General features: G+C 45.6%; 2 protein-coding genes across 2 annotated transcripts; both read right to left on the bottom strand.

Moving 5' to 3' along the window:
* Positions 1-2,519: 2,519 nt before the first annotated feature.
* On the bottom strand, positions 2,520-48,958 carry STK10 (serine/threonine kinase 10). Its single transcript, XM_071570229.1, has 19 exons — positions 48,713-48,958; positions 37,613-37,777; positions 21,017-21,065; positions 18,456-18,605; positions 17,094-17,166; positions 16,209-16,403; positions 15,105-15,186; positions 14,059-14,193; positions 12,799-13,341; positions 11,372-11,502; positions 9,472-9,595; positions 8,004-8,183; positions 7,671-7,763; positions 7,379-7,508; positions 6,842-6,966; positions 6,188-6,376; positions 5,752-5,877; positions 5,381-5,494; positions 2,520-5,265 (listed from the first exon to the last, which is right to left on the bottom strand). The coding sequence occupies exons 1-19, from the start codon at positions 48,866-48,868 to the stop codon at positions 5,125-5,127; spliced, it is 2,901 nt and encodes a 966-aa protein (XP_071426330.1). The 5' UTR covers positions 48,869-48,958; the 3' UTR covers positions 2,520-5,124.
* Positions 48,959-64,068: 15,110 nt separating this feature from the next.
* Positions 64,069-108,368, bottom strand: UBTD2 (ubiquitin domain containing 2). Its single transcript, XM_071570317.1, has 3 exons — positions 108,246-108,368; positions 80,411-80,647; positions 64,069-64,549 (listed from the first exon to the last, which is right to left on the bottom strand). The coding sequence occupies exons 1-3, from the start codon at positions 108,313-108,315 to the stop codon at positions 64,152-64,154; spliced, it is 705 nt and encodes a 234-aa protein (XP_071426418.1). The 5' UTR covers positions 108,316-108,368; the 3' UTR covers positions 64,069-64,151.
* Positions 108,369-124,001: the final 15,633 nt, after the last annotated feature.

The raw sequence follows: 124,001 nt of genomic DNA, 5'->3' as shown, positions 1-124,001 counted from the left end.
GACATTTTCCAGGATTCAGAGATGGAATGGAATGAGAAAGCAGTGTCCCACCGTCAGCCCTAAACAGCAGAGGAAGCACTATCTGCAGTCATCCTAGCATGGGGAGCCCACTATTGCTGCTCACTTTTCAATTTAAGAATTAGGAGTGTGTGCATGTGGCTAAATGTTCCTGTCCTCCCTGTGTACAGAACAAATGCATCCATCTTCCCTGAGCTGTCTTGCAAAGATTAGTCAAAAATGATGATCCTACCCAGAGGGCAAATCTCTGCAGCTGAAACCCAGCAGAGCAGTGGTTTCCCACCATTTCACTGGGGCTGGATCTCACTGATTCTTAGGTGTTATCCAGAGCAATTTTCCACTGCTGTGACCCCTCTATTGCAGGTTTTAGGTGTGTGGTGTGGATGCCACCCATCATAGCCAGCCTGGCAACAAGGGTATGGCAGCTGGAAGAAGCAGACCCCCACGGAGGGGATGCTCAGCCCTCAAATGGGGAAGGCTGTCCTGGCACAGAGTGGACAGAAAAAACCTGGATAACTCCCAAGGACAACGCTGGACCAGGAGACAAAGTACTGAAACCCCGATGAGAAGCAGAGATCTGGTGAAACGGGTGCCATAGTGGCAAATCCAGGGAAAAGAGCAGGCGATCCTTTCAGTGCAATGGGACAGCTCGGCTCTGGCACTTCAGTGTCATGCCATCTAGTGAGCAAGAGGAAAAGCAGCAAACATCTCCCCTCCACTTCCTGCAAGCTGGGAAATCAGGTCCAGCGGAGTCCCAGGTGGGGTGCCAGGGCAACATGTCCCTGGTACCCAGTCCCCCATTCCACGCAGGAGAGGAGCAACAACAAACCCCATCAAGCAAGGAGCCACCAGCCTCCGGAGAGGTTTGGCTTCCTCGAGCCCCGAGTAGCTTGGCATTTGCAGAATGAAACCAGTGGCCAGTGCAGCAGAAGAAGATGCAACAGCATTTTGCTTAACAAGGTGCAGATAACTTAATTAAGGATGTGACTGTGGCGCTGCTCACCTCTAGTTGCCCTCGTGTAGTGATGGGGGAAGCAGAGATGCAGTCACAGGAGGGAGTTAGGTACAAACTCCAGCTCCTTGACTCTCTCTGCCTGGCCTGATTTTTCTTCCCCCAGAGAGTTTCATCATCCCAATCACAGCACAAATGCTGCAAAAGCCCTTGGGCAACTCAGAGGAATTTGGAGCCCAGATGTGACAGGACATAAACTAAAGGGAATGCTACACCTGCTTCAGCACCACTAAGTTTTCAGGGCTGTCATCTCTATTTTTAAAATTTAAGAAATATTTTTACTTTTGCTCTGTTTTCAGCATTGCACCAGGACAGAATTGTAGCTAATAGTTATTTCTGGAATACACAGTACTTATATGTTGAATCCTCATGGTTGAAACTCTCCTCAGGCACTGCCAAGGACATGCAGATGAAGTTAAATATTCCCATGAGATCCTCCGCTTCACTGGGATACACTGAGTGAGGCCAGTGTGTCCCAGGAGACAGTGCAGTCCTGGTACACATAAACAAAGATGACTAATTATGTGTCTCCAGCTACTCCATTTCTTACTATCTCTTGGAGTAAGGAGACAGGCACCCTCAGGCTTTGCTCGTCCTTCTCTCACCACAGTGCTGCCTGTTTAAAACCCCACCAGCAACAACTTACAGTACCAACCTGCCTCCTTTTCAGCACCATCTGAACACACATCCTGCAGCTTTAACTATGAGGGTAGACACTGATAGCAGGGTCTCATTTCCTGCAGGAAATCCAAGGTAAAAGTTGGCAGACTCTGGCATAACCTTCCAAAAATGAGGAGAAATCCACACCAGCTCCATGGGCTCATGTTGAAGCTGCACTTGCACACTGTGTGTCCTTGAAAGAAGTCATAATTAAACTGGCAGGTAAAAATCTCTGGGCAGAGAATAAAGGCCACATAGGCCCTGTGGTTGGTTACACAGGTAGTGGGAGCTTTTCTGAACAACCCAGGAGAGGAGGCAGAGATCTCCCCCTGTGCTGACAGGGGAGGACATAGTTTGCATTCTTGGTCCTGTAATGCACCCCACGTGCTCCCCAGGAGATGACTGCATGGGAAGAGCAGGGAGACATCCCTAAGGCTTTGTCTGAAATCTCTTGTTAAATCCAGGCTAGCTAATTAAATAGGAAGAAAAATCCATGCCTAAGTGGTTTGTCCTCAGACGACAGGATGCAATACTCACTCTTCACCAAGCAGGGTCAGCCCAGCACCATCTTAACACTCAATGAAGTCATCGAGGGAGCTGCTGCTTCACTTCAGCTCTACCAGAGTTTCAGCTCCAGAGCAAACATGTTCCTGCCCTTGAGCTGCAGCACCCAGCAGAGGAGTTCCTAGATCAATTTTAAAGAACCTTGCAAGGTTCAAATGCCAGAAGTGGCTCTGGAGGTTTCTGTAAGTCAGCAAAACCCAGGGGAGAAGCAGAGCTGGTCTGAGGCCACAGCCTGTGATCATCTGCAGAATCAGACACATGCCCATTTTTCTCAGTCTGTTACTTTATTAGAGGGATCTTTACCTAATAGTGGTGGCCCCACTGGAGTCACTTTACAAAATATTAAAAAAACCCTTTTTATTCAAAGCCACATTTTTAAAAATGGTATTCCATCCCCCCTCAAAAGCAAGCCGGGTTGATCATGGTTCCTTCTCAACAGGAAACAACAAAAACATCTTCATTTGAAAGGAGGGAAAATATAACCACCCTGTAAACATGACAAGCAGATGATGTGTTCCCCTTCTCCCTTTTAGGACATGGTATTAGAGCCCTGGCACACTCAGAGAGGGAACAGAGAACAGGGAAAAGGCAGCAGACAGAACCATTCCTATCCTCTGTTAGAAAAACTGTGTTGCTTGCTCTAGGCTACAGATAAGCTGGACTGAAGAAAGAGACAACCGATTTACCATAGAGGGCATTGCATCAGCTCTTTAAGAGCCCCCAGAAACAGTTTTTCCTCATGGCTGCACAATATCCAGAGAGAGCTGATGCTTCCTGGGCTGGTGGAGAAGGCACTGAGAGGCAGCAGTGCCCTTCAGCTGGAGGAGGAATGTGGTGACCAGTGTGCTGCAGGATATCCTTCGGCAAGTCACATGTAACACATGAAGGACAGGTACCAGGTACTGGTTTCTCTCACACCAACCATTTCACAGAACAGCTCAGCCTGACCCCAATGGGACCATGAACAAACCCACTGTGGCTGCTATAACATATTTCTAATGCGATTAAAAGGCTCAAACCAGCACACTGTCCTGGTTCAGGAACATCCCTCATTCATTAATCTTACATCAGCTCCCAACCTGGTGCTATCACAGTCCATGCTTTCGGAGATGAGGCAGGCAGCCTTCCTTTATTAACAGAAACATTATTGGTGTGGATTCAGAAGTAACCATGAATGGCCCAAATAGATGTAGTCTTGCTAGTTTGCAGGAAGCTTATAAATATGTATTAGGAACTCTAAATAGGTAGGAAATGCACACCTAAGATACAGAGTTAAATACCTGGGGACTGACTCCTTCAGCTCAGTACCTACAAGTGTAGCACATCACATATCACCTTTCCCTGAAATGCCAGTATATCTCTAAATCAACATTTGAGACTTTAAAATAACAACCTTTTCTTTTTCTTTTTTTTAAATTTTCTTAAACAGAAATATTTTTTTTGTTGCTAGGGAAGCAGGCTTAAAACAAACAATTTTGTCCAGAGATGAACAAAGACTTAAGTGCTACCTTTCACCTTTGGGTTGTGTAAAGAAGGTGCTGCCAGTGAGGTCTCTGACCCCTTACCCAGGTCTGTGCTCTGGGTCCTACCCAACCGCTCAGCCAAGCCCTCTCTGCCTGGTGCAGGTGGAGGAGACACATCACTGTGAAGCAGAAATGACAGAGGGCCAGACCTGCTGCTACTCTGCCACTCTGCAGCCTGAGTCCAAGCTGAAAACCAGGAGAACTACCCAAGAAACTGGCACATCGTAAGGAGATAAGACATCACGCTGATGCTGAGAGTAACAAGTCACCATGACCTGCCTCTGCATCTCCTCTTCCCCTGTTTCACTCCTTTGTTCCTTCCAAATGATGCTCTGCAGCCCATAACCCTCATGCAGAGTGGCCAGACTGGCTGACCCACACGGCCCACACATACAGAGCACTTAAAAAAAAAGTCACAGGCACATGTGTGATCACGAGAGCTCTGGCAGTAGCACCCTTCAGCCCCCAATTGTCCTTAGCAAGAGGCACATGACCATGACAGACACCTCACTGTGTCACCCCAGGATCGAGCACCGTTACAAACCTCCTCTTTTGCACATGCACATACGCTTCTTTAAGGACAAAAGCCTGCAGGCCAGCTGTACAATTTAATTACATCTTAATCCCATCTCTGATAACACAGTGTTAGCTGGGTGCCAGAGGATCTGCAGTGCCAGTGATTAAAGCAAGGGAAGAAGCAGACAGTCCCCTTTCTGCATAGCCTAAATGGGGAGAAAGAGGAAGAAAAAACCCAACCCTCCCCAACCAGAGACAAAAAAACCCAAATCACTGTCTCTCCCTTGAGCAAAAAAGGACCACAGTGGATAGATATCACTCTAAGGCACGTGCTGGGGGCCCCGAAGGCCAAGGTTATCTTACGACTATGCCAAAGCTGCTCTGCCCTAGGGAAGTTCTTCCAGAGGACCAGAAGGAGGAGCAGCCACAGTGGAAGAGAGGGTGACACCCCCTGCACAGAGGGCAGGAGTTGTGGCCTGTTTCTACTGTTCAGAGTGGTTGTTGCTTCAGTCTGAGCTGAGCAGCCTGGTGAGCACCAGGCTCACGTGAGAGGCAGCACATCCAGCTCACAGTGCAAATATGATCCAGAAAGGGTCCTGCCCCACTTCCCAGCCTGGAGTCATGCTGAGCAGGCCAGCTCCTGGGAAAGCCACCACAACTTCCAGCCAGCATCCCACAGTGCAGAGGCCACATTTATCCCAGATAGACTGGGGACAGGAGGGTGCTGTTGTAAGAAGAGGCTGCCAAGGGGATCTTCCAAGTCCAAGTTGCCCACCTGCATCCCAGGAGAACACAGACAATACCAGCTGGTGGCCTGCCAGCTGTGAGATGTTACAAGCTCTCTGAGGAGCTGAAAGGGACGAACTTGGCATGTTTGGTTGGGGATGCTGGCATCTGTCCATCTGCCTCCTCACTCAGCTTGAAGAACATCTCCTGCTCACGCTTCTTCTGGTTCAGCTCATCCTCCAGGGCCTTAAGTAAAAGAGAACACACACAAGAGCTGTATTTGAGATTGTTCTGGAGCTATGGATGCTGTCCCCTCCAATCAGCCAAGCAGGACATCCTTCTCACACCAAGGAGGCACTACCTTTTTCCGTGGTCTCAGCTTGTCTCGCCACTCCTTCATGTGCTGGTTGTGGTTCTCATCCAGGGACTTCAGCTTCTGGGTTTCGTGCTCAATCAAGAGGTGACACTTTTCATTCTAACAACAGATCACAAAACAGAATGTCCATCAAGCAGCCAGGACTGTAAACCCAGCAGTTAAACAGCACTCGACTCAGTCAGAGACAATCAGAGCTCTGAGCTCCAGGGCACATTTAGACATGCTCACAAAAGCCTCTCAAGGCAAGAGCAAGGGAACATCAGGTCCAATTCACTGACAGTCCTCTACAGGCATTTCTTAAGAGATTAAGAACTCCACAGGCAGCTCTGGGAAACTGAGCCATGAGGGATGGGTACCTGCAGATGCTGGAGCTCGTTTGTGTTGCTCTCGCACTGGGCCTGCATGTCCTTCATCTGTGACTCGTGCTTCTGTTGCTGGTGCAGGCGCTCTGCTTTTTGCCTCTTCTCTTCCTGCAGAGCAAACTAGAAGAGAAAAACAAGTGTCCATATTGGAAGAGTTGCTCTGGTGTCTGAAACTGGTTAACAGACTGGCCAGCTTACACTATTATATAGAAAAGAAAAAAAAGCCCTAAGGATGCTTCCCAACACTAGACACAATGGAAATAGTGCTGAAAATCACACCTGATTCCCTAAATGCAAAGACCTCTGACTACCTGAAGTGTGTTAGAAGTAGGATTAATTGCCTTTTTCTAACTTCCTTTCTGCCAACAAGCCAGCAAAGTACTTGAGCCCCAAGCCAAACCTCAACTCTGGCACTCCTTGCAAGATCTACCTGCTTTATCTTCTCCCGTTGCTCGGATGCACTCCCGCTGGAGTGAATGTGAAGGCTCTTCTTGTACATGGCCATGCGTGTCTTGCCTTCGCTCCGCTGGATTTTGGGGAGTCGGGCTTTCTCCTGCTGCTGCCGAATTTTCAGCTGCTCTAACATGCGCTGATTGTATCGCTGCATTTGCTCCCTTTCCTGCAGACAGACAGGTATCAGAGGAGGAGGGACATCTCAGGCCAGCAAGTGCTGAAGAGAACAGAGAGAACTAGAGGAAGATTTGGGAGTAGCATGGAAGTGACTGAAGCTCCAAAGGGACAAGAGGCATGGGCAGCTACTCAATGTGCTGTGAAAGCAGAGGAGGAGGGGGCTGGTAGGAATGTGCCAGTCTTAACTCACTGCCAAAGACTAGACAGTGATAGATTTCCAGAAAAGCCCCCAAAATTCACAACTGCTTCTTGCACACTAATCACATGCACCACAGAGTATATATCACAAGAAAGAAGGCTGACACAAGCATTATTCTGGTCCTTTTTCACTAATAATGGTCAAGTCCCTTACCTCCTAACACACGCCTACTCACTTGCAGCCTGGAAGGGAAACACCCAAAGACACCCAGACACTGTTGACCCACACCAGTGAAGGAAGGTGCTAAGTCTTCACCTTCTCATGCTTCCGGAGTAACTCATGCCTCTGGAGGAAATACTGGTCCTTCAGCTGCTGCTTGATAAGCTGGTGCTTCTCCTGTTGATGACGCTCTTCAAGATCCCAGATGCAAGCCTCCCGATCTGTGGGAAGCAGAAGGGTGAGGAGACAACCCACCCTGGACCCTCAGCTTGGTCACACAAAGTGTCCCAAGCTCAAGAGATCCCTACACACATGAACAATGCAACAGATGTGTGGGGTGATCATTCACCTCCTGTTTTCCAAGAGAAATTGGTTGCTAAGCCATATTGGAGAATCATTCCTTGCAATTATGAAGCCTAATTGGTTCTTATTTGTAAAGCACTTTGAAGATTCAAGTGCTAAGTATTATTATTGTTAAACATTTAGACAGAATCTGGCAAGGCTGTTTTTTTAAAAATCCCATCCTGCCAGCTTGCAACTCTGCCACAGCACCTGTTGCGTGGGAAGAGCCAGTGTTGGATAAACCCATTGCTACAGCATTCCCTTTCTTCCTTTACAGCCTTTGCCACCCACCTCTCATGAGCTGCTGCTTTTTGTTCAGGCACTCCCGTTCCTTGTCGCAGATCTCCCTTTTGTTCTGGGCAGTTATATTTTTCATGGCTTGCTCCAGGTCATCCTTCTGCTTGGCCAAAAACTCCTGTTCCTGGAAGAAACCAGTGGTACCACCATGAGCCCTCCTTCTGATGCAACTTGAAAAGTATCTGGTCGTGTTTCAGAAACTGCCAGTCTCTCAAGCAGGAAGGATGCTTCTGTCTGCTATGCACTTTCCAGTCTTGGAGTTGTGGCAATCTTCTCTCAGCCTTACCATGGTTTGTTTTTTCTGGGTGAAGTCATCCATCTTCGCCTTCATGTTTCCTTTGCGCTGTTGCCGTGGCAGCTTCTCAACCTCATTCTTGACCTTTGGGGAGGGAAATGAGATTTATCTGCAGGTAATTCTAGGCTAAGATAAACCCCACCTAATGTCACTGAACAGTTGGACCTCAGGAAACACCCAAATATGCCAAAGAAAAGCAAGAGCTTCCTGCTAAAACATCAACAACTGCTTCCCTCTCAGGTTCTGCTATGGAGAAATGCTGAAGCTTTCCTGTAAAAAAAAAAGCAGGAAACCAGCTTTTCTCCCTCCTATCCCTATTTTTACCTCCTTCTTCATCTGCTTCAGCTGCTCCAGGAATTTGTCATGGTCCCGCTCCTGCTCTAGGCGAATGCGTTTGGCCTCCTCCCGCCGGCGCAGAGAGTGATCTTGTTCCATCTTCTCAATCTGCTGCTTCTGCTGCCGTTCCAGGTTTTCCAGTTCTGTGTCATAGAACTTCTTTTTTGACTGTATGGCAAGGGAACAAGGAACAAAGATCAACTTCAGCCTCCTCACCACTTTGTTTCCTTCCAAAAGTTAAAAAGTAAAAAGAAGTAGAAAAAAGAAAGGTATGGGGGACTGTCCTTGCATGGATTGAGACATTGAGCCTCTTTACTAAACAGAGGGGAGGCAAATTTCCAACTAACACCCCACAATCACACGGGGCAGAGCCAGCTCTAGCATCAGTACTTGAATTGATTTTTGAGCTTATTCCGGTACTGATGCACTTGAAGCCTTTCTTCTGCTTCTGTCCTGATTTACAACCTCTCAGTGGGACCCAAGGTCCTGGGCAAATATTGGCTCAAGTAGAACAGTTCATTCTCTGCAGGCAACGATTTCCAGGTTTGAGGATCTGTGCTCCCACAGTGTCCTTATGTCTGTTCTCTCCCTCTCTGCAGCTCGTAGGGATGGAGCACCAGGTGAAAATAAGGACTGGGGGTGTTGCACATCACATTGCATGATGAATAAATCCCACAAATGAAAAATGACTTGCTAAGAGTTCACAGATATGGCACACCAAGACTAGAAATACAACAGAGCAGAGGAATAAGTGACAACTCCCAGCCCACCATGAAGGGATGGGGCTCCCAGAAGTGCATTAATAAAAGGGTATTTAAAGCTCTCCTGAGTTATCTTTTCAAGGCACTCCCCTTTAAGAAGGGAATTTAGATTAGACATATGGAAGAAATTCTTTCCTGTAATGGTTGCCCAAAAAGGTTGTGGCTGTCCCATTCATGGAAGTGTTCAGGGCCAGGCTAGATGGGGCTTGGAGCAATTTGGTCTAGTAGAAGGTGTTCCTTCCTGACCATGGCAGCGCGATTGGAATGAGATGATCTTCCAACTCAAACTATTCTCTATACTTCTACAGAAGCTGCTCATGGAGGGACTAAGTCTGTGAGCTCAGTTTATCTTTATTCAATTTACACTCAAAGACTTGCCAGATTTCCTGCTGTCACATGTTGGCCATGTTGCTTTCTTATCTCTCACTGAAGAGGGAAAGCCCAGAACAACTCTTCCCCCTGCCACACCCTGTCAGACAAAGGCCATCAGTGCTTCCCAAGCTGCAGAATACTTGTGCTTAATCCCCACAGAAGCCTCCATCCTCCACAAATGCATCCCATGCCTCACATCCCAAAGGGGTTTCTTGACATTTCTGCTCCCTGTGGATGTGATACCCTTTGTGGGGGTTTGCAGGGCTCCTGTAGAGACATTAAATCAGCTTATTTATACCCAGGAGCTTCCCCTGCCCATGTACCATCATTTCTTGCTCGAAGCGCCGGAGCATCTGCTCCAGCTGCAGCTGGTGTTTGTTGTTGAGCTGGGCCTGGTTTCGGTGCTCCTCCTTCTGAAGGAGACGCAGCTCACGCAGCTCCTGGCGCCTGCAGAGGGTTAAAATAGAAGGAGAAAGAAAAATACAGAGTCAGACAACTGCAGAGGCATGTGGGTGAGCAGAGATGGCAGAATCAACAGACAGAGCATTTCAGCAGGGAATGGAAGCAGCACAGCCATCCTGACACTTGCTTTGAGCACAGGTAAATGTCGCCTGACTGATGTGCTCTCAGGCTCTGTGACACTGTGAGGAAGCAGGATGCTAATTATGGGAACTGTTGGGAAAATCATCAGCTTTCACAGGTAAGGCCCGTTAGTATTCACAGCTTCTCAAACAAGCTCTGTCAAAGCTCCCAGGGTGATTCTGCAGGCACTGCTGCCCCAACCAGCACCAAAAATACCCATTCTGCTAGCTGGGTTAGGACTCACTGATTTTCAAAACACAGCTCAGGCCAAGCTGGTGCTGCTCTGGCCTGGCCCCTGCACTTTGCATCAGTTCTTGCTCACATTTGGGTGTCAGAAAGGGCAGTTTTCCCAAATTCTGACCTATCTACCATGATATTGCATCACTCCCCTCATCCAGCAAAAGGCAGCCTCTGCTCAGACAGTTGTGTTTTGCCATGTCTGTGCCTGACTGAGCTGGAAATCAGTGATGTACCAGGCAAAAGGAGCAGCAGCAGCAGTTCTCCCATGCAGGACCCCCACTGTGACCTCCACAGCTGTGCATTAACCCCAGACGCTGAGCACAATCCTCTCTGGGGACCCTGCTGGGAAGAGGACTTTGGCACGATATCTTTCATAACAAGACCATGAAACAAGAAAAGGCCCTGGCACAGGCTACCCAGAGCAGCTGTGCTGGCCCATCCCTGGAAGTGTTCGAGGCCAGGTTGGATGGGGCTTGGAGCAACCTGGTCTAGTGGAAGGTGTCCCTGCCCATGGCAGGGGTTGGAACAACATGATCCTTAAGGTCTCTTCCAACCAAAATCATTCAGTGGTTCCACAATTCCATGAAAGCTGTACCTGGAAATTCCCTGTATGCTAGTACACATGTTCCCCTTGTCTTATTGGGGTTATATGCACTGCTCACACAAAAATGAGTAGCTAATGAACTTCTGCACAGATCTGACATTGGGGCCTAGAAATAAGGCTGAAACAGGGACACAAAGTGCTTGGGACAAATTATACTCATAGGAAGTCCCTGAGAGCAGCACAAGCGAGCCTAGCATAGGGTATAAAACAAAACAATTTGTATTTTAATTATTTTAAGGGCTTTTTCATTTCAGTGTTAGAAACAGCAGTTCCTCTCTTTTAGAATAAGTCATGGAGGTTTGACAGCTGCAAGATCTGCAAAGGAGTCATAAAGGCTTAAGCAGGGAGCATACACCCATGAATATTAAATGATGCTTGAGGAGTTTACAACTCCCTTGGCCTTTCTGTTAATGAAGTCTGAGGAGATACAAGAACAAAAGGAAGAGGAGCATGTTAAGAAGATTTCTGTGCTTATTTCTATTAAGTGAGGCATCTCCAGCCCTAGGAACACATTCAATCATCCCCAAAGGACAGAGCCAGCCACAGCACAAGCTTCCCTTGTCAGTCTTGCTCCATCCTTCTCCTGCATGCAAGCAGAGATCAGCTTAGTGGTACAGCAAGTCCTCTACCAGCCAAGGAAAAGCTAAAGGAAGTCATGTCCACACTGGATAGCTGTTCTGTCCAAGTGGAACAAAGGTGGAAAATGAGAGCACTTTAGGTCACTCCTGGATTAGCTTGTAGAGAAGAAAACCCTACCTTGGCTCAGTGTCTTTCTTCTAACCCAGTGACCCACTTGCCTGAGAAATCTCATTTCTTCATCCTTCTTCTCGTCCTCGCTGATGATCTTCGAGGTGGTGACACTCACCTCTACTCCATCCACCACGAACTTGCGGGTGCGTTTCAGTGTCTTCTTGTGCATCTGGGAATCCTGAGTTCAGCAGAGGGGGAAAGGAAGAGGCTGTGAAGCAGCTCCTCAGCTTGTTGAACGGGATGCAACAGCTGGAAGCCTCAGAGCAATTTTGATGCTGTTGTTCATGAAGAACATATACAAGGAAACCACACGAAGCACAAATCATGAGCAGATTTGGTGATTCAGGCTGCCCATCCTTGCTACCACCTTGTAGAAACCTGACCTGGAAGAGATGCAGTGCACCACCCAAAGACCCTTTCTCACCATGTCCAGCTAAACCATGATCTAACATCATTCCCTCCTCATGGCTTACTCCCTGTAAAACCCAAAAAAGTCCTTTCTCCTTCTAGGGGACCAACTGGGGAGAACAATTCCATGCGTGGTATCATATTCCTCTTCAGCTGGCCCCAGGGAGACCAGGTGTCCTGGGAAAGGCTGCGAGGACAAGTAAATTGTTATGCAAGACCATCCCATTTCTATCATCAGGCATCCACACTGACTGCAGACTCCTGAGGGGGATGTTGGCTCTCGTGGTCACAGCAGGAGGCAGCAGTGGAGGAAAGTTTTGTTGAGAGTGGTTTCCCGGCACGTTTCTGTGCCGGGAAGTCATCATTCATGCAGGCAACTTGATAAAGATCTTATGCAACACATCACTGCCTCCTCAAGTCAACATTTCTTCTCCTGAAGCTCAGCAAATACCATTTCAGTTATTTTGCCTCTTCCTCTAAGCCGTGCTGACCTGGCTGGCTGTGTCTCACAAGCAGAAGGCTTTAGCAAAAGCCAAGAAGCCTGGGAGGTCTCTGTGCAAGTCACTGCTGACACAAACCAGGCCAGATGTACGGCAGGTTGGAAAAATTGAGAGCAGCACAAGCCCAGATGAACTTTCTCCTGGGGTCAGGTGTTCTAGGAAAGAGCAACCAAGTGATGGGCTATGGATAAAGTTTAGGAAATCACATTTGGAGTTTCACACTTGTGCAGTCATACACAGTCAAGAGAGTGGGCGTAGTTACTTCACACTTCTCAGGACCCTAAATAGGTAAAAAACGTCAGACTTCCATTAAATCTCAGTGACCTGTGACAGAAGAGGACACTTATACTTGCAGCAGCTTCACCAAGAGCCTCTCCTTCCCTTGAGGACATGCTACGTCCCCACGGCACAGCTTCAACCAGCAGTATGTGCTGTGCTGGCCTAAGCTCAGCTGGGACACTGAATTCAGACAGGGAAAACACATCATTGAAGGCTTGCCTAGAGAAGACCTTCCTCCCTCCTCATTATGCCTCTGTTCTTCAATACCCTCTACCCACCACTCTCACCTTCAGGGAGATGGAGCCACTCTCCCTGTTGAGGGACAGGTCAGCAGACAAGGAGGTGGTGAGGTCCATGCTTTCAGAGGCTGAAGTGCTGCCAGAATCTGAATCCCCTTTGGACCGGCTGCTGGGTAATGATGCTGGGGGATCCAAGCTCCCGTTGGCAAGTTTATCCTCTGTGAAGTTCTCCAGATGGCTGCTCTCTGGTCGCTCCCCAATGCTCTTCCACTCCTTACTGCCTGCCCTGGGTTGCTTGTTCCCCTCTGTTGAGTTACCCAAATGTCCAGGCTGCAAGATGATGTCTGGCTTGTCCTGGGTGGCCATGGTGCCAGAGCTGGCAGGGGTTTTTGTGGAGTGGTTGCTCTGCACTTTGTCATTGTCACTGCTTATCCCTTCCTCTGAGACTTTATCACTCTGTCCATCTGTTGTGTCCTTGCCAGTCCCCACAGACCCATTCACTGCTGTGGGCAAGGAAGAGTCTGGAGGTTTCTCCCCATCAAAACTCAGCTGACTCGCCTCAGAGAGGTCCCGCTTGTGCTTACCAGGGGGCTGGAAAGACAGGGAAGTGAAGATGTTGGATTTGGCACTGCACTTAACATGATTGCAAGGGCTACAAGTCCCAACAATTCAGACCAAAGTCACCCACAGCTAAAGAGCTATTTTATCTTTCTCCAGGTTTGTGGTCACAAGGACTATCGACACTATCTGGAAGGAAAAAGCACAGTGAATAAACTCCAGAACTTGTATATTCTGAATAGGTAGCCTAGGAGTTTTGCATATCAAGCACTTTTTTCCCATGGCTAATTCCACCACAGATTAATCGCTACCCTTCGCCACAGAGGAGGGAGGTCAAGGCATGTCCCCCAGCAATGCCACTCAGGCAGCTTTGAGATGTCCTCTTCAAAGAGGCCAGCTCAGGGGCAGATCTGCCCAGGTCCCCCTTGGGCTAATGGTCTCTCAGTGCTGCTGGCATTGCTTCTACTCCAGCTTCTCCAGCCTGTATCAGGCCATATTTTTTTTTAATTACTTTCTGCAAGCCCCTCCTGTGAGCAGGCACTGGGCACCCGACAGTATTGTTGTATCTCCATGCCACTGGCAGCCACCAAAAAACAGCCCCTTCCCTGCCTGAGCAACCATTTCACCTCAACATGATGGGGCCCAGAACAGCTGTACAGCAGCCTTTTGGAGCCTGGAAAAGTTGCTGAGCTCTTTCTTTGACCATAGCCACACGGGCAAACTTGCCAGCATAGTGCTGGGAGCACTCACTGAAGCAGACTCTGATGAGTCATCCTCTTCTGCTTCATCCCGACTGTCTTCAATCTCTTCCATCACCTCAGCCTTGGCCTCAGCCACCAGCTCACGCAGGGCCCGGTTGCTGGTCACCTTGCTGACGAAGGGATGCTGTAAACCAAGAACAGTGCACATGTGTGAGGTGGCCAAAACCAGAGCTCATGGCCAAGTGACTGTGCTGGCAGGGACCACTTCTTGCCTTAAAACAAATGCAAAGAGCTGAGGTTGTGATTCTTTCCAGTGTCACCAGGCTTAATCCCCCAAAGAACTTTACCAACAGGCACTGCATGCATGAGGGAGAGCAAGAGAACACAGTGCTGAGGTTAAACACACACTCTGCACACAGATGCCCAAAGCCTGGTGCTCTGCAAAGCTGCTTTATGTCAACACCCCCTCCACAAAAGCACCAGCTGCATTTAAACAAGAGGATGTGCCCCACACCCTCCAACACTGAGCTCCATGTCCAAGCCTGCAGAATGCCACCAGGAGCAGGGCAAGGGCAAGTCTGCAGGATCCCTGGGTGCAAACAGCCTGGGGGAAGGTTTAATTGAATTCAGGCTGGAATCACACAGTGCACACAGCGGGGTGTTTGTGCTGAGCTTCAGCAAAAGGCTGTGGAGTGCCCCAGGTCTCTCAGGGACTCCAGCATGGATGGAAGTGTGCAGCCAGTGCTGCAGAGTGAGAGGTCTGCAGTCAGCATGGAACAGCACCTTCCAGGGTTTTGCTATTATTTTGAAAAGGGACGGGAGGAAAGAAGAGGAGCTGATTTTAAATTTGGGATAACTGGGTATAATCCACACTGGCTGCCACATGGGTGTTTTTAGGCAAAAGGAACAATTTCTATTCCAGCTGATGTCCATAGGGGGTCTGCAGTTCTCTCCAAAGGAAAAAAAAACATTGTTTATCCTTTCTGGAGCATTTTAGAGGCTGAAAAGTACTATGAACTTTTTAAACAAGACAAAAATCATCTGAAATCACTCTGGGGCCACAGACCCTGCCCAGGGGCTGGTGCCAGTCCCTACCTCTAGCAGCTGGGCAGCACTGGGCCGGGTCTCTGGGTTCTTGTCCAGTGCCTTCTTCAGGAAGTCTCTAAACTCCAGGGACCTTAAAACACAGTCATTGGTAAGAAGCTTAGGAGGGAGAAAGGCCTCAAATGCCACAGGAGTCTGCTTGATCCCTTTTCCAGATGATGTCCCAGCTTGCCGCTGTCCATAATTCCCATTTCATTCCCACAGGAAACCGAGAGCTCTGACATTCTGATTATTTGTAAGAGAATCATCAACGTGGCTAAGTGAGGGACTAGAGTTTGCCTTTCCAATGATGGCAATAGATGGGGGACTAAGTCCCAGCCACTGTTCCCCAGGACTAAGGCAGAGGCTGGAGAGGACACCAGCAGTTACTCTCCAAAGGGAGCCCATGGCTGGAGCTGCTTGTGGACAAGGATGTTCCAGGAGACATCCTCACAGCCACAGTGGGAAACAACGGCTGTGAAGGACCAGGAACCCCATAGGAGGGCACCCTCAGCCTGCAAAGTACAGCTCTGAGATTCAGAGCGTGTCCTTGATCTGCTTCTGAGCAGCTCCAGAGGAAGCATTCCCACCCTGCCTGCTGGACTTTAGCGCTGGGGTCCTGCCTGCACTGCTGAGACAACACTTGTAACTTCAGTGCTCTACCAGCAATCTGCTACTGGTTATCACACAGCAAGTTTTATAATGATTTTTAAATAAATTAATTAATAAATATTAACTGATTGGTTTCATTTTAAATGCAGAAATGGCTTTTCAGACTCCAGGAAAGAAATTCTGGAGCTCTTAGCCATTTCCAGGTTCAGAAAAATCTTCCTTTCATACACACGGGATGTTTTGAAAACAGCCAAGGGATCACCCCTCATTTTGGGGGGGCTGTGGGTGAGTGGCAGCTCCTCCCATGCTGTCTACACACTGCCAGCACAGTCTGAGAGTCTGCCCTCAGCCAGCAGTGCCTTCAGAATCCCTAATACAGAGCTGGACCTGAAATACAGCCAGAATTCTACATTGGGCTCTCAAATTAAACAAAACTGCGAGAAATTGCTGTTTTTTCTCTCTTTAAGTTGGGAAACGTGCACTCTGCTGGCACAAACCTCTCACCATTTTGAGGGGCAGCTGAGCGTGGGGGGGTCAGACTTGGCAATCTTCAGCAGGACTCTCATGGGGTTGAGTTCATGGTGGGGTGGCTCAATCTGGGCCATTTCGATCAGTGTGATCCCCAGGGACCAGATGTCTGCCTTGTAGTCGTATGGAGTGTCCTTCATGGTCTCGCACATCACCACCTCTGGGGCCATCCTGCAATGGGCAGAGTAAGGAGCAGGGATGGCAAAGGATGACACCACCGTCACACAATGTGAGCCTTACAGCAGCAATGAAAAGCTTTAAGTAATCCACAGCATCGCATAAAAACAGCCTTTCCTCCTAGCTCTGGGTTTCAGAGGCAGCAGCATCTATTTTAAGGGGTCCAACCCCCTCCCTCTTCTGCAGACCAGACGAGACAGCCCTTGGAAACCCCCAGGCCATTGACATCTGGCGCGGATGTTGCTTCAGACAATAAATTAATCCTCACGATTCCATTCCTTCAGCAAGTCGGCTGATTTACAGATTGTGTTTCTGCAGCGAGGAGCTGTTCCCATGTGCTTGGAGTCACTTCAAAGCCCACCCCACCTCCCAGTGTGGGGGAACAGGGAGTACACACACGCGAGCACACGTGTGTCCCTTGCTCTGCCAAGCCTCAGCCGGCCCAGGGCACTGTGACACCACACAGTGCTCCCACACCACCGAGGTTGCTCACAGCTTCATTCCGGCAAGGAAAACCCTTTCACGTGCAGATAGAGGCCACAATTCCTTGTAAAAATCCTCCCACCCCATGGAAAGGCACCAACACATCCCAAAGGCCATGAGCTTCCCACCTCTGGCAAGCCTGATTTTCAGAGGAGTGTAGCTCCTCACGAACACAGGGTTCATAACAAGCAGGTCACTCACCAGTAAGGGGTCCCAATGAAGGAGTCTCGCTTCTGCAAGGTTTTCATGTTTTTGGCAGACACTCCAAAGTCAGCTGCAAAGAGCAGTAACATTAGATGCCATAGGAAAACTGAAAGACCCCTCTGAATTAACACACTTGGCTGAAATGCAGATTTAAAAGCAAACATGTATTTAAGGCAAGAACATGATACAATGTGCTGTGCCCTCTAAACTGAGCATCAGAAATTAAATTTGGTTTTGGGTGCATGGTCCATAGGACCTTCCTCTCCTATGTACCATAAGACATAACAAGCCACCCCTGAAAAATCTTACACATCTAGAATGAAGTTGACATCTTCTCTGCACACAAAAGCAGATACTTTCAGAACTGCTATTTCATAGCAAAAAAGTATCATTTTACACCAGAAAACCCAGAGTACTGTTACATTACCTCTTTCCCTGCAGTCCCACACACAGCAGCCACTGCACGATGCCTTTCCCTGATTTTGTCCCTTCTATAGAGAGCTGCTGAAGCCAACCCATCCAAATCAAATCAGGAAGTCCTGCAAAGGGTAGTGAGCCCAGTCCAGGTGAGTTTGCTCTTGAGACAGTCCTAAAGACACCTGGAGGAGCTGTTACCCATCTGCGCCTCGAGCTTAGGGTGTCCCTGGAGGTCAGCCTTGGCCCAAGCTAGCAGTGTTCCTACAGTGAAATGCATGGTCACAGGAAGGTTTCTCTGTTCCAAGCCTGGTTGGACTCCATCAGCACACACAGACACATCCCAAGAACACCCAAACAGCTGCTGGCACCCCTCACAAGAATCCAGTGAAGATCTGCACATTTCTGACCAGTTCATACAACTAAATCTACCTTCTCAGCAGGTTGCTGGATGCTAATTTAACTCAAATCCATAGCGAGTTGGCAAAGCAACCCTTTGGCAATACTCACCCTGTCACCACCAAACCTGCCCTGCAGATAAGAGGAATTCTTCCAGCTCCCAGCCCTGCCAACTGGCACCCTGCACAGGATGCTCAGCAGGCCAAAAAGCACAAAAATCAAGTTCAAAGAGGCATTAAAAAAATAATAAAATAAAAGTCCATCCAGGTCCTGCGCATGGCTGTGGCTTGGGGAGCCTTGGCACATTTTGCCTCCCATTGAACAAAATCTTCCCATTCTCCTTCCTGCATCCCTCAGCCAGCAGACAAGCAGTGATGTCCCATAGGCAGGACAGCATCCCTCAATCCCCCCACACTCATGCATAGCCAAACACAATACAGCTCCAGCAGCACATGGCTGTAGCATGCAATGGTCTCAAGCAGCACCATCACCCACAGTTGCTCTCTCAGGGAGCTTGGCCAAGGAAGCACCTGCCCAGCAGCTCACCGAGCTTGATGTCCCCATCCTGGGTGAGGAGCACATTCCCAGCCTTCAGGTCCCGGTGGATGATCTTTTTGCTGTGGAGGTAATGAAGGGCTTCCAACATCTGGCGGCAAATCACTTGGATCTGAGGTTCAGTCAGGCCCCGGTCCAGCTCTGTGGGGAGGGAGAGGGATGTTAAACAGGACGGGGTAGAGCAATGCTCCACCTGAGCAGCAGGAAGGCACAGGTTACTCAGCAAACCATGGAAAAACCACTGTCCATGTGTCAGAGCAGCAGGAGACTATGCAAATCAGCTTGTTAAGGTAATTTATTCCCTAAGCCAGCACTTGCAGCAGAAGGCTCGACTCTTGGAGCTGCTGGTTTATAGCTCCCTCCTGAGAGTGTACAGTTGAGGCATTTGGCTCTGGAACAGAGGATGAGGGGGACAAAGAGGGGGAATCAGGCATGCCTGTGATGAGGGTCTGAACTGCAAATTCCCTGACAATTTGAGAAATGGGTCCCTGTATACAAGCTGGGTCTTGCCCAGCTGCTGTAGAGAGGAGGGAATTGAACTTGGCTGCAGGCAGCAACACAGTCAAACATAGGCGTGAACACCCAGCAGCTCCATACAAAGCTGTGTTGTCATTCCCCAGGGAGCTGTCCCTGCCATGGAGATGCACTGTATCCCCCTACACATCATGAGGGACATGCCACTTCCCAAAGCAACAAGCAATAAAATGCTCACAAGGGTTGACCCACTGCTCTGAGCTGTTTTGTGAGTAGCCCTGGGTACCAGTACACCAGTTCATATCCTGCTGTCTGTCCCAGAGTTCAAGGACAGTTTGGACAACACTCTCGGGCACATGGTGGGATTCTTGGGGCTGTCCTATGCAGGGCCAAAAGTTGGATTTTGAAGATCCTAGTGGGTCCTTTGCAACTCAGGCTATTCTGTCATTCTATGGTTCTATTTCTTGCAGGGACACACAACCACTGGTGTGACCTCCCTGCTGAGCTCTGCTGGGCCACCTCCACTATCCAAGACTGTTTTCTAAGGCATCAGCTCTGCAAACCATCAAACTTCCAGATGGTTAGCATCTCCAGAGCTTCCCTCCCTCCCTCTGCAAGCCCTTTGCACTGCAGATCCCTCCTCCAGCAGCTCTGAGCATGAGACAGAGCAGACCCAGCCTGACACAGCATCAACTACGTAAATTGCACAGCCAGGACAGGGGCAGATGGATCTGTCCCAGCAACTGGGACAGATTCAGAGTGAGGATCTCAACAACAGGCTGGCTGATGCTGGGTCAGCCACTTTGTTCCTCCTCTTCCTCGCCAATATTTCCCTTCTCTGGGAGAAGCTGATGATTTTCATTCTCCCTAGAGCATCTGGCAACAGCGTGGTGCAGTGGGCCACAGGTTTTGTACAAAAGACTTCAAAGGGAAAACACTGCTTGCTGGTGGGGATGGGAAGGTAGAACAGGAAACATTCAGGAACTCTGAATTTACTAATTCTGGGAGCATTCCTGAGCTCTAACTCACAGCTCCTCCTGTCCCTCCCTTGGGGGTGACAGAGCTATAGCCAGACCACTTGCTCATGATTTCCTATGCTGCTCCTTTCCAGTTCCTCCAGAGACCAATCAATGCACCACAGACCTGCTGAGGTTTTCCATGGGGAAGGTGTAATTTCTCCAGCAATTCAGAAAAAGTGCTTTTTCATGCAGTGACTTAGACTTGCTTTAAAGAAGTTCCCTAAAGGAGGACCAAGGTTTAAGGGCTGAATCAAAGATGACAAATTTGGTTACTGGAAATAAATAAAAAGCAAGACCTTTGGAAATATCAGGGCTGAAAGGGAGTAACCCCCAGGGAGATGTGGCTCTGCCCAAAGGGCTCCAGGCAAGATGTCAGAGCATCTCATTCCTCAGTGTAGAGGGGATGTCAATCCCCTGCCCCAGGGTCCATACAGCCCTGGCACAGAGGGGCTGTAGCACCAGCCAGGGCTGTTTTGGGGTACACTCACACACTACTGCTCCCAGCAGCTCTCTCTTTGTGGAAGGGAAGAGTTAAAATGGGAAGATTCCTGGGACTACTGCAAACTGCAGTTTATTAGGCCCTCTGCTGCTTCACAAGATGACTGATACCATACGGAGAAGTCAGCAAAAAGATCTTGGGATATTCATCATGACAGGCACCCAGATTAAACATCTCAGCCCTGCTGCCCTTCCCGGGAAGCTGTGGGAACAGGATCCCCAAGCACCCAGTGCCCCCAGCAGATAAATATTTAGTCATCTTTCCCCCCTAGCCAGACTCTCCCTTCTCCCCATGCCTTGTGATCTGCAGATCCCAACAGCATTTAAATCACAAAAGGACATTAAAGTAGCTCAAAAAAATACCTCAGGGCTGCCACACCTTCTGCTCTGGGTATGAAAACAGGCAAACTCATGGGAGAGAAAAGGCAGCTGGAGAAGCTGGGGCACCCATGCCTGCCATCTGTCTGAAGGCTGCCCCTGGGAATGTGCCAGAAGGCTGGAAATGCCTTGCGGGCACCTCCCGGGGCACAGAGAAGAGCTCGGCACCAGCACTGCACTCACCCAGCATGGTGGCATCCACTGCCCCGCCCGGGCAGAACTCAATCATGATCTGGGGGAACAAAGAGAGAGGAGTTAAAGTCAGGTCTGCATCTCACTGAGAAAAGCCACCCAGCAGGGAAGGGAAGACGAAAGTGTGGGGTTTGCTTCCTTGCACGCCAAAGCTGCCCCTCAGCACCACCCGGGGGTGCGGAGGATTTGGAGCTCCCCAGAACACATCCCTTGGGCATTCCCAGTGCCAAGGATCACCCCAGCCCTGGGGTCAGATCCCACAGACTGCCACATGGCAGCCAACTCTGAGGGACCTTTCCCATGGCTGTGACACTGCCAGCAGCCCCGTACCTGGACGCCCACCCCAAGCAGCCACCCCGAGCAGCCAGCTTCAGTATTCCCAATTTCAGTATTCCCAGCTTCGTCTCTGTTTACATTTCTTCCCACTGCATTTTGGAGCCAAAAGGATGAGATAGCTGTCATAGCTGGGAGCTGACGTGGCTGGGAGAAATCAGGCAGGATTTTCTCTGGCAAGTGAGGGATAGGGAGGGCTGTCATGTCTTTATGGTGTTTCTTTAACTATTTTTGTTTCCCCACATTGCTCAGTAGTTCATTGCTCTCTCAAGTTTTAACAATTTGAGGAGAAACTATGTCAATAAAGGGGGTGAGTACGTTCACCAGACTGATGCTGTTTCTCTCCAAGGGATGTGCACAGAGTCCTGCCCGTCCCACACACCTGCTTGCCTTGGCCCTGCAACCACTCCACATTGTCCCCAGCACCTTGGGGATGCAGGTACTTCCTCTTCCCCTTCACCTCTGCACAGACTCAGCCAGAGCTGCCCCAGTACAGGCCCCCATTCCCCGTTCCCCTTCAGGGCAGCTCAGATAAACAGATTACAATTTCAAGCAGCCAGAGATTACAAGGGACAAGAGATGCTTCACCTCTCTGACAAGCTTTTCTCCTTGTCAAGGTGACACAGGGTAACATACCAGAGAGGTGAAATGCCAGAGTTTATTCCAAGGACAGTGCCTGAGCCAAACAAAGGGAGTGTTTACCAGCACAGTTCTCTAAGCCCTTCAAGTGGAGGTCATGCTGCTCAACACAGCTCTAAAGCACTGGAGCAGGAGCTGAGGGTAGAAGGTTCAAGCTCCCTGTTTCCCATGGTTTAATCCTGCAGCTCAAGTAAAGCCACATCTCAACCCTTTAGTTCTGCAGTTCCTGTGTGTGAACAAGGGAAAGGCTGTTATTGACCAGGACAACAGTGAAAGACCACTACCTTGTTTTGAAGGAAGAAGGAGAACAGAATGAGGAGCTGGGATGCAGCAAACTTGCAATTGCTCTGTGAGAATCAGCCCAGGTCCAAGATCAGGATGGAGACAATGCTGAGAGGACAAACCCAGGCAGCTGTGACACAGGTGCCATCAGAAGAAACAGAGAAGAATAAACCAGAGGCCAGTGCTAGTGAAGCACTTGAAACAGACAGATGGAGAAAAGCAATTGGAAAGACATTTGAGCCATTCACAAACCAGGAGAACCAATATACATACTTGACACAGATCCAAGCAGGAGCCTGGCAGGAAGATTGTCAGTGGGCCATCTGAACCCTCACACCAATGGGCCACATCAAAACTTTTTTCTCTTGCATGAGTTAATACCTTGAATCAGAGCATCAGCAGCTCCACTAACAAATGGAAAGGCAAGAACTGTCTCCTCTTGTGGTCTACCCAAGCACAGAACTTCACTGGAGACCTGTACCCCATCATCTCTGCAGCACAGGTCTAGGAGGCTCATTATTATAGTATTTTTTATAGTCTTTCTCATCCCATTGATCAGAGCAGATTAACACCACCAGTAGATATCAGCCCTTCCTGGGCTCCTCAGAGCCCAAAGCACCAGAAATAAACCTTAAATGAGCCCCACACTGGTGACAACCTGCCACCTGGAAGGCCAAGGGCTTTCCCTCACTCTTAGGGGGGACTCTGCTGGGTCATCCACCTTGCTCATGGCACAATGCACCATGATCCCGCCTGTGGGACATGTCCTCTGCCAGACCATCCAACCTACCACCAGCCCAGACCAGCCAAGAGTGAGTGATCTGGTCCTCCAGGCAGATGCTGGGCTGAAGTCTCCTACCAGGGGCACAGCTGGCACAGCCAAACTGTGCTCTGGTCAGATACACTGAGCTTTTAAATGAGAAAGGGCCAAGAACAATCCACACAACTCTGGATCTGCGTGGGATGCATTGCACCTCACAGAATTTCATTTGGGTTCATAGTCTAGCAATGAGAAAATGAGAAGAATCAGTCCATCTGAACCATGCATGTTTATGTAGGCATAGCAGGCTGTAAGTCAGGCACTGGAAATACAAGAAACAAGGAAAACTTAAAAATATGTATTTCCAACAAGGGCAGAGATGCCAAAGAAAAATCATGGGTGTGGTCAGATGGTCTGAACAACCAAAAAATCAATGAGCTCATTTCAGCACAGAAAGTTCTATTTAAACAAACTCAACTGTAAATTCCATAGATCACAATCCATGCATGCTTCCTTCCAGGAGCAGGGCCAGCCTGGAAAACGTTTTACTATTAAAGAAGGTAGGAAGGCAGGCCTGGTGGCAGCAGGACATGGCCATCTGTGCGTGTGAGCTGGGAGATGAAGGAAGCTCACAGGGGGCAGAGGCTGTGCAGGCACCATCCCCAGAGCCACAGCAGGGAGGGGGATGGTGGGATAGTCTCTGACACCCTCGGGCAGGCAGTCTGCCACTGGGCCACTCCAAGGAACAAGTTGGGAAGATCATTTAACTTTTCTGAGGGCTGTTTCCACATGGTTTGCTATATGGGCTGACTGCTCCTTTACTGAGGTGTCCCTGAAAGTCCACTGGAGCAGTAACCACTCCAGTGACAGTGCCAACTGATGAACCTCACCTCACAACACTGCCCTGGGCTGCTCCCTGTGCACTGCTTGACCATCCCCACAATCCCCCTGCAACCTGCAGAGATGGGACCTTGTCCAGGGTTGGCTGAGGAGCCACAGAAGCACTGAAAAAGCAGTGTTTTCACACACCCTGTCCCAAAAAATTTCCTCTGGTCTCATGAACCAGAGATATGAGACCCATGGGATGGCTCTGCCCCACTGCCAACATCCCAAAAGCGGCTCCTTCGCACTAATAAGTGCTGGGTGGGGAGCACCCACACTTCCTCCTCCTTTTGGTTGGGGTCCAGTGCCTGCCAGGGGGTCTGCAGTGAGCAGCCTGGAATTGGGCTGGAGCAAACATCCTGTTTATAATGATTTCCTCCACACAAGTAATCCAGAGACTTCCTCGCCAAAGGCTGCCCAACCTCTCTGCTGTGCAGAGCTGCTGGAGGGACATGCAGCAACAGGGGCTCTCCCTCCTTCTGCCACTTCAAAGCACTTACAAATCCCAGGGATTACACATTATCAGCATTTTAGTTTTCAGTCTGTAGGCAGTTACAACCATACCAAAATTTACTGGTAGCTCCATCTCTGAGCTGAGCTACACGACCAACTCGCTGCTGCAGACAGAGCCCTCAGCTCTGACACTAAAGCCAAGGAACTCAGCAACTGCTCTGGGCTCAGTCACAGCTCCACAGGGATGCTTGAGCTGCATGGGAGCAGATTTGGGCAGCTAGTTTGTAGACAGAAAAAAGAACCTTCTCTCACTACCTCTCAAAACCTTTGTGCCACACTTTAAATAAAAACCTTTAATGAAACAGCATGATTGAAGAGGTCTGCACACAGAAGGCACAAAGTCTTTCCTTTTCAGGAAACGTATGCAATGGGTAAAACTAAATTTTAACTTAAATTTGAAACAAGAAGTCCACTCAAGTTAAAGGGTTTTGCTGGTGGCCTTGATTTTTCCCATGGCTCATCCTAATCCTGCCTTTAGGTACAGCAAGATCTGGAAACATTTTGTAGCCCAAGTGGAAGCAAGGCATGCAGGGGAGGCTGGAGCCCTTTCCTGGGCTGCTTAAGTAATAAATGACTGACTGGCAGGAGAGGAAGCAGAGTCCAGTCAGCCTGAGGTTACCCAGGAGGATAAATGTACATACATATGTATGAAACAGCTATGGCTTAAATGAAGTGCTCTTAAAGGCACAGATCTTCAAGTTGTACAGGAGCAAAGGTTTTCACGTTATGAAAAAGCATTATATGACTTAACAGCTCAAGAGAGCAGATTAGACACTGTGGCAGGAGAATCTCTCCAGCAGCTTCACCTGAGGAGCAGAGGGACACCAATCTAGAAAACAAATCTAGGATGAAATAGTGTCCAGTGCAGTCATCGGGGTCTGACAAACTAGGAACAGCATCTCCTGCCCAGGTCCTCCCAGGTGGGACAGAGATCCTGGTTGCTCCTCCCACCCTCGGCAGGACCGGCCCTGCCTTTTGGGTGTGTTTGAACTCCTGGAACTTTCTATAACGTTAAAAAAAAAGTACAAAAAGCTTATCTTGAAAGATAATTTTACCAAACACTGCATGGTCGCCAAGGGTGGAACAGCTGATGTCCCTGAGCAGGGCTTGCAATTGAAATTCAATTAAGAGGAGAGGACGCACCCTCAGCCCAGCTCTTACTCACCCGATTGGCATGTCAGAGGGCAGGGGCCCACGAACCCTTCCCTCGGCACTGCTGGAGAAATGCCTCTTCCAGTCAGAAAGGGAGAGAGGGGTGGAAAACAAAAGCCATCAGCTGGGAAAGCTGGGGGCAGCACATCTCGGGGGTGGCAGCCCTGGGCAGCCAGGCATTTCCCACGGAGTGCAGGGAGGCCACCAGGTCCCCTTAGGACAGAGGAGCTCTTGGCTGGCAGCCCAGTTGCTCCCAAGTCACTGGAGGTGACGGGTGCCTGGAGGCTTTTCCTGTGACTTTGCTGCTTGTGCATTTGCATGTTTAAGAGTCCAATCACTTTGGGGTCACAGTGGTACTCCAGCACTGTGTGTGCAGTGTGCCAAGCACAATAATCACCCACCCTTCCCACCCAGCTCTGGGCAGCAGTGCCAGCGGGCATGGAAAGCTGCCTGTGCCCCCAGGATCCACCTGCTCCCAGATCCACCCAGTTCCACCCTGCCTGGCCCAGGAACAGCTTCAAAACTGAAGTAGTTCAGCAATTTCCTCTCCTAATCTTCAGCAGAGGGTTTCATTTTGTTTGTTTAAGCAGCTGCCCGCCGTTGGGGAGAAGGTAACCCGCAGCATCCTGCTGCCGTGGCTGCTGCTGTCGCCCACGCGCAGCCTCGTGGCTCTGCCACAATTTTGGGGCAACTTAGCACCGTCCTTGTCACCTGCAGCAGAAAGCACCCTCCAGCACAGCCACCAGTTCTCCTGCCTTGTGTTGGCACAGAGGGGGCTGGGGAGATAAGAAAAGTAAATTTGGTAAACTGTGCTCCATTTAGAGAGCAAGCTAGTGAAGGAAATATTCTGAGGTTCCCTTCTTGCCAGTCATCACACCTGTTCCATATTCCGCTTCTCCAGAATGTCATGTTGGCATAAAGCTCCTGGGGGGTTGCTGCCATTAGCAGGAATTTCCATCTTGATGTTCTCCAAGTTGGAGCAGGGCATGGAGATGGATCAGGGTGTGTCACAGCTGGCCCCAGCCACAGTCACCATCAGGGGATTCAGTCCTGCTCCATGCAGAGCTGCCAGTGCAGGGGGATCACAGTGGGTCCCTGGGTTATCCCCACGAGGAGAGCTAGGAGGAAGAGGCAGGAGGAAGGAGCCAGGGCAGATGTGCCTGTGTGGGCCCTGCAGCAGGGAGAGCAGGGCTTTCCTGGCACTGCCCACCCACTTACAGGAAAAGCAGAAGAAAGGCAGCAAAAACAACAGCTCCCGTGATCCAGAGGAATCCTCTGCATTCAGCAAAAATGCAACAAAGAAGGGAAAAGAGAAAGAGCCAGAGCCTGGTGCTGTCCTGGTGCTGCAGAGAGAGATGAGCTGCCTGGTGTGAGGGTGGGTGGGGAGGGCAGCACAGAACAGTTACAGAGACTCCCACTACAGATTCCCACCTACAAAACCTCCATGCTCCAGGTGCTGCACATCTCCCACGCTGCCTGTCACTGCACTCACCCTGCCTGCTGGTCGATGTGCTGAGTCAGCAATGCTGTGCGCCAAAGCCCACCCTTCCTCCTAGAGTATCCAGGCAATGGATGGTGCTTCCAAAGGTTCATCAATATGGGAGCCACCACCTTGCTCAGCCCCACGACAAGGGGAAAAAAGCCCCCTGCTTATGCTGGAGTATGGGAGGGAAGGGGGAAAGAAACCCTCTTAGGGTGAATTTTACAAAGCTGCTTTTTAGCAAGTAGACCCAGCTTTTCCATAAGGGGATTGCCCAAAGGGGGAAGTCTGGATCCTCCTTCTGTTGCAGCGAAACTGATGGCTGGGAGGTAAGAAAGCCACCAAGGCAGCACCACATGGCAGCATCACCTCGGGTGAAAACCACAGAGCATGTACCCCTGCCAGCATTTCAACAGATGAATGCATTGAGTAACAGCCGCTGCCTCTGCAGCTGCAGAGCCCTTCCCCGCTCTGTCAGCCCCTGCTTCTGCCCTTCCAGCCAGGCAGGGAGAGGTTGGTCCCCCCAGAGAGCCCCCAGCCCCACGGGGACAGCTGGCCGAGCTCCCTGCATTGCGGCTGCAGAGGGTGCAGGCTTTGGCCACGAAAGCCGGTGCCGCCCTTCCGCTGCCAGAAAGGAGCCCCAGCCCCATGCCTTCCTCCCTCTCCTCTAACCCTGCAGAGCAAACACACAGGCATGAGAGAGATCACATCCCCTCCCTGGTAGTGCAGGAGGAGCCCTACTTGGGAACAGACCTCCTCTGTGTGCTGCCCAAACCCACCCAAAACATTTCCTGGCTTTGGAGTGGGCACAGTCCCCCTTCAGTGAATTGAGCGCAGGGCAGGGCCAGGGTTTTCTGGAGGCTCCTCACACAACCCACACTGGCATCATGGCACCCATAGCATAGGATGATTCCCCTGGCATTGCAGGTGGTGGAAGGAAGGCAGGAGGAGAGGGAGGAAATGGTCTAGACCTCTCCATCCAAAACAGAGGAGTCACAACAAGGCAGGTCTCTCCTCCCAGCATTTGGATCACACACTCTGGGCAAGACAAACTTCTTCCCAAGCCCTGCAGGAGTGGTGGGAAGCTGAGAGCCCAGACAGTCTCTAGGGCTTTTGGTCTTGACTCAGAGGCAGAGGAGACTGAGCAAGTCCAGGACGGCATCTTCCTACAGCCCCTCAGTCCTGGTTCTAGCACTGCAGGAAGTTTCCTGACCTGTTACCCACAACTGTGGTTCACTGGCTACTAAATTCCAGTTTTCTCATCCAGTTCTTCAGGATGGCTGTCACCCAGCAGCTTGCTGGTGGCCTTCTCACAGTACTGCTTGGCCTCATAATAGAGATGCTGTGGAAAATAAAGGACAGAGGCAACAGCTGACTCCATTCTCAAACTCTGAACCTAATCACAGCATCAAGAGGACTCTGACAAGGTCAGGAGCAACTGGAGCAGAGACCAAGATCTGCACAAATCACACGGAGGGGACATCCTTGGTCCAGCAACACTGGCTGCAACAAATATAAAGCATAGCACAAAGAACATAGATGGTCATTTCCACAAAAGCTGCCCAGATAAATGACGGATACAGACCTCAAACCCCATCCTGAGACCAATGTGCTAGAGCCCAGTCCTGTGCACAGTGTCCACCTGGAACACGGACATCAGCATTCATATGTACCCTGAGATGCCAGCACCATCTCCACAGTGCAGCTATGGCCCAGAGCAGGCCAGGCACACTCTCTATGAACAGCTCATATCCAGCCCCACTTATCTGTTGGGGCTTTCACCAGCACCCAGTGCCTCCAAGCACCTGAGAACAGAGAGAAGAGCAACTTGGCTCCATCTCCTGTCCATCCAAGCCCATCAAGTCCCTTTGGGTGATGGGCTGAGCCCATATGCATGGCTCCAGCAAAATCTTGGATACATTTCTGCCTCCCAGGGCTGAGAAAAGGGCTTCAGCTTCTGAGTGACACAAACACCAGAGGACAGAGCTGTTCTTTCCTCACTGCTGGAAAGAACACATTTAGGCATAGAAACCATGTTTAGTCAGGGCTAAGGGGCATGTCCTTGACCCCATCTGTGTGACATCAAACCCGGGTTCTGGTGGTTAACAACAAAGCTGTGCTCTCCTGTCTGCTGCAAGAGGAGGCAGGACAAGCAATGCCAGATCAGACCTCTAGGAGCAGGGCCCCTCTCCTCCCATAGCACAGGGATGTGCAGGACCACAGAGGCTGGTTTTGGGGAGTACCACCTTGGCTTTTACATACCATTTGGTCAGATCCACTCCCTCCTTTAAAATCGAGGGCTGTGCTGACCAGTGCAGTTCTGTTTGGAAGTATGCTGAGTCTCCCCGTTATCTCAGCCAACCTGCCCTGCTCTGACTGAAGTCCAAGGACTAAGTTTACATTATGGAGCAGAGGGAGGAGGTGGATTGCATTCCAACACCCACTTAACTTGGCACTTTCCCCACCAATCTCCTGCTCAATGCTTTTCACCCAACACATGCCAAAGGGCTGTATGAAAATGGGGAGCAGATTACGCCAGTGTTGCTCATATGCCAGATGGGCTGATTCAAAGCAAGGCTGAGCTGCTCCAGTTGTTTGCTGGGGGCTGAAGACAGGGCAAGAGATGAAAGCAGCCTCTTTACACACTAAGGACACACGACATCCTTCCTGACCTCATTCCTAGAGCCACACGAGGCCAGTAGGCCACCAACACAAGAGGGGACAAACACTCAAGTATCTGCAAAAGCCACCAGCTCTGTTCTCCCCTCCCAACCAGTCCTCAGCACACACTGGAGAGAAGCATAAAACAATACAGAAACCACCAGAAGCCTCTTTTCTGCCACAGAGAAGCATAAATGTCAAAAGTTTGCCTGACATGGCAAGTATGCTGTAGGTGGGCACAAAATAATTAGCTTTCTGTAAGAGAGTGCTCCAGGCTTGCCAATTTTCCCTTACAAACAAGGACACTATTCAGAGACTTAAAATATAATAAACCTTTCTGCCCTCTTTTCCGAACAGAAAAACCTACAGAGAAAAATATTTGAAATAAAAAAAGTCTGCCCCCATAAAGAGTGGGGGAAGAAGATGCAGGGCAGCGAGTGAAGAACCGAAGGCTTATAGAGTTTTAGAGATGGAAAACTTTATGGAGAACAAAGTCAGATAGAACTGAATACTCCTCGTGAAATGCAGAGCTCCCTGCTGATTTTAGGGAAACTGGGGATGAGTTCCTCATAACTAAATCACTCTGAGATGACGAAACATTTCCTTGAACTACCCCCAACAGTTGGCAAAAATATTCCCATTCCTACTGAAATTTTGGCAAATTAAAACTCCTTTTAATTTAACCAAATGGTTTTGATGCTGTAAAAAACACCTTTTCGCTTGCTAGAACCACAAAGGGCATTGAGTTCCTTTTGAAAAGGGCTGCTATCCAATCCCCTTGAACTCAGCATCCTGACTTGCTAACCAGCATCCCAAAAATCCAGAATCCAAAACCACCCATGGCCAGCAAATGCAAACAGCTCCAAGATGCAGGGCAGTGAGGGTTAGCTTTGCTGTAACCAGGGTACCTGGGATGCTGAGTACTGCAGGAAGGGCTAATTGCAATGCACATGGATTTCTTCAGCAGTTCCCCTTCAAGGATCAGACCACAACTGGTTCCAACCATTCTGGGCTCCCAGCGTTGTGCTCTACAGAGCAGGGACAGAGGGAGGAAGGCCAGAGCTGCTCTTTGCTATAGAAACCAGAAAAAACACACAGGCCATGGCTCTCTGCCCAGGCACGGGGTAAAGCCTTTGCTGCTTGGAGGGCTGTGACTGGGATCCCCTTTTCTCACCAACTTAGTCAGTGTTTAGAGGCCACTCAGTTCACTGAGGGCATTTGTTACTGGATGGGAAGCAAAACTCAGAAAATCATTTCAAATATAAATAGCTAAAAGGAACAAGTTGCTTCTTCAGTGGGAAGATTCACCAACCTCAAGTGCCCCACATTTTGTGTCAGCAACTAAAATAGATGATGCATTTCAAAAGGGCAAAGCTCACTTTGAGAGCTGGAGTTTGACCCAGGACAAGCTTCCTGACATCTAACAGTCAGCCGTTCCACCCCTGTCCCAAAGCCTCGCCTGGCCAGGAGGACAACTCACTGAAGGGGTGGCAAAAGACTTTAAAAGTTTTCCACTCCTGCCTGGCATCTCTCTAGAAATAACTGTTTTTCCTAACCATCCCCAAATTCACACACAAGATGCCTGGATCCATCACATAACATGAGTATTGGTATTTAACTGTTTCAGTGAGAGCTTTGAAGTCAATGGAAAGCACCCCAAGCCAGAAGGTCTGCAAAAGGATATCCCTCCCTTCCAAATAAAAAAGTCTAAACCTGCAAGGTATCCCTTGTCCCGGGGCTTAGGCTGAAACTAGGTTTCAAGGCACTGTCTCCTATACATAGGTAGTCCATAAATATTTGCTTATATGCAAACATTGTCTCTTAGCATTTCCCTTGAGAGCCAGCCAAGTGGGAACGTGGCTCATTATAATTCAGTTCTAAACAAAGTTTTCAAGTACTTTAAAAAGTGATTTGCCTATAGTCTGCTGCTTTCTTTACATAAAACTCTGCCCTCATGGTTATAACCCTGGACTGCAATTCCGCACATAAGCCTAATTCCCAAGGCTCCTGGGTAAACTTTAGGCAAATTCTTGTCTGTGTCTCCACTCTTATGGCTGGGATAATGACACCAGATCTCTTTTATAAAGCATTCCACGGTGTTCAGATGACAAGGCTGTGTAATCACAAAGCATTATTACTGCTTCAATAACCTTTTCGTGCAATGTTGTCCTGTATAAAGGGTGGCAGACAAAGGCTTCTGTTCTAGTTTGGGTTGTCATGTTGCTACCTGTAGAAACACTTTTGAACTCAGCTGGGATATGGTAATTTGCCTGCTGCATAAGTCATTCTTGGTAGTGGGTAAAAAATCACTCAATTTCCATCCCTGCTTTAAGGGAAACTCCCAATTTTTCCCAGAACAGGATTTACAGTGACTTTGCCAGGACTATGAATGCTAAAGCTCACATTCACAGAATGGAGGATATATGTTGGTCTCTCAGAACTTGCTGCCCAGCTTTCCAGCAGAAGAAGACTTAGACCTCCATGTTTCTGGGAAAGGCAACAGTCTGCAGAATAGCAAGGCAAAGAGAAGCCTTACTGCTCCACAGACAGACAGCTGGTGGCAGGGAGAGGAGGCAAGGAGGATGCCACCCAGGCCTGTGCTTTGCAGCATCCCAGCTGGCAGAGTTGGAGCAGAAGTGATCACTCACTTCATTAGTTATGATACTCTGTCACTCTGAAGAATAAATTGTTTGACCCTGGAAGACCAGGGAAGTGTGAAAAAACCACTGGGCTACATCACTTTTTCCAGTTCCAGTTCTGGCCAAGATGATGTGCGTCCAGCTGACCCTAAGGACAGGGGGAGGACACTGCTGCCCTCCCAGCCTTCAGGGCCAAGAAATGCCCTGTCCCCATGTGTGCAAATGTCTGCCCACATTTGCTCCTTGCCTACCCACTCTGCAGAAGTTACTGTGGAAGTTTTGCCATTCTGCCCAAATTCTGGACTGGCGGGAATTTAGAAACCGGTCCAGCAAACACCACCCCCACACTGGTTTGCCCAGTGGGGCTTATCCTGCAGCAGCTCACGGGAACCAGAGCATGGCCCAGCCAGCAACCCAGCACAGGGTGTCTCAGGGCACAGCTATATCTGGAAGGGATTTACATTTCTGCAGCTGGGGGAAGGAGGAAGAGAAAGGAAAGGGTTGTTCCTCTAGGACACTGTCAAGCTGTTTAACAAAGTTTGGGATCACTTTGTTTGTCTCCGTCTCTGCTGTGCCCCAGCACAACATGCAGTTTGACTCTGGAGAGCTGCAAACAACTGTTTGAGCACTTTAGGGGAAGTTTGGTACAAAGCTTCAGGAGAACAAGGCCAAGTAGGAAGGGCCAGTTTAGACTGCAGCCCTCCTGCCAAGTGAAGTTTTAAAGGGACACGAATCACCATCAGATTCCTCAGGGACAGAGGACTGGGCAGCCTGGAGAGCCCTGGTCTGGTCCAGCATTCATGCAAACAGGATCCTGCAGGCACCCAGCCAGGCTCAGGCTGCTCACCCTGCAAGACATCCCTGTAAGTTGTTATAACCTCCCTTTGCTAAGGAAAACTGTAGGGAATCCAATACTGTTATCAGCTTTCTTTTCTGTTTGTTTTAAAGAAAAGGTATTTCCAACTTAAGAGAATTAAAAGCTGTAGATGCTTTACATAGCCCTGCAGTCTAGTGCATGGGATAATGAACATTTATTTATCCTACAGGATTTTCAAGAATGCCCAAATCTCCAGTCAACATCCATATCAAAGGGGGGAGCAATCCAAAAAGTCCCTGGCTAAACAGGTCAGGGCCTGCCCACAGAAAATGCAAAAGACTTTTAAGGCAAGTACAAAGACTAGTATAAAGCTGTTGTCTCTCTGCCAGCTCTACAAGTTACATACCCACACAGTGGGCCAGGGAGAGGAAACTCTAAGCTGATTAAATTAACCATTCCCAAAATGCTCTGGCGAGGCAGGGTTACCTGTATGGTACAGTGATTTTTGCTTTGATCTCCAGGAAAAGTCTGTTTATTCAAAAACCCGTTTGCTATAGCAACCATGGGATATAGAAAAGGAAGGAGGGGGAGAGAATTCCCCGATGCTTTGCTAAAAGGTTGTATCACCACTGACACAGTCCTTTGGTTAAATCCCTGGGGCTAAATGACATTTCAACTCATTTCCAGAGAACCCCACAGACTCTCTGTTGGAGCATCTTGACAGGTTCCAGTAGGAAGGATCCTGGGTTTCCTGCCATGCTCTATGGATCAGCTGCCATCCTGTGCTGTGTTGTCCATCGTAGACAGTCACCATCTCCTGGGAGCAGAGATTTCCAGCATGAAAGTTCAAGTTTATCACAGCAAACAAGACTCTCCTCCTCGGTCACCTTATCATTCCTCTGTCTGTGGGAGGAGACACTCAGGAACAGCAGAGGTATTCAGAAACAGGAGATCAAAAGTTCCTCCCTTCCTTTGAGGCTTCAGTATTTTTTTGTTGTTTTGGAGGAGATAAAAATACTCAAACTCACAGCCCTCAAGAGGGACACAAGATCTGTTGTTTTTCTTTCCCATGTACTAATAATTATCAGTGCAAATTCACCATTGCTGATTCCAAGCTAACAAACACAGATCTCAGTCCCATTCCTCAGTCATAAATAGCTTTAAAAAGTCCATTTTTAAAGCTGTGTTATATTGGGTGAGGGGGATTTACTTTTGTGTTTCCAAGTCCTACATCACACTTTAGGAAAAGAGACTTTAAAATGTGTCCCAGCCACAAGGACTCAAAACAGACTTTTTTTTTTTTAATAGTATGAGATTCTCAGCTTTCATTTGGTGCCTGCACTTCCAGCAGCTGGGATTTATGCAAAAGAACATCAAATGCCATGGGGCTTGTAATAAAAATAAAATAAAATCATGAAAGTTCCCACCACAGCAGTTTTGCAGCCTCCCTGGGCTGTTTTCAGCCAGCACAAGACCTCTTGATCTCTGCCACAAGCAAAGAAAAGAAGATGGACGGGGAATGGAACAAGACAGCAGCTGCTGGTGAGGGCACAGCCTCTGCAGTGTATTTATATGCCAAGAAGTTCATACTGGATGCTGTTGTCCCATTGGTTATATTCCTGGGGACTCACTGGGGTCCTCCAAGCCCTTGCCTGTGGCTCACAGTGGGCTTTGCTCTACGCCATGCAAGAACTGGGGTTCTCCTGCTTCAGTTTGATGCCAATCAGGTATAAAAGCCAGAGGAATTTGCTGGTTTTGTTTTCATTTCAGTGCTATGGATTTCAAAGCAGCGGCTGTAGAATAAGGCACTTCCCTTCGCACAGAAACGTCTTTTCCTATGTAACTATTTCATGGAATCTCCTGGTTACTGAAGGCCAAAGCCAGACCCTGACAGAGAGAAGACAAGGGGACCCAATGCTCCTCAAGGGGACAAGGAAGCTTCTGCAGCAGCAACCATCATGAAGACCAGGTTTCCTTACATATCTTCCTGGTTAGTTCAGGAGTCAGAGAAACGGGCAGACTGATTTAGCAAGAACCCCTCTCAACACCATTGGCTGAGACTGTGGCACAGACCGAGCTGTAAATTATTCAAGAGCCAAAGAACCACTGCCATTCAGGAGGCTGGGCACATCTGGACCCCTTTCCAGCCTGCCTGTGTGCTCCCACTCCTGTTGCTTTCTCACTTTGAACATTCTCTTTTCACACTGGGCTATGAGGACAAGGAAACCCCAGTGAATTGCTGACCAGACAGGCAACCCCAGAGGCTCTACCCAAAGCCACTTGGAGCCAAGAGCACAGTGGAGTCCATGTACCCATCATGCAAATAGTCCAGGAAAATGCTGATTTAACCAACTGCACAGACAGAAGAGGGGATGGGACATGGACAGAACAATCAAAGCTGTGTTTATATTTGGATGCACATTTTCCCCAGCAGCCCTGGTGACCAAGAAGCGGAAGCCTCTGACTTCAGGGAAAACCTGGTAGCGACTAAAAGCCTTCCAGAAGTATAACAGCCTGGCTTATTTACTTCCCTCCAAGCCAGTAAAACACTAATAAAAACAGCACGAGCAAAGAAATGCAAATGCTACCCAAATAATTAAATAAAGAGAATGATCCTCCTCCCAAAACAATGGCCAGGGCTGTAACGCCTGCCCTCAAGGGAGAGCCTCATACAGGAGGCTGTTGTTCCAGGAGTTTCAAAGAGGCTGTTTAATTTTAGCAGATCGGCAAGCATATGACATTACAAAGCACTTCTTGGACAAAGGCAGAGCCGAGGAGCTCTGCAATCCATTTTCCCTACAGGAAGGAAGACAAAGCTTCCTATTGCAGGGAGGAGGTGGAAGGGGAAAGCAGAGGGGGTTCACATTTTAGAACAAGGCCAACATGCAAGATTCAGGCAGACCAGGCACAAAGCAGGGAGGTGAAACCAACAGAACAGGGTGGACTATAAACCAGCCTCATGTCTCACCCAAGCTCAGTGTGTGTTTGCCTTTTTCATTTTGCTGAGATTAGTTCTGCTGCAGTTGCAATCTGTCCAAATCCCGAGTCCCCTCCTAGGAGAGATGTTTGCCTTTCACTTCCTTAGAAGGGTACATATTTGCTTTGTTCTTTAACACAGCCAGGGCTCAGCATCACCATTAGCAGCCAGCCAAATACCAACTGGACAATTTGTGCCCAGCTCCCTCGGGGCAAGAAGACACAGAGCAGAAACACTCCATGCTGGCACTGCAGTCCTCCAAGTGGGGTGGCACAGAGAAATCAGGGGCTTTATCCATGGATTTTTAAATAATAAGGGTCACCAACTCATGCTGACATTGCAAAAGGTGCTTGCTGACTAAATACACATTCCCAAATAAAACCCTCTCCTGCATTGCTTAACTGAGGAATGAACTAGACCTGGATTGCATTATCCCAGCTCAGCCCTCGGCACCAGAACCAGGGACTAGTAGCCCTATCAGCTCAGCTCACACAAGTGCAAGTCCCAAAAGCTGAGATCTCTTTTATCTCTAGTAAAATCACTCAGGGAGGCCACAAAGTTGTCTGAAACATTGAAAAGAGGAAGGAAAAAGACAGAGCTGCTGAATTTAGCCTTTGACACCTCTCCTGACTTGCCTGCAGTTATAAGTAGAAGCAGATGGGGCCAAGGAGATGGGTTTGGAAATCCTCATTTTCACCTTATTTCCACTATCCTGACACAGGTACATCTTCATGCACACAGTCATTTGAGTATACAAAGGTTCATGTCCTCACCCTCTCTCGGGGTGCACCTTTCCCTTGGTAGCACACAGGAAGGTGCCTTTCACACTCACCTTCCTCTGCTGCCAAGGTCTTAAAGAAAACAGCAGGCAGGGAAAAAATAATATTTATACCTGCAGGGCTAGGGGAAAGAGCTGCAGGAACCTGCTGTTCCAGCCATTGCACTAGTCCACTTGATTGCATTTTATGTCCCTGTGCCTCCACGGCCACAGGAAGCAGAGGTCTTGTTATCAGCTGCCTCTGCATTACAGATGGTGAGCCAGAAGTAAGCCCCAAATAACAAAAATCAGTCAGAAGACTTATCCTTCCAGCTGATGTCTTAAAATAGCAACTGAGAGGGAACAGATGCCCTTATCAGCAATGCATTTTCTACTTTTACAAACTCCAAATGGTAGGAAAAAACATAACTCCAGTCTCACTGTGAAGATCTCTTCATCTTCCCTTGGCTATTAATAAGCAGCTTTAGTTAGAAGACAGTTTGCTCATCAAAAAACACAGGGAAAATCCAGGCCCTGATCACACAGTGAGTAGAGCACAGCTTGTGAGTCATTTCCAACTCACAGTGATGTTCAAGCTGCTCCAGAGGTTGTGCTTCACCACAGATTAGCCATTTCCTCTCAGCAGAGTGAGAGCTGTGCAGCTGTACACGTCACACACAGCAACAGCCTCTTACCCAGAGCTTGCCATCCCAATAAAACGCTCCCAGCAGCTTGACAATGTGCTGGTGATCACAGGTCGCCAGGATTTCGATCTCCACCATGTAATCCTCCAGTTCATCTTCACTCTTTGTTTCAATGACTTTGGCAGCCGCTAAAGCACCAGTTTCCTTGTTTTTAGCCTGCAAGACAAAACCAGTGTCAGTCCAACAAAGGCAAGGACAGACAGGAGCACACAATATTTGCACAATTCCCACTGCTCCAATTCACTCTCAGCTTGGCGGGCACCAGCCATAACACAAGGAGGGAAATTTGCAGATGCATTGCTGCTTCCTAAACTTGCCTGTAACTTCACAGAGTGGCTGAATGCTGCATCAGGACCAAAGAACCCTCTTCCACCCACCAGTCTCCAAAGCCCACACCACTTCCCATCATGGGGAGACAGAGACTTTTAAAAAAGGAAATGTGTCCTGTTGTTAATAGCATGAGGAAAAAAAAAAGAAGCAAGAAAACCTCAGAGTATCTCTTTGATAATATCACAGGTGAAAGCATAAATTACTAGAAATCCTGAGTACACAGACAACCCAATCAAGCCTTCTTGCTGTCTACAATTCCCTGACAGGAGGGTGAAGCCAGGTGGGGGTCTGACTCTTCTAGGTAACCAATGACAGGATGAGAGGAAATGGCTTCAAGCTGTGCCACGGGAGGTTCAGGAAGAGTTTCTTCACAGAAAGAGCTGTCAAACATTGGAAGGGGCTGCCCAAGGGAGGTGAAGTCACCATCCCTGAAGGTGTTCAAGAAACAACTAGATGTGGCACTCAGTGCTCTGGTCTAGTTGACAAGGTGGTGACCAGTCAAAGGTTGGACCCTTTAATCCTGGAGATCTTTTCAAACTTAAATCATTCTGTGATTGTGTGACATTCTGAGGGAAACTTCAGGATCACCTCCTTGGCAAGTAAAGCATCAGGAAGGGTGTGTTTGATTTCCCAGGACTGATCACTGTTCCCAGTGTGGCATATTAGTGAGCCCTTCAGAATACAGTAAGAAAAATACTACACATGCTCTCCCACCTTCTCCCTCCATTTTAATCATCTTATTCACCAAATAACTAGGAAACCATGAAAAATTTGGCTTCTCACAAAATTGCTAAGGCAAGTCTGCATTTTGCAAACGTGATTCATTCAAATTCTTGCGAAAATTAGAAGTTTGCAACAAAACACCAAGAGGGTGTTTGTGAGACAGTCAGCACACAGGGCTGCACCAGGAGATGCGTCACATGCTGGGAGAGGGGCGAGACAGGAGCTGTTGACTCAGGAGCACCCTGGCATTCCCAGAGGTGCATTGAATCAGCAGATCAAGGGGTGGAAATCCCTACACTCACCTGCTCTTCTCCCACTGACATGGGAAAACCCCCATGGCATGATTCCAGTTCATCGCCCAATTTTCTTCCATCACACCCAATCCAGGCTGCCTCTCCCGCAGGAGAGCAAGTCCCACTGTGGATGTAATCACTGAAGGAGGAGGTGGCCAAGCTCCAGTTGTGACCTTTCTTACTGTTCTGTAGTTTACATCTCTATGTTTGGAAAACCTGCATGGGAGCTTACAGGAGGATTAATTCCTGGTATAAACACCACAAATCCCACTGAATAGCCTTACATAGCTTAGGTGAGAGTATCAGTGTACCCAGGAACAGGTCAGGGAGGGCAGGAGGGAATATAGGGAAAACCATAAAAAGAGAGGAAAATGAGAGACCCCTGAGTCTCTGCTGGGTTTGAAGACTTGCTGCATTTGCAGGAGTTGGCAGGAACAGCTGTGTCCTTACCACAGGGGACAAATCCATTTCCATCTGGACTCACTACCTAAATGTAAGACAGCAGCTCATGCTGGTTTCAGAAGAAATTAGGGGGTTTCTTTAGCTCAGGTTAATTTGTTTCTCATAAAGTTGCCACCAGACACCCACAGAGCAGGGCTTGGAGGAGAGGGGAGACACAGAGTAGACCAAGCGCAGGAAAAAGCACAGCAATTCCAAATGGGAGCAAAAAGTGCCCCACTGTGTTTGCTCTGCACTTAGGGTGTTGGGAGAGGGCCAAGGAGGGGAAGTAAATATTGTGAGAAGAGGTGGGGCTTCCCTTGGAGATCTGCCATCACACGCTTCCCACCAGCAGGGTCCCAGCCAGCTCAACTCTTTCAGGATGCTGGGGCCCAACAGGCACCTGAAAAAACCTGGGAGCAGAGCATGTCCCAGTCTCCCCACGCCACCATCCCCCATGGAAATGTCAGAACCAACCTGCTCTCACCCACACACCTTGGGGGAGCCACCCCAGCAGCCAACTCTCACCCCCTCCTGCGCTTGCTTAGGAATCAGGATGAGGGGGTGGATGCTGGGCTGGGGACAGGGGTTTGCAAAATGGGCTGCAAACTCTTTCTGCAAAAAAAAGTCCAATTACAGGGTGCCCAACCCAGCAGAAGTTTACCTAGAGAAGGCAAACACATGGGGATATTCTCAGATAAAACACCCCCAAATGGAGGAATTTATGGCATTTCCAATTTTTCCAGTGAAATTTGTGGACAGAATAACCACCCAGATGGTGAGATTCCAAGAAACTGTTTGATGCCATTCTATTACAGTTGGTCAGCCTAAAATAAGCATCCAGTTCCATCTTTTAGCTCCTCCACTCCTGGGCATTTTAATCCCATGGATAATTTGTCCTTGGGGTGGTAATTAGCACAAAAAAAAATTAGAGCAGACAGCTGCCAGCATGGTGCCCAGGAGGTGCTGCTGAACTACAGTGAGATTCATTACAGTCATTTAAAACCCAAAAAGCCGTCCTGGCCACCACCAGCCTTTCTGCAAATCAATGCAGTGCTCGGACTATGGTGACAGGTCTGTGCAGGAACAGGGCTGGAACATGCATTCCACAACAGAAAACATGTCACATAGGAGTTATCCAGTAAACCACCTCCCGAAAGCTGTGCCAGGAGCCCAGCAGGGTACAACACTAAGGATCTTTCTGGAGTCCTCTGGAGCAAGACAGGCACTGGACATGCTACTGCCAAACACACTGGGAATACCAGGGAATGGGGGATGAGTAGGATTACTCCCAGAAGGTAGAGGCATACAGAAACCACAGCTCAGTTTATGGATTTAAGGGGTGGAAGGTGCCTGTTCAGGTGACAGAAGCGGCTGTTTGGCCTTTGCCTGTGACTCACCCTCGCAGCTATTATGAAATCCAGATTGTGACAAACACAGGAACTATTTTAAGCCTTTAAAGAACACGTTACCGGAAGGCTGGATCGTTCAGTTCAGTACGGCCAGTTTCTAGGTGAGGCAGAGGAAAACCCTGGGTGAACTCTCCCTTGCAGAAAAAGAAGAACTACCACAGAGAACCCTAATTGCTTCATCAAGGCTTGTTTGTACCCAGTATCTCCCCAAGCCAAGGGATGATCCTTTATAAGCTGGTCTGTCATATCATGCCACCATATTTTTGGTGTGAGCTATTCTTCGCTTCCTTGAAAGTCTGGTCTCTGTGCCAGGAGAGCTGATGCTCAGATATCGCTGAGTTAGAGAACAAGGAGTAAAAGAGCCTGGTGCTTTCAGTGGATGCTGTATTTGGGGGTTGACAGCTGTGACTGCCCCACCCCAACACACTGCATTCCTCTGGTGTCTTTGTATGCAAGCAACTGCTCACTTACGTATTTCTCAGGGATTACATAATGATCAATTGCCTTCTGATGAACTTTGCCTGAGCTCTGCATCAATAAACAAACACAGAATAGACAGGCTTGAGTCAGTGCTCGTGTTGTCAAACAGTGATGGGTGCTGGCATGAAGACACCTTCCCTATGGAGACAGGCTGAGGAAGTTGGGGTTGTTCAGCTGGAGAAGAGAAGGTTGTGTGGAGTCCTCACAGACCCTTCCTGTGCCTGAAGGGGCTACAAGGAAGCTGGAGGGGGACTGTTCATCAGGAATCTGAGTGACAAGAGAAGAGGGAATAGCTTCAAACTGACAGAGAGTAGGTTTAGATCGGCTATTAGGAAAAAATTCCTCCCTGTGAGGGTGGTGAGGTCCCAGCACAGGTTGCCCAGAGAAGCTGTGGCCGCCCCATCCCTGGAATTGTCCAAGGCCAGGTGGATGGGGCTTGGAGTAACCTGGTCTAGTGGAAGGTGTCCCTGTCCATGGCAGGGGGATGAAACAAGATGACCTTTAAGATCACTCCCAACCCAAACCATTCTATGAGTTTCATGCTCAACAAGGCCCCTAGAGCCACTTCAGTTGTCACCATAAATGAAGCCTACTTGGGTTTAGTTTAAAATGCTGAATTCAGGCCTTGATAACCATCCAAAAGAGTGGTGACAAATGGGCAGGGATGCAGCAGCAAGGCTGGCACAGCCCTGGTTCCACAGCCCCGTGGGCACTGGGTCGGGCAGGACTCTGCATTGGGCTGGACCAGCACTGCTGCTCTGGCAGCTATGGCAACATTTCTGCCAGGGGAAGGGGAAGTGGCTTGTGCAACACACCAAGAACCGCTAGATAAAAAAAAATTAAAAAGAAGAAATGCCTTCCTTTGGTTTTATAAGCCAGAGGCAACAAAAGCAACACCACTAGAGAGCTCAAGCTACGGCTAAAGACTTGTTTTCTGTGTAGACCTGCTAAAAAAAGTGTGGCCAAAGAATAGCACAAACACCTTTTCTTGCCTTAAAAGCTCAGCAACAGCCCAGCAGAAGGAAGGGAGAGATAACAAGCCCACACAGCAGGACGTTAGGCAAGGAGCAGAAAAGCTCCACGTGATGCTTCAGACCTTGCACCCAAACAGCCACAGACCCAGAGGAACAGCAAGGGGTTTTTCACCTGCTATGCCTTGCTATGACCCACCTACAGAAACCAAGCAGACCTTGTGGTCCTGGTGTGAGTGAGAAGTGTAGAAATAAACAAGCAAGATTTAAAGAGAGAAAATATCTATATAGATCTAACATCTTCAGCCTGCATAGGTCTAAAACTTGCAAGTATGAAACATCCATCAAATCTCTGGTCCCCTGGAACAGCATGATGCTTCAAGTGAAGCACTCTGGTCTGGTCTTCATTCAGTCAATGCCAAAACATTGAACAAATAACAAATAGGAGGGAAAGAAGGTATTCAAGCACTTTTTAGTTTCCTAGAAACTTCCTGGAACAAATTTGGTCCACAGAAGGCTAATGCAGTGGCTGAATGACTAATATGCCTGAAAGCCAGGAAATGGGGCTTAGCCAGGCAGTGACAGTACTTATGTCTGTCTGTCTGTCAGTCCTTTCACATTGAGCTAGAAAAGGCATCAGCTAAACAAGGCCCTGGTAAAAGAATTTAAAACTGATCAGCCCTTCATTATCTCCACAACACAGAGCTGCCAGGGAGGCCCAGCAGCCGCCTGCACTTGCCCATGGCTGTTACAAGAGAAACACAGGGCAGGAGTGGCCACAGTGCCAACAGATGCAAGTGCTGAGGTGCACTGACAGCAGCTGGTTCTGCTGGGGCACAGCTTCCTTCCCTGCCTCTGTCACCTACCCAAATACCACACAGCCATTATGGTTGAGCAAATAAAGAGCCACAGGGACACAAGCACAGGTAAGTGTCAGGGAATTGCATAAGGAGGGAACACATCAGGAAGATTTCCACATGTTGTACGGGAAGAGCATCCTGTTTTGAAGGGCAAGTATTCTGGGGGTGGCACTGAGGTGCTTTTCTGCAGCTGGGAGACAGAAGTCAGTGATACCAACTCCAGTAGCACTAGTGCCATCTCTCTGCTCTTCACAAGGGACATGTTGTCCCTTCCAACCCCATATCCTGGAGGTGGCACATACAGCCATGACTCCTAAAGCCACTGCCTTCCTCCCTCTTCAATGGGAGCACAGCAGCTTTGGCAGCAATGCTCAGGCCAGGACCTGAGCCCATGCCTGTGCTGGGTAGCACTCAGCCCTGGCACACCCACACATGCCATCACTTCCCAGTGCATACTGTAAAATAATGTTACTTCATTATTTTAAAGAATATAATTCTAAATGCCTTCGCTTGTCTTGCTGCATTCCTTTTCACTCTGGATTCAGACTGAGCCAGGCTGGCAGTACTGGAGGATGGGAGGGCAGCACAGTCACCCACCACAGGTGGGCAGAGCCCTGGGGACCCACACCCGCAGGCTGCAGCAGTGGCAGGAGGGCTTGACCTGAGGCTCACAAGGGGAACCTGAGGTTTACGGACAGCAGCACCCCATGGATGAGACAGAGAGCCTTTTTTTCCAAGGAAACTGGACACTAAAAAAAAATGTTTAAAAAATGGTGAGATGTGCTGGACAGGGTTTTTTTCTAAGGAACAATTGCCACGTGCTTGAGGGTGAAAGGCTCAAAGCCTTCATCTAAGCTTCCTCATCCATGCAGTTGCCCACAGCTCCCACTGACTGCAGCACTGCCAAGTTCTGGACTGTGGCACTGAAGTCATTATCAAAATATTTAGGCCACAGAGATCTATCCCTCTGCCCTGTCACACTGATACAGCCATGGGCCCCCAGAGCACAGGACTTCTGCAGGGATGGAGCATCACATGTTTCCATGAGTTTAAACTGAACATCAAGTTTAAAGTTCAACCAGGTTTAATGTTGCTGGGCCACTGCCCTCTAAGTAAAGGAGCAGTGCTTTCCCATTCCTCTTCCCAGTAAAAACATTTTAAGAAAACCCTTCAGCTATACTAGGGGACAAGACCATAATTTGATCCTACTGTTGATATTTTTTTGTGTGTGCCAATCAGCTTAAACTTCCCCCTCTCTATTTTCCTTCCTCCTTTTTTTTTTTTTTACCCAAAGTTAACTCACCAGATTAACATCTTTCTGTGACACCCTTTCCAGGAATTACAAGTTAAATCATACAATCACAGAATGGTTTGGGTTGGGAGGGATCTTGAGGACCATCTTGTTTCAACCTCCCTGTCACAAGCAGAGAAACCTCCCACTAGATGAAGTTGCTCAGAGCTCTGTTCAACGTGGCCTTGAACACTTCCAGAGATGGAGCATCCACAGCTTCTCTGGGCAAACTGTGCCAGGGCCTCACCACCCTCACAGGGCAGAATGTCTTTCTATATCTAAATCTAAACCTATTCCCTCATGAATCAAAAAGACAAGAGCTGAGCCTGAGTCACTTGAGCCAACCCATGCAAAAGCCCAGCAGTGCAGGTTGGGGTGATGAGCAGAGTGGTCTGCAAGTGACAGGGACAGTCCTGTGCCTCCAAACAGGGCTGTTGCCGTGACAGCCAGGCTTCTAAGGCAGCTGCACAACATCCAACAATTAGTCTTTTATTACCCAGATTTCAAAACAACATTTCTAGTCCATAGCATGTACAGCACTAATACCACCACAAAAGATCAGATAACCCAAATTCAGCTTTTTAAGCGTATCTTAGAGAATAAAGGAGAACAACAGAAAAGACACGCTTGTGACTCGCTGTGGCCTGAGGCTCAGCAGGATCTCTCCAGAGCTGTTTGAAGGCAAGTTTAAGTGAACAAACCCCCTTTTTCACAGTGCTGGGGGCTGTGGGCAGCCTGTCCCCGCCCTGCAATGGGAAGGCCTTATCAGGGAGCCAATGCCCCCATCAGCATGTGCTGGGAAGGGGAGATAGAGCTTCTCAAGAGGCCCGAGAGCAGCAAAACAATCCCACCACAAGAAAGATGGCAAGTCCCTGGACTTCCTCCAGCAGAGCTCACACATCTGCAGGATCCAGCCCATTCCCTGCCAACTTGTGAGTTCTCAATGCCCAGAAGAGCCCTCATGCATCTATTCCTGCTGACACTAATGCAACTACCTGCAGCAGTAAATCCTGCAGTTAATGGGTTTTGCAGGACTGAGATGTCATTCAATGGCTCCAAGCATTCACCCACAGCAGCCAGCACTGCTCGCTTTGCCTGAGCATCTGCACAGCCCCAAGTGCAGCTCACAGGAGTGCCACTGCCACTTCTTCCCCCCTGCACTCACACACAGATGTCAACTCTAAACCAATTAAGCCCCAGCAATATATTTTATCAATTGTATCTCTGGTGTTTTTCAAGATAAATAACACTGGGGTTTTTTTAAGGTAGTTTGAAAAGGGACTGAGTTAGGAACTTTTACAGGCCCAGAACCCTGGGTGGGCTGCAGACTCCCCAGGTTGGCATACACAGATCACAGTCTTGACTGCTGGCCTAATGATGGATTTAAGATCATCGACTTAATGAGCTTTAGATGAGGTGGGTAACAAAGCATGGCTGGCGTGCAGCACAAGGATATCTGTGGGCTGCCATTACGTCCTTACCGTACCTGCTGGACTCAACCAAACCCAACATATTAATAGAATGAGAACTAGAAGGAAAGTTTCTCTCCACCCCCTCCTGCCTTTCAGCTTCACTACCCTCTGCAAGGCGTTCTACTGTTTCCTCATACAATCAGGGCCTCTTCTGCTGAAAAAAGACTTTGTACAAAATTAGGGAAAACCCAGTAGTTTCTGCTGGCTGTGGGTTCCTTAAGGTCTGCTGTGTACAATTCAGACTCCACTACAGATTGCATTGTTTTTAATTAATATGTATTTAAATGAAACCTGTCCTACTTTTGTAAACACTGTGTCAAGCCAGTTCAACTTTGCTCAGCTGAGTGCACAGGGAGTCCAAGACACAACTCCCTGACAGTGTTCTGTGGGGCAGGAACACCCCAAATAACCATCACTCAGCCAAGCCCTCCTTCCTCCTGCTCAAACCTGACCTCATAAAAACAACACCTACCCAGGTCAGACTCTTCGGTGTACAAATCCTGTCTTTTTGCACTGCTCAGGGACAACAGGCCCTTTGGAACAAGTACAACATATGGTATGTAGGGCAGGATGCAGGCACAGGCAGATCATATCACCTCCCCACGCTTCCGTGTGTGGAAAAGGGGCGGAAGACAGGCAGGAACTTCATTCAAACATCCTGAAACTTTCAGAGCCATATACTCAGACTTGCTCTAAGCAATGGCTTTTGTGAGAAGAGCAAATTGACTTTAAAATAACCACAAGAGAATGATTCAAATTGTTCACTGAATCCTGGCCACCTCTGTTCCCCTTGAACACAAGTGAATTAGATCATCTGTTTACAGCTTTTTTGGCAGCCAAGCCTCTTTTTTCACATCCCATCTTATACTCATCCCCACCCAGGGTAGTGCTCCAGATGTAAAAAGACAAAGTAAGACAATACGCAGGTTAAACCTTAGCATGGAGGGAAACTGTGTCTCTGCAACGATGCTACTCGCTATTACCTGAAATAAAGCTTTATAGTACAAGGCACTCAAATAATTTTGGCTTCTTAAATGAACGAACAAACTCTTGTACAAGAAGTTTTCAAAAAGCAACCATGTCCATTTGCCAGACAGAATAGAGAGCAGGTGGAAAGGAGATCAAAGCAGATGGAGAATTAAAATGTTACTAAAAAGAATAAAATAGCCCTTTCATTTCTGGCACAACTTTAACCCCCACCCCGATGAACAATGTTAAAACACCACAAAAGCCTGAATGTTCTATAGAGATGGTTCGTCTGGTTATAAACACATGGTGTTCACTGGGTCATTTACATTCTCATTTGTGTCAAAGTGGAGATCAAAGAAGCTGAAAGTAGCTGGAGATGAGGGGATGTTATTGCCTGACAGGCTGACATCCTTAGTCTACAGTACACAAAGTTACTCTGACAATGTTTTTGTTGGTGTAAGGCTGGAGTTAATAGCTGAGGCATTCAAATGTAACAACAGACTTAAAACCCAAACGAGCCAACTATAAAATAGCTTTATTCTGAAAGTTACATACTTTGGTATGTTTTACCTGTTTAAAATAGAAAGTATATAAACAATTATTCCTCTAAGTTTTCATTTATCTCAGAATCCAATTACCTTATTTCACATTTACCTAGTTCCTCTCATTGCTTGAGAAACCTAAGCAAATATAACCAAGGAATTATCCAGGAGGAGAACAAATGTTGATATATACAAATGGGTTTCCAACTCACCACACCAAGCAAATTGGTAACAGAAGGACTGATTTCTACTGGTGCTACTTTCAGAAGGATAAATACACTAGGGATTTAAATATGATTTTTAGGAATTGCATTTTATTAGAAGACAGCATCCTTCACCAAAGGCTTCCACTCAATGGATAATTAGTACCCAGTTTTTCAGAGTTTCTGTCAAATAACATGATAGAGACAGGAAATAAACACACCAAATCCAGGACAGGAAATAAACACACCAAATCCAGGACACGGCAGTGAACCACCTCTGCCCTGACCTGGCCCCCACGTCCCTTCCTGGCCTTCTCTTTAGTCACTACTTCTTTCACAATTCTGCAAATGCAATGCCTTCTCGTACAACCTAATGATACCATCAAACACCAGCTTCCCAAAAGCTAATTTCCACTTACAGTTACAAACTATGTTTGTAACACAGGCGTGCCAAGGAGCCTGGATCCCCAGCCTGCTCCTCCAACCCTCTCCTCGCTCAGCTGCTGAGGAGATAGAGCATTTCAGAGCTGTGGACAGCAAGAACTCTGGTGCTTTGGAGTTCAAAGTACAAGGAGTCTGGTCTTTGAAACCTCCATCCCTAAACATGGAGGTTAAACATTCATAACACTGGATATGTTCCACTCTCAAGGAGCTGGACTCCTCTTCGCCCTCCAAGTTTCCTGCCGTCGAGGACCTCAGGGATGCAAATCATGTCATCCCTGGAGGCTCACAAAAGTCGGAGACAGCCCTGGAACTGCCGACTTCCAAGAAACGTCCCTCCATTCATTGCACCGGCGGGCTTGGCAGAGAACGCCTGGTCTCCTTACAAAAGCATCGCCCTGAAAACAGGCGATTCAGGACGGGGGGTGGGAAAGAAGGAAAAAAATTGCTTCTCTCCCTCTTTTCCCCCGTCCCAAGCGTTGCGCTCCCACATCCCAGCTCACTCGCAGTTCTCTTCCCTCTGTTCCAGGCTAACGGGATGCGCAGAGCCGGCCCCGGTCCCAGCCCCGGGAGCGGTTACCCCGCAGCACCTCAGCCGGCTCCGGGTGTGCTCAGCGAGTGGATCCCGGTGTTTGCCCCCGCCCGGAGCCCCCGCGGCGCACCCACCTTGTAGACTTTGCCGAAGGCGCCGTCGCCCAGTTCGCCCACCACCTCCCACACCTCGCCAGGGTCCAGGTCTCGGCGGACGTGCTCGTACTCCTTGGAGCGGCGCTTCTCGAAAGCAGAGAGGCGCAGGATGCGGCGGAAATTGGCGAAAGCCATGCCGGAGCGGGGTTGTGTTGCTGCGGGAGCTGCCGCAGCCGCGTCCCGCGCCGGCCCCGGGGGAGGACGGAGCCGCTGCGCGCCCGGGGAGCGGCGAGGCGGGACCGGCACCGCCTCCAGCCGCGCACATGGAGCCGGAGCCGCTCCACCTGCTGGGCTGGGCTGGGCCGGCCGCGGCCGAACCATTGGCCGCCCGCGCCCTCCGCCCGCCCGGCACCGCCCCGACGGGGACTGCCCTGACCGGCACGGATCGGCCTGGTTACGGCACGGCTCGATTCAGCTCAGCCGGGGCATGGTTCGCCCATCGGCCCGGCTGGGCTTAACCCAGCTACAGCCCAGCATCGCCCGGCTCGACTCAGCCCGTTTACAGCTCGGCCCCGCCCGGCTCGGCTCAGCCGGGGCAGGTCCGTCTAGACCGGCACGGCTCAGCCGGAGTACGGCTCTACCTGTCTCGTCGCAGCCGGGGCATAGCTCGGCCCAGCCCCGTTCTGCCCGGCCCGGTTCAGCGGGCCACGGCACAGCCCAGCTCTGTTCGGCCCCGCTGTTGGGCAAGGCAGAGGGTCCCTTATCCCTCCCTGTTCTGGCACACTCGCGCAAGTTGCTCTCTGCAAACACCAGGACATCCGAGCAGGGAAGGACCGAGCGGTCCCTGTGCCCAGCCCGCAGTATCCCTAAGGCTGCTCCGCCTCGTGGGCTGCGCCGCGGGGTCCGACCAGAGGCACGTCCCCGCATGCAAAATCCTAATCCCGAACTGCCTTGGCAACAGAGGCTCCCCCCGGTTCGCCTTCCTGGCAAAACAGACGAACACAACTGTTTTCAAAACTCCCATGAGCGGTAATTCGAGTGTATCCGCACCGCGGGCACCCGCCGCGCGCTTGTTTTGGGGAAGATGTGACCCATTTGGCGTCGAGTGGGAAGTTCGCATCCTCTTCACGGCGACACTTCAAATCCTCTGGAAAACTGACTTGAAATCCAGTATGGCATGGGGACATCTAGAGGAACCCCCCGGCGGTGCAGCCCCGCTTCCCAGAGGCTCAGTGCTTCCCAGAGCGATCGGGGTGGATGGTTGTCCCTGACATCCCAGCGATGCCCGCACCGCCCACACACCGGCTGTGTTTTGCCCCACATCTATGTCCTGTTGCCCAACCGAGGGCACAGGACCTTGGGGGGAGTTTGCACAGTCCATCCTGATGGGTAATTCCGGCAAAACTCAGTGTGGGCTCCTGCTTAGAGAGCATATGGCTTTGATTAGTTCCCTGACAGATCATTCCCTAAAACATGGGGCCGATTGTCATATTTTCGTTAAAAAAATAGGGTCATTCCTCATGTTTCTGTTGGAAGTTTCCTGATATTGATGCTTGAATTTAAAACTCCAGTTCCTCTACTATGCTGTTGGTGAGGCACTGGCATGGGTTGCCCAGAGAAGTTGTGGACACCCCATCCCTGGAAGTGTTCAAGGCCAGGCTGGATAGGGCTTGAAGAAAGCTGGTCTAGTGGGACATGTCCCTGCCCATGGACTGAGATGGAATGATTGGAATGAGATGATCTTTAAAGTCCCTTCTAACCCAAACCCCTCTGGGATTTGAATGTTTTTCTATTATTCCTGGAAATTTGTGGCTGTCTGAGAATTGCAACTGTCTTTTTTGAAGAAACTTCCACATCCACCTGCTTCTTCCCTTCTCCCCACTTAGCTGTAGGACAAACAAACTGAAAATGCAGCCCAAATATATGCCTGAAACAGAAAGAAGCTGGAAAATACAGAGCACTTTTTTCCCACCTAACGTCACAGGAATTGGATCTGATCTGACAGGACATATGGATTTGGCAATACAAGAGTAAGAATAGAATAGAATAGAATAGAATAGAATAGAATAGAATAGAATAGAATAGAATAGAATAGAATAGAATCAGGGCAACTACTTTAAAAATTTCATGCTGTGAGGGGTAATTTCCATGGCACTAATTCTGTTTCACTGGTCTTCCACCAGATCTCAACCAACCAAGATAAAGCTGAATTCTGGGTGTTTTCTGGAGTACCTGTGTGTAGTTGAAGGACTTTTTTTTGTCAATAGGAAACACTGTGGCACTGGCAGAGTATTTCCAGCTCATTAGTGTTCATTGAAAGAATTATCTTAACAGTAAATACTCCTAAACATGAGATTGGCATTAATGCTCTAAAATTACAGGCCCTGTGTGCTGTTTTGAAAGGCGATACACAGAATGCTGATCACTTGGGATTTAAAACCAGAGATCACAGACAATACAAATATTGCACTTCAGATATTCCAATAACTGCAGCATCCTGTAATACTAATTAATCAGCAGCTTGGTTAATATAAGATCTTGGCAATTACCCAGAAATCTTTCAGACACAGCACATACCACCATGTCCTCCCTGCTCCATCATGCCCTGGCTACTCCTGCATCATCTTCTGTCATATGTGGGGCTCAGGGGACTGTGAAGAGCCACCGAGATGCACTTCAGCTCTCATAGAAGATAGTTCTTTCCCCTTCCACCTTCCATTGCCTCCTTCCTTATTTGTGAAACAGACAAAGGTCCAAGAGCCTAAAAACCCTGTTTGATTTTATGGTATTCCTGTCCCCTATGTCACAGCAGCATGTGAAGCCCCTGGGTCAGGCTCACCAGTGCTGTACAAACACGATAACCAGGTTCTGGCACAACAAGCAGAAAATCAACACAGGAAAAACCCCAGCCAGTGATGAGGGAGATCCTTACAGCTGTTCAAGCAAGATGCCAGGAACACAGGGCAAGAGGGGATTTCAGGCTCACTGAAGCTAATTCCTGAGTACTGCAGCAATCTCTCATGTAATCCTTTCCACAACCTGACCTTGCTCCATGTTAGAGAGCAGCTTGGTTTCTTGCCAAGAGTGCTCTCCACATGAGGCCGTTTGCAGCCCCTCATCCACAAGTTCACCATTTCCCCACACCATGCCTGAGGTTCTTCAGTCTCTGGTCATGTTTTAGCAAGACCCCATCATGCTCCAGCTCAAACGATCCCTCTTTCCATGGGTTCCTCCCCTGGCAGATATTTAAGGGTAGCAGAATCAAATCAGTCTGCAGATTTTTTAGCAGGGGCTGTTTGTTTTCTGTTTGCACCTGGGTAAGTTTGACTGAAATTCTGGATGTGGAGGTTTGGCTCTTCCTCTGCACTGGTGATGATTAGATAGGACTAAAAATAAGTGTTAGTGGATCATGAATTAAAACTGACACCTCCAAAGGAAAAATGGGTTCTTTTTTCCCAATGTTTCTGGTTTGTTGGAAAAGTCCTTTTTTCTTCCAGGTGTGATGTTGAAAAGAAGAATAAAAGAAGACAGGAAAAGCAGACAGGAAAAGAAGACAGGCAGACAACAATGAGCACTGTACATTGTCTCTGTGCAGAAATCACATGTCTCTCTCATAAATCAGCCCATCTTATTAATACTGTTCTATGAATTCTGAGCAGTATCTCTTGTCTGTTTCTGCATGTTAATTGCCTGTGCAACCTGTCAGGGAACAGGGGGCATTTAAAAAAAATAAATCCTGCTAATTATTTCTCTCAGCTTTGTGCAGATGATGACTGAGAGCTCACTGTTCTCCTGATCTGCAGTTTTATTGCTTTCTCCATGATGTGACCAACCTGAATAAAGATCAGATTACGCTGCTGTTCAACTCACTATACTGAAATGTGAGGGGGAGGATTTGCTTTAGTGAGTTCTGTGTGCTGGTTTGCATCCTCCTGTCCCATGACCTGCACAACCTGCGAGTCCTGGAGTCAGTACAGGGACACCTGCACTGTCCAACATCACATAATGGGAATTGGCTCATTGAGGCTGATCTTTGCTCATGGTGTGTAAGAGATGGAGAAGGTCCCTGAGTCTGGATGTGGCTGCAATGCTGCTGTATTGAAGAGGAAAGCAGGAAAAAGAGCAGTCTCCATGTTAATACCAACCTTGCTTCGCTGGGATAAATCAAAACCTGGACCTGCTGCCAGGTAGGAACCATCTAAACACTTCTCCCAGCTCATACTGCCCCTCTAAGCAAGGAGTTCAAAAACAAAGCGCTCAGCTGTGGCTACCAGTGGGGAAGAGAGCAGAGCATCTGTTTTCAGCTGTTGTTTTTGGCCCATGGGACTTAGGGAAGAAAGAGAGAAGAACATGTGGGAGAGATGGAAAAGGACCTCTCAAAGGAAGACATAGACCTGTTGGAGTGAGTCCAAAGGAGGGCACCAAGACAATTAGAGGAGTGGAGCAGCTCTCCTGTCAGAAAAGGCTGAGAGAATTTGGATTGTTCAGCCTGGAGAGGAGAATCGGTATCTAATTGTGGCCTTCCAGTATCTGAAGGGAGCTGACAAGCAAGATGGAGAGAGACTATTTACAAGGCCCTAAAGCAACAGGACAAGAGGGAATGGCTTCAAACTGACAGAGAATAGGTTTAGATTGGATATTAAGAGGAAATTCTTCCCTGTGAGGGTGGTGAGGTCCCAGCACAGGTTGCCCAGAGAAGCTGTGGCTGCCCCATTCCTGGAACTGTCCAAGGCCAGGTAGATGGGGCTTGGAGTAACCTGGAATAATGGAAGGTGTCCCTGTCCATGGCAGGGGTGTTGGAATGAGATATCTTTAAGGTCCCTTCCAACCCAACCCATTCTGTGATTCTACGACTCTATGAAAGCAGCTTTAGAGCATGGCTGGCTGTCAGTAGCTCTCCCCGGCACAGCCCAAACCCAGCCAGCAGCAGCTGTGAGGCTCCATGGCAGGAAACACCAGGATTTTGGTATTTCCTGCGAGTGTAACAAGCAGGAGGTCACCTTTATTCTCTGGATGCAAGCACTGGTTGATATGCCACGTATTCTTTCAAAGCAGGAAACCAGTGCTTATCATCTGTTTCTAAATCTGTTTGCCCTGAAACACGATTATCTCAGAAAGCAGTTCATCCACCAGCATAGGGGACCTGCCTTTAAACTGTGAGACATCGATGTGGACAATATTAATAATTTTTATTGGTTTTAGTGAGTTTGAAGCCACAAGGTTCCTCTTCAACCCCATGAAAAAGGAACATAAGAAGATATTCAAGTGATTTGATATTTCTGGAAATGAGGTAAAATTTTAAAAATTACAGTCAAAAGACAGGCCATGAAAATGTCCCTAAATTCAAAATTAATCCTTGGAATTAATTCGGTACTGCAGCTTACAGTTGCTTCTCTCTGAAACCTGGGTTTTCTTCCTGTTGATTCTAGAAGCAGGTCTTTGACGACTTATTGCACTGTCTGAATTAAAAATATTTTAACAATAAGGTATCAGCAGGAAGAAATAATTTTTTGGGGTAAACTGGGCATAATCCTTTGTCTGAGGAGACTGTAATGGGAGGAGGTGGGCAGGGCTGGCAGAAGGGCCTTTATTTACGTCATTTTCTTCTGAATTCGTTTGTGGCTTCTCATTATTTTCCAAGCTCTTTGCAGTCCATTCTCAGGGCTATGGTCAGGGAGGTACTTTGGTGTGGTACACTTGGACTTGAAACTCCTTCTAGGAACACTCCTAGTACCATACCCTGGTTTATGTCTGTGTCAGATATGAGCCCCAGGAGAAGCTTGCTCTATTCTGTGATGGATCTTCATTTTGACCTTGCACCAGCTCCAGGTACCCAGGAGAGTCCATAGGAATTTCACCCATTCCCTGCAATCAGAAAGGGAGCAAAGTTGGTCACAGCACCTCCCCTCCTTACAGAGGTACAGGCACACGCCCCTTACCAATCTGCACACCTTTGTCCCTGTCTAGTCACTGTTGCTCGTTCAAATCCCTCCCTGCCCTCTGATTAATGATCTTCTGGGAGTGAATCTGTATTAACACACAGTTAATACTGTCACAGATCCACACTATCCTTTTGACTTCCACCATCTCAGCATGCTCTAGGAGCACATTTTTACCTAGACAGGCATTAGGAACCAAGGGAGATCACTTCACTTGCTCCTCCTTTCTGCTGCCAGCTTCCTGGGTTATTGTGTTTATGGATAATTCTTCTCCTTTGAGTTCCACCACCAGTATCCTCTCTAATTATTTGTTACAGGCAGTAGTTGTTTTACCTCTCAGCCCTGCAGGGCTTGCAGCCCATTTCCTGTGTGGTTTAGTGGTGCAGTGAGGTATCAAAACTCCCATCCTGTGGATAGTTCTCTAATGCTCATACAATATTTTCCTGGAATGAGCTGTTCCAGCCCCAAGTTGCACTGACCCTGTGCTTTCATCTTCAGGCTGCCTGGTTAAAAGGCCACTTTTAGCAGGAGCAGTGTGGCTGTGACCCAGCCATGAAGGCACCTCCCTGCTCCCCCAGCCACTCGGTACCTCCAGATGTTGTGAATCACTCCAACATCTGCAAGTTATTACAAATGGCAGAGCAGCAGCCATGTGCCAGGGAGGTGCCCTATTAGCTTGTAACATATTCAGGATGAGCCTGAGGCAATCAGTTGGAATCAATTTCTCCTGAGTCAGTTGGGAAACAAGCAAGTTGGAGAAGGGGACGAGAGCCTGGATTTGGGGTCTTTCTCTGAAATAACTGTTCATGGTAGGCAGGGCTGGCCTACTAAGATGAGAACTATCTCCTCTCCAAAACTAGCAACTGAACTACAGGGAATTCAAGATGTTTGCAGTCTTCTGCATTGACAAACGACAATAAGAAAAGGAGGGGAATCACGAAGAGCCTCCCAGCAGGACCAGCCTGCTCCTAACAGATTCACAAGAACCCTTTACCCAGATGGGAACAACACAGCCTCATGCTTCTGTCTCCTGGGCTCAGCTTACACCCACCACAGAGATGCACCAAACTTCTAGAAAGTGAATAAATCACAGAGCTGCAGCAAAGCAGTTCCTTTTCTTCAGGGTGAGCACTGGAGACTTGTATCCAAGGAGGGACTGATACAAGTTGGACTTCAGCCTCATCCTCACAGCTCTCCCCAGGACTAAACCTGATGTTGGCATTACCGTCCCACCGTACTGCAGTAGCGTCTTGTTGGGTGTTTTGGAGACAAGCCCTTCTTCTCCCCTGCCTTCCTTCTCTGTGCTGCTGTTTGGCTGCATTCAGACACGGGGAGAGCCAGGCTGGTTTCTCCAAGGCTGGAGCCACTCACAGTGGCTCCTTTCTGCTCCATATTCCCCACTACGTGCTCTGGGCACGGGCAGCTCCCATCTGCACTGCTGCACTCCTGAGTAACAGCCCAGCAACAGGAAACGCTGTTTGCTTTGTTAACAAAACCACCTAATTAAGGCCATGTGGAGAGAAGGCAAAAGAGGTAGTTTCATTTCTCCTGCTAAATATTGACTGTTTACCCTCTGGGCACAGCAGCTCAGTGAATTTATTTCCCCTCTCACCTTACACACAGCCCATCACACAACACGGAGCCTTCTACAAACTCACTCCCAATAAGAGTTCCCCTAATGAAGCAGCACAAAGGACTAACTAGATTAGCAAATTCCAGTCCCCAAGTGCCTCCTGTGGCCTCCTATGAAACCTCCCACGAAGAGGTTTCGGCATGTCTGTAGGGTGGCATCCCACTTCTCAGACCTTTGCAACTGCTCTGAGTCCAGAGAAAATAAATTTCGTGGCTTAAATCCCAGCTTTCCGGGATTATTCAGAGAACACAACAAACTACTCTTTGCAGGGCTGAAGTGAGAGCTCAGTGCCTTTTCCATAAGTTACCTTGCTATTTTTAGCCCAGATTTGGAGGGACCAGCCAACCCCAGATACTCACTACAGCATCCAGAGCACCTCTGGATGCTGCAGGGACCAGGGGTGTTGTCCCAGCGAAAGCAGCAACAAGTCGGGTTCATGGTTAGAGACCATTTCCCTTAGTGCTGTCTCTGGAGCCCAGCACTGGGTCCTAACACAGCACTGGTCTGGAGGAGCATGGGCCAAGAGGAACAGGCACATCAGCCAAACTGGGATGCAACTTTAGCCAGCAGAAAGCAATGGAAAGTGTGGCACAGGGTCAAGAGTGAGGGTGTAACTCACCATGGGGTAGAAACACCTCACTAGTCACAGCATGTCATGGAACATCAGCTCTGGAGTCCTCAGCACAGGAAGAACATGGACATGTTGGAGCGAGACCAGAGGAGGCCACCAGGAAGATTAAAGGGATAGAGCACCTCTTCTGCAACTTCTAGAGAAGTTTTGGGGTGACCTAATTGTGGCTTTCCAGTACCTGAAGGGAGCCTGCAAGAAATATGGAGAGAGACTATTTGCAAGGGCCTGAAGCAACAGGATAAAGGGGAATGGCTTCAGACTGACAGAGAGTAGGTTTAGATTGGATATTAGGAAGAAATTCTTCCTTGTGAGGGTGGTGAGGCCCTGGCACAAGTTGCCCAGAGAACCTGTTGCTGCCCCATCCCTGGAAGAGTCCAGAGCCAGGTTGGACAGGGCACCTGGTCTAGTGGAAAGTGTCCCTGCCCATGGAAAGATCATCTTTAAGGTCCCTTCCAATGCAAACCATTCTATGATTCTATGACATGATTTCCACCTCTTGTTTTATGTATTAAAAATGAAAGTATGTATAGATAAAAGACATTATATGTACACAGTCACATATAAAAGGAATAAAAATTATACATATATATTTTTTCATGTATATGAGGGAAAAATATCCAGGAAAAATCATGGTTTGTTTGTAACTCACATCACAAATACTACTGTGAAATTACCCTAAGGTATTAATAAAAATGGAAATACTTAGCTGTGATAACATTATGCCAAAGTGGCCTACAAAGAATTATTCCTACTCCTCTGATACCTTTAGTAGTTAATCAAGACTACAAAAGTGGTGACCTGAATTAAGACAACATGTCAGTTAATGTAATTACAGGACAATTACACAGATCCATTATTTTTATTCACCAAGGAGCCAGAAACTGATTCACAGACAGCAAAGGAGGCTCACACTGGATGTCTGAGCACTTCTCCAGGCCCTGCATTCTCCACGGATTGCACACCTTATTTGCAAGATAAAACACTGTCACGCACCAAAATTAAAACGAAAATGTGTCTCTCTAGGGTATCAGAGGTAATGGAAAAGTTGTAGTGTTCCAGCTCAGAACTAAAAGCCCTACTGAAGAGATTTAAGGAGGTAAAACAACACTGAGATTATTCTTTAAGGCATGACATTGCCAGAATTATTTTTATTTTTTAAATGCAGGGGAAGAAAAAAAGTTTCTCTTTTGTTGTTGTTGTCTTTGGTTGTTTTTTTTTAAATACAGGAAATTTGTCCAGCATTTCCAATAGAAGTTCAGGATGGTTTGCTCTCAGTGGTAAGAGATCTTCCCTAGATTAAAAAAAAATCACATAATTTATCAGTCTGAAGACAACATTTGATGTGTCAACCAAGGACCAGAGGTACAATATAAAAATACATTATACAGTTTAGAAGTTGCCTGATGTTCACAGTAGGCTTTATATTGGTCTAGAATTCTTCACTGACAGCAGAAGCCAGGAAGGGGAAAATGTTTAAAAAGCCCATTTTACACAAGCGGTAGATTTGATTCCAAAAGTCTTCATAAATTTACAGGGGAAAGAGATGGTCGTGTCACCGGAATTCCCTCATGCCTGTTTCCCTGTGGGCTGGAGTGGTGTGTTTCCTGTGTCAGTACCAAATCCAGCACCACATCCTATGGAATAGGAATGTTTGTCACATAGTACACACAAACAAAATGCATACAAAGTTTTTACCATAAAAATGAAGGTATTTATTCAAGAAGTACAAATTTGATGGTACCAGCCATCTTTGAAAGCCATTCCCATGAGGCAGAGAGGACACAAACCCAAGTCTCTTGCTCCGAGCATACGAAAGCAAGTGTCACACGTGGCCAACTCACGCAGTCCTTTCCATCATTGCTCACATCCACCTCCACTTTTGAAACATTCCCTGGACTTCAGAGGCACAAATAGGGTTTTTAATCCAAGACCAGTTAGTTATTTTAATAAAGACATCAGCTCAGATTTATTTTGTTTTCAATTGCCTTAAACTGTCTTCAGCCTTTGACTGGATTCCAATTTCCTAAAGAAAAAAAGGGACTTGGGAATGAGCAGGTGCAGAATTTCTGGAGCTCAAGATGAACTAAAGGTTTTAAGGCAGGAGTCAAGATTTTAAGTTCTCTATTTGCCCCATGGCTCTGATCGAATGGTTTTCCTCTGTAAAATATACAGAGTTCTACTGGATAAATACCCAACATGTGGTCCTGCTTGGAGGGCAGGAACACACTTTTTCATGGAGAGTCCAACAGACACATTTGTAAAAAGTCTCAAAGTCCATGGTAAGAAGTCTGCTGGTTAAAACATCTCATCTTCCAGCTGCCTGACTTGTGTAGGCTCAGTGACAGGAATCTCCCTTTGGAAGGAGAGCTCCAGCTCCAGCTCCTACGGACAAGAGCAACACACGCGCAGCTATGGAGTGGATGAAATATGGAAGAGGAGAGCCATTTGCAGAACAGAGCAATCAAAAACACTTCATGGAAAGGGAAGTCTTTTAGCAGGCAGACTTGTATATACAGTCATTAACCAACAGAAGTGTTTGTAGCTGCAATAGGACAGCAGGACATTCATCATCTTGGGGAGAAAACAGAAGTGCAGACGCTGGGAAGTCAAATCCAAGGCTTCCCAGTGAACTTGCAAGGCAGACCACCAACATCTAGTGGGTTTGACACACACTTTTTGCTGTTTTCCAAGGAAGTTGCAGAGTGTACAAAGCTCATCCTCCACCCAAAGTGCGTTTTCCAAAATGCCTTTCTGTAAAACACCTCTACATCCCACTGCAGGAGAGTGCAAGATGTCCCAGAGCTTCCAGCCACCAACCAGGAGAGAGCTGATTAAGCAGGAAGTGGTGAAGGGCAGAGAAAAAAAAACCCCTTTTTCTAACAGAGACTACTTTCATTTCAAAGTAACAGGATTTGAGTAGCACAGGGGAAAAGCAAAAAAAAATTAGTTGTTTGTTTTTAAATGTAAACATTCTCTGCATAAGGTGCAGGGTCCTGGATGTATGTACAGTGACATAGAAAAGTTTGTCAGAAACACAGCTGCCACTTGTGCTTCTGAAGCATCATAGACATGGTAAAATGTTCAGCATTCACTTTGTCAACACCTACACAGCAAAAATGCTTTCAAAACTCCATGGCTAAAAGCATCCCACCATTGTAACAAAGAGTATTTTTTTAATACTTTTAAAGAAGGTTTTACATTATTTACTAGCAATAGATATATATGCAGAAGCACATCACACTACAGCAACATTTTATCAATCGATCATCTGCTTCACCAAAGGTTATGCACAGTGCCATGGGTTGCCCTGTTGCTCCAAAGAATCCTTCTTTCCTCTCCTCCCCAAAGCAACCTAGGAACTTTGTGTGGAAGGCAAAGAGGAGCTGGGTTTTGTTTGGTTGCTCCTGAGGTGAGGGTTTTTGTTGTTATTACCCTTACTTTCAGCATTGGGGTGTCTATTAACAAACCTAATCTATTACACCACCAACTCACACTATTTCATTTTCCCAAGTATTTCCCAGCTCCTGAGAAGCAAGGCTTTCAGAAAACTCTATCTTCCAAGCTGTGTTTTCTGCAGAAGACACCAATAAACTGTGATGCACCAAGAGCCAAGGCAGTCAGTGACATTTTGGGAGCTGGATGCTCTAAAGGAGCAGCTGACACTTGTTTGTGGAAGACCCTGAGCATCCTTCTGCACTGCACCAAGCAATGTACCTGCAACACCTGCGCCTCTTCTGGAGCTCCCTGGCTCCATCAGACTTTATGTGTTCAAGCCTCTCTGCCCTTCAAGCTGTTCAAGAGTGTGGACTTTCATTAGGTCATTACTTCTGTGTCAGGCAGAAGCAACAATAGGGAGTATAAAAATCTGAATTTTGTCAGACCTGTCACTAACACTGTAAAAAAGGTTATCTACTGACATCAGTTCACAGCCAGAGCTAATCAGGAATGGCACAAAGGGCTGATGGGTCTAATGAATAAAATCCCCCCAAACCTATTCCTCCTCACTTTGTATTTGGCATTGGTGGTGTGTGTTAAAAAGCCTGTTGCATTGCTTCACTTGTACCCAACACACCCAGTGCCAAAACACAGCCCAGGCCATACTGCCAACATCCTCCTGCTGCAAAACAGGGATGCACACACCTGTGTGCTGTTATCAACCCTCCCCTGGGCAGCTACTGGTGTCCACCACACAGACCTGTACCAGTCCCCACTGGGGCTGCCAGAGGTTGAGTATCTGGTTAGTCTCACTTGAGCCATGCCTGCTCTGCACTCACACAAGCCTGCACTCCCTACCTCAGGCACATGGGAGACCCTCTCTGGCCCCGAAACACATCCTGCAGGAGCCCCAGCCCACTCCCTTGCACTGGCATTTGCACCAAAGCCCACCTTGTAGGGCAAAGACAAGGCATTTCAGAGACAGAAATGAGTGTTCTCTCCTGTAGTTCTATAGTGGACATGTCAACCAAAACGCCATATGCATGTACACCTTCACTAGTGATACTTTCAATATATACTTTGAAATTTAAAATTATTTCCCAACATAAATCTTGTAAAACTTTGTTTCTACAAGGTATGTGCTTAGTACCTCTGTCATTTTATAGGAGGTTCAAAGTCTTCACTGTCACCTCTGAAAGTACTTTACCATTGAACTCTTTCAGTTTTTGATATGTGACTAAGGAGAGGGGGAGGCTGTTAGAGAAAAGAGAATTTTCATGAACCAAGTCTCTGTTCTACTCAAAAGCCAATCACAACATGGCCTTCAGATCATCACCTTTCTCCCTGCCATAAAAGAAGTTAATATAAAACATGGTCATCTATAACAGTGTGATAAAACTGAACCTTTTCCAACTAAGAGCAGGGAGAAGAAAAGAAGGAGCTCTCCCAGCCCCTACACACTGTATTCTCAAAAAAAGCACCTGGTTTCAACTGCCTGAATGAAAATAGGAAAAATTCAACACAAGGTAGCCTAAAAACTAAGGAAATCATGTTTTTAGTGTTCACAGTTCCAGAATTGTCACTCTGGTTTGCTCTTCCTTAATATGTCACAATTTCCCCCCTTCCAGAAGGGCCTGCAGGGAAATGACATAATGAAGACCACTTATGCAGATATGTAAGTTATGCCTTATGAGTAGTATCTTCCTGGCATGAAACCATCCTTTGCCCAGAGAAAATCCAAGAGATTTTTGACTTGTTTATGTATCAAATATTTTTCCTCCACTGGAATGCAAGAGATTTGGCTGCAACAACCCAGTGCAGTAAATCATATTTGTCTTTAAAAAACTCCACAACAGAAAACATGTTATAGATTAGTATTTACCAGCTTTGCTCTCATTAAAAAAAAAGAAAAAAACAACAAAAAGAACCCAAGTCACTTTGGTGTTTATAAGAATGGGGAACTTATTTTCCTTTACTCTGCCACTGCACTTCAGGCATCCCATATTCAAGTGAGGCTAAAGGAGCTGTCAGAAAAAAACATAGGCTTGATACAACACAAGGACCAAAAAGAAAGCTGGAGCTGTGTGGGGTAAGGTGGGAGGTGCACATAAAATGTGGATCTGTTTCCTGACCATTGACAGAAATTTTGCTTCTACCTGCTGGGAAAGACTTGTGCTGTGTGACCTCTGGTTGTCCTAGCTCTACACTGATAGTTGTGGTGTAGTAACTCCCTCTGAGTTCAAGAAACTGACTTTTATGGAAATAATGAAGAAGCAAAAGTAACAAGTTTAAAATCTTCAGTGTAACTCACCAGTTTCACGAGTGGATGAGAAAGCTGTGACAACTGTAGCTTTACACCATTAATTCAGAGAGGGAAGACAGAAACCAATAAAAACATGCTATTCACACATGAATAGCACATTTGACTTTGGAAGAAGTGAACTCATTTCAGTGATGGCTTAAAATGCAAGCAAATAGAAATCATGTTTAAAAGGAACAGGGCACTGATCTCAACCAAAGGCGTTGCCAGACAGGGGTGCAGAGCAGTCACAGCAACACAGGGCATCTTCAACTGAGGCAACAAGCTACTCGATTCCCCCCACCCCAACGTGCTCTGGCTCAGATTTTAGAGACTACAAAAGGATTTGTCATTTGCTGAAAGAGCCCCTGTTACACTCTGAGGGGAAAGAACTGGCTGTGAAACTCCACAGCCACACTCCAGGCCATGGGTACGTGCTGGTAAGGACAACTCCAGCTGTCCTGGCTGGAGTCACCACAGCTAGAAGACCGGCTGCTGCTGCTTCCAATGACACACTAAAAGCTGAAAACTGTGTGCTATTGTGTCCTCCTCGCAATCTTCCATGCTTTGTGCCCTTTAGGAAAGCATGGGAAGCTGCAATCTATTGCATTTGGATGTAACTGCAGTTTAACCTGGACCTATTTACACCAGTGCTGTTGGACAAAGATGATGCACCTATTGCTCAAGGACAGGTCAGCATTGCTCACCTCAGCTCATCTGATCAAAGCCTCTTTTCATGATCTGAGTGACAGAAATTCAGCAGGCACAGACTCAAGTGCCATTCAGCCAGGAAACTTCGGCTAAGTCAGTCTTGTAGCAGGTAAGTTTACAGTACAGTACGTGAGAGTTCACATGAACTAAGTTATTGCCTAAGGCTCTGGTGAGCTGCATTCCCGGCTCAGGAGCCAGCAATGGCATAGGACTGTGTTGCCATCTTGGAATGTACAATTGCTTGGTCTGAGCATCCCCAGGAGCCGCTGGCATGGGACAGACTGAGCCCCCAGCACAGCTCCACTGCCCAGGGCTGGCTGTGCCTCGGCGGTGCCTCACTGGAGCACGTGGGTTCGGTCACAACTGAAATGATTCCCCTGAACAGGCAGTGTGGGACCGACCCAGAGCAGCTGCGATTCTCGCATGAACTGTATGTGGTGCTGATATGAAACTGGATACATTGATTAGTTTTTATTTGTTTTTTAAATAAAAGTGCTCTCTGTTGCTCTGGCCTCATGGATCAGGACACCACCAACAGTTTTCAGGATCATTTCATATTTGTATTAAGTGAACAACCATCTTTTCCCTCCCTTTTTTCCCTTCCCCTTCCTTCCTTTGCCCCGTTCTGGTTGCTGTTGTGTTAAATACGAGATCAGGCAAACCCCAGAGGCCAGTTTACATTTTTATGTTTTTGCAGATCTCCATCACAGATGGAATTTTTGCTGGTCATTTCCTGGAACCAACCCGTTAGCAGGACAAACCAAAAGAAAAGAGGGCAGTGAAAACAAACCCCATGACAGAGACAAGAAGAATCAATAAACAAGCAGAATTCAGTTTTCCACTGGGGTGGGATTTGCTAAGGGCTGGCTCACAATGACTTGCACCACATAGTCCTTTGGGATTTTCAGCTCCTCCAGTTTCATTTTGTCTGCCAGGGGCCTGCCCGAGAAGAACCAGCGCTGGCTGCCTGGCTCCACTCCCTCCACGGCGTGCAGCCGCCTCTTCATGTGGTACACTGTGTCCATGCTGCGGACCACGAGTTTGAGGTCTTTGCCTGTGGAAAGGCGCAAACGGAGCTGGCATTCGTGCCCTGAATTGGGTGGGGGATCAGGAATATCCAGAGTCTCCAGGTCGCCCTTCTCCTCTATCATGTTGATAGGTGGGGCAAGGCAGTAGACGGGAAGCTGGTACCGGTTGCCCAGTTCATCGTAACACTCTGTAAGAGCACCTTTAGGAGAGAAGAGGGATAAAAATGAGTATGAATGCATGTCACATCTAAACTGAAATGGTCATGCTGGGAAGCATTTACCTTGCTGTTAAACCATCCAAGTAATAAAGTCTGAATTCAGGCTTTAAAGGACTGATACAAAAATCTTGAACACTTCACCTTGTTTTCAGATGGAAACTTGAGGTTGAGTTAAAAGCATCCCCTGAAAACCAAACACAACCCTCCCTCCAGACAAACAAGGATCAACTTCAAAAGCAGAGATGAGGGATGATGATGTACTCCCATGTGTCATTTAAAAGAGGACTCTTTCTCTGCTAGCACAGTCTGAGGTTCAGGACACAAGTACACCTAGAAAATGCCACTTGGATGAATTACATGATGCTGAACCTGAGCTGTGAAAAGGCAAAGACCACTGTGAAAGGAAGATTTTGTAACTTCTCTAACATCCAAAAATTGCTGAAACAGTTTCATACAGGACTCATGTTTTAGTGAGCATGGCCAGAACAAACAAACACGACCACCCAAGTCAGACAACTCTGTGGCTCCGTACCGAGTCACCACCAGAGCGACGACACCCAGCACATACTTTATATTTGTACAGCATCTGTAACTCCCACATTCAAAGCCCTGAAGTTTCAGGAGTGATCTTTATTTCCCCAGACTCCTGAGAGGTTCCTTGGGATAATCTGTGTGTGTTCAAGGCTTCGTGTGGCTTTCCTCCTTCTCCAAATGGCACAGGGCACAGCACAGCTCAAGGACTGTAACACACACTGAAGTATCGAATATAAGCTGAAATTTTCACAGTGTGAGACAGACTTCATAAAATATATTTCAAGTATTAGAAAAGCAGCAGCAGCACTATTTTCTTACCATTTTCAGAGTAAGAGAAGGCCAAAACCAGAGCCCTGCTGCACACAGCAATCTGGAAAACTGAGATGTTGAGCTGATCCCAGATCATAGCAGAAATCCCTTCTCACTGTGGTTAAAAACCCCACCTATTCGCACTCCAAAAAACCACTTCTCCCGTTTTGAATTTACCTGCTGTAACAGTTTTCCACATTTTTGCCCCTAGAGGGGGCACAGTCTCTTGCCAAATTACCCATCCTTTTTGAGCTGGAAATGCTTGAAGAGGAGCCAAGTCCTTGAGCTACAGAATATTAAAAAACCTCTTTGACTCGGCAGTTCTGCACACAACAGCCAACTGCTCCTTGTTAGAAATGCAGGGTTTTTTTTCAGTTGGAGGCTTTTTCATGCTGACAGTGAGTTGTTTTAAACTTTGCTGTTTGATCAGCAAAATTACTACAGTATAAAATTATAACTGGGGGATGTACCGTGTCACTCAGCCCACTGCAATGACAGCATCTTCAGCTAGAAATCTTTTAGATAGAAGTTGTCTTTTTTTTTTATTTTAAGGATCATTTGTGTTGATGAAAACGCCGAGTAGAAATCTTGGGCTAAAAGATCGATGTTTTAGGTACATCTACTGTTTGATGCTGTTCTGTTTGTACAGGTTGAGCACCAAGGCATGTATGACCTGAGATTTAGTGAGAGAACAAAACAAAAAGGGATATCCAGACAAATATACCAATTCATTACAGCCTTCTACCATTTATGCATCTCAGAGCAAACCAGCTTTTATCAAAACTATATTGGATCCAACCCTTTCATGGTTCTTTGCCATTTACAGACTAAAGCCTGAAGTTCCCACACTTCAGTTTTGTTTCACAATGTTCATTTCATTCTGTACGCCTCATCTATTTGCTAAATGTCACAGTACTAAATTCTGGACACAGAAACAAGTCGATGCAGTTTGCTCCTAAAAAAACCCAAACGCCAAAACTTCAACAGCCTTTCAATTTAGCCAAAGCAGCTAAACTTGTACCTTTCTTTAAAAGCCATGTATCTTAAAAAGAATGCTCCTACTTTAGAACAGCATATCAAAGAGTTCATTTTAAATACCATGGGATGAGCTTGCTAAGGAATTTCTTCATCATTTATATTGTTGCCCAGCTGAACTAATGTCAAGGTCAAAGTATATGCCATAATCACCGTATTGCTTAATCATAATCAGATAAGCAATATTAAAAAAATCCTCTACAACAGCAGCTAATTTGGAGGCCTATATTTAAATGCAAAAAGAGACAGTAGAGGAAACCTCTCGCCAATAGAATCCCACAGTCCCACCACAGATGGAGAAACAGTTTATAACAAACTGTTAATGTAAGAAGAGGTTACCATAAACCTCATCAGTAATTCCATTCTTCCACTCATACTGGTAAAAACATGCCTAAGACTCTCAAGTCCTATATCCTACCACTCAATGGCTTTTAAGACCAGATACATTGATTAAAGTACAGAAGATGATTACTGGTATCAGAAGAGACTTTACAATGCTATCCCCTCCTTACCAGCACTCCACACCTCCTGAAGGCCAGGCCAGAGCTCCAAGGATGAGGAGGTGTTGCTTCTTGACTCCAAAGAATCCCAGAATCACTTAGGTTGGAAAAGACCTCCAAGATCCTTGAGTCCAACTTGTGCCCGATCCCCACCTTGTCAACCAGACCAGAGCACTGAGTGCCACGTCCAGTCATTCCTTAAATACCTCCAGGGATGGGGACTCCACCACCTCCCTGGGCAGCCCCTTCCAATGTCTGACAACCCTTCCCATGAAGAAATTCTTCCTGATGTCCAACCTGCACCTCCCCTGGCACAGCTTGAGGCTGTTTCCTCTTGTCCTGTCACCTGTTCCCTGGGAGCAGAGCCTGACCCCCACCTGTGTCCTCCCTCCTGTCAGGGAGTTGCAGGGAGCAAGAATGTCCCCCCTGAGCCCCCTTTTCTCCAGGCTGAGCCCCCCCCAGCTCCTCAGTGGCTCCCCACAGGACTGACTCTCCAGACCTTTCACCTGGAGACATGGAGCTGTGCACACACATCCTGATCCCCTTTAGCCAGCTCATTCCTGCTGGGCATTACGAGGCTTTCTGTCAAGTGACCTTTGAAGAGCATCAGACTGTGCCACAATCTTCATGTTGTCATAAACAGCAATGAACTCAAACACAGCACATGAAGGGGTGTCACACTGGTTGGAGCTCAACAGTGGAACGATGGCTGTGTTAACAGGAGGTGTGGTGAGTGTGGGGCTATTTTGAATGACAAAAGCAAACGCAAGTTATCAGAGAGGAAGAGGGAAAGTGGTTGAATTACCCACAGCCACCACGGCAAGGCCTATCTCACCAGCCAGATGGCAGCTCTTCACTAAAGCATTTGCTGCAGCATCCCGTATGCAGAGCAAAGTACACAGGAAATTAAACATCCCAACCAGAAAACCCTTCATAATTCTCCTGTTATAACTGAAAATCATGTTTCTGATCTTTCTTTCAAGATACATCAGCTTGTATCACTCAAGTTATTTAGCAGGAAGAGGCATTAAAAAAATTTCAAGCTTTTATGAGCAAATAGAGAAAAAAAGAGAGAAAATTTTTTTTTTAGTTTTTCCTGTTACTTAGGCAACCAGCGGCCTCATCAGGCAGTTCCAGCACAGGAAGGATACAGCCTCCCTTAAACCAGAGAAGCAAAAGGCAATGCAGAGGTGTCACAGTTCAGGCAGGCAACCCTGTGCCCTCACTATCACTGGCAGGCATGGTGCTTCCATCCCTCAGCCCCACTTAGACTGACTTCCCCTTCCCTTATTCACAGCCCACAGATGGATGCTGCATCAGGCAAACAGAGCAAGTTCAGATGCCAAAGCCTAGAGGGTGAGTTGATACCTAGAATTTGCACTGCTGGAGTGTACAAAGAAAGCACATGAAAGGGGCAGATTCCAGAAGGAAAGCAGCAGGGAGAATGGGGGCAGGCAGCAGGTCTAGGTGGAGGATTCTGTACTGGGCATGACAGATCAAGACTCTATAAAAAGATCTCACAACAATATTGAGGAGGGGACAAACTAAACTTAACAATACTTGATATACTGGAGTATTCTTTGTGTATTTAAATGTTCCTCTACACGTGAATATTCCTTAATAAACTTGGATACAAAACAACCTTGTTGCAACAGAAGGAACTACCTTTGGGTAAAGCCAGTGACAGAGCCAACCCTTCAACCAATCCAACCACTCAAACTCCAGTTGTCTCCAACTTTCTACCATTCAGAATTAAGGTGCCATTGCACACCATCTGGTGAGTGCTTTGAGAGTCTCACTGACCAATTCATTACTCTGAAAATTTCCCAGTGTCAAACAGGCTCTAGATATCAGGAGATAGTAAGATATTAGGGAAAGGTTCTTCCCCCAGAGGGTGGTCGGGCACTAAACAGGCTCCCCAGGGCAGTGGGCACAGCCCCAAGGCTGACAGAGGCTCAAGGAGCATTTGGACAATGATCTCGAGGACAGGGTGAGATTGTTGGGGTGTCTGTGCAAGGCCAGGAGTTGGACTTTGATGATCCCTGTGCATCCCTTCCACTCAGGATATTCTTTGATTCTATGATTCTGAAGTCATTCAGTATTGATGCTGCCACAGAGTTATGGAATTTAACTTTATAGGCCCAAGTCAGATAGAAAAGAAGACCCAATGCTAAAACCACAGCAGATGGGATTATTTTAATATTTCAAAAGTAATACCTCACTTGGAGAGTGAGGAATTCTGGAAGCAGCTGCAAGGCAGAGCTTCTTGTTGGTTGTTATCCAGGTAGGAGACAGCTTGACAATTTCAAGGGGAAAAATAAGATGATGTGATCATCAAGCATAAGGAATTGGAACATTTTGAAATTAATTGCCTTGCAGGCCATAAAAACTTTGTTTTAATAAGATTATTAGGGTGGAAATATTTCACAGGACTGGTATGGGAAAACACTAAAAAACACAGGGAAATACTACTCCCACTCCTAAGGAGTTCAGAGCTTGGACTTACTTGTCCTGCACACAAAAGGACCTGCAATTTAAGAGACCACAATGATATGAAGATAAACTTTTGCAGGAGTTATTAAGTCAGGCATATATGACCACACTTATCTGACAACACAAGAAATCTTAACGGCATTTTGGCATTTCCTTAAAGCTGCACACCACACTCTTCAGAAAAAGCAGCAAATTTCTTGTTTTCTGGTCATGAGGTGCCTTCTATTTCTTTAAGCTTTAGAGCAGTTTTGAGGAGGATTGTTCAGAAACCACAAAAATTAAAAACTGAGCAGATTTCCATATCTTCTTCCCTTCCCCCAGACAGACTTGCTTCAGGAAGAGAAATTAAGACAACACAAAACAAAATCTAGCATTGCAATGAGACTGAGCTAATTTAAGGAGCCTGAGTGTCTGTGTATAGCACATTTGCTCAAGGAACAGCTGGTTCATTTGTTTTTCTTACTGAAAAACTCCATTCCAAACCAAAGCTGAGCCTCAAATGCTGAATAAATTGGCAATAGTAGAGCTTCCACCTGTAAACTATTTATTTGAACCCAATATAGATCAGTATTGGCTGAAATTAATTACGTAAAAAAGGGGTTGTCTTCTGGGTCTTACAGTACACCAGTTCCTAGAGAGCAATGACAGAGGCAGAAAAGCTGAGCTACCTCTTCATCTTTATTAACTGCTGATTCCTGGTCACAGCTGGGAAACACAAGATCTTATAAGAAAATGTGTACTGACGTCAACAGCATGCGAGAGCGGTGAAGGGTGACCTTGAGCAGAACGTGAACAGGACTGAGACAAACAGGTGCAAACACGCAGTGGGTCGTTCCAGCTCACCTACAACCATCACAAACTGGGAGGAGTTGAGAGAAAAAAGCTTTTTCTGACTTAATAAAGACCCAAAGGGCTTGATGCTGCAGTTACCAGCTGTGGCTCTCCTGTTTTCCAGAGGGCATTGCGTGGGAATACTCGTGCAAGCCTGTGCTTTGCACCACATACAGAGAACAATAAAGCAACTGTAATAATTAATCAAGTGGATGAAGCACTTGATAATAAACCACAGACGTAAGCCCCTCTCCCATGTTTCTTCCATACTGGATTTCCACGGGTTATACAAATTTAAACTACCATAAAGCTACCAGACAAAGGTATAAGCCTGTCTTCTAAGCCACAGCACAACTGCTTACACAACACAGCTCTGCTCTCATCTTCAGCCTCCCTTTATAATAAATAACTTATTCCAGCTCCTAAAGAACTGGGTTTGGAGATAATGAGTATTAAGCATTTAATAATTCTCATTTCAAACTCACTGAAAAACAGCTCTTCCATTATGGGAACATTATCGGTCTGGCTCAATTCCACAATGGAGATCAACTCCCGGAGCCAGCAGGAGATCCCAGGGCTTCAGAAGCTTCTTGGTGAGCAGGGACCGGCTCACTCCCGCTTGCAGCAACTGGCACAAGGCAGATGGGAATTGTGCTTGGTGAATTACAACAAGGGAAAAGGGGAGAAAAATAAAGAGACTCTGCTACTGCCTTTGTAATCCTCTCATCCTGTTCTCTACCAGGAGAACTACCTCAGCTGGTTCCATCAGCTATTGCACTGCTTGTGCTCACCTCCATGCTTTGTTCTTTGGAAAACTCAGCTCTCCTGGGCTCCACGACCCCTGATAAAATAATGCACACTCAGCTGCCTGAAAATGATCTGCAAGGCAATAACCTGAGATGCACTTATAGCAGAACTCACACAGACTCCTGAGGTCCCTTCCAACCTCAGTGATCCTACCCAGACACTTTTGCTGTAATCACAGAATCACAGAATAGCTGGGGTTGGAAGGACCTCTGGAGATCATCCAGTCCAATCCCCCTACCAAGGCAGGGTCACCTGGAGCAGGCTACACAGGAACACATCCAGGTGGGTTTGGAATGTCACCCAGTCATTGCATTCCCTGCAGGTTTTTGTCCCAATACTAATTCTAGAACAGATAGATTCATTGGTGAGGTGTTCTTTATCCAAATGAAGTGTGATAAAGTCAAGTATGTATTAATTCCTGGTAGTTGTCAGGTTAGCAATACCATATGTACTGCCACTTCTAAATTCCTCTAAAACTTGTATGTAATATTGTGTGAAGGTAACAGCTTCCACAAAACATTACAACAGGGTTCAAAGATGACAAGTCATTTTACTAATTAAGTATCATCTACTATTCTGCTTTGCATATTATTAAAACAGATGCCTGTCTAGACAGGCCTCTTAGATAAAAATAAAAAAAAATCTGGTTGGTAAAAGAGTTTCTGTGTATACCCTCCTCATTTAAACATGCTGCTCTCCACTATCCATCTTCTTAGAGAGGGTGAGGGCATTTTGAGAAAAAAGAGAAAGTAGAGTATCACAATCACCTGAGCCTGTTTTATATCCCAGTGATTAAAGTCACCAGGTTACCTGTTCAGTGTGAGGCTGCACGGAAGCTGAAGTCAGATTTAAAGAAGTTGTCAATGCCTTTGTTACGCTTGAATTTTTAAGTAATCCATTGTTCCCATACACCCAGAGTGAACATCTAGCACTCAGCATCCCAGATCCTATGACTAACATAGTTAAAACGGAAAATTGAATGGGAAGTTAACAAAATTGTTTTAGAGAGATTTTCCGTGCCACATCCAGCTGTTCTTTAAACACCTCCAGGGATGGGGACTCCACCACCTCTCTGGGCAGCCCCTTCCACTGCCTGACAACCCTTTCTGTGAAGAAATTCCTCCTGATGTCCAATCTGCATCTCCCTTGGCACAGCTTGAGGCCATTTCCTCTTCTCCTGTTGCTGGTTGCCTGGAAAAGCCTGACGCCCACCTGGCTACAATCTCTTTTCAGGTAGTTGTGTAGAAAGAAGGGACAGTCTGACTGTGCTAAAACCATGGACTGAACACAGGGATATTTAACTAGGAAGTGGTGACCACAGCAACTCAAGCTGCTCCACCTCTGTTGTATGATGGTGGGCAGTGTGCTCAACCTTCAGACAATCCCCTGCAACCACAGTGCCCACTCTGGGCAGCAAAATGGTATTTGAGGCAGTTTAATCTGAGCTTGAAGTAGCTGTGGATGGAAATCCGGCATGAGAGAACACTTTTTATAGCTTCAGCTAACAGAACAGCAGAGACAACCCTTAGACTGAGCATAAAAGCAAATGTTGGCTTTTATGGAGTGCAAAGAGGTCTCACATCAGTTTGAAATGAGAACAAGACACTGTCTGAGACTAAACAACAATTTTCACCACTACCTACCTGTATGCAACAGGGAATAGAAAAGCACAGAATGACCTAGACAAAGGTTTGCCCTGTACTGTTTTGTTCTTTCTGCTCCCAAACTTGCCTGTATCCCTGTGCTGCCATTCAAAGACCTGCTAATGAGCGTGGAAGTCATTCATTTGCATGCTCAGTCTCCAAGGATAACCGGCAAAAATGTTAAAGGCTCCAGGGAGGTCAAGCAAACTGACACAATCCCACATTAGTACCCACATTCTAAAATAAAACTACAACACAAGGCTGTTTAAAGCTGTGGGGGTGGAGAGGATTAAAGGAGGCTACAGGAAAGATTTCAGGCAACAGAAGGCTTCAGCATTGCTTTATGCCATTCAATGTGCTCCTCACCTACAAGGTGCTGTTCCTTCAGAGTGTGACCTTATTTATAATAAAATAGAGAAAAAAGTATTGATTAAACATAAAGGTAGAAGACTGCATGTTAGTCAGTGCTGTATCACACCCTGAACGTGCACAGAGCAGTGGCCATGGGGATCTGCACAGATGGTGAGAGCCTGAAAAGGTTAAAATTCAAGGCCTTGCTGCAGCTATGACCTTCTATAAAAATCTTTCTTGATCACCCGGGAACCATTAAAGGAACCACCGAGATTTCATTATTTCTGTATAATGTCTAGTAGTCAAAACACCTATGGAAACACGCAGTTCATTTCGTTCCAAGTTTTCTCTGCAGTAACAACTACAAACACTGCTTACTCTGGACTGGGCTCAGACATGCATCAGCAAAAAAGCAAAGCCCACTGGGCTTGTCAGTGATAACTGTCAGCAAAAAGCAACTACCAGCTCCAAGTCCAAACAAACTCAGGAAAAAAATAAACTTCTCAGAAATTAGTATTTTTCCAGAGGTCAATCTGTCTGTAACACACTTTCTGAAGCTCAGTAACACGAAGTTACCATCCCAAGGTATTTATTGAAAGAGGCTGTGCGAGATTTAAAAGTATTGAAATACCTCCAGTAAGTACTGCCCATGCTGTCTGTGACACCCCAGGCAGGACTTACCTCCACCTGCCCCTAAAAGGTTGTCAGGCTTTAGGGAGAAGCCTTCTGTGACTCAGACCCCCCTGACCATAATTACTACTTTGCCTTCATCTTGCAGAAAAGTTACCATCTTCCTCTGATTTAAATACCTGAAGCCAAAACAGTAAAAGATGACAAGTGTCAATTGGAGATCATGGAGGAGGTGGAGCAGGATGGGCAAGGAGCAAGTGAGACACCCAAGGTCTGGCTGAGCCCCTCACTTACCAAACTGAGGCACTGCAGGACACCAGCTCCTTCAGGAATACCAAGTTCAGCACAAAACATGGTCAGTAAATTACAGAAGCAAAACCTCCACTGGAGATCCTCTTTTCACACAGAAGGCAGCACAGAGGAGGCTCTCACAGGCTTACACTGGAATTTGCAGTGAGAAATAAGTTTTGAACACTTCATATTTCTTTTTCTCACTTTACTAGCAGACAGCAAGGCAGATGAAGCAGATACCCAGTTCTTCTGCTGTAAGCAGCCAGTGATGGAGGAAATGTCCACTCCTGGGAACATCTAATAAACCAGACATCAATCAGAGGACTATTATTCACTTGAACCAGACATACTCCTGTCTGGAAAATCTGCAACACACAGATCAACAAGCAGCTTCTTATTTGAAGAATTTGAGATTTCTTTTGACATGAGTCCGGGTTTATTTTGAGCCATTATGTACAGTAAGTTTTGGTCTGCTGCTTTGGTTTTGTTGTCCTTTTTTTTTCTCTTAAGGGAATTACCTCCAATTTCCTGGTCACAGATAATGGTTAAAAAAGAGCAGTTTTGAAAACAGTGTTGCATAGTTATCCTCGCCACACCAGAAAAGGCAAACTGAAACCGGAATCAGGAAACAGACAGGCAAATACTACAGGGGAAGAAACTTCAGAAGAGCCCAGGCAATTATGTTGACGAAGCTCCTCAAAATACCTTTCAAAAAACAAAGAGCAGAAGTTAAAGATATTTAAGGAAAACAACTGTAGAATGTAGCCATAAGTAGGCTTTTATTTGAAGGGCTGACAGTTTCTAACCTGCACTTAGATTTATAAATATTTCAGCCAGCCACAATTGCTTTACATCCTGATGATTTGATTCAACTCTCCATTTGAAAAAAACATGGAAATTCAGCATCCCTCAGAAAGGATGTTGTGCATCTATTTTAAAAATATTAATCACAGCAGAAATGACAGAAAGCATCATCTTAATTGTAGCTCTGGACTGAAGACGTTGTTGAGAAAACAGTGTGTGTTTCAAGGCCAGAAGGAAACCAGGAAGCACAATAGGGGACTATGTCCTTCACTGGAGCCAACACAGTGTTTCCCAGGAGCATTTCCCAAGAGCAGTACGTCGTATTCCCAGGTGTGTTGGCTCAGTGATGGACACACAAAATGCTGAGAATCACCAAGGCAAGAGAGCAGCAGAGGAGGAGGAGCTGCCACCCTGCCAGCTGCCTCCAAGCACCGGCTGGGAAGCAGGACGGAGCAGGTTTAATTTGGTGTCCAAGCAGGGAGCACAGAGCCTGCAGCCACTGGGTGAAGATTCCTAATTTAGATGAAATCTTCGAACGAAAAAGCAATTACTGTGTCTGAGCAGAAGTGAAACAGCCAGAGCATTTCAGAGATTTCTCAGCAGCAGGAGGTACTTTCTGAGGACAGAGACGGCAGCAGGAGTGTGCACAGCGCTGCTCCATGAAATGGGTTTGAAGATGAGTTGGTCTCCCCCACTGCTTGGCAGGAGCCCAGAGCAGGAGCCCATCCAGCAGTTGGATGGCAGCATTGCTTTTTACACTTGTCACAGCCTCGTGCTGTGTCTGTGCTTCAGAGTAATACGATGATGAGACTGAAAACACCAGAGTGGCCAAAGCTTGAAGTGTGCACCACCAAAACCGGGACTGCAGCTCTCACCTGGGCAGGCAACCCTTTTCCAGAGTATCCATCAGAGCTGTGCACTCATGGAGGGAGGAAAATCTTAAAACAGACTGGGTGCAGTCTTGTGAAAGCTTGACTCAATGTACTCACTAATCATTTCAGTAAAGCTAAGCCTACAGAGTGAACTTGACGTCAACAACTCTTAAAAATAGACACTGATGTGTAGAAGAAAAAACAAAATACAAGTCCTCTCCCAATGCACACACATCCTCAGTGCCAGCAGCAGCTAGTCTGGATCCTTGCAAGACACCACCAATTTTGGGTTTTAATCCCTTACTTTTGGTATTTTTTTTTAACTGAAATAAAAACAAAACAGAAAAAAACTTTCCTCAAACTAAGAACTTCTTTCTCCTGAGTAAAAAACCCAACCCCCCAAATCAACAAACTAGTAGGCTTAACTGTAAATTTTATGACATTCACTACAGAAAGATTTTAGTTTCCTTAACTTTTACAGCTTGCATTCTCATCTCAGTACTACTGCTGATTGTATTGACAGACACGCTTTGATAGTCAGACCTCCCAAAGCTTTCATAACTCTGCTGAATCTAAAATTAGACAGCCAGTCACCAAAATACCATTCACTACCCTTTTAAAGAGACATTTAGAGAACCCGGACCGAGTATTCTGTATCCTCACAGAAAAACACATTGTCCAACAATGTTTCTCATGTGTGTAGGTAATATAATCCATAAAAATTACAATTTAAATTACAAGTTTCATAGAGAATTAAAAAGTCTGCAGACAAACAAGCTACTGAGAAAGCAATTCCTACAGCCTTAAGTCCCAGCAGAGCCTAAGCAATGAATTCCGTAGTTTGCAGGCAAGAAAGGGACAAAAAACCACAAAGGCCTTGTGGCTTAAGGGGCAGCAGTTCATAGGGGATTCAGTTTAAATGTTAAAATGCCATGGCAAAATTCACTGTACAAATTCTCTCAATCACAGATTCCTCAATACAACAGGTAAGTCCAATACTGCCATCACACAAAAAGCACTGCAAAAATTACAGAGTTCCACTTCTAGAGCTACTTATTTTACATGAGACATACAAGAAATGGTCAGTATTAAATATCTACTGTATCATTTTGTTGTAGATATTTTTGAATTACTGCCCAAATTTAAATACTAATGTTTGGCTTGCTGGGCTGTGAGCACATGCTGCCATTCTTGCTGAGGTTTTCATCAACATAAAATGACATAAATGGAGTCCATAAATGGAGATTTTCATCAACATAAAATAAAAATGGAGTTTTCAATATAGCAGAGGGTAACCTCATTTATTGATTCATACTGAAAAGTGGTAAAAACACCCAGAATCCAAACCTGACCAGTCAGGAGCAAGTGAACCCTGCACCGAGATGCGGCTGAGCCCCAAGGGATGGCAGGTCCATGATGTAACACGGCCTTTTAAACAACAACAGGCTCAGAAATCCCAGCACACACAAAGGGGAGGTGATGCACAGGGGGATGCAGGACTTCAGGCACAGCCATTAAAAGCTGCTCTTTAGTGCAGGGCAACATTAGGCCCAAAGGCAGCAAATACCACAGAATGATGCATAATTACATCTCAGGAAGAATTTTTCATGGTAAAGGCAGTCAGGCATCAGGAGGGGCTGCCCAGGGAGGTGGTGGAGTACCCCCATCCCTGGAGGTGTTCAGGGAATGATGGGATGTGGCACTCAGTGCCCTGGTCTGCTTGATAAGGTGGTGATGAGTCACAGGCTGGACTTGATGATCTCAGAGGTCTTTTTCAACCTCACTGATTCTGGGATTCTGTTTGATTCAATAGGGAGAAAAGAGTTTTGCTGGAATTAGGAATTTGTGTCTGGACTGGGGAGGAGAAGCATGCCATGCTTTTCCCACACTGCTGCTGTTGGCTTTGAGGTTTTATTTTTGTTTGGGAGTTTTTTTATGCTTTTAATATTTCATCCAAAGGGGAAAAAAACGCTCTGTTCACAGCAAGAGCCTTTCAGTAGTTTCACTTACTTTTCCCCAGCACTGAAGTTAAATATTCACATCCCCACTTTTCATGATCTCAGGTGCTGCACACAGTAAATGTGACAGTTGTGCTTGTACACAAAAGAGCCAGCTCTCTAAGGCTGCTCACTGGGAGCCACAGGAGTTGTGTTCCTTTTATCATTCAAACAGCATTAAAGGAGTTAAAACCAATATCCTGGTAACTCTGCCAGAGCAGATTAAGTGTCCATTCTGAAATTTAAAAACTCCACTTAACCCCAGACAGATTGCCATTAATATTAACTACACTCAGGACAAGTCCAGCTCAACACTAACATTTGGTGCAGATCCCAATAAAATACTACACACTCCAGCATTTCCTGTTTGATAGCAGAGAAGCATGTAAAGCTGTTCTTCATTAAATTTAAATTGACTCATTAATAAAATATGGAGAATGTACTACTTTAAGACATCAGGAAAAAAAAAGTTTAAATTGGTGATAACATTATTTCTATTTTTAAATCCATCCCACGGAGTCACCCAAGATAGATGAGAAGTGCTAAGCCCATCCCACAAGCTTATTTATTTATTTAATACTTCTTACATGCTATTTTTAACTGCAGAAGACAGGAAAAGGCATCCATTAGAAAAATTACACTGGTTAGAGCCTTCCTCACACAGATCAGACAAGTGAGATATCTGATGAACACAGTCTTAGAAGAGATGTGGTTTCCCCCTCCCTTTCCTATAGGATTCTGGAATAAAAAAAATTTTATTTTTGCAGCATCAGTTAAGGCCAAATCTCAATCTGCACAATCTGTATCTGTCAGTCCTTCTCCTCAGCCCCCTCCTCTCACTCCTCCGCTTCCCGCAAGGTTTAATTTTTGTAAGGAATACACGGTTTGAACACACACAACAATGTTACCCTGCAGGGACAGTAAAACGTAGATGTAGGGTTTAGTCTGGGCTTCTTAAGCCTCTGTTGTACACCCAGAAAATAAATGAGAAGAAACGCCACAGTCCCCTGGTATTGCATCATTTTGCAGATGAACTCATCCTTTGGGAGAAGAACAAATTAGTTAAAAATCTTTCATTTTATTCAGTAGAGTTAAAGGAATTTACCTCTAGTTAATGCTGGTTTTCCTTAGGAATCAAGATTCTTTGGAGAGCTAAGAAATCAAAGGAAGGATATCCTTCCAATAGCTTGAGCCTGGGATATGTACAGACCTCCACAGGTCTGTTGGGGAGGAGACTTGAGATCTCCTCAGCATTGGCAAGTTCTGGAAGTAATTGACAAATTCCTTTTTAAAACTGACTACTATAGAAACCATTTCCATATGTGTAACTCCCCTTGACAAAAAGTCCTTCAGTATCGGTTAAATGCAAAACACAAACCTTCTTCAAAACAAACAACAATCAGGAGTACCACAATAGACCGCGGAGGAATTATGGAAAATCCAGGTTATGTTGCAGCACTGGAAGTTTCCACCTCTCAGTGATGTTTCAGAGATCCTGACTGTTCAACAGGAGTGGGAGAAACAACACATTACACCACAACTACCAGTAATGTTTCACACTTTAATATGGGAAAAGACAGAGGGATCCCCCAAAACACCCTTTTCAACATAAATATGTTATCAGCTGTGACTTTTAGGGAAACCGAGGTCCTAAACACCACCAATAAAAGAAAGTAAAAAGGCACTATAGGTAGTCAGTCTCATAAGACTAGTTACCCTAGAAAGCAAACTCCTGGATCTTCCAAATCACACTTTTTTTTCTTCGAGGAAAGCCAAGTCAGCACATAAAAAATGTTTGTTATACACGGCAGGAACAAGTCCATTATTTTGTGCAAGGCTCATCATGTTCCTTCTGGAAAAGGGGACACCAAGCAGAACATAATCAGGACTTATGCTGCTCCCATCTAGTGTGTTCTGTTATGGGGTGGTGGGTGATTAAGTTTTTTAGTGTGGATTGCTTTTCATGTGGGGTTTTTTGGTTGGGTTTTTTGGGGCATTTTTTTGTTGTTTGTTTTTAATTTCATCCTGACTGTTCCAAGTTACCAAAGCTACAAAATCCATTCAATTATTATTATTTTTTAAATAGAGCAGTTGAACTGCATTTCTACTAGGTAAAAAGGGACTTGGTAAATTCCAGATTAATGGAATGAGGGAGAATATAGCTTGAAAAAAAAAACCATCAAAATTCAGAACAACAGAGCAATGGGGAAAGCACCCAAAAGAAATGCTTACAGTTTATCTCACACAAGATCTAACAGTAGATTGCCAGCACAAAATATTGGGGGAATTTTTCAAACTCTTCAGAAGAGAAACTTTAAAAATTCCCAACAGTTCAAGTGCCAAAGAAACCCATAAAATCAGGAAGGGATTAAAAAAAAATCCACTTCTTTACAAAGGGAAGCTGGAAAAAATTTAAGAAAATTGTGCCTTAGAGCATCCAGGTGTTTCAAGAGATTAGAGAAAGTCCCCAGCGTTGCCTGTAAAGGTCAGACACAAACTGTGCATTATCCCATGTACCAGATCACACACTCAAATTGAAGCAACTATAGAATGGCAGATTTTCTTGGTGCCTCCACACACTAATATGATTTTGCTTTGAAACTCCAAATAGGAAGATGTACACACTAAAGTATGGGTATTTTAAAGTATTGCATCCACATCTCAATTGATTTTCAGCTTAAAAACATATTTCTGTTAACCTACTGTTACCATTCTCAGAGGCCACATCCACGTCAGCCAAACCTACCATGTGGTAGTGTTATGTTTGCACCATCAATGATTGCTTGTGCCAGTTCGTGATCATTGCTCTCGAAAGCGTGTGCAGCAGCCTTGAGGGCATCCCAAATCTCCTTGCGACCTTCGAAAGCGGGTGCTGTGTCCCAGAACTCATCCCTCTTACTGCGTAACTGTCCGTCTGTCATGGGGTAATCGCTTTTCCATTTCGGTTTCTCTTTCTTCAAGGGCTGATTACGACCGAGAGCAACTGTGGGAGAGAAAGGGGAAGGGAAATTAATAAAAATAACAGTACAAAATAACTGAAGTGCCCTTTGGTTATTCTGTTTAGCATCTACAGAGCTAAAGTTTGCTTCCAGGTAATCTGAACCTTATTTGTCCATCTCCTCTGAGGCACCACCTCCCTTCCCCTGAACTCCAAAGTTGGTTTGACCTCTGAAAAACTGAGGAGAAACATCCTGCTTGCTGATTCCACCTGGAAATCCAGAATCCATCAAGCTTTAAAAAGTGGTTACCTTATTCACAATGAACACAAAAGCATTTGTTTCATTTTAACTACAGCTATTTTGTGTAATAGCCAGTTAAGATGACCACATAGGTATAAAATGATAGATTAAAGGTCCCTGCACACTTTAAATTCCAGCACCGTTCTAAAGCATTCTCTTTCATTTGTGTTAGTGAGTAAAGGATTATTTCAACTTCTGATGAAAGGAAAAGGAAAAACAAGAGAGCAAACTTCAGTGCAAACTGGGAAGAATTTCACCCTGCAAGAGTTAAAACTCCATTTCCTTTCTCCATTTCCAAGCCCCCTTCTGTAATGGGACCCTTTGAGGACAGAATGGGGAAGAGAGCAGTGACAAACCACAAACACAGTTCTCACCACGGCTCAATGCCACAAAGCCTTGAATACGCAAGTTTAAACATCTCCATAAGAAATGAAATGTCCTTCAACAGTTAAAACTCAATTTAGGTGTGTTTGCAGCTGAAAACAAGCAGCCCCTCCATGGGACAGGGCACAGAAACTGGGTTTCTGTGGTGATGGTTAATGAATGCTCCTGAAACACAGGAAAGCTGCACAGGACTGAAGTCAGTCAAGGATCCCAGCACAGAGGATGCTGGAGAGTCAACTCCATGCTCTTCATGAAGGGCCTTTGCTGTCCCAAGAGAGCAGAGGAACCTCAGCTGCCATCAGACCAGGGAAGCATGAAGAGATGCCGTCTGTCACCCTCCACCCATGTTACCAAGGCAAGTTATCTCTTTCAGGAACAAGACACCACAGCTGCCTTGATATCAAAGCTTGCAGGGCAAAGCTGCTGCTTATCAGGTGCTCCTCGATAGTCTGCAAGGATGGGAGAGCAACACGACAAATAAGGATTTAAATTTAGTATTCTGCATCCCATTTATTATCCCTTAGAGATAATAAGAAAAGCTTCCTTTCTCAAAACCCTCTTATTTTTCTGGGAGAAAGTTGACAAGAGCTGACAAAAGCCTTCATATCTGCCCTCAATCTTACTCTATTTGGTTTTCAATGGAAGAACAGTGTAATGTCCAAATACTTTTCACAGTCCTTAATATAGATTTAGGCTCTATCTCTACACGTAACTACAAATCATATTTATGACCAAGAGAGTGTGTGTGGGTGAGGGACATGACTGAGAAGCCTAAGTGTCAATATACAGTGAATGATCAGTTCAGTTAAGCTGCAACATTTTGCACACACAGTATTTAATTTAAATATACCCTCTCCTTCCCAGATGCACTCAGCTGTTCTCAGAACAGCCCTCACACCAAACACTGGGTCTCAGGGCTGACCATCAGTGCCTGGTCTTGCAGCAGGGAATTCCAACTTCACACAGGTTTTAAGGAGACTAAAACCTGCACACATGAGGTTCAGCCACAGCCCCTTACACAATCTGATTCCATATGACTACAGAATTATCTGCTTCATTTTATAACACAGAATGACAGACATGCTTATGAACCTGAGGTGTAAGTCACTGAAAATAGGATTTTGAGAAGAATTCCTGATAGTAAGGTGACATTGTCAACTATGCAAAGGCATGAGCCTTCTTCTGATTAGAAAAGACCACAGCAGAAGCACAGAATGGCCTGGATTGGAAGGGACCTCAAAGATCATCTCATTCTACTCACTACCATGGGCAGGGACACTTAACACTAGCCCAGGTTGCTCCAAGCCCCATCCAGCCTGGCCTTGAACAATTCCAAGGATGGGGCAGCCACAGCTGTGGCAGGGCCTCAACCCCTTCATGGGGAAGATATTTTTTCTAATATCCAATCCATACCCACTCTGTCAATTTGAAGCCATTCCCCCTTGTTCTGTCACTCCAGACCCTTGTAAATACTCTCTCTCCATCTTTCTTGTCAGCTCCCTTCAGGAACTGGAAGGCTGTAATTAGGTCACCCCAGGGCCTTGTCTTCTCCAGGCTGATCAATCCCAGTTCTCTCAGCTTTTCCCTATGGGAGAGGTGCTCCATTCCTCAAAACAACTTGGTGGCCTCCTCTAGAGGAGATATTTGCACGGAAACCCATTCAGACGACAATTAAAAGTAGCAAATGACAATTGCATGGCACAGATATACTGACTCCAGCTGTTACTCTGTATCCCATGCAGGAACTAACAATAATAAACTTCTGAATCCTTTCAAGTGACCACAAACATGTACTGCTTTTTGTTTCCATGGGATTGCTTCCATGAGATTGCTTCCATTTGCTTTTCAAAGAAGTGCTGACCATTTAACAGATTTCAGAACAGCAAACCCAAGTGTTTACAAAACACCAAGTTTCCTGGCAAAGCCCGGCTGTTCCCAGTCCAAGTCTCAGCTGAGCACACACAGGCTGGGAGATGATGATGGGCCAGCCTAAAACAATGGTGAAGGAGGCAGCTCTGCGTGCATTAAACAGTATATTATGAAATTGCAAAAACATATGTGGGAAAACACTTGAACAAGGAATTGTTTCCTTATTGAGGCATGAACATCTTAGACAGACAGAACTGGACACTGTTAGGAATTTGAGTCAGTGGGCATCCTTTTTTCCATTCAACTTCAGCTAACATCTGTTTGCACATACATTCAATGAGTGCTAATTTATCCCACAGGGCCCTTTCCTTCTCCCCAAACATTAATTATGGAAGCAGGTTAAAGGCACTTCCCGCAGTCACAGCAGCACTGCCTGTACCCAGCCCTGCCTGCAAATTATCCTGCACCATGGAGGAAACTCCAACAGGCCATTTCTCTCCCTGCTTCCCCCTTTGCCCAAGACAGAATCTGAATTTATTGCTCTTTACTAGACGAGAATAGCAGGGAAGAGACTAAAGAGACAGAGATCTTAACAGTCTCAAATGACTTTTCCCTGGAGATACAATCCTTCCTACACAGACAGCAGGGATGACAAACCCAGGGAAAAATTCTTTTTTTCCAGTTGGAAAGAAGGCTGGTGGAAGAAAGTGACTTTACAAATGCCTCAAAAGCCAAATCCATGCTAACAAGCCATCCATCCCAGTACTTAGCTTTTAAACACAACTTGGCTTCATCACAAGCCAGTATTTAAAAAGGTCTTTAGCGTGTTTATAATTTATTAGAAGTGCTTCAAGAATACCCCAACAACCTCTATGCCTCTCCTGGAGAAATATTAATCTCCATCCAAAAGTGTGGGTAGATGGAGCAGAATACAAGAAACAAAAGACATTAAAAAGCCCTAATGTGTCAAAGGGTCCAAATATTCCACTTCCCACCCCATGCTTTAATCACAATAGAGAAACACCACTACATGAATTTCTACAAAGTTTTGGACCACATCAAAGGACTTTTCCCTTTGTGTAATAAGGTTGATAAAGAAAGAAACATCAACAGTCTGAAACACTTTGCCAAGTATGTACAGTTTCAGTTCTCTATCCCTCACTTTGGAGGCAAACTAGAGCTCAAAAGGAGATGCTGACTTCATTTAAGACCATACACATCAGAGGAACAAGCAGCTTGCAAGATCTGGAAGAGAAAGTAACATCCACATTAATTTTTCATCATACATCACTTCAACATAAGTAAGAAATTATTAATATCCTACTTGAAAACAGGAATTGCTTCATAAATGCCAAGAGGATACACTCTCTCCGAGGCAATACTGGAAGTCACCATCGCAATAGATGGCAATGGTTGATATTTTTGGCAAGAGATTTACTTAGAAGAGAATCAGAGTCTATTTTTTAAAAAGATCAGCACATTAGTAACAGTCCAAAATAAGTTAAGTTCTTGCTCCAATAGCTCACAGGTGGTGCTGTGCATCCCAAAGAGGGGTAAGAAGTTCTCAGGATCCAACACCTCCAAGATCATCGAGTCCAGCCTTTGACTGATCACCACCTTGTCAACTGGACATTGGAACTGCTCAGGGAGGTGGTGGAGTTGCCATCCCTGGAGGTGTCCAAGGAACAACTGGATGTGGCACTCAGTGCTCTGGTCTGGTTGACAGGGTGGTGATCAGTCAAAGGTTGAACTCAATGATCTTGGAGGTCTTTTCCAAACTAAATGATTCTGTGTTTCTGTTTAATATCTCCAAGTGCCATAGAAACAGTGGCAGACAATCCACAGGCTGTTTGTGTTGCTTCTATAGGTTTTAGCAGGATATAAGATGTTTTTCCTGCACAGTCAGAACACAACCCTGGGGTCCTCGAGGTAGCTACTACTGCCTACCCCACCAGGCTGCTGGCAAACTACGAAGTCTTTTATTTCATCAAAGCAGTGGAATCAATAAGGTTATCTATGCTTCTTTTAAGTAAGCACATGCAGATAAAACCAGATATTTAAATCAGTTTCTTAACAAAATGTCAAAAGATGTCTACGCAGAACCACTTTTTTAACAGCTGGTGTGTTTGTTATGTGGCTCTCACTGTGGATCACAGCACTGTCACCTCCTCCAAAGCAGGCCAGATGAGCAGGAGCAGCTGGTAACACAAGAGTCTCATACTAAATGCCAATATCCAGCTAAAGCTTTCATAATTCCTAGTTTATACACCCATGAACTATAGCACTCATTCAAATTGGATAACGTTTCTGCCTCAAAGGGCTTTCTGTCAAATCAAATACCACAAATGCAACAAGCTGAATGAGCCAGCAGAGAGTTTACAGCCTCTGGAGAATGGCAGGTGGACTTCAAATGTGAGCCAGGTCTTCCTCCTTCCCACCCACGGACCAGGCAGGTAACCCTGTAAGTGACCCCACAGGATCTGGTTCCCTGCTACAGCACAGAGTTACCTCCAGCAACTGAGCTAAACCCTGAAGCATTTGGAGAAACATCTTTGCTGTCAAGTCAGACTTACATGAGCTTTTTCCTACCATCCCATTTCTTGGAGTATCTTTCACCTATTTCTAAAAATAGCATTAGGAATAAAATTTGACATGTTAAATCCATGCAAGTGCTCCACAGTGAATTTCTTCCTTTTCCTTTGAAACACAAGCATATGTTGCTTGTGGCATTAGTCTTTTACTGCTCTTGCAAGTTGAGGAAAACTGTCCCAATTTGGCCAAAGCATCTGCTGGAAAATTTTCCATGCACACAGAACCCACCCAGGGTGTGGAGAACCCAGCAGTGCAGTCCCCAGAAGGAGACATCTGGAGAGAACAAGCTCCATTTTGAGACTGGAGGTCCCAAACTGTTGATTTTCATGTATCCATCCACCTGTGACTTTCTACCTGGGTGTGGCTGTGCTTCCACATCCCTGCAGAGGTGTAGGAAGACAAACAATCAGAAACGAGCACTGGGCTGGCACAGAGGGACCCTCGACCAATGCAGCAAGAGCTATGAGCAGAGAGGGGCAAGTATTCAAAGATCAAAATGTTGAAAAGGACACCAGCGTTAGGAGAATCTGGCAATATATGATAATATTTTCTTTTTTCTCTTTGATTAAGACAATATCTAAGATGTAAAGACAACTGGTTAAGTGTGGAGATGAAAAAGAAAGAGAAGGAACTGTGAGGAAAGGAACAGAAATGCCCAACAGAAGTGCTGAAGGAAGGACAAAAAAACCATCACCACCACAGTCTATCTGAATGTTCAGAATCTGTTCCCAATAGAAAAGATGGAATTTGAAGACTCACAGGAGGACAGATAAGCCATCAAGGAAGCAACACAGACCAAGACTTACAGAGGCTGAGGCCAGCAAGGAAATGTGATACCCAGGCCCTGTTTAGTTTCTTAAAACTGTAAACACTCACAGCTTCAACAGGGGAAGCAAACTTGTCCCAGAGAGACACAGTCTGAGAAACAGTGATGGGTAATGACTTGAAGCCAGTCAGGAGAAGCAAACAATATTTTACAAATTGAACTAATGATCAAAAATATTCCCTTTACACGATTGCTTCCCTGTTGAGGATCAGTTGTTAACAAAGTACTTTTCAAAGATAAATTAAATGCAAATAACAGTTCATTACCCATAAAGTTTCTTCTAGTAATAGTCCCAAGGGCTTTTCTCCCAACAGTGAGTAGTACTCTACTTAATCAAATGAGTTGCATTTTAGATCTATTTTGCTCCAATTTCCTCATAAGGTTATCTTGTAATTTGGTATCAATATCTAGACAGAGTTCATCCTAAACATTTCCTTTGCATCATTCTCTGCTGTAATCCTTCCAGCAGCTGAATTACAACAGTGTTTGGAAGAGTCAGTACAGAGGAGAGGTGCAGAAAACTAGGGAAAACCAGGGAGGAGACAAGGGAAAATGTATTGCATCTAAGCAGCAGACAATTTGAATTACATTAAGTAGCACAGGCTTACACAACTTCAATTACATTAAGAAGCACATGCTTAACCAACAACAGGAAAAGGGCAGAATTTTATCTGCTACTGCTGGTTTACAGCATTTTTATTCCATAATTTATTTCTGCACAGCAATAACAGTATTTTGGAAAGGAAGTGACAGTAGACAGTATTAAAGCCTTACAAATGAAATAATTCACTGGACAATTAAGGTTTTCCTATGGATGAAATGAAGGAGCACGAAGATTTCATATGAAAACTAAAGCAATATCTATTACTACAGTGCTGAGATCCTTAAGAGGAGTGCAGCTTTTCTAGGGACCCTGTGTGAGTTTTCCAAATGCTGTGGATGAATGGATGGATAGATAGATAGATACGGACATAAAGACAATGTTTGAAACTAAGTTTTAGTCTCTTTCGTGAAAGGAGACTGCACAGGATAAAATGAACACTACAAGAAAAACTACATTTCCTGATAGAAATTTAAGTTACATCTCTAAACAATTGCATAAGGAAACACCAGGCTACAGGCTCAAAGCCACGTTATAAAGGTGTAGGCAAAGAAGTTAATTCTGAGCCAGACAAATACCAAACCTATCAGAGACACATCAGCACTCAAGCAGTAAACTCACTGGCCACCCCCTGGGGATATTTTCCCTTTCTCCTACCTGAAAGGGGGTGAATGAAAGAAAGAAAATAAAAATCAGATGGAGAAGGGGAAGAATGAGCAGGGACAGCAGGTTGATCATCACTTAAAGCCAGGCTTGTGCTCCCATGTGAGCCGCCTGCCAGACACACCATGTGCTGGTGCTAAATGATGTATGTGGTCCCCCAGGGGCCCAAAGGAGGGTCATAAATCACTTGTGCCACCCCGACACTCAAAGCCAACCAGGCAAAGAGCGCATTGTCTCCCAGATGTGCATTGTCTTCCCTGTTTCTCCAGTCTCTCCTAAACTCTTACCCAACACCTTCCTCCAAATTGATTTAATTGACCAGAAGAAAATGTAGCAAGTAAAATGCAAGTTACTCTGGTAATTCCAGGCAGCTCTGGACAAGTTGTACCAGCATGACACTTTCCTGCATCTCTACCTAAACAATGCACTAAACCTTCACTGAGTCAATCCAGAGGCTTCACAGCATGAGATGTAAAACACATGAAATGATGTATGAATGGGGGCGTATGAATGTGCTGGACAAAAAGAAAAATTTTCTCTAATTACAAGCTATTACACTGTATTTTCCATTTCTCCCATGATTTTAACAGGAACTGCAGAAGAATTGAAGAGAGCTTGGTATTTTCGAGCGGCTCATCACTCATCACCGCTCACTTTCCAAAGAAGCCAGAAGTATTGCAGCAAGAAATAAAAGCCTCAGCTTTTGGAATCTGCTCCCCCAATGGCATTCCAGATCCAAACATCCCACCTCATCCCAACACACAGAAGAGGATCTGTTCAGGTGACCAACAGTCTGCTTTGCACTGGGATATGCTGCAACAACACAGGTCGCCTTGCACAGACATTGAAACCAGGTCAGTGCATTTTGTCTAACGTGAGGTGCATTCACAGCCCAGAGCCAGCTGGCAAGAGGTGAACTTCAGCCTCCAGGCTCTTTGTGAAGGTTTTATGAGGACAATTCCTCTCTCTGGGAGCTGCAAGAGCAGGACAGCAAAGCACTGGTTATGAATGCCTGGGATAAGTGATGCTGGATAGAGCAATAATGCAAATAAAGTCCCTGTGAAATTCCATGCTGTTATTTGCCTCAACATTCCAAATAGTACTTTTAAAAAAAAAACCCAAACATTTCTGCCATGGTTTCCCACTAAAAGCTCAGCACTATTTCCTAGAGTTAACTCTATGGCTTTATTATAGAAAGGAAGCCAGAGATGAATTTTCCACTAGGAACTGTAGTGACACAAGCAGGAGTAATGGGTTCAAACTGAAAGAGGAAACATTAAGGTTGGATATATGGAAGAAATAGTACCAGGGTGGTGAGGCCATGGCACAGGTTGCCCAGAGAAGCTGTGGTAGCCCCATCCCTGGAAACGTTCAAGGTCAGGTTGGACGGGGCTTGGAGCAACCTGGTCTAGTGGAAGGTGTCCCTGTCCATGGCAGGGAGTGAAACAAAATGATCTTTAAGGTCCCTTCCAAACCAAACCATTCTATGATTAATAGTTTACAAAAGCTGTGTGGTTGCTCTTGAGCCTTGCCTGCCCACCCAGCTTCTTGCTGGAAGCACAGGCAGAGGAGTTCTTCATCATCTCAAGTAGGATTATGATACATCTTTTCTCTGGACAGAGAAAAATGCCTATGGGAAGGACACCTTTGTGGAGTCACGACATCCTCAGTGCCTCAGTCAAGGGGTGACCACGGATGAAGAAATAACACTGCCAGGCAGGGCAAAGGACAGATGATGCCCATCTGTCTCTATTATGTCCCACCACAGGAATCCTAGAGCCACAAATTCTCCTTCCACAGGCAGTAGGAGAAACAGCAGCTGCTGTTTGACTGTTCAGTGTCAGCTTCAGCCTCACAGAGAGGTTCCAGCAGCACTGGGGTGAAATAGCTTCGAGGGACAGACATTATCAACACAATTACCTGTCAGCACTGTTTATGCTGCAATTTAAACTGTCCCTATCTTTGGCAGATGAATGTTTTCAGCTGGATACAGAACAGGATAAAGATTTACCCATTCCCAAATCACAATGTGCAAGCACCAAGACTTTTAATCTGTATCATCTACAGTGCACAACTACCTTTTTTAAACCTATGACAAGAACCATTAGGGAAGCTGTCAGCAACATGAAAAATATTCTAGTTGAGATAAGCTGCATAAAGGACATGTTTCTTTTGACTTCTGCAAAGTGTAGCTTAAGCTAAAACTCAGTTGCAGCTGAGGGCTTGGCACCAAGGCAGCATCTCACATGCAAAGCAAGTGCACTACAGAGCACAGCAGAGCTGTGGGAATGCAGTGGGAAGCTGCACAGAGATTATCTAAAAGAAAAAAAAACAAAAACCAACACCCCAGTGTTTTCTGTATCTCATCATGAGGAAGAATGCAACTCAGCAACTTCACTTTTAAAGTATTAAAATCCTTTTGTATCTTCCCCTTGATTCAGTTAACAAGGAAACTTTAGACACATCAGATAAAAAGCTTAAAGGTTGAGTTCCTCTGAGTGGCCAACCCTGTGCTGTTGCATTGCTGTGATGGGGGCACCTGCCTGCTGTTCTGACAGTGCACTGGAGGTTGACATCACAGAGTCAGAGTGATTTAGGTTGGAAAAGACCTCCAAGTCCCTGGAGTCCAACCTTTGGCCGATCACCACCTTGTGAACTAGACCAGAGCACCGAAATGCCACATGCAGTCGTTTCCTGAACACCTCCAGGGAAAAGGAACATCATCAAACCCCTTAAAATTGCAAGTACTGCAAGAGCTTCCCCACACACTGACTGCTGAGTTCTGCATGCTTTGAGCAAGGGCCAAATTAGGGTCTGGCTCAGCAGGGTTTAAAACAAAGCTTTGCTTTTATGCTGGCCTAAGCCATGGGGGTGGTGTGGGCAGTGCTGGCCTCTGTCAAGCAGCCACAGCCTGACCACACAAGGCCACCACAATTTCTCCAAGTTTGGTGACATCTGCTGTACATCTGGGCTGCGTTTAACACACCATGAGCACTTCCAACACTTAGCAAAATATTCATGAGGAAAAAACCCAAACCAAAAAACAATGAAAGGCAGACTTATCTTTCATTCTGCCAGAATTACACAAAATATTAGACTGATAATTTTCTTTAAACAATGCAGCCAGCTCCACCCTGGAGAGGTGTTACCATGCTGAAAGCCAACAGGCACACCCTCAGATGCTGAACCTTCTGGACAATGCATCAGGGAATTTAATTTATTACAACAAGTAAACCAGACTTCATAAGAATCACACCATGGCTTCAGTTGGAAGGGACCTTAAAGACCATCTCATTCCAACCTCCCTGCCATGGGCAGGGACACCTTCCACTAGACCAGGTTGCTCCAAGTTCTGTCCAACCTCTCCTTGAACACTCCCAAGGATGGAGCAGCCACAGCTCCTCTGGGCAGCCAGGGCCTTACCTCCCTCACAGGGAAGAATGTCTTTCTAACATCCAATCTAAACCTTCTCTCTGTCAGTTTGAAGACATTACCCCTTCTCCTATCATTACATGCTCTTTTAAAACATCCCTCTCCATCTTAGGTTTTCCCCTAAAGTAAAATTGCTTCGGAGGAGCTGCAGAAGTCAGCACAATTCTCAGCACAGTTTAATTTGCATCAGGCTTTGTTGAACTAAATCCTTCCACCAAAATCTGAAACTTAACACTGTCTGTGTAATACAAAGTATAATGAACAACACAGATGGCCAATTTCATGTTCCCAAGGACTACTTGGGCGAATGTGGCACAGCTTGCCATGTTACTTCTGCCACACATGGCAGTCACAAATTCCAGAAGGGAATGAATAAAAAAAGACTGCAAGTTGGTAACTGTTTTTGCAATGACCAATAATTAAATTAGCTCAGTTAAAGGATCTAACACCACATCTTGAATTTATTCCAGCGTCACAGCTATTGGCAGGGATAAAGTTTCACGTTAGCCAATTAACTAAATGCACTATTACTGTATCTCAGCTGCTTAAGCTCATCAGTTAATTAAGAGCTCAGTATAAGCTGAAAATAGGAATTTTACCTGACACACATACCAAACATACATTATCTTATTGATTTAGTTTTACAATTCTATATTATGTGCCTCAAGTGCTATTTCCAAAACTGAAAGGCAATTGCTTGGTTTAAAGAACATGTGAAAGACACATAAGCAAACATTTACAGATTTAATCTAAAAGATTGTATTTCTCAGAATAATACTTGCTGTTTTATTAAGTTCTATTTTACAAGGTTGTTTTTCATGATAAAGTTAGCACTTCACATTCATTACAAATCACTTCTGTATTATGTTTGGGTGCTTTTAACTTGATTCCTATTTAAGAAGTGTTTTATAGAAATCATAGAATAGATTGGGTAGGAAGGGGCCTTTAAAACTCACCTAGTCCAAACCCTCTTCACCTACCACTCATTTTCCAAAGGATTACATGCCCTTGGGATTTCTGAGGAGTGAGTCTGGCAGTGCTGGGTCTGAACAAGACAGACCTGTGAGCACAGAGTTCAGGCACCTACAGACAGATGTGCAACGGTGGGATAACACACCCTTGATGCTCCTTGGATGTCAAGCTGCTTTCTGCAAAGTAAGTTCTCAACCTGCACTTAACAGTAGGTGGTGATGTCTTCTTTAATGGCTGTCAACTCATCCTGTCACACACAGAACGTGCATGCCAGTGACTCAGGAGCAGAAAATACAATACCGCACTCAAAGATCTTTATCCTTGTAGGTCACACAGCATAAATCATGACATCATGACATTACTTAACAATCCCCCAGAACATGGACATCTACCACTTTTGGAGAATCAGTCCCTCCTGGCAAGTTTAAAATCGTAAGATTAAGAAAAACCCCAAGGCCTTGCAAGAGTGAGATTTAACCTTGTGTCAAGTTGATTTAAAAAAAATCAACCTGTTATGGTCTAGTTGACAAGGTGGTGATTGGTCACAAGTTGTGACTCAATATTGGAGGTCTTTTCCAACCTAAATGATTAGTAAAAAGCAATTTGTTCTGACATTAATAAACCAGCATGACCACAGAAGCCAAATGGTCACATCACTGAGCCTCCAAACAGCAAGGAACCAAAAGAACTAGGAAAATTCCATTTAAGTCCACTTGACTGTGCCCACTGAAATTAAACAGGATGGAAGTATGACAGATTGGTGGCTTAACACCCCAGTGAAACCTAAAAACATTCATTTACTTCTCTTCTATGGTCAATACTTTCTGGATCTGTAATCCAGTTAATAAGCTTGAAAATTTATTCATGGAAGTACATATGCTCCCAGCTTAAGCAAACTCCAGCCTCAAGTTCAACAGCATGTCATCTGAAACAAGTCAGGGTAAAAAAGCAGCAAAGGAAAAATGATGATGCAAGTTAGATTTTTAAATAAGGAATTTTGAAACTAAACTCCTATCTGTACTTCTGGAAAGCCATCCCCCCTCCCAAGAAACTCCAGCATTCAGCATAAAGCTCAGCAGCTGGAAGACCTACAGGTGGGTGTAGCTGGCTTGTCAAATACACTTATGACCAACCTCTTGGCCACAGGAACTCCTACCCTCCAAGTACACCTTTTCTTAAAATCATATTTATCCCAGAGTTAGAGACAAATAATAAGGACATTAGTGCATTGCTCAGATAATTAGAAAACCATCATCCATCTTCCTAAGCTAAAATGAAAAATGTGCAAATCTTTGTTGCCACCTGTACGTCTCATACATCCAAGGGACAAAAATCCCCTCTCCTGTAAATCGAGCACTTGAACGAAGTAGCCTTAAAACTACATCCTTTCAAGGCCTTTTTATCCCCCTGTGGATGCATACAGAGGAAAAAATAGAATCACAGAATCACAGACTATTCTGAGTTGGAAGGGACCCACAAGGATCATCTAGTCCAACTCTTAAATCAATGGTCCATACAGGGGATTGAACCCATGACCTTGACATTATTACAACGAAGTTTTAACCAACTGAGCTAATCTCAGTCAATACACCTATCACAGCCTATGGTCAAGGATTATTGACATAATTGCAGAATGGTTTGGGGTTGGAAGCGACCTTGAAGATCATCCAGTTCTAACCCCATGGACAGGGACACCTTCCACTAGACAAGGTTGCTTAGAGTTCATCCAACCTGTCCTTAAACACTTCCAGGGATGAGGCATCCACTTGTCTGGGCAATCTGTGACAGTGAATTCAACTCAAAGCATTTAAAGCTGTACAAACTAGGAGTATAATCAAGGCAACCTCCTCCAAACAACACCACGCACAGATATCAGCTTCTGATGGGAACCTCCTTCTGCAAGAGCCTGCGGCTCTCAGAGATGGAAGGACCTTGGAGTAGGCACAGGGAACTGCCCTCTTCATTTAAATTGCTCAAATAAAGATAGATTAAAGTGGCCAGAGCCTTTCCACCTTTAGCAAATTAATCTGATCTCTTTCAGAAGTCCCTGAGCACATAAGGCTTTAGCTCTATTAATGGCCTGTGTGATGCTTGTTCAGTGTTTCCAGAGGACACAACAGCACGTCCCTTAAGTAACTTCTCTTCCTTTCAAGTGAAAGAAGCACTATAGAACATAATTTGATTGAAAATGCATTTAATTCTCAACAACTCAGGGCAAGCTAAAAACTGGCAGCACAAGGATTATGTTGGCAACGCTCTCGGCTGTTACGTATCCAGTAATAGCTGAAGTAGGTCTTGGCCACGGGCTATGCTTGTCTTTTCTAAGAAGGTACTCACAGTAATGCTTGAAGGAGCTTATTTCTCCAGTGTCATCTACTCAAAAGCAACAGCAGTACTGTTTGTCAGGACAGATGCACTTTTCCTACTTTTCGCCATCATTTTAGACATAAGTGATGTAATAGCAGATTAAATTAAGTGTATGAGGATTATGGACTTTAAAGTTTCTGAAAGAAAAGTCTTTGGTTCTGAGTTAAGGCAGAACTCTTCACTATTAGACAGACCCTCTTCTCACCCCTCCTTCTCTTCAAAGGAAAATAAGCTTAGTTTCAAGTTTAAGGATGAGAACTTTGAGTAATGAGGGAGGATGCATTAGTAAAGAGATTCGTATTTCAGCCATTTGAAAACAAGAGCCCTCTGGTTCCCATGGTTTTTCAGTGCAGGTATAACTGTTTTCTGGTGAAGGGATCCCTCAAAGCATTGAGTAAAAAAAAATTCCACCCCAACCAGTTAATTGCTGGCTATAGGAGTTAAAAGAAGAATTCAAAAAATGGCTGGATGCAAGTACATTGCAAATTCACTAATTACTATGCTCTAATGAGCAAACCATGCCCATGAAGTGCTGATTCTGCAGCTCTGATCAAGGGCATCTCAAACCCTGGGCATGGCAGAACTGGGGGCACATTTTGGACCTGTATAAAAGCTAAGGATGAGCATGAGAAAAATGCACTAAGAAATGTTCACATCTAAGTACTATTCACACCAGTTTCCCCAGCTGAAAAGAGTCCATTCATAGGGGCTCATTACTTAGCATCAACAATGTCTTTAACACATAATAATCTGTGCTGAAATAACATGATAGAAAAATGTTTTGTGAGCAAAAGGGTTCCTTATTTATTAACCTTCAATATAAAAAAAGTGAAAGTCGGAAAGTTTCAAAACACAAGAGAAGAAATTATGCAGATACCTCAATCTGAATTGCATGGCAAGAGTTTCTTCAGCTGGAAAAAATCCTCCGATTAATTTATAGTAATGCAATGAGACATGTGAAAGAAGTAAGGGTGAGTGCACTGAGCAGAGAGCAGCTCACTTTATCAATGGAAGATGAATTCAGCTTGGAAATTTGGCAGGCAGAGCAATCAGATAGCGACAGCATACTTGAGTAGGCAAACCTGGAAAGAGTTTCAAGAAAAGATTAGATCAGTTGGTAGAATTTCTAAGACAGAATATTCTGTTTGACAGAGCACTGAAGTAGGAGATACAGAAGCCTTTGCTGTCTTGGACTTTGCTCAACCTTATTTTAAGACTAATTGTCACAATTTAATAAAATAGGTTTCTAACAGTCTTGATTATCAGATAGCCACACTCTCAGAGTCTCTCTGGACAACTCTTGCCAAGAGAAGGTAAAGTACGACATTGGCAGGAACCAAAATTCTTCCTCCCCCACTCCCAAATATCTCTAATATATTTTCCTAACTAATGTGAGCTCTATGCAAATGATTAACTCTTGGTAATAAGTTTCCCACACAGTAAGATAAAATGCTAATGTTGTACCTTTCATAGTCCTGTGGCACAATGTTTTCCGTGAATATAATTACCAGAAAAAAACATAATTGGAGTAAAACAAAAACTGCAGTTGCATTCCTAAGATAAAACACCTGTGTTCTTTAGAATGGATAAAGCATAAAGAATTAATTCCATAAGTGAAAAATTCCATAGAATGCAAAGAAATGCTTGTTGATTTTTCAAAGCAGTATTGTGAAAAGTGGTGGCAGGCACAGATTTAAATACGTTTACTTATAAATTCTCAAGAAAAAGTTCCTCCCTGAGAGCTGATTGTGACTGATCATGTCCTGGGATGGATGAGGGCTGGGAATGGGGAGTGTGTAGAGCCCACCCATTATTCTGCATGTGTAATCACTGCTCCAAGATGAAGTGATTAGCTGGATCCCATCAACAGGATGGTACAAAGCCCGGGGTGTTTCATTTGGGGTTCAACTAATGCATCCCCAAATTTCTACTCCCAGTTGGTTTGGTGAACAGTCTCCATGTAACAGACTTGTCAAAAACTCTTAGAAATTTCCACAGGCAGCACTAAGTGACACTTGTCATGTTAAAGATGAAAAAAAGAGAAATTTGGGTTCCTTGTTTAAGTGTTTACCCCACTGCTGGGCAGTGACTGTTCAAAAACAAGCAGAGTATTTTACTTTTCGAGCTGCCTAAAAAGTCAGAGTGATAATTTAATCATAAGCCATGAGTTCCCCTCCCCAACTTAAACTTAGTTACTAGAACAGTAGTATTTAGGAGAATTAGATGCACAACAGGCAAGTCATTCTGCCAGAACGGGCACAAAACTTCCCAGGGAGACAAAGCACACACAAGTCTTGAGATTCACCTTTACAAACATTGTACTGGACTGTTGTGGGTGAAAGATTATGACGCCCATCAGTGCAGAAGTGAGATGATGGTACCTTGGAGCATTATTTACTGCCAGCTAGGCAAGGTCAGGCCAGCAGCAGGATGGCAGGGTTAGGTGTCAAGAATTCCCTTCTGGTCAAGCTTACTTGACTGAAAAATGGATAGGGACAGTTCAGAAAATTCAGATCCTTCCACTAAACCTGTAAGGGCCAGTTATCAAACTGCAAAGTGGTTCGGGCCAGTGTTGCTCCTTGGGTGTTCATGAGCTAATCCATCAGAGACCCAGACCACAACTTGTACCAGAGCCCAAGGAAACGTGATTTTAAGAGGAGACCAATGGGACAGAATCTATGGAAGACACACAGGGTGAAAACTTGGAAATTTTCTTTTAACTCTAAAAAGCATATTTTGGCAGCTTTTCTTTCCATAATAAACAAAAGGTAGAAAAGCTTTTGGAAACCTCTATCTGGGCACATGGCATTATTTACATCATGATCTTTCCAAGGTGGTGGTGGCCCAGGCAGCTCTGACACACTTGAGAAGAATCTGGAATGTTTTCTAAAAGTTCATGCCATGTAGAAGAAAAAAAGGATAGCCCAAATAAAGTTAAAGTGGTTTTAGAGGTTTACTGAAAAGTAATCTTTCTGTACACTGGATTGGTTTATCTCATTTTGAGAGAAATTGCACCATTTTAGAAAATGTCTATCATGAGCCAGAGTTCAGTTCAAGAACAAGAAGATTATTTACACCTAGAGGATTCTCACTCTGGTATTGCCTTGCAATACCAAACCACAACACCCACTCTCACTTGTTCTGACAATGCTGCTGCTCCTTTTCTCCCCCCAAAGGAGAGACTAAAATCATGTATTCCCTCTTGTTCCATTCTGAAGGAATTTCAGATAAAGCCAAACCCCGTGCCTGTTTTTGGAGCTATTTTAGTGCAGTAGTATCAGTTCAGCAGCTGGAGTGTCCCGGATACACACAAGGAACGCTCTTGTTTGGGATGCGTTAAGGCAGCGATGGGATGTGAGGCCATCCAACATGAGCCTGATTGAAAGCATGTGATGTTAATAAAGCAGTGAGATTTCAATGCTCATGTGGTTTTCTGTTGCAATCCAAGCTTTTTTGGCACCAGAACTAGTTTTAGATTTGGATAAACATACAATGGAGATCTAAAGATGTGAAAAGCCAACACAAAAACGAGTAAGAGAACTCATCTCAAATGAGCATTTAAACCTGTCTTAGAATAATATCCAATATTGATCAGCACTTTACAGAAGATATTTTTATTCTATAAACGCTTGTATTTATAGCAACCCATGTTCTTTTAAAGTACTTCTGTGGGCACATAGCAAAAAATCTTTTTACCAAAAAAATCAGTCTGTTGTGTATTTTACTAAGCCAAGTTATCACCATGCAACTCACAAGTGAAATCTAACTCTTAAAAAAAATAAAGCTTAAATAGCTACGTGACAGCTTTTCTCTTCTTCACCCATCCAAGTGCTAAACCTCAGTTGGGACCTGTGATTTACCACCCGTTTAATGAGCAGGTTTGCTTGTTGCATGCACTGGAACTACGTAAATGCACAGGCAAAGGAAGAGATTGACTCGCCCTCGGCCATCAGGGCATTGGCATCATGTCCCAAACAGGCAACCAGACCAAATCAGAGAACACTGAAGGATTCTGCTACTTGGAGGTGCGAAGCACTGGAGTGCTAAGCTTCATCTGAACGTATGTTTAACTACTGCTGCCACCAAATATAGGCTCCTTGTGAACACATCCAGCAGGAGCCAGAGAAATTGTTCATCCAACCTTCAGATAACGTTTATGGTTTCCAAACTATTTCACACGTATGCTACACTTTGCTTCCCATTAACACTTCCAAACTGCTCATGGCCCATGTCTTCTCGCCCTTGCTTCACTGCCTGTGTTAACAAGCTTGGAGCAGCCAGAGCCTGTGATGAGTAGAAATGGGACTTGTACCTGCACCAAAAAAAGCATCTAAAACATGTTTCTGTGTTCACAGACTTTGAGTGTCCCCTTCCCATTCTGAGCATGGCGTTTTTTGTCCCCTCTGGAGAACAGGGATGCAGTGTAATGACTCGGAGAGATTCAGAAAGATTTAGCAAGTAGAAAGCTAAACATTCTGCATTAAAGACACTTTTTTGGCATACAGTTTCCATGTGATGAAGACAATGCACCCAAAACCACCCCAAAGGCATGAAGTTGTCCAGCACATATGACACAGGCAATGCTTTGCTATAGCAAAGAAACATTTTGAGCAGTACATGTGAATTAGCAATTTTACTTCCATCATTTACCTTTTCTCTAGCCAGCCATTATCCTGTGATTGCTGATGCTCTACAACAGGCTCAGGTGCTCCTGCAGCAGCATGTGGCCAAAAAACAATTGGTAGGAGAAAATGGCATTCACCAGCTGCAGGTTCTATCTGCTATTTTGTAGGTACTCTCTTACAAAAAGACTGTATTTACCCAAACAGGCAAGAAATCACAGGAGATGAGAGTTCTGTGGTGGAAAAATAAAGCAACAAAGTAAATGCCACGAAGAGATCCTTCTCCTGCATCCATAGTGCCCTTCATCACAGCATGAGAGCAGAAATTGAGCTTCACGACTGAATTTTAAAAATAGAAAGGTAACAAGCTTCCAACCCCAAAGTGCTGTGCTCTGCTGCTGCTGCCATTTCAGGCCCTGGGAGTGCTCTCAAAGAGCACACAGCTCCACTGGGAAAAGGTGAAAAATGCCTTCCTACATAATATGTTGTCTGAACTAAGAGAATTATTTATGGTTGCTACATTTATTATACATTATTATAAATTGTAAGCTGTTATGAACTGTAAAATGTTTATCATTTCAATGGATAAAAAAAATTCAGTTATTTATAGAAACGTGTTGATAACATTAGACTGAATATATGTGTTTTAAGAGGAAACTTTCCCCATTGAACACATGCAAAAATAAATGCAATCTACAGCATTGTATGATACATTTTCACATTTTAGCCTCTAATCTTTTCCCCCTGGGCAGTACCTGTTCTTGCTGAAAACTACTGAAGCATTTTTCACTACCATTTGTGAAGTGCCTTTTCTTTCATGTTTTAGAATGTGGGAAAACCACATGATAGATCATGCAGAAACTTCCCCAACCCCCTCCCTTCTACCTAATCTGCAGCACAAGGATGTCTTTATATATATATATATATGTATAAAATCCTTCAGCACATCTGATGTTCTACAGAAGCAGAGAATCATTTCTTCAGAACTGTGCCCATCTCCTCCCACAAATGACTTTCAAGCAGGGCTTTGAATTTTTTTTTTTTAAATCATGTTCACTAAGGAGAGGGGGGAGATGGGAAGGGAAAAGGACACTGAGAAAAGGCTGAAGGGAGGACCTGTTAAACTGATCTAATATACAGGCACAGCAGCAATGATCCCCTTTCCCACTAGTATTTCTGCTTGATGAAGTACAATTTCCAAATGCTTTACATTAGGCCTGATAGGTCAACTGGATGTAGAACAGCTCCTGCAAATTGATGGCATCCAGTAATTGCTCAGGCACTTATTACCTGCAGAACCTGCAATGTCCTTGCTGGGAAGTCTCAGTATGACAGGTTACTCGTGTCGTTTTAAATATTTAAGGTAGTCTATGAAACTTCAGCCCCATTCAGCATTTAAGAGAGTTTTTCATTTACTTCTAAAGTGGGAAACAGAACAAAAACACTTTACACACGGTTTTCCCTGTCCCATCTTTTGTCCGCCTCTCATTTGCACTAATCTGAGTGTGCTAGGAGAGAAAGCTACTCCCTGGCTAAGAGCTGAGAGATCAGCCCAGGGTCCCAACAGGGCAGCACATGCAAAATTCAGTTTCCAGCTGGACCTTAAATAAACTACATCAGACATATTTTACTGCACACAGGTCAAATAGTGCAATATCAAGCGACATTCTGTGCTATGGGTGTTTTCCCTCAATGGTACAAGCAGTGTAAGGAGCACCCATGCTGCTTGGGGATGCATGAGGCACCATGGTTTGAATCCATTACTCTTATCCTGGTATCAGTAACTCAGTTTGAAATACTGCATTAGGTTCTGCACTTTTCACATTGGAAACACAATCACCATGTGAGGAAAAACCTCTTTGTTTTCTTAAAAAACACGAAAACAAAACAAACCAAAAACCCAACCCAAACAAAAAAACTCTGCACATCATTTGCTTCTCAAGTAGTGGAACATTTCCTTCTTCAAACCTTTGGTGCCCGCCAGACAACACATAGGCAGCAGATTAAAGTGTAACTGAAAACCTCTGAGTGCAAACCAAGTGTTTCATTCCACAGTCAGAAACCAGGCTACTCACTCCAGCTCTTTCATTCTTCCTTGCACTCTACCTGCTTCACAGAATGGGTCACTCCAGGCCTTTCCCTTCTGATTTTGGGTAATTGAGCTCATCGCTCTTGCCACGCTTGCATGCCAAGCGGTGCCAGGGACCAGCCTCCCACCTGTGGCACAGGCTCGTCCCCACACTCACATGTGGGTTCACCAGCCCATCCAAGCCTCAATACAAACACCAAAGGCAGCACTGAGCAAACAAAGCCCGAAGGTTTTCAGTAACTTGAGCAAGCAGATGCCTCAAAAACCTGCTGTACCCAAGGTCAGCACCTTCACAGCCGTTAGCACTCTGCACCCCCAAACTGGCAAGGCATCTCTGAGAATCACCTCATGTGCCTGTTTGCTCTGTTTTGTCCGCAATTACGATGACTACAGGTGTCTAAATGGAGTAGCTTTCTAAACTACAATTAGGAGGGTTTGGAAAGGCTCAATTTCATAATGTGTCTCTTGCAAAACAAAGAAGAGTCCTACAAATGTTCCAGGAAAAATAAACCCCACAAACCTCTATAAACTTCAGCCAAAGCACCTTCAAGTAGCAAAGATGAATGTGAACCAATGACTCCTGCCTTTAAGCTGCTGTTTGGGCACTATGTGCCCAAAACATGTCACACACAGACTTCCCTGCTTCATCCTGGTGGGTGGGTGGCAGAACCCCTCCCTAGGAATGCTCTTCCCCTTCCCAGAGAGGATGCCACCAGCTCTCGGAAGGTAAAAACCTCATGGCCATACACCCAGCTGCACCTCATCTCAGGGAACAGCCCTTGGGAAGGAAACCAAGCCCTTCCCACGTTTAGTTTCACAGCAGAAGTTGGCAAAGCCATGCTGCATGGATATGGACACACTGGGATCTGGCTCCACTCCAGGAAAGGATGGACATCTTGCACCAGCCACCCTCAAAAAGTCATTTTGTATCTGATGAGAAAATTGGGAGGATCATGAAGCACCTACCAGCCAGCACAGCACACTTTCCTGCAGTAGGCATAAGTAAAGTGAGAAAAAGATAAAACTAAAAATGCCCAAGGATTAAGAGAAAAACCGCAACTGACATACCTGCAACAAAGAATCCTGAATTTTAACCCGGTGAAGCCAAGGTGGCAAATTGGAAGCAATTTGCTTACAATTGTAACAGATATTTATACACAGTGCCTGTCTACAGGATAGGAGGAAAGCACCTTTTTTGCTGATAAAGGAGCAGTTACATTAAACTCTCAATCATGGTCATTGCACCACTAATTTTCCAGATATTTATATTCTTTCCTTTTTAGAGGAGCTGGAACTTGACCCTTCTTTGTACCTGCAACAAGACTCATGAGAATTTGCAAGACTACGACAAATCTTTATTTCTGGCTCCAAGTGTATTGTAATTTGTGACTCATGAATTATATTATTCAACATTCACATGAAAAATAATAGCTATAATATTACTTGCTGCAAGAACAGTGGATTGCTGCTTTTTAGAGTTTATTCAAACTGGCAATTAATAATATTTTCCATTTATCAAAAATCTCCAAAGCACAATGAATGTTGAATTTATTATATTCAACACTGAGTAGAGGACACTGTCAATTTCAGCACTGAATTCCCAAACACAGAAAGTAAAACAAATCACTTCATCTAGAAACCCAAACAAACAATTCGATGGAGGAACAATGCCAAAAAGGAAACCAAACAGCTGCGTTTGCCAGACCTTATTAACAATAAAAATAACACCTTATTTCATTTTCTGAAAGTGACTTGTTATCACCTGAAAAACAAAACAAAGTCTATTAGTTTACAAATGAAAAGTGTCATACAATCAAAGTGATATTCCAGTAGAAAGATACTTGGGACTGAATTACTGGAACAAAATTCACAGATCCTAATAATCCCAAGGAGGCTGTGGGTCCCAGCCATCGGGAAAAGGAGTCAGTAAAGGCTACTTCTGTTGCAAAGCCTTGATAAAAAACACGCATACACTTGTGGAAATCATAGACTGGTTAAGGTTGGAAAAGACCTTTAACATCATTGAGTCCAACCATTAAATCAGCAATGCCCAGTCCACCTCTAAACCATGTGTCCCTAAGTGCTACATCTATACACTCTTTAAATACATCCAGTGATGAAGCATGAAGGATTTAGTCTAAGTTTAAGAGTCATGTTAAGCTTTTTATATTATTCCATTAAAAAAACCTAATCAAAACAAAACAAACAACACAAAACACTGCACAACAAGACCTAACAGCTAATGCCAGCTCTGATTTAATTTTGCTTTTACCAAATCATATCCAACACCACATTTCAGGGTTGATTTACAAACCAGCAGGAACCACCTGAAGTCTAGAGCTGCCTCCTTTAGACGGCAGTGAAACCCCAGTCAGGTGCTGTGTGCAGGAACACACCATCACAGCTTGCACCCAACACTTAGAACATGCTGCAAAATCAGTCTGGAAGTGGGAGATTCTTTGTAAGCTCCAATACAAAGCAGAGGCAGCAAATGCAATTAACTGCTCAGTCATGAGATGCTTGTTTAACCCCCCCCCGTGCAGTCCAAGCAGAGCCCTACTGTATTAGTCCAATTGTGAGCAACAAATCTCACTACTTAATATGCAAATTCCCCTGGTCAGTCTTCCATAGAAGCACCATGAAAGCAGTTATTGTAACTTCAAATTAGACATGTGATATGCAGCACTGCACAGCACTCTAAAGAAAATATTTAAGAAACCGTTGTCCAGTTACTGACAGCAGAGGTTGAGCACAATATTTGGCTTTCTCAAAGGTAATGAAGCTTCAGCATTGCATCAAACACTGGAGGAGAAATTGATATTTTTAATAATCTCCTCTTCTAGAGCATCAATCAAACGTGCAGCCCTATTTCCACTTGTCCCTATTATCACTGCTGGGTGATAGGGGCGGCAGTAAAGAAGACAAATTTCAAACAGAATCAGTGTCTTTTATAACAAAGAAGGGCGATAAGAACTCCAGCAGGCAGGCGAACATCGTGTCAAGGAGAGCGCAGCAGCAATCAGACAGCTGCAGCCAAAAGGCCTAATCTGTAATGACTTGTCATGCCCGTGCTTCTAGACACTGTATTTCCTCCTCTTTCCTTATTCCACACAAATAACTGTCTTGCTGAACTTTACCAAGTAAGACAAAGTAATATGCAACTTCTAATAAGGGTAAGAGTTTGCCAGGAGAGAATGAACAGTCTCCTCCTTTTCCTTCTTGCTGCTCCCCTTGGAAGAAAGAAGAGAAATTCAGAAAGAGTCCTCCAGAAAGGACTTGCCCATGAGGATGGAAGCTGGGAATAATCCTCATTTTGCTAAACTGAACATACCTGGTAAGCTGTTAAACCTTATGTACAGACACACGTGCAGTGTTCCAGCAGTTAACTCCAAACCCAAAGCTCTTCTGAACACACAACTGAAGAAGTCACATAACCTGAAAGCGACTGGAGAACAGCTATTTCTTCCCTGGTCTCACCATCCTGCAGGAACTCAGTCACCTTTGACAGGGCAAGAAGAGACATGATGGTTGGCTCCTGAAAGCTTGGAATATCAGCTGGGAGACAGCTGAGGTAAAGATATGAAGTGGGGAAAACCCATGTCTATAAAGCTTTTAATGATCATCTTATATTCTTCTTTGTATCTCATTTAATGAGTCCCCAATAAATCCATCTCACCATCCAGGACACCCATCACAATTCAGTTCTACTGGGCTACAACACACTGAGCATCCAGACAGGAACTTTTTCCTATCTATGACAAGCAATATTCTGTTGAAACAAAAACTTGCTAAAAGAGCAGCGATAATGAAACAGCTGGTACCAATCTGCAAAGCCCATTTAATTTCCAGCAGGATGGGCAGAGCAGCATCTGTTAAATTCTCGGTAAGGAACAGACTCCTCCTGCTTTGGTCAATGCAAACAGAAATGTGCAATAAGATGGTATTTTTGATTAGCTCAATCTCACACATGAGACACACCTGAGGATATACAACTGCTTTCCAGATATACACAAGCATCCTGACCTTGGAAAATACCCATAGTAAGAAACAAAGAAAGCACACGTGGCCAGGACATGCCGTCAGCTTCGCTGAGCCGCAGAGAAGTAACGGGAAGTGCCGGCAATTGACCCAAAAGACTGAAAAGAATACAGGGATATGACAAATCCTCTTCTCAACTCCAGTGATACAATTGAGCACAATTTCTCCACACCCGCACTGTAATAGATCAAGACCGGGAAGAATCAGATGCGAGATCTGGCTCCCACTTTCACACAGCATCACACACTGCTACTACTGCCTAATCCATCACTTGACCACTTGTAATTCTCCAGGAAGCTTTTCCTTTTTGGGGAAAAGACAGAGCCTCCTCAAAGTAAGTCAATCACTGGCAATACTCTGGTTAGAACCATGATGTTTCTGTTCCAAGAAACTTTTCTAAGATTTATCAATGTTCTGGGCCTTGCTCATTGACAGTGATCTGAAAGTGAAAACACCAGGTTAGGGCACAGCCCTGCAGCTGGAGGAAACAAGCCTTATTTGGGAAACAGGAATAAGTCATCTTTCTGCACAGGTCTAGTCTCCAAATTGTGTTCACTTGAGCTGCAGCTGGCTCACTTGCTGATGCCTTGAGACAGAAGCTCCCTTGAGAGAGCAAGTCAAATTTCACACTTGGTGTGCACATGTTTGCAGAATTCGTAAAGCTCAGAATTAGCGCAGGCTGGACTTGGACATCTGGGGACTTAGATTTATAGAAGATATTCTGAGTTTCCTCCAGTTTAACCTAACCCCCCTTTCTCTCTTGTGGAGAGGCAGGAACAGATACGTAATGTTACAAAACAGGCTATTGCACACTGTAGCTGATTTTTAAGACAGTCCTAAGAAGCTCATAATTCAACTGAAATTTCATCGCTTCTCACTTCAGCGAGACAACCTTAAGGAACATTATCCTTAGAGCATGAATCAACATGAGCCAGCTGACACGCATTTCACATCTCTTACATCTTGAAACCCCAGCTGCTGTTGTAATGCACCAAGCACAATGGGTTATTTAACCCCAGAGCAGCAGTGGGCTGTGCCATGGAAGTGCCACACAGGAACAAGCTCCCATCAAGTCCACCCAGCACAGCACTTCATAGACAACCTGGACAGAGATTGCCCACCTCATGGGCTGCTACTGAGTGTGTGATCTGACTGTTTTACAATATCAGCCAAACTCTGATAATGGTTTTTTTCCTATCTCATTCATTCGATACCACAGGCAAGATAAGGGCGAGGAAATTAAACTGAGGCTATTTCTGTGACATGATCTCACCTCATAACACCTAGCTACTGAAGCTGATCTCAGGACAAACACCAGCTTGGCTTTTATTGCTATTTTTCAGTCAGGATTTTTTGAGTATGTGATGATTCCTGCCATTCTTTTTCTTTGACTGGTCCATTCCACATGACACTCCTGTGGTTTTTTTACTAGTTGCTAAGTCTGCTTAGTACAGATGCATTTTAGGTAACTCCCTTTTCCCCCTTTTTTTCCCTTAATAGAGAAGCATAAGGAAGACTCACACTAGTCAAACTTATAAAATTCCTTTTAATGACGATGATGTGATTAAATTCAAGGAGTCTCCCTCTCTGGAGAAATTCCAAATCCACCTGGACATGTTTCTGTGTCATCTGCTCCAGGTGACCCTGCCTTGGCAGGGGGTTCGACTGGATGATCTCCAGAGGTCTCTCCCAACCCGAGCTATTCTGTGTCTTTGAAATCCCACACAGTTCTTAGCAGCTGGACTTTCTGGTATTTCTATGAACTCTGTATCTGGCATTAATCAGCAGATGGTTGTTTCAGATACAATTGTAAGAGCTGCATTTTTTTACATTATGGAATGACAGCAAAGTCACTGATATAACAGAACACACATCAGCTGGGACACCTGAAATAAAACCAGACTAATAAATAATGTTCTGTAAGTCACACGGGAAAATGTAGACCTAGGTCAGCAGTTTTCATCCTGAAATCTGTGGACCCTGCATGTGTGAGGACTACTTATAAGTCAAGTGTCCTGTTGGCAGGCTGACTTTAAATGACTATAAAGCATATACAGCTCAGCTGGAGAACATCAGGAGTCCACAAACCTACAAACGTTGAAAAAGCAATCATTCAGACATTAAAACAGAGAAGCACACGAGGGTAAAAGGCTGCTCACACTGCAGCAGTGTTTCCACACAGGTTTTGCTCCCTAAGTAGGTGTGCACTTGTACATGAGTGAGAACACGCTGCTCCAGCACCTCAAGTCGCTGGGAATCGATCCCTTAGCATGGGTGGCTTAGGCTGGAGGAAAGCATCCATCGCTCTCGTCGAGAATAAAAAGGAAAACAAACCCCAAACCCGCAGCAGCGCCAGGATCTAAGTTAAACGAAGAATAATTTTCCGCACAACACAAGGAGCTGAGCCCAAGGAAAACAAACTTCAGGAGCCCCAGGCAGGCCCTTTCCCCAGTCTGTCTATTTCGCCAGCCGCCTGCCCCGGGGCCACGCCGCGGAGCCCCCCGACATGACCCCCGACACATCTCTCCTGACACTGATCCCCTGACACTGATCCCCCGACACAGCCGCCCCGACACCCCGACACTGATCCCCCGATAAAGCCCCCCCCGACAGTGACCCCCGACGGGCCGGGGCCGCGGTTGCGGGGCGGGGGCTCTGCCTATCGGGGCGATCCCGCCGAGCTCCTGCACGGCCCCGTCGCCCCGAGAAAGTTCGGGCTCCGGGAGAACAGCCGGGGGAGCAGCATGGGGAGCAGTCGGGGCAGCGCCGGACGCGGCGCTCCGAGGCCGGCGAAGGCAGCGCGTCTCCCCCGCCCGCCGCAGGCCCCGGCCCGCAGCGCCCGCCTCGGGGTCCCCCCGCGCCCCCCCAGCCCCGCCCCGGCGCTCACCTCCGGTGCCGTCCGAGTTCTCGTTGAGGCTGCCCGAGGAGTCGTGGTGGGAGCCCACACACCCGCCCATGGGGCCCGCAGACCCGCCGCCGAGCCGCCCCCCGCCCCCCTCCCCTGCACCGAGCTCCGCCGCCGGCCGGGCAGGCGCGATGGCTGCGGAGCCGCCTCCCCGCTCGGCAACACCGCCCCCGAGGCGCGGCCTCCGCCTAGCCCGGCGCCCGGCCCCGCCCGCGGGGCCCGCCCCGGCGGCGGCACCGGCACGGGCACGGGCACAGGCATGGGCACAGGCATGGGCACAGGCGTGGGCATGGGCACCGGCCCCGGCCCCGGCATCAGCACCTGCCCCGACAGCGGCAGGGCCAGCGGCACCGGCACGGGCGTGGGCACAGGCACAGGCACAGGCACCGGCACGGGCACGGGCATGGGCATGGGCATGGGCATGGGCATGGACACGGGCACCGGCACCGTCATCGGCATCGGCATCAACATCGGCATCGCACCTGCCCCGGCATCGGCACCGGCATCGTCAGCGGGAAGCGGGACCACCTCCGCGGCTCCAGGCTGGGAGGGTGCGTGGATCGGCGCGCCCAAGTCACCGGGCCCGTGGGTGCCGAGATGTGTTTATTTCCTTCTTACTGTACGGGCTGCGGCTTTGTCCTGCTTTCCTGTGCTGTTTGTCCCATCCCTGGAAGTGTTTGTGCCCCATCCCCGGAAGTGTTGCCCCGTCCCTGGAAATGCTCATGCCCCATCCCTGGAAGTGTTCAAGGCCAGGCTGGATGGAGCTCTGAGAAACCTGTTTTAGTGAAAGGTGTCTCTAGTGGAAGAGGGTGGAATGAGATGATCTTTAAGGTCCCTTCCAACCCAAACCATTCCATCATTCTATGATTTGTCTCTGCACATGAAGAAAAAGATCACACACACTTGGAGATAAACCTATCCCAGTAACCATCCAACCACCTCATTATTGTCAGACTGCCCATTTAAAATAAAAATTAAGCAAAATGAGTGCTTCTTGATCAATTTGACCAAGCAGACTTCAATTCTCTGAGAAGAAAAGTTTGACTTTTGTGCACTTAATGCATAGCTGGGTTTGATTTCAGTAGCAATCTTGCTGTGGGATCAGGGAGTTGCGGTTCATACATTATCAGATGCACTGTAGCTCCTTGAAACAATTAGCAGTAAGTCAGAGCATTGAAAAATTGAAGCAGACAGTGCAAAAAATAAAGCATGGTAACAGACTGTGTGCTGGGTTCCCCACACACTCTGCTATACATGGCAGCTTAATGTTCTGATACACAGAGCAGCAGAAAACAAAACTCAAGCTGAGCATATTTTTCCTCCATAAAGATGACATTGCAAATGTGGGGTTTTTTAGAATTAAAATAGCATAGCTGTTTGTGGAGTTCATAGTCACCACGGTGAAAGGAATGGATGGACAAAGCTGTTTCTCTACCATTAATTTCCTGACATAATCTTCATACCAAAAGCGCAGCCAGCCTTTGGGAAGGCTCTTGTGTTGATAATTAAAATCCCAAATGTATGAGATAAGCTGAGTGCCAAATGTTGAGCACTTTGCCATCTGAGAACGAAAATGCATAGAGCTCATCTGCATCCAAATGGGAAGGTCAGGACTGGTAAGAAAGTTGAAAGAATGATTATTAGAGTCTGAACTTGGGCCCACTAATTACAACAAATGCAAAAATTCCTTTTCTGTGCAGACATTTAAACCAGATAAAGGAAACACACAGAGCTCAGTTGTTTTCAGATTTTATCTGAGGGCCACATGGACATTTGCCTGCATATACTTGGGTATAATAGGTATCATAGAATCACAGAATCTGTGAGGTTGAAAAAGACCTCCAAGATCATCAAATCCAATCTTTGACCCATCACCCCCTTGTCAACCAGACTAGAGCACTGAGTGCCACGTCCAATCATTCCTTGAATATCTCCAGGGATGGAGACTCCACCACCTCCATGGGCAGCCCCTTCCAATGCCTGAGATATGTCATATGTATTGGGGGGGATTGAATGTAATTTGTTCCAAATTGTAGAAATACGGAAGACAATTTAGTATGTTTGCAAATTTTCCTAAGAGTGGGTGTTGGTGTGAGTATATCATCATCAGAGTATAGTAACTCTGCAGGGAAATCATGGGTTGCAGTGAGGCCCTTGGGTTGCATACTGGGATGGCTTCTACTTACAGATATCATGCTGCCCGGTGAGATCCCAAAACCACCCATCTGTGAGGCAAAGAGGGTGTGTGTTAATATAATGACTGTTCCATAACAGGGTGGCTGCAGGACTGCAGGCCAGCGTGGGAAACTATGTTCCCTCTGAGACGGCAGTCTGCTCACAGAGCCTTGGAATAACACATCCAGTGCTTGTTATTCCGCCTGTTTGGTACTGAACTCATTCATTAGATACCTTGGTGTTCTCACACACAGCATATATAGTACATATATATGTATTTGTGTCTATGTGAACACTCAAGATGGGCCAAAGGGAATATTTACCCCGGGTATCAAGATATACTTGCAATGTACTTTTTCTAAATGGATTATTTTGAAGGTTATATTCCTCTTCAAAATAAGTTTCACAGGAGGCATTTAGAGTTTCTGCCATCCAATCTTAGCTCTGCTCCAGACACCCTCTGTGGCCTTGGATAAGACATGTAACCTTGGCTGCTCTATTTCCATTGGTAAATTAGTGTTTGTCTACACATCTCCTGGGGGTACAGCCAGGATTAATTAATTCTTACTCTTCAATACTTGTTAACTGCCTGCAATGCGTGAGATGTAAAACACTGAACGTCAGAAGTGTCTTTTCACAGATTAAATGGTGTAATAAATTGACTACTTCATATAGATACTACTGCCCTGTGGTTGGAAATGATTATTTGAGGGTCATAAACTCTACATTGCCAACAGCTGAAGGATTTTCTTTTGGCACAAATCCGACTGGACTGTGTGTTGTACCGAGAGCACCACAGAAATGGGGTTTGTGGCCAAGGAATGCAGCATGTAAAAAACCCTAAGTAGATCCCTGTATACATTATGTTCGAGTGAGTCCAGAGGAGGCCACCAAGTTGATTGGAGGAATAGAGCACCTCTCCCACAAGGAAAGACAGAGAACTGGGATTGTTCAGCCTGGAAAAGAGAAGGCTTGGGGATGACTTGACTGTGGCCTTCCAGTATCTGAAGGGAGCCTGCAAGAAAGATGGAGAGAGACTATTTACAAGGGCCTGGAGTGATAGGACACAGGCGAATGGCTTCAAACTGACAAAGAGTAGGTTTAGATATTAGGAAGAAGTACTTCCCCATGAAGGTGATGAGTCTCTAGCACAGGTTGCCCAGAGAAACTGTGGCTGCAGTTCAAGGCCAGGTTGGATGGGACTCTGAGCAACCTGGTCTAGTGAAAGGTTGTCCCTGCTCAGAGTGGGGCAAGGGGGTTGGAATTAGATGATTGTTAAAGTCCCTTTGAAGCCAAGATATAGTATGATTCTATTTCCTATATACTCCTATACATTAAAATATTTTTTATACTTCACCAATTTTTCTCTCCAACTGGGATCTCACTGTTTCCTCACAGTCAATGGTGGTGGGTTTTGCCATCACATGATGATAGAGTGTGATAAATCTCTGTTCTCTGATGAGTCAGCTTTGTGTGGGAACAAGGATGAGATGCTGACAAATTGCATCAGCACTGAAACTTCTGTCTCAGGCATTTTGATTTTTATCAGTCCTACCCAAGGCCAAAGTATCAAAGTCTTCATCGTGTAAGTGAAAGTCTTCTCAGATCTCTTTCATTCTCCTTTTGACAGATGGGAAAGGGAGACATGACTGATGAGGTTATTTGCCAAAGGTCCCACAGGAAGTAGAAGCAGGAAAGAACTGTGAAGTCCAACTGCTGATCTGCCTCCTTGGAGAATCTGAAGAAATTTAGCAAGTTGCTATTTTCAGATTTACTTCCATACAGCTCTTCCTGAAAGCTAATGAGCCTGCAGCTTCATTTTCACAGGCAATATGACAGAGGTTTCCCTGACTCCATGTGATGCACAGCACTTTTGTTTAGATGCAGTTTTGAGGAACGCTGGCTCCCATTTCAAAATTTCCAACAGCAAATTTTAGCCTGATCCCAAGTTAATATTATCCATCCTATAAAAGCCATACCAAAGTGACTGGTAGTAATTTCCACCACTGCAGTGGTGTATCAAAATGATGTTAAACTGGGCACAGTTCGTTTTCCTGGAATGACCAAGGAAAAGAATTCTACTACACAGAGGGATGCCTGTGGCTGAGGAACCCCATCAGACATCAGGACATCCAAAGTTGGCCAGGTATGAAAACAGTGAGTGTCTGCTAAGTCCTGCCTGTGCCCTCTGATAGTGTGTGTCCTTCAGCACATCTCCAAGAGCACAGACACATTGCTCCAAATGCCTTGACACACACCTCTGCTGCAGAAAATGCTGGGATGGGAAGTTCAAGCTTCTGAGGGAATTTCCATCAGTTGGAGAGAATATTGCTGTGAAGAACAATGTTATGTTTTCCTCCTGACCTCTGCAAAGTACCATGCCTAATCCTGTGGACTACTTTGGCAGGTTCTTTATCTTGTCTGAGTTAATATCAGAAGGAACAGTGATACTTCCTCTTGCTTTTAAGTGTTGCTGCAAAGTTCTGTGGTCTTGACTGTCAATCCCTGTAGAAAAAGGATCACTGGAAAGGCTAAAAATTGCTCTTTAATGTGCAGCATCAGAGGTGACGGTAAGAATCTCTAGGGGCAGTGGATTCTACTGCAGGAACCAGATTGGAGTGAGCTTGGATCAACCGGGTGTAGTGAAAGGTGTCCCTGCCCATGGTAGGGAGGTTGGAACAAGATGAGCTTTAAGGTCTCTCCCAACCCAGGCCATTCTATGATTCTATGATTTATTGCTCTGTCACATCAGGGAGGTTTTGCTAATAGTCAAAATATACATATTGAAAAAAGTTAATTAACCTTCACTACTAAAGAAACAAAAGTGAAACACTGCTTCCCTCCTGTGGTGACCTTCCTGATTGCATGTCAAAACACTGCAATAAATGACACATTTTAAGTGATTTTTTTAAATTATTATTATTATTATGATGATGATGACATTGCAGCCAAGCAGTCACTCACATCTGCTGTTATTGTTGCAGTGCTGGATTGACATTTCCAAAGCAGAACAGTTCTTTGAAGCACGTGAAGCCCAGCTCTTGCTACTCCTCTGCAGTGGAAGCCTTGAGAACCTTATCTCGTTACAACCTGCTGTTTGTGGACAAGTTCTCCTCTTTCAACTGCATTTGAATTGATTCTCTGCTTGGGTGGGTGCAAGAGTGTTATGTATCACTGTGCTAAATAATGAAGAGGCTGAGTGGCAGCAGGACAAAGGGAGCACACGTGGATTCAGGCTCTGCTCCGGTGTGGCAGGAGCTGGTTTACAGCTACTGGGTCACTGAGTCAGCACAGAGAACAGACCAGGGAAGGGCTTTGTTATTATAATTTCTGCATTTGTTGCTGTTATCAATATTGTATTAGTATCTGGAGGGCTCATTCACGATCCCATGACTCCACCTGAAGTATTCAAGGCCAGGTTGGATGGAGCTCTAAGCAACCTGTTCTGGTTGAAGGTGTCCCTGCCCATAGCAGGAGGTTTGTAATTAAACAAATTTCAACCCTTCCAACCCGAAGTGTTCTGTGATTCTATGATTCGATCACACTAAAGTTTCAAAGGGAAGGCATGTAGATGTATGATGTGGTTTACTTTGGAAAAGGAACATAGCAGGGGCATGATAAAAATATCTGTGGTCATGAAAAAATGTGAAGAAACCGGGCAAGAGATTTGGATTTTTTTTCTTTCCTTTTTGTTGTGCAAGAATGAAAGAATGTACTATAAATGGTGAAAGAGTAAGGCAGGGCTCAATAAGGAACAGTTTTCTATATTGTCCCAGGCAACCAGCGATAGGACAAGAGGAAATAGACTCAAGCTGTGCCAGAGAAGGTTCAGCTTGGACATCAGGAAGAGTTTCTTCATGGAAAGGGTTGTGTCAATCTTTGGAAGGGGCTGCCCAGGGAGGTGTTAGAATCACTGTCCCTGGAGGTTCAAGGCATGACTGGACATGGCACTCAGTGCTTTGTTCTAGTTGACAAGGTGGTGCTTGATCAGAGGTTGGACTTTTGGACTTGATGATCTTGGAGGTCTTTTCCAACCTAAATGATTCTGTAATTCTGTGATTCTGAGTAGAGAGTGGAAGAAATGCATTCCACCCAGGACCCACTACTTCTCTTTTGGCTTTGAGTTAATGAACACCAAAAATTCCTCTGGGAAAGAAGTTTGTGAGTTCCTTTGTTCCTACATTTTAGCTCTGCTTCCCAAATGCAAAGCATTTGAAATCAAATAGCTATTCCTAGACAGAATATACAGACAACCTTCTCACATAGGACTGAAAATTGGGTTCATTTGAGGAGAAATCATATGGGGTTTGGCACAAGGAGAAGGAAGGGTGAAAAAGAAAAGATGCTACCTCCTGTCATAATGGTTTAGATAAAATTAAAACTGAGACAGATGGTAATGGTACAGGGTAATGTTACCATATGGCAGAATCAATCATGCAAAAAATATGCTGCTTTAAGGAACGTGTGAAACTGATAGATGTTAATATTCCAAATATTTTAGATTTGTATCTTGAACATTCTCACAGGCTGCGGAGCTGGAAGAAGATTCTCATGTTCAGAAAGTGTTTGCCTGGACTGCAGTTAAACTCTGCTGGGTTGTTCATTCTTCCTCTGCTCTCCGCAGTGGTAGGAAACATCTGGCCAACCTATTGCTTTGTTCCCTGCTCAGTCACAGAAGTTTCTGTCTGGGCAGGTACTCACTCATAGGGGAAATGAGGACAGGGAAAGGAGCAAGGTCTTGCTGCACATGCAGGGAGGGTCAGGGACATTGTGACCACCAGGTGCTCCCTGTTCCACAGTTTGGTGGGAAATCTGGAGGAGAGACACTGTGGGCCACAGCCTCAGGGCCTGGGTTCTCCCACACCTCCCAGTTGCAGGGGAGGGAAGAGAGAGGAGAAGGATGAGGGCAGAATGGCTGTGAGCCCAGACCTGTTCATTTCATGATAGTGCCATCACTGGCCTAGTGCCCCTGAGACAAGAAATGAGACAACTTTGCTCCCAGATTCTTGCCAGATCCTAATACTGACATGTAGTATTCAGAGGTGAATTATTTTGTTCTCTTTTCTGTGACTGAGCTTTGTGTGCAAAGGAGTAAAAAGACCCAAAAGCCTCAACCTGAACAAGATCCCCAGCACGGCAGGACATATTCACATTGAATAGTTGAATGACTTCACCTGAATGTACATAAAAATCTTGTCTCTCCTTACCACTATTGTCTCTGAGGAGGAGCTATTTCACGTGTACTTTAGCTCTATTGAGTTGGTGGAATTGCACCAGGGATGCTAAACTTGGATGAAGTTCTGTTTTGAACTTTAATGATGATCTTAAAGGAAAATCAGCAATGTCAATAAGAGATCTTGGCTTGTGATGGCTGTTGTTTGTCCCCTATGCTGCATAGTGCCTCGGGATGTAGAATAGGATTCTGTTGTTTTATTTCCAATAAACAAAGAGGCAATTTCTCCTCATGCCTTATTAGATAGTCTTTGTGTGAATTGAGGAAAATAACATGTCTGTGTGAGATGGAGCACGTTGTAAATGATCCTCCTTGGCCAGTCATGGGAACGTGACCTCCAGTGCATGTGAGGAACCCAGTGAGGGAGTCACAGAGCCAAGATTAAGAATCCATTAATTCAGATAGATAAATGTTGCTTTGTTTTCAACTTCAACATTCTACACTCTTCTGCAAACCACTTCCAGCAATTTAAACTGAAGGGATATGGGTATTAGAGTGACTCTGTCAGGTTTGGAAAGTTCAAAGAGAGATAGCTTAGCAGAAGTGGTGCTATTTCTACCAGGAAACTTCCTCGTTGTGTTACAATTAACACAATCGCCTGGATTTGTGTCACCTAATGTCACACCTGCAATCTGCTGAGCAAAGATGTTCATCATAGGAAAAACCTAAAAACAAGGGAAAATGGTTTAAATATTGACATTAGTTACACTGGAGCATCATATTCCTGCATATGGAAATATGAAAGACCTCTTAAACCTGTGCTTCAAGCCGCTTGCTGCTGGATCTAAAAATAAAAGCCTTTTGGGGATGGTGGCTGGCAAGTGACCACTTCTGAAGTTTCCTCTGTCATTTGACATTGCCAACATGCAATGCCAGGCCCTGGAGCTGAACTGGCTGGGTACAGTGAGCTTTGTCAGATTCACAGAATCATTTAGGTTGGAAAAGACCTCCAAAACCATGGAGTCCAACCTCTGACCAATCACCAGCTTGTCAACTAGATCAGAGCACTGAGTGCCACATTCAGTTGTTTCCTGAACACCTCCAGGAATGGTGACTCCACCACCTTCTTGGGCAGCCCCTTCCAATGCCTGACAACCCTCTTTGTGAAGAAATTCTTCCTGATGTGCAACCTAAAACTCCTCAAGCACAGTTTGAGGCCATTTCCTCTTGTTCTATCCCTTTTTCCCTGGGACCAGAAGCTGATTCCCACCTTGCTCCCCCCTCCTGTCAGGAAGTTGAAGAGAATGAGAAGGTCCCTCTTGAGACACCTTTTCTCCAGGCTGAGCCCCACCAGCTCCTCAGCCTCTCCTCATGGGACTGACTCTCCTAACCCTTCCCCAGCTCCATTCCCTTCTCCTGACAGTTTTCAGCCCCTCAGTGCCTTTCTTGCATTGAAGGGCCCAGAACTGGACACAGCATGTGTGGTACCTCACCAGAACATCCTTCAGGATGAACAGTCCAGGAGTCAAAGGGCTCACGGGCTCACAACATCACACTTCCCACAGCACTGCTAACTCCAGAGTAAAACTCCACCTTAAATAAGATCACTTCTATTGTGCAATACTACCCTTTTCTCCACTTAAGCTCTCCCTTAAAAAGTTACTTTCTAATGAAAAAACCTTGAAAAAATAAATGTCCTTTGCCAAAAATAAAAAAATATATCTGTGAGCTTCCACCGTCTCTGTCAATGCCAACAGTATCTGTACACATTGTAATCAGAAAAGAAATACTCTGCACACAGACAGAAGTGATAAAGTAATTTGTATCATCATCATCATCTTTTCAGCAATGCTTTGTTAGTTATTTCTCATTTTGTATTTGTACATTTGATTTTTCCTGCCTAAGCCTGTGTTTTTGCATTTGTTCTCACTGAGTTTCAGCTGACAGATTTTATCCCATTATCCAAATCAATCTGAATTCAGGACCTGTGCTCTGTAATGTTTGCAATACCTCCCAGCTCATAAAACTGTATTATCTCTGCTATCACACGAATCAGTTATTAATGGACATGACGAACAAAACAAGCTCCTCTGTCCCCATTTGAATTGACCTATTTAGGAACTGCATTTTCTCCTGCTTGTGCACCTAAATTATGGTGCTTTTGTTTATGTTCCTATTTTGTTCATATGCCCCTAATTTGCTCATGAGATTGTCATGAGACTGAGTACACAGACTTTTCACAGTCAGGATATTTCACATCTGCTTCTCCCTTGTCTATCAGGCCTGTTATTCTGTCAGAGGAGGAAATTAGATTGATTTTATGTGATTTGTTCTTGAGAAACCCATGCTGGCTTTTTCTTGTAATTTTATTATCTTCTAGGTGTTTATATTGATTATTTAATAATTTGTTCCAGTATCTTTCCAAGAAATAGAGTTAGGCAGGCTGGTGGATCACTCCTGGGGCTTCTTTTTCTCCTTTTTGAAGCCAGGGCACTGTTTGTTTCTCCTGTCTCTTGTCACCTGCCACCATCTTCTCAGACCTAGTCACTAATACTTTAGAAATTTCTTTGGCTGGTTCACAAGCACTCTGGGATGAATTCCATTAGTTCTGCTGACTTCAGGGCATCCACATATTTCCACAGGTGTCCGTCCTGTATTCTAACCTACATGTGCAGCTCCTTTCTAGCACCAAGTCATGCTTTGGTGAGGGAAAATGGTGGAACAAAGTAGATTCTCTAAAAAACTGATCCCAGGCACACACAGACAAGTGCTCAGGCAGGGAGCTGGGAAGTCTCTACAGCACAGAAATGGTGCCTATTGCACAGATTTGCAGGAAAAATGAGACCATGGTTTGGCAGCAATTAGTTCTAGAGCTCCTGCTACCAAACAGATTATTTCTTCATTGCCTGCTTGCTCATCTGAGCTGCAGGACATTGTGGAAGGCTACTGAATAATCAGAAAAATTGGGAAATTCTCTATGATGTTAGTCATGCACCCAAACTGATCCGTGAGGACATGTAAGGCCCACAGAAGGATGCAGACACATTCAAGCGTTTCTGGCGTTTTTGAATCCATATCTGATTTGTAAAAAGGAATTGGTGTATCAGCACAGAGCACCCGCTGCACTGGGGACTTTGGTACTCATTACTTGCTGATTCAGTCATCGGCCAGCTGATAGCTCATCTCCAAGGCCTTGTCAGGATCTTCAACAGAGACCAGGCATTTTCTACATCTTTATTTGAGTGCACTTTTGCTGGTATGAACCCAGAAAACTCTAGTGCAGCTTTACAGAAACAAGAGATGCTACTGGTGCCAGAGGCACAGGAACACTCATGATAGTTTGAGTGCTTGGAACATTCCACGTCTTTATTTGTGTGGTGCTGGTGGACCACAAGGGCATCATGGCATTTCACTTAAACATGAAAGTGTTAATTATCATTTTACAGGCAAGTGGAGAAAGCACAATCTAAGCTTGAAATTTCCAAATAAGTAATTTCATTTATTAATTATTAACTCCCAGACTGTTAGGAATACATTTACAAGGTCTGGGTATTAAAGTGGGTAAGATTAGATCATGCTCATACCTTTCACAACAATTCAGCTTTTTATTAAATTTCCATCCAGAAGGAAACTTTATGCTGATGAAATTATTTGAGGAACTATTAAAGAGAACTATAAAAATCCAAATTACATTCAGTGCAGCAGAAAGAGGAGGTTTTATGAGATTTGTTAAAAAGCATTTATCACCTGGAAACACACCATAGTTAGTTAAATCCAGTTTGCTCTTAATTTAACTGCTCAAAAGTGACTAGATGACTTTTTGTTAATACTTAAATCACCCAAATTACAGAGCATTACATACATCTCATTAAGCTTCAGACCACTAGGGTGAGCCAGACTATAGTCAATGTCAGCTGTTGTGCAGTGTGAAATGGAAATGACATCTCAGATCATGCGATTCAGAACAAAAAGTCAAAATGTGTGATTAGAGCTCATGCCTGTTATCTCAGGACTAAGATTCTTTACCCTTCCCCTTGCCCTTCTCCCTTGGAAGTCTGAATCCATCTGTACCAAATGGCTGAAACAGCTCCTGCAAGTGCTTTGGAAATCCTGTCCTCTTCATGCATGAGACATATTGGGTGCCCAACGTCACCCATTTCTTGTCCTGGGGCTTTCAAGGTTCTGAATTTCATTCTATGTCTTGGGAGCTCTCTAATCTCATATGCAACTGTGCCAGGAAAAAACCAACTCTAAAACAGCCACGATATTAGAGGGATGGAGCACCTCTCCTATGAGGAAAGGCTGAAAGAATTGGGATTGTTCAGCTTGGAGAAGAGATGTTTCGGGGTAACCTAATTGTGGCCTTCCAGTACCAGAAAGGACCTGACAATAAAAATGGAGAGGGACTATTTGCAAGGGTCTGGAGTGACAGGATGAGAGGGAATGTCTTCACACTGATAGAGAGTAGGTTTAGATTAGATATTAGGAAGAAATTATTCCCTGTAAAGATGGTGAGGCCCAAGCACAGGTTGCCCAGAGAAGCTGTTACTGCCCGCTGGAAGGGTTCAAGGCAAGCTGGATGAGGCTTGGAGCAACCTGATCTAGAGGAAAGTGTCCTTGCCCATGGCTGGGGTCTGTAATGAGATGAGCTTTAAAATCCTGAAAATAAAGCAAAACATTGTCCCTTTCTCCTCATGGATTTGTAATAACTTTCAGTGGAGAAAATCTATGAATGTTTGCATCAGAGAACATTGCAAATGACAGTGAGGCTCTCTTATTTAAGGAAAAACTTCTTGAAATAGTTTGAAAAAAGTTGCCAAATGCTTGTGTATAGCATTGCTGGATGAACAAACAGGACTCTGCAGGATAGCACAGTCAGCTGGGCATCATTTAAGTCAAACACTCACATATTTCTGCCTCTTTGTGTTCTTCCAACAACAGAAAACAGAGCTGCAGTTTGTTATTATTTATCTCCTGCACTCACTGATGTCAGTCACTGAATAGCCCTTTAGGAGATTTTACTGCCCGGAACAAACTGCAAAAATGCGGGCTGTTTTCTCAGAGCAGATTGAGCCCATGGATACTGGGGAACAGTTCTCCAGCTCTTGAAGATCTCCCCTGGCAGTGCCATGTCCTTGTTAACAGCTTTTTGTAGACCCTGAGCTGGCTGAACTGGTTCAGTGATTGCTTTTCTTTCCTGAAGCTTGACTCAAAAATTTTTGCTTTATGGTAGTCAAACAGAGCTTGGAGGCTTTTCCTTGCAGGCACTGGCTCTCCTTACCATGAGAAATGACCCTGGAAGCCTGTGGTTTAGGTGAGTACTTGGTGGACTGTGCACTGTAGCACATTTTCTTTGTTTGACTCATCTTCTTCACATCTCCAAAACCCAATTCATAGCTGAATGGTAGAGCTATTACGTTTGCAAAATGAGAGATTTCAAACAATTTTAGGAATTGGGATTCTAAACCCTTTCCTGCTCTTTTGTGACAATGGGGATTGAAAGAACTGAGACCCTGTGTCACGTTGAAATAAATTTTAAGGGAATCAAGCCTCACTGCCACATCTTCCATCTGTGTCACATGGGTCTTCAGAGCACACTGCAGTCCAGGATGGAGATTGGCAAACTCATTCTGAAGAAATTCACTTATTCAAGAGGCAATATTAACATTGAATCATAGACTCATGAGAAAACTCATCCCTGGAAAAAACAGCAGTAACATCAGGACAACGCAAGTTTTTAACTTGTAAAACAATATTTACTTGTAAGAGCTGGCTGAAAACTCCAAGAAAGTGTGACCATAAAAAACTCTTATTCAGCAGTGTCATTTCATTCTGGTTTATGGCCCTGGCTTTGAACAGCTTCATCACTGTCAAGAAATTGACACTCAGTGCAAGATGACAAACATGGGACATATTAAATACCAGTACATACCTGTAACAGGGAGCTTTTGGGGGCCCTATTTTCAACAGCAAACTGCTTCATGAGGGAGGAAAACACACACTGTAAGAGCAGATGCCTGTAAAATCATCAGTGTTTGACTTTCTTGGACATGAAGAAGCCACAGAGCCATTCTGCAGGTCCTGGGTCATGAACTATGGGTCATGAACTATGAATGATGAGAGATATAAATTGCCCACTGTGGTGCATTTCTTTCAGGTTGCTGTTATTCAGTAGCAAAGCCCAATTTAAAGGTGTTTCCTTCCCTTAATGCTTCCCACCTCCTTTCCCCAGTCCTGTTTGCAGGAGGGTGCTCCTCATCCCAGATGTTTTCAGTGCTCACCAAACAACTCCATGTTGCATCTGCAGCGTTGAAGTGACAGCAAAGTGACCAAGGGGAGAGGTGGACAAGTACCTCCCCACCTGCCTTCACTGCTCAGTGCTTATATCATGACACTCTGGATCTCCTTAGGTCTCTTATTCCTAATTTTATGTGTAAGTTTGTGTTTCTTTTCTTGAATACCTTCCAGTTCCCACCCCAAAAACTCTTGCATTTCTTATCTCCTTCCATTCATGAGGGAAGGACTGAGACTGCCCTGCTCCCAGCTTCCAGTTTCTGAGTCACGTTGTGCGGAGATGGTTAAAGTCCTGGGCTGATAAACAGAGTGCTGAAGAATGGTTTTTCCACTTTGCCAGGCAGCAGAAAAAAGGCTCTCCTGATGCTCCTGGTGCCACACAGCTTTGTCAATGCACTTAGTGGGCTTTTGGGAACAAAGCATAAATATTTCAGAAGGGTGCTTTAATAAGTGTTTGTTTGCTCAGAAGCTGTTGATTCCTTCTTGGGTAGTTGCTATGGTAAAACACGTTGATTTAAACAGGAATAATGATTTTGTCCTCATGTCTGTATATATGTTAGCTCTTGCCACTTGTTTCACCAGCAAGAGGGATGGCTCTGAGATGGCAGTGCTTGGCAAACAGGGACTTCATGAAGCACTTTGGAAAGCTCCTGCAAGGACAGACCTGGTCTAATTATCTCAGGCACATTATGGTACTGCCTGTCACAGATTTTCTGCCAGAGAACTGAGGCATCAAAACTTACCTCTGTCTCTGCCTTCTTCAACTGAGTGTCCATAGCACAGGACTTTGAATTCCATCCTCACAGCGTGTTATTTCTGGATCTAAAGAAGATCCAAACTGCCCAGGTGGCAGAGATGAGGTATGTCATCTGCTGGTCTGCTCAAGCACCTTTAGGAAAGGAGATTGAGTTAATGCTAGAGAACTACTGCCAAAAAGTACAATACACATAGAGAAAACATGCTACAGCAAAGAAACAAAAATAGAAAGTCTAACTCAGATAAGGCCCTGATGGGACTGATGGACTGTGCCATGTCAACTGTGCTTGTTTAAACCTGTCTTTCTGTATTTATGTCGTAGATTCCAGTATGTCTCACTTGGAATCTGTTTCAGAAGTGCTGGCTGATTTCTGTTCAACAGGAGAACACATCCCTGTGTCTTCACTAACAATAACAGTGCTTAGCAAAGATGTGCTAAGAAGTGTGACCTGGACAGGGGAGGCAATGTCCTTTGTGATGCTGTAGGGTTGTCGACATGGGAACGGTAGCGCACCATATGGCACGTTCTTTCTTTTAAACCATCAGGGAACTTTAATTATTCAGACTGAGAAACAGGCTGAAGGAACTGCTCAAAATGCCTTGTGCTGAGGCCAGTCTGTTCCTCTTAGTGATCAGATGTTTGGTGTCTCTCTTCCCCATTTGTATTCCTGTTCTGTGCCAGAGAAAAACAGGAGCTGGCACATGCAGTCTTGGCAGGGTAGATGCTTGATGAGATCTTCTGCTGAACCTCTGTGTAAGCTCCTCTCTGCTCCTCTCTGCTGCTCTGCCATGCTTGTACTCATGGGATCTCTCCAGTCAGCTGCCAGGTAACTTGGAGTTGACAAAAGATCTTAAAACGTATTGGATCCAAACACTTTAACATCAGGAATCAGGGTCCTACAGTGCCTTGGGAATCCTGGGAAGCTGCAGAACCAATTGGTGCTCACTGCAAACACCCATTGGAATAAAACTCCCCCTGCCTTTGCAGCTGCCTCACACCAGGGTTGTTCTCAGGAAAGGATCATTTTTGACATTTCATCTTCAACACTTCATCTCACAACCAGTTCTCTCTCCACTGTGCACTAAAGGTCTATTAACAATAATTTGACATCTCCGAGATTCCAATAAAACTCCAAAAGTTTAGATCAATAGTTAATTAGCTGAGCCCCGTTGGCAGCTGATGCAGTTGGATGGAGCTGTCAGAGTGTAACAATCTCCTATGTTAAATCTTGCCATCTCTGAAAATTTGGGACAGAGATGGTATTGTGAGCTTGCTGTACTTTCAGAAAACCCAGCCAGGCATCTATACATGGATACAGGAGACTAAGAGGTGGTCTAGG

The sequence above is a fragment of the Pithys albifrons genome, chromosome 15 (assembly GCF_047495875.1).
Source record: "Pithys albifrons albifrons isolate INPA30051 chromosome 15, PitAlb_v1, whole genome shotgun sequence".
NCBI lineage: Eukaryota > Metazoa > Chordata > Aves > Passeriformes > Thamnophilidae > Pithys > Pithys albifrons.
The sequence above is the reverse complement of the archived record's forward strand: the minus strand, read 5'-3'. Positions and strand labels throughout refer to the sequence as shown.

Coding starts and splice junctions, on each gene's coding strand:
- STK10 (XM_071570229.1), bottom strand. CDS start 48,868: ATGGCTTTCGCCAATTTCCGCCGCATCCTGCGCCTCTCTGCTTTCGAG. Junction 9,596..11,371: donor GAAGAAATGAGATTTCTCAG/GCAAGTGGGTCA, acceptor AACCCTCTGCAG/GCGCCAGGAGCTGCGTGAGC. Junction 8,184..9,471: donor GCTTCGAGCAAGAAATGATG/GTACATGGGCAG, acceptor CTTGCCATACAG/TCAAAAAAGAAGTTCTATGA.
- UBTD2 (XM_071570317.1), bottom strand. CDS start 108,315: ATGGGCGGGTGTGTGGGCTCCCACCACGACTCCTCGGGCAGCCTCAAC. Junction 80,648..108,245: donor GAACTCGGACGGCACCGGAG/GTGAGCGCCGGG, acceptor TCTCTCCCACAG/TTGCTCTCGGTCGTAATCAG. Junction 64,550..80,410: donor AAACATAACACTACCACATG/GTAGGTTTGGCT, acceptor TCTCTCCTAAAG/GTGCTCTTACAGAGTGTTAC.